The sequence below is a fragment of the Natator depressus genome, chromosome 12 (assembly GCF_965152275.1).
Source record: "Natator depressus isolate rNatDep1 chromosome 12, rNatDep2.hap1, whole genome shotgun sequence".
Classification (NCBI taxonomy): Eukaryota; Metazoa; Chordata; order Testudines; family Cheloniidae; genus Natator; species Natator depressus.
Window position 1 is genome coordinate 2,054,122 of NC_134245.1, and position 108,071 is coordinate 2,162,192.

The following is a 108,071-nucleotide window of genomic DNA, read 5'->3' on the forward strand; positions in this document are numbered from 1 at the left end:
GTATCAGTCCCTCTCCCTTCCTTCCTCTTGCTTCTGCATGTGCTACCCTGCACCTCCTCTGGAGACAGGTGGGGCACTGCACTGAAGGAGCAAGGTGAGTTCTTGACCTACGGGGGGGGGGTGCACAATGGGGCTCAGGCTTCCACGCCGGGGTGGTTGGGCAGCGGGCTCAGGTGGCAGGACTTGGGGAGCATGGCTGCACAGACCAGGGCTCCAGCTATGGGGCTTCGGGCACCAACTCCTGGCTCCAGCTGCGATGTTTCAGGTACTGACCCCCAGCTCTGACCACGCAGCCCCGGCCTGCGGCCAGGCCCTTGGGCTTCAGGCTCCAACACATGGCCGCACGGAAGCAGGCTCTGATCCCTGGCTCTGGCTGTGCAATGCTAACCCCTGGCCACAAGTTCCAACCCCCAGCCCTAGCCGCTGACCCAAGACACTACCCCTGAACACCAATCCCTTGCCCCGGCTGTGTGGCATTGGGTGCCACCCTGAGCTTCCGCAGGTACTGGTCCTGGGTGCCAATCCCCAGCAGTTGCCGCTGACCCCTGGCACCGGCCTCAGCTGTGGATCCATGGCTCTGGCTGCTGGCTACAGGCTTTGGCCCTGGCTGCCGAACCTGGACTCCAGCGGGCACCAGCCCCTGGTGCAGATTCCTGGTGATGGGTTCTGACCCCCTGCTGTATGGTTGTGGGCTCCAACCCTGAGCCGCCGACCCCTAGCTTCAGCCATGCTGCAGTGACTGCTGGTACTAGGTGCCAGCACCCGAGGCCCAGCTGTGGGTGCTGACCCAGGCTCCGGGGCATGCTGGCCCCGGGTGCCAATCCCCAGCCTTGGCCATGCAGCAGCAGGTGCTGGCCCTAGATGTCAAGCCACGGTTCCCGGCTCCCGCTGAGCAGCACCTGCCCCAGGCTCTGGGTGCGGGCACTGATTCCCAGCCACACAGCTACCGACCCCTGGCTCTGGTTGCAGAACTCACTATCCACCCACATCGCTCCTGGTCCCTGCTACCTGCCCCAGCCCTGCATCCAGCCCCCCATTGCCCCTGGCCCCCACTGATTTCCCCTCCAACCCCACTATCCAGGGCTTAATTTGTCCTGGGGCTTGCTGGGAAAAGTTATATTAGCAAACATGCAAATATCCCTTTTCACAGCATTATTTTTATTATTGAGCATGCAAAAAAAACCAAACAAACCTTCATAACTAAATTACAATGGTTTGGATGTCTATATGTGCATATTTATTTTTCCTAAAGCTGCTAAAAGTATTTTAGGAAAGTGTTGGTGCAGCCACCGAAAAATTTGTTGTGAGAACCCCTGTTCTAGCTCATTTCACTTCCCTGCACCAGAATCAGAAGTAACAATAAGCAGTTTTATACTGATAAACCTATGCCTAGTTAAAGCAGCAAAGCTTCCAGAGTGAGGTTCATGCTGTCATCCTCCCCAAGGAGCAGAAAGAGGCAGGAGAGAGAGCCCGGAAGGGCAGTCGGTGCAGTGCAAAATCTCTTCAGCCTGACTGTGTCTTCACCCAGTCAGCAAGGAATTCTGGGCCATGGCTGAAGAACTTTCTCTTTGTTGTTTGGGTGACACTGAAAGATTTCTCCTATTCTCTCTCTGCTTAAAACCAGCACTTAAGCTTAAATATGTGTGCTGCTTATTAGATGCAAATAAGTTTAGAACAAGATCAAAGACACAAACCTGTATAAAGGAATCATTCAGATTCCTGGGGGTTCTTGTTCTGAGGAAAAGGTGCTATGAAGAATCCGTCACCACGGAAGGACCCTGGGTGGGTTTTGAAGGACTGTTCACCTGCCTGACTCTTTACTGTGGTTGGGGTGTGCTCTCCAGTAAGCGTGCTGTTAATAAATGTTCTCTCTGACGTTTTTACCTTAAGAATAAATGTGCTTGCTTAGAAAGAGCTGTGTGGTAGTTTAACTGTGCCAATTTCGTTCTTTATAGCCTTCGAGAGGGCAAAGAAGGCCTGCTTAGGCAGCCTAACTTGCTGGGAAATACAGTGTCGGGCGAGAACTGTGCAGCCTGGAAATACCCTGCTCAGGAGGGAGAGAGACATGCGTCTCTGCCCAAGAGAGGTGAGGACTGGAGAGCTGGAAGGCTGAGAGTGGGTGGAGAAAAAGTGTCTGGGAGTGTTACCAGATTTGCCTGTTACTTTGGGGTTCGCTCATTTATTAGGGTTACTCTTCTGGGGGGGGGGGTCCTGCTTGTGTCACTTGTGTTCTCATACGGAGCTCTGCTTCTACCTTCTGCAAGTCCCCTCCCAATGGAGCTTCCTGCAGGACCTACGTTCCCCAGGGCTGGGTTCCTCCAGCCCAGAGTCAGATGAACACACACGCACATTAACAGAGCGCGTCTGAGAGGACGGGGTTAATCAGCACTCCCAAGCTGACCCCTTAGATGCCCCTGGGCTCAGCAGACTGGGTCGAGCAGCACTTCCAAGCTGCCACCTTCAGATATCCCAGCACAGAGGGCAGGGTATCATAAAGATACTTGTAAACACCCATCTGAAGTAAAATTTTTGGTATTAGTTACCTCCTGCACTCCAAACTCCTCGACCCCAGCTTCTAGCCCCCTCCTACACCATAAACCCCTCATCTCTGGCCCCACCCGGAGCCTGCACCCGCAGTCCTCACCCCCCTGCACTCCAATATCCTGCACCCTGGACCACCCCAGAGCCCTCACCCCTCTCCCACACTGCTGCCCAGTGAAAGTGAGTGATAGTGAGGGACAGAGGGAGGGGGGATGGAGCAAGCGGGGGTGGGGCCTCAAACAAGGGCAGGGGCAATGGTGTTCGGTTTTGTACCATTAGAAAGTTGGCAACCCCATGGAGGTGAACTCAGTGCCTCTCTGTACCCTGGATTCTAGCCCATGGCCCCTGGTAGCAGGTGGCTAAGGTTTGGCTGGGCAGCCCTCTTGCTTCTTCCCTAGGAGGGTCCATCTTCTCAGGGTGGTGGCGGGAGTCTGCCCTGAAGGTGAGCGCCTGCTCCCAGTTCTCGGTGTAACCCAGAAAGAGGAGCCGGCAGCAAGCTGTCCCGCTGCTCGGTTCTCTCCAGGAACTCATGGCGCTCGGCTGTGCTGGTCTCTGGCCAAAGGCCCGTCTGCCACCTCAGTGGCGGCTGGGCGGGGGGCGGTTTCCCCCTCCCCCAAAGAGGGGGGGGGCAGAGTGGAGTGGGCTGGGGCCGGGTCGCTCCACTTCCCGCTGCCCCGTGATTGTGGGGTCGGGTCCACTCTGCAATCACTGGGCAGCAGGAAGTGGAGCGACCCGGCCCCAACCAGCTCCGCTCTGCCGGTGAGTGCTGGGGGGGCGGTGTCTCCTCTGCCCCCCAAGTCTGGGGAGGAGATGGAGCAGTGGGGAAGGGGGCACGGGAGGTGGGGGTGGGGGGAAGCAAGGGTAGGGGGAAAGAGGCGGGGGGAAGGAAGGGGGTGGGATGGGGAGGAGATGGAGTAGTGGAGAAGGGGCATGGGATGGGGAAGAGAAGGGGGCAGGGGAAGCGGGGGCAGGGCTGGGAGAAAGAGGCAGTGGGGAGGAAGGGGATGGGGAAGGTTGGGGAGGAGATGGAGAGGTAGGGAAGGGGCACCAGATGGGGAAGAGAAGGGGGCAGGAGAGGCGGGGGTGGGGGGAAGCAAGGGTAGGGGGGAAGGAAAGGGGTGGGATGGGGAGAGGATGGAGCAGGGGGGAAGGAAGGGGGTGGGATGGGGAGAGGATGGAGCGGTGGGGAAGGGGTACGAGACGGGGAAGAGAAGGGGGTGGGGAAGTGGGGCCGGTGGAAAGAGGCAGTGGGGAAGGCTGGGGAGGAGATGGAGAGGTGGGGAAGGGACATGGGATGGGAAAGAGAAAGGGAAGCTGGAGCCCAGCCTGCAGCATCACCTTGGCAGAAGCTGGGGCTCCCCTGTTAAGCAGGCCCATTGAACCCTCACCCTGACAAGTCCCACCTCCCCTGCATCTGTACCACCCTGAAGTGCCCCCCCAGACACTGTCCCCACTGAGCCCCAAACACCTGCTCCTAGACCCCCCCCCGCTGAGCCCCAAACACCTTCACCTGGATCCCCTGCAGAGTCCCATATCCCCTGCACCTGGAACCCCCAATGAGCTTCTGTGCATCCAGATCCCCCACTGAGCTGCCTGCACCCAGACTGCCCCACAGCGAACTCTCTTACCCCCACCTGGATCCCCCCCGCTAAGTCCCTCTGCACTTGGATCCTGCTGCTGGGCTGAGCCTGCTCACCCACCCCGGTGCGCCTGGTGCAGAGGGGCAGGGCTCCAGGGTGTTTCTGGGGCAGGCCTGGCCCTTTCGTTGTGTCAGGGTCGGGTGCAGCCTCACTGCCCAGTCCCTGTCCCGGGGCAAGGTGGGGAGGCTGTAGGGTGATCTCCCACCTCCATGCAACCAGTGGCCTCTGCTCCTCACTGCCAGGCTGGAGCCTCCACATCAGCCTCACCTCAGTCCCTGGAAAAATCATGGAGCAGGTCCTCAAAGCATCAATCCTGAAGCACTTACATGAGAGGAAAGTGATCAGGAACAGTCAGCATGGATTCACCAAGGGAAGGTCATGCCTGACTAATCTAATCGCCTTTTATGATGAGATTACTGGTTCTGTGGATGAAGGGAAAGCAGTGGATGTATTGTTTCTTGACTTTAGCAAAGCTTTTGACACGGTCTCCCACAGTATTCTTGTCAGCAAGTTAAAGAAGTATGGGCTGGATGAATGCACTATAAGGTGGGTAGAAAGCTGGCTAGATTGTCGGGCTCAATGGGTAGTGATAAATGGCTCCATGTCTAGTTGGCAGCCGGTGTCAAGTGGAGTGCCCCAGGGGTCGGTCCTGGGGCCGGTTTTGTTCAATATCTTCATAAATGATCTGGAGGATGGTGTGGATTGCACTCTCAGCAAATTTGCAGATGATACTAAACTGGGAGGAGTGGTAGATACGCTGGAGGGGAGGGATAGGATACAGAAGGACCTAGACAAATTGGAGGATTGGGCCAAAAGAAATCTGATGAGGTTCAATAAGGATAAGTGCAGGGTCCTGCACTTAGGATGGAAGAATCCAATGCACCGCTACAGACTAGGGACCGAATGGCTAGGCAGCAGTTCTGCGGAAAAGGACCTAGGGGTGACAGTGGACGAGAAGCTGGATATGAGTCAACAGTGTGCCCTTGTTGCCAAGAAGGCCAATGGCATTTTGGGATGTATAAGTAGGGGCATAGCGAGCAGATCGAGGGACGTGATCGTTCCCCTCTATTCGACACTGGTGAGGCCTCATCTGGAGTACTGTGTCCAGTTTTGGGCCCCACACTACAAGAAGGATGTGGATAAATTGGAGAGAGTCCAGCGAAGGGCAACAAAAATGATTAGGGGTCTAGAGCACATGACTTATGAGGAGAGGCTGAGGGAGCTGGGATTGTTTAGTCTGCAGAAGAGAAGAATGAGGGGGGATTTGATAGCTGCTTTCAACTACCTGAAAGGGGGTTCCAAAGAGGATGGCTCTAGACTGTTCTCAATGGTAGCAGATGACAGAACGAGGAGTAATGGTCTCAAGTTGCAATGGGGGAGGTTTAGATTGGATATTAGGAAAAACTTTTTCACTAAGAGGGTGGTGAAACACTGGAATGCGTTACCTAGGGAGGTGGTAGAATCTCCTTCCTTAGAGGTTTTTAAGGTCAGGCTTGACAAAGCCCTGGCTGGGATGATTTAACTGGGAATTGGTCCTGCTTCGAGCAGGGGGTTGGACTAGATGACCTTCTGGGGTCCCTTCCAACCCTGATATTCTATGATTCTATGATTTATTGACAAATAAAATTGGCAGAATTTTAAAATGTGCACAGAACGTTTAATTTTTGGTGCAGAGTCCCCCCAGGACGATGGGGCGCTGTGCAGCTGTGATGGGGGGACTGTGAGGAGGGTGGTGGGCAGTGAGGAGGTCTCTGGGGGGGGGCAAGCGGTGCGGTGTGCAGGGTGCTGCACCGTTCTGGTGGGAGGCCACCAGGGGAGGTCTCTGGAGGGGTGGCGGGGGGGTACAGAGACCTGTGGGGGGAGGTCTCTGGAGGGGTGGTGGGGGGGGGGCAAAGAGATCTGTGGGGGGAGGTTTCTGGGGGGGGGTACAGACACCTGTGGGGGGAGGTCTCTGGGGGGAGGTTGGGGGCACACAGACCTGTGGGGGGAGGTTTCTGGGGGGTCACAGACACCTGTGGGGGGAGGTCTGTGGGGGGAGGTGGGGGGCACACAGATCTGTGGGGGAGGTCTCTGGAGGCGGGGCGGGGGGTACAGACACCTGTGGGGGGAGGTCTCTGAGGGGAGGTTGGGGGGCACACAGACATGTGGGGGAGGTCTCTGGAGGGGGGGCCACTTCCCAGTGCCTCTTTCCCCCTGCCCCCACTTCGCCCCCCTTTTCTTCCCCATCCCATGCCCCTCCCCCACTGCCCCGTGTCCGCCCCGCCCCGCCCCGCCCCCTCTCTCTCCGAGCCCTGCCTCCCTTCCTAGCAGAGCCCACTGACTGACAGGCCTCCAGCGGGGGCGGGGCCTCAGCTCGCCCCGCCCACAGCGTGGGGGCGCCGCTTGCGCCTCCGGCCCCGGCCCGCCCCCGTCGTGCCGTGAAAGCGGAAGCCCAGGGCCCGCCCGCCGCACTTGCCGGCCCCCAGCAGCAACAAGCCCACGTGGGGCGCGGGAGGGGGGAGGAGCTGGAGGAGACGGGGCTGGCTCTTGATTGGTCCGCGCGCCGTTGTCGTACTGTGGGCGAGAGCCGTAAAGTGCGGGAGGTCGGGCGCGGGCGGAGCTCGCGGCAGGTGAGGCAACGCCCCCCCCATTCCTCGCGCAGAGGTGACCCTGGGCGCCGGGACCCTCCCGCCTGGGACCGGCCGGGGTGGGGCGGCCCCGGTCCCTGGCCGGCCGGGGTCAGTCCTGGGGCCGGGGCGGGGCGCTGGGGGCCGCGGGGCGCGGGACTGGCGGCTGGCCTCAAGCCGCGGGGGCGGCAGGCGCGCTGCGAGCCGGGGTCAGGCTGGGAAGCAGCCGTGACAGTCGGAGGCCGGATCCCCGGTCTAGGAGATGACGCTCCGCAGTGAGCAGTGTAAAATGCTCCCCTTGAGCAGGACCGGTCCGCGCCCAGCTGCGGAGTGGGGGGCCCCGCGGGGCGGCCGCCGAGCAGGCTCCGCGGGTCAAGTGGGTCACACGCTGAACGCGAGTCAAGAGTAATGCTGTTGCAAAAGGACCAATGTCATTTTAGAAAGTGCGCTAATAGGCGTATCGTGTGTGGAAGTTGGGAAGTGGTAGCTCCACTCTTCTTGGCACTGGTGAGGCCTCCGGTGTGGCCAGTTCTGGGTGCTACACTAAGAAAGAGAGGAACAAATTGTTGACAGTCCAGAGGAGAGCAGTAAAAAGAGCAGTTTAGAAAACCTGACCGAAGAGGAAAGGTTGAGAGAGATGGGTATGTTTCATGTAGAGATGCCAAGGTGGGGGAGTGTAGGGAACCTGATAACAGCTTTCAGATTCTTTAAGGGCTGTTATAAAGAGGATGGTGGCCAATTGATCTCCATGTGCACCAAGTGTAGGACAAGAAGTAATTAGCGTAGTTTGCAGCAAGAGAGATTTAGGTTAGGTATTAGGGAAAAAGTTTTTTTAATTATAAGGATAGTTAAGCATTGGAACAAGTTACCTAGGGAGCTTGTGCAATCTCTCTCGTTGGAGGTTTTGAAGAACAAGTTAGACAAACACCTGGCAGGGGTGATCTACATGAATTTAATTCTGCCTCAGCACAGGGAGATGGACTTGATGACCTCTTCAGGTTCCTTTCAGCTCTACATTTTTGTGATTTCTGGCATGATGCTCATGATTATGAGTGGTAATAATGGCTGGGGCTTTAAAGAAATCTAAGGTAGGTGCCCAACTCCCATTAAAATTCAAACTCCATTGGAGTCCACTCTTGTCGGACATGTCTAAAATGAGATTGTAAGGCCGCGGCTGGGGGACAGGCACCTTGGCCTTGACCCAGTCCTGCCCCAACCAGGAGAGAGGTGCCCCTTGGCCCTGACCCGGCTTGGCCTTGACCTGCTGGGCTACAGGCACCCCTTACCCAACCCAGCCCTGGACCTGCTGTGGCCAGGGGACAGGTGCCCCTCCCCCGGCTCAGCTAGGCCTGGACCTGGCACGGCTGGGGAAGAGGTGTCTCTCCCCCCCAAGTCCAGGTGCTGCTGCTGGGGGGCAGTCCTCTTCCCCCCACTGTAGCCCCAAGGAGCCCCGCTGGAGCCCTCACCCTCTCGCACTCCAATTCTCTGCCTCGGCCCTAAGCCCCCACCCCCACTCCAAACTCCTTGGCCCCACCCCACCACATGAATTTTGTTATGTGCACCAATATGGAGGTGATGTGTCACGCATCACCTCCATATTGATGTACATAACAAAATTCATTTCGCACATAGGTGGGGAAGATTAGAGGGAACACTGGTTGGGGGTGGTAAACTGAAGAAAGGGAGAAATGTTCTATAACTGGTGAGCTCCAGTGTGTGAATCATAGCAGTGGGCTAGACCGTGTATCAAGCTGAGCAATGCTAACTGTACAGCAAGGAGCCTTCAGCAGCATCCATGATCAAACTAGCATCATTATGAAGCAACTGTATAGCCTCAAGTCGAAGCTGTCTGGATTCTAGTTCGTGCAGGCTGTGCCTCTCCATTCAAATAAAGGACAAAAACGTATCACTTCATTCTTAAACTCCACATTTTGCCAATTAATTTCAGAAGCCAGTTAAAAATTCTCTACAGTCCTTCATGGACTCGACTTTCTCTATTTCATTCCCTGCACCCTCCACTCAGTTCACATTTCAGAGTAGCAGCCGTGTTAGTCTGTATTCGCAAAAAGGAAAGGAGTACTTGTGGCACCTTAGAGACTAACCAATTTATTTGAGCATAAGCTTTCGTGAGCTACAGCTCACTTCATCGGATGCATAAAAGTGGAAAATGCAGTGAGGATGTTTTTATACACACAGACCAGGAAAAGATGGGTGTTTATCACTTCAAAAGGTTTTCTCCCCCCACCCCACTCTCCTGCTGGTAATAGCTTATCTAAAGTGATCACTCTCCTTACAATGTGTATGATAATCAAGGTGGGCCGTTTCCAGCACAAGTCCAGGGTTTAACAAGAACGTCTGAGGAGCGGGGAGGGGGGCGGGGGAAAGGGGTAGGAAAAAACAAGGGGAAATATGAAAGCTTATGCTCAAATAAATTGGTGAGTCTCTAAGGTGCTACATCCTTTTCAGTTCACATTGGCATCTTCTGTCTCATCACATGATCTTGCCACTGTTGGTGCAAGAGCCTTTTCTCTGCAGCTCTTGTCACCTGGAACAGACGTCCTGGGTATATGTAAAAACTTTCTTGTTTTCTTCCTCATTACTGAGCTAAGCCAGATTCAGAAGAGAGAAACTCTGGGTCTCATCAGTCTCCTGATCTGTCTAGTTCCTTTCAGTAGTAAGGCTGTTCTTTGAGAACTCTCAAAGTCTGCCCAGGCTGTTTTCCTGCTTACTCATCCATCAGCATTTAAAGATCCCAAGTTGTCAGTATAGAGGCTTTCAGATACCTTATTGCACATCATGTATTACATTGTCCCAGTCACTACGCTCCTCCTCCCTACCCCTGAGTTCCCAAGAACAGCTTTGCGCACATGTTCTCTGATAAGTGGTGGTAATAATCTCTGTTGCTTTTTCCTTCCCTAGAAGAAGTGGCAGTGAGCTAGCATCTTAACGTGTGTAGGTGGTGTCTCGAGAAAGCTGACTGACACCCGTTGGGATGTTTCTTCGGTTACTGTCAGATGTCCGGTGGCGGACAGCCAGCCCAAGATGGAGAAGCCTGTCCAGCTCCCGACACATGACCACATCTGCGGCAGAGCCTCCCCCCATTTCCCTGCCAGCTCAGGCACAGGTGGTAATCTGTGGTGGTGGAATCGTGGGCACCTCCATTGCATACCACCTCTCCAAACTAGGATGGAAGGATATAGTCTTACTGGAACAGGGCAGGTAAGAGTTTGATTTTTTCTTCATTAAAGCATACTGAAAACAAAACCTCAGAACTGTATGGGACTTGCGCACACACAGTATCTTTCTTTGTGTGATCTTTTCATCATCTTACTTTCTCCCAGCATCGGAGCTGCTAACACTGCACATCAGTGATGAAACCTAAGTCAAACCATTGGCTTTGCCCTTTCTTCACAGGCCCCCAGGTAATTGCATATTGTGAGCTCTACCCTACCCAGAGGAACTTTATAGGCCATTCTTCAAAGCCTAAATGCCTCATGTAGGTCAAGAAAAGTAACAACTTTAGTTTTCAAACTATACTTGAGTCTTTTCTCTTCCACACTAAACTTTCTCACTGCTATCATGATGATCTTGCTGGCCTCCCAATTTATTTAAGATCTCTCACTCCAACTTCTGAACAAACTCCAACATAAACAAAGGAACTGCTCCTTTGTTTGTCTACACAGGGATAAAAAAATCTCTGGCTGGCTCGGGTCAGCTGATTCGGGCAGTAGGGCTGAAAAATTGCGGAGTCGGTATTCAGGCTTGGGCTGTGGAACCCTGTGAGGGTGGACAGTCTCAGAGCTTGGGTTCCATCCCAAGCCCCAACATCTACACAGCAATTTTTAGCCCTGCAACCTGAGCCTTGTGAGCTCAAGTCAGCTGGCCCGGGCCAACCGCAGCCATACTTTTATCCCTCTGTAGACATATCCTGATTTTATGATCCTTCATCCACTATATTAAATTCCTAGTCTTTTTGCCAAACCTTCAGCAATCTGTCACCTCAGTCCCTGGAAAAATCATGGAGCAGGTCCTCAAAGAATCAATCCTGAAGCACTTACATGAGAGGAAAGTGATCAGGAACAGTCAGCATGGATTCACCAAGGGAAGGTCATGCCTGACTAATCTAATCGCCTTTTATGATGAGATTACTGGTTCTGTGGATGAAGGGAAAGCAGTGGATGTATTGTTTCTTGACTTTAGCAAAGCTTTTGACACGGTCTCCCACAGTATTCTTGTCAGCAAGTTAAGGAAGTATGGGCTAGATGAATGCACTATAAGGTGGGTAGAAAGCTGGCTAGATTGTCGGGCTCAACGGGTAGTGATCAATGGCCAACCCCAGGGGTCGGTCCTGGGGCCGGTTTTGTTCAATATCTTCATAAATGATCTGGAGGATGGTGTGGATTGCACTCTCAGCAAATTTGCAGATGATACTAAACTGGGAGGAGTGGTAGATACGCTGGAGGGGAGGGATAGGATACAGAAGGACCTAGACAAATTGGAGGATTGGGCCAAAAGAAATCTGATGAGGTTCAATAAGGATAAGTGCAGGGTCCTGCACTTAGGATGGAAGAATCCAATGCACCGCTACAGACTAGGGACCGAATGGCTAGGCAGCAGTTCTGCGGAAAAGGACCTAGGGGTGACAGTGGACGAGAAGCTGGATATGAGTCAACAGTGTGCCCTTGTTGCCAAGAAGGCCAATGGCATTTTGGGATGTATAAGTAGGGGCATAGCCAGCAGATCGAGGGATGTGATCGTTCCCCTCTATTCGACACTGGTGAGGCCTCATCTGGAGTACTGTGTCCAGTTTTGGGCCCCACACTACAAGAAGGATGTGGATAAATTGGAGAGAGTCCAGCGAAGGGCAACAAAAATGATTAGGGGTCTAGAGCACATGACTTATGAGGAGAGGCTGAGGGAGCTGGGATTGTTTAGTCTGCAGAAGAGAAGAATGAGGGGGGATTTGATAGCTGCTTTCAACTACCTGAAAGGGGGTTCCAAAGAGGATGGCTCTAGACTGTTCTCAATGGTAGCAGATGACAGAACGAGGAGTAATGGTCTCAAGTTGCAATGGGGGAGGTTTAGATTGGATATTAGGAAAAACTTTTTCACTAAGAGGGTGGTGAAACACTGGAATGCGTTACCTAGGGAGGTGGTAGAATCTCCTTCCTTAGAGGTTTTTAAGGTCAGGCTTGACAAAGCCCTGGCTGGGATGATTTAACTGGGAATTGGTCCTGCTTCGAGCAGGGGGTTGGACTAGATGACCTTCTGGGGTCCCTTCCAACCCTGATATTCTATGATTCTATGTACTTAAGGCAGAGACTAGGGTGGGGTCTAGATGAAGAATTGTTGAGTTGGGAGAGGGCAATGTTAAATTTATTTTTGTGTATGTAAGGGAGGCTAGGATGTAGACTCAGGCCTGCCTGCACAAATTTGCACCATTTTAGCTAAACCTGTGCAAACCTTTGTGTGGATGCTATAAGCCATTTCTAACTGCATCTAGGATTGCCCACACAGGGACTTAACTAAACAAGTAGATCTGTGCAGACAAACCCATAATATCCTCAATCCCGTAATAGCTTTAGCCCATAGCTTTATGCATGTGAATAGTCCTACTGAGGTCAGCCTGCTCTCATGAGTAAAGTTACATAAACATCATAGAATCATAGGACTGGAAGGGACCTCGAGAGTCTCCTGCATTCATGGCAGGACTAAGTATTATCTACATACACATTAAGTGTTTGTAGAATAAAGCCCTGAGTTCATTCTGTCTGTGCTCCCTGCTAAGTGGAGGGACCTAGACTTGCTAGGGTTACTGATGGGCAGGTTAAGCCCTTGAGAAATTTTAAAATAACAGTTTTGCAGTTTCATTTCAGTTGATTTTGTGCCTGCAAGGCCCAGCTTTTCTATGAATTTTCATTACTGTGGTAGTTTTGCATCAAAACGCATGGAATTCCACGCTCCCCAATTTGTGCTTGTGTTTAATGCAAAATTTAATCTTCATACAAATTAAATGTTGAGGGTCTTTCTCATAATGAGGCCATCTGAATGAAAATAGGTCTATGTGACACTCAAATGATCCTGCAAAATAAAGGAAAGAAACCCAGAAAATTTTGCATGTTCTTCATGAAATTGGACCTTCAGCTTTCAGTCACTGATAAGAAGCTACTGCTAGGGCTTGTTACACTACCAAGTTTTGTTGACAAAACTTATGTCGACACCCAAAGGTTGACAAAACAAAAATCACCAAAGGGTGTTCACGCTTGCTCCCTCTGTTGACAGATCATGTCTGCATAGGGGACGCCATCATTGACAAGGTGAGCAATGCACCGTGGGTATGTATCCCACAGTGCAGTGTTGTGGAAAGGAAGAGCTGATCCCTGCACATCTTGGGATTCTCTGAGTTCTCCCACAGCCCCCTCAGCTGCCGAGAGCAACATTTGAGGAATGGCAAAGCAGCATAGCAGTCTGTCCCCTTCCCACTGCAGCAGCTGTCTGCCTGCTGCTGTGTTCCTAGTGCAGGGCAGAACAGGAGCATTCCAATGATTTGCTCTTTGTTTGTTCCCCAAACGGAGCAGCTTCCCAGAGCTTTGAAAGAGGAGGGGCACATGCCTGCAGGGCACCAGAGATCAAAACACTGAGCAGAGCAATCAGGGCAGGCATTGTAGGATACTGGCCGAAGCCAGTTCTGTCGACAAAACAATCAGCAGTGTCTACACTGGTTCTTTGCGGACAATAAAGGGAGGGGAAAAGACAAAAGTCTCTCGTAGGGGTGGAAGTTTTTTGTCGCCAAACTGGGTGTGTTTTGTGACAAAAATCCCATTGTAGTGTGTATGCTCTTTCTGTTTTGTCACCAAAAGGCAGTTTTTGGTGACAAAACTTGGTAATTTAGACAAGGCCCTAGACTTCTTTCAGTCCTTAAACATCCATTCAATCCTTAAATTACTTGATTCACACAGTGTGTGAATCAAGTAATCTTGTCTGAGAGCCTTTTTAAACTGAGTGCCCTATTGAGTCCAGGTGGAAGCTATTTCTGATTGGCTGTTTAGCCTCTACACCAACTTTTTCTAGAACAATTCCCGTCACATGGGAAGCTCCTCCAGTGGGGTTGGCTTTCAGGGCAGTACCCAAGTTGGCCTTCTTGTATAGTTTTGTCATTACATTTCTGATCACAGCAGTGGCTGTGAAGCTAATACTTAGTCCTGCCTTGAGTGCAGGGGTCTGGACTAGATGACCTCTCGAGGTCCCTTCCAGTTCTATGATTCTAGCGGTACGAAGCCCACGGTACTTACCCATTGTGCCGTGTGCACTGCTGGCCTGAGCCCTGAGCAGGTCCTCTGCCTGCCTGCCTTTGTAGGGAATTAACTTCTTTCCTACTTCCTGTTCAGTGGGGCACATACACTTCGTCACAGGTCCCTGGTGAGCTAGTTGCGATACAAGCCCGGTCCATGTACATACTGAGAAAAAGCATTGTGTTAGAAAATCAGTTAACTTAGACATTTTAATTAGCATGACATTAAACATGGTTGTGACATAGGTGACCCGATATTAGGTGCTTTGTGTTACATATACAACTTTTTCCTCCCCCTAAATAGTGCCCTGCTTTTTTACCCTGTTTACTGTACACAAGAATACCTATGTTTTAAAAATGTCAGCTGGATATTATTTACGAAGGTTATAGCATAGACAGGGTTACTGAGGTGTTACTTTCTTACAGGAGATAGATATGATAGACAATAGTGAGCTCTGCGAAGGCCTGTGCGGCAAAGTGCCAGCTGGTGTAATGGCAGGAAAAATGGGTTAATCGCCCTGGGAATCCTGGCAATGTGGTGATAGTGTGCTTAGATCTAATTGTCATTTCTTTACCTGTTCAGAGAATTTCAAAGGGTAAGATTCTAGTGGCACCACAGCAGTCCCTTGCCCAGTAATATAGATGTACAGTAGTTAGAACATATAAAAGTATCAGAGTAGCAGCCGTGTTAGTCTGTATTCGCAAACGAAAAGGAGGACTTGTGGCACCTTAGAGACTAACAAATTTATTTGAGCATAAGCTTTTGTGAGCTACAGCTCACTTCATCGGATGTAGCTCACGAAAGCTTATGCTCAGATAAATTTGTTAGTTTCTAAGGTGCCACAAGTCCTCCTTTTCTTTTTGCAGATACAGACTAACACGGCTGCTACTCTGAAACCTCAGCGGAATGTTTTTCATGTTGTCAGAATGTCTATTGTCATGAATTCTCATAAATTTCAAAAGGTGAGCTAAAAGTCATTTCAGGAATCACACCTGCCTGAGTCCTCTTGCTGATTTTTATGCTTTTATAGCCATATTTTTGTATTTTAAAGTGTGTTTCTCTCACTTGTTGCTGTGTGAAAGACCTATACAAATAGGCAGAACTGATTATAGAGGGGAAATAGTGAAACTGACACTACACAGAGTGCTGTTTAATATGCAATGCAAACAAGTAGAAAAAATAGAAATACTTTCTTTAATTTATTAGTCATTTTAGGCATTACTTTTGACAATGGGCACATAAAGTGAGGGTTTTTTATCTTCATGGTGCTCCTATAATCGTACTCAAATCATAAAATCTTTCATCTGTAGATCTTATTAACTTTATGTAAATGGGTATCATTATCCCCATTTTACACATGGGGAAACTGACTCAGAGCTAGCCAAGGCCTTGTCTAGGCTAGGATTTGAAGATCCTTCGTATGTTAAGCTACACATTTTAAAAGTATAGTGTAGTCCAGGCAGTGTGTCTTGACTGTACTAGACTTTTTAAGAGGTTGTTTGCTAACCCCCAGCCTACATGAGGCCTAATTGACTTTCCCAGGGTCAGACAGTAAGCCAGTGGCAGGGCTGATATAAGAACCCAGGTCTTTGGATTCACATCATTTTGCCCTATTCACTCCACCATGGTGCCTCATCCATGGTGTTATTTAACGGTTCCCTAGTAGGCTTTGTGTTGACACCTTGCTGGGTTGAATGAAGTGAGGGGGCACAGACCATGCTTGGCAACTGCTGCTGACTGTTGATTGGACACTTTGTTTTGGGTGTGTGAACACAGTAGCAGTGCAGCAGTTTGCATGGGATGCTTTTTCTCTTCAAAGAAAGAAAAACATGGACTCAATCCATTTTTTTAAACAATAATAACTTGGATTCTGAGGAACACAGCAAACATTGCTAAAAAGCCCCTAAAATGAGGGAGTCATGCAGTTTTCCCCACACTTAAAATTTTCCACGTGTCGTCCTGATGAATTTTCCCATAGTATATTTCTTGGAAACAGAGGGCAGTGTTTTTAGCACTCTAAACCTCTTTGTATTCTCTCTTAATTTGATTCATGTAAAGTTTCATTGTTCACACATTGACAGGATTAGTGGTTGCAGTCTGTGGACTATTAAGTGCTCCAAAGCACAGAATCATAGAATATCAGGGTTGGAAGGGACATCGGGAGGTCATTTAGTCCAACCCTCTGCTCAAAGCAGGACCAATCCCCAACTAAATCATCCCAGCCAGGGCTTTGTCAAACCTGACCGTAAAAACCTCTAAGGAAGGAGATTCCACCACCTCCCTAGGTAACCCAGTCCAGTGTTTCATCATCCTCCTGGTGAAAAGGTTTTTCCTAATATCCAATCTAAACCTCCCCCACTACAACTTGAGACCATTACTCCTTGTTCTGTCATCTGCTACCACTGACAACAGTCTAGATCCATCTTCTTTGGAACCCCCTTTCAGGTAGTTGAAAGCAGCTATCAAATCCTCCCTCGTTCTTCTCTTCTGCAGACTAAATAATCCCAGTTCCCTCAGCCTCTCCTCATAAGTCATGTGCTTCAGCCCCCTAATCATTTCTGTTGCCCTCTGCTGGACTCTTTCTAATTTTTCCACATCCTTCTTGCAGTGTGGGGCACAAAACTGGACAGCGTACTCCAGATGAGGCCTCACCAATGCTGAATAGAGGGGAATGATCATGTCCCTCAATCCTTATACACCCCAAAATGCTGTTAGCCTTCTTGGCAACAAGGGCACACTGATGACTCATATCCAGCTTCTTGTCCACTGTAACCCCTAGGTCATTTTCTGCAGAACTGCTGCCTAGCCACTTGGTCCCTAGTCTGTAGCAGTGCATGGGATTCTTCCATCCTAAGTGCAAGACTCTGCACTTGTCTTTGTTAAACCTCATCAGATTTCTGAGCACCGTTATGTAGCTCAGGTTTTGAGCTTAACATGTGACAGAAATCTGAATTAGCTGTGAAACGTATCTTGGTTGTACCTAGAGGAGATTTAAAGTTTTATTGCCACTGTGATGGGTTGGATCACAGAAACCCCTTTAGGACTGCCATCTGATGTGCCTAGACTACCTCTGAGCCTGTTTTCCCTGCTAGCTTGGGACTTCAGTCCCTTGCCTGGTATGAGCCAGACATGCTTGCCTGTTGCAAACACACATCCAAGTCTGAACCACATTCCCCACAAGCCACAGGCTTAACTGAAAACTGCTTAAGTGTTCCTGTCTCCAACACTCAGATATCCAACTCCCAATGAGGTCCAAACCACAAATCCGTTTTACCCTGTATAAAGCATATACAGAGTAAACTCATAAATTGTTCCCCCTCTATAACACTGATAGATATGCACAGCTGTTTGCCCCCCCAGCTATTAATATATACTCTGCGTTAATTAATAAGTAAAAAGTGATTTTATTAAATACAAAAAGTAGGATTTAAGTGGTTCCAAGTAATAACAGATAGAACAAAGTGAATTGCCAAGCAAAATAAAATAAAACACGGAAGTCTAAGCCTAATACAGTAAAAGTGATTACAGATGAAATCTCACCCTCAGAGATGTTCCAGTAAGCTTCTTTTACAGACTAATTTCTTTTTAGTTTGGTCCAGCAATCACTCCCACCCCCATGGTTACTGTCCTTTGTTTCAGTTTCTTTCAGGTATCCTTTGGGGGTGGAGAGGCTATCTCTTGAGCCAGCTGAAGACAAAATGGAGTGGTTTCCCAGGGGTTTATATAGTTTCTCACTTGTGTAGAATCATAGCTCAGCATGGAGTATTGGAATCACATGGGCAAGTCACATGTCCATGCATGACTCAGTTGTCTACAGGCCAAGCTGAAAGCTTAGATATGTACTGGTGTCTGTCAAGGTCCATTGTTAACCAAGTACTTCCATTTACTTGAATAACCGCTTCGAAGTATGTTGACCGAATCTGCCTTATGTGCTTTCTACAGCAAACACTTTAAATACAAGCATAGAGCCAACGCTTATAACTTCAGATATAAAAATGATACATGCATACAAATAGGATGAATACATGCAGAAGAACATAACCTTTACAAAGATATGTTACATGGCATATCTAGCATAAAACCTATTCCAGTTATGTCATATTTACGCTCATAAGCATATTTCTGTAAAGCATTACGGGGTGCAACGTCACACCCACAATAAACAATAGATGTCTGAAACTCCGTGCATAACCAGTTGCTTCTTAACAGTGATTCTCTGTAGGGCGCTGAGGTTATAGAATCATAGAAGATTAGGGTTGGAAGAGACCTCAGTAAGTCATCTAGTCCAACCCCCTGCTCAAGGCAGGACCAACACCAATTAAATCATCCCAGCCAGGGCTTTGTCAAGCCGGACCTTAAAAACTTCTACGGATGGAGTTTCCACCACCTCCCTAGGTAACCCATTCCAGTGCTTCACCACCCTCCTAGTGAAATAGTGTTTCCTAATATCCAACCTAGACCTCCCCCACTGCAACTTGAGACCCTTGCTCCTTGTTCTGTTATCTGCCACCACTAAGAATGGCCTAGATCCATCCTCTTTGGAACCCCCCTTTCAGGTAGTTGAAAGCAGCTATCAAATCTCCCCTTACTCTTCTCTTCTGCAGACTAAACAAGCCCAGTTCCCTCAGCCTCTCCTCATAAGTCATGTGCCCCAGTGCTCTGGTCATTTTTGTTGCCCTCCGCTGGACTCTCTCCAATTTTTCCTACATCCTTTCTGTAGTGGGGGGCCCAAAACTGGACGCAGTACTCCAGATATGGCCTCACCAGTGCCGAATAGAGGGGAATAGTCACTTCCCTCAATCTGCTGGCAGTGCTCCTACTAATACAACCCAATATGCCGTTGGCCTTCTTGGCAACAAGGGCATGCTGCCGACTCGTATCCAGCTTGTCATCCGCTGTTATCACCAGGTCCTTTTCTGCAGAACAGCTGCTTAGCCAGTCAGTCCCCAGCCTGTAGCAGTGCATGGGATTCTTCCATCCTAAGTGCAGGACTCTGCATTTGTACTTGTTGAACCTCATCAGATTTCTTTTGTCCCAATCCTCCAATTTGTCTAGGTCACTCTAGACCCTATCTCTACCTTCCAGGTTATTCATGTCTTTCTGATTATGAATTCCTGTCTCAAAACCAAATGTGTGGGATTATAGGGCTTGAAATGTCTGCAGTAGATGCCCATACCAGATAACTTGTTTTTGTTTTGTTTTTTTTGTTTTTTTGTTTAAAGCCATCCTCACTAGCACGACATTAGGACTGCAGAGGGCAGGAGATAGAACAGTAATCTCAAACTATGGGAAGGCTGTTGGATTAAAGGTAGATATCCTGAGTAAGCTAGATGTGCCCACTGCTCTGCTTGTTAAACTGCTGGATTTTAGCAGAGGTTTCCAAAAAGTATTCAAAATAGAATGAAAATGTTTTGCTTACTCAGCCGTGCATTTTTTTTAACAAGACCATGCTGGTGTAGCTGAGTGAATGGAGACAGAATACACCAGATGGACATGTAGTTTTACAAGATGTGTACATGACACTGGAGCAGACAATAATTTCCTTGAATAAGGTCCCTCTTCTGCTTGGTGTGTCTCACCAATCGCTTCTACTGGAATCATGAGTCACTTTGAATTAGTTTCTAGGATTGTAATGTCACCATGTGCATAGCGCAGATGAGCAGTTTGAGCTCTGTATAGCATACTAAACTATACACTGTGCTATGGGCTGCTCTGTCTTTGTGAGAACACCCCTCAAATTCAGTCTGCTCTGTGGTGGTGCTTTCCTTTGCGTCTTTGACTTGGGAATGTGCTTTCGCTGATTGAACACTATTTCCTTATGCTGTAGGGAGTGGCGTCAATTCTGTTTGGTAGGTTCTTTGCATGTGTAGGTCATGGTTAAGGGTACGATTTAGTCCTAGGTATTTTTAGTATAAGTCATGGGCAATAAACAAAAATTCACGACCTGTGACCTGTGACTTATACTAAAAATACCTGTGTTTAAATGGGGGTGGGAGGGGCTGCTGGGTGGGGGTGTGTGTGTGGGGATGCTGTTGGGGGCTGGGAGGGGCTGCTGGGGCAAACAGCTCCAGCTCCTGGGGGCCACAGACTGCAGCTGCTCCAACTGGCCGGGGCCTGCTGCCCGGGGCCGTGGACTGCGGCTGCTCTGGCCGGCTGGGGACAGCTGGCCTGCTGCTTGGGCAGCCCTGGGATCAACCACACTGGCCCCTGCAGAAGTCACGGAGGTTGCGGAAAGTCACGGAATCCTTGACTGCCATGACCAACGCGGAGCCCTAATCGTGGTAAAAGCACTCTTCAGTGTCCAGCTTTGAATGCAGTCTCACTGTACTATGCCTCATTGGACAGCAGTCTTCCTGCCACCTGTGTCTCTTGCTGGGGTGCAAGTATAGGGTGCATGTTATCAACAGGCAGCTAAAAATACACTCTAGAGCTGGAATGCCCAGTGGGGTTTTGTTTGTAGCAGAGGTTGCAGGCATCTGGACATGGGATCTGCCCAGTCAATGGAGTACTCCAAACAGAGAGGGCTTTTAACTAACAGAGTTTATTACTCTAACATCAGCTCAAGTTACCAGGAATTCATGCCTACCTCAGTTCTGGGCTGTTCTTTCTCCCCCTTTTTCCCCCCTTCCCATATCTTAGCGCTGGTCTACGCTACGAGGTTAGGTTGAATTTAGCCACATTAGGTTGATTTTATAATGAATGCATCTACACAACCAACCCCGTTCCACCGACCTAAAGGGCTCTTAAAATCGACTGCTGTACTCCTCCCCAATGCAGGGAGTAGCACTAAAATCAACCTTCCTGGGTCGGAATTTGGGGTAGTATAGATGCAGCACTGAGCAATTGGATGGTATTGGCCTCCAGGAACTATCCCAGAGTGCTCCAATGTGACTGCTCTGGACAGCACTTTCAACCCTGATGCACTAGCCAGGTACACAGGAAAAGCACCTGGAACTTTTGAATTTCATTTCCTGTTTGGTCAGCGTGGTGAGCCCAGCAGAACAGGTGACCATACAGTCCCAGAATCACAAACGAGCTCGAGCATGGAGTGAACGGGAGACACTGGATCTGATCGCTGTATGGGGAGAAGAATCTGTGTAGGCAGAACTCCGACCCAGCAGAAGAAATGCTGATATATATGCCAAAATCGCACAGGGCATGGTGGAGAGAGGCTACACCAGGGATGCACAGCAGTGCTGCATGAAAATTAAGGAGCTCAGGCAAGCTTACCAAAAGATAAAGGAGGCAAATGGTCGTTCCGGGTCAGAGCCCCAGACATGCCGATTCTATGATCAGCTGCATGCCATTCTAGGGGGGACCCTACCAGTACCCCAACACTCTCTGTGGACATCTGCAAGGTGGCAGCCTCACGCAACATGGATGATGATTTTGTGGATGAGGAAGAGGAGGAGGAGAATGGATTCTCCGCTAGCCTGCTGCGCATTCTCCTGGGCAGCCAGGACCTTTCCCTCACCCTGGAGCCAATACCCTCTCAGGGCCTATTGTTCCCAGACCCTGAATGCGGAGAAGGCACCTCTGGTGAGTGCACATTTATAATGACACTACAGGGGTTAAAAGCAATTGTGTTTAATGTTTGATTTGCCCTGAACAATTGGGATGCATTCGCAGCTAGTACAGCTAATGGAAAAGTCTGTTAACGTGTCTGGGGATGGAGTGGGAATCCTCCAGGTTCATCTCTATGAAGATCTCCTGGAGGTACTCTGAAAGCCTTTGCAGAAGGTTTTTGGGGAGGGCTGCCTTATTTTGTCCTCCACGGTAGGACACTTTACCACGCCAAGCCAGTAGCAAGTGATCTGGAATCATTACAGCACAAAGCATGGCAGCAAATGGTCCTGGGTTTTGGTTGCATTCATCCATCATTTGGTCTTTTATCTTTCTGTCAGCCTCAGGAGAGTTACCATTCATAGTCACCTGGTTGAAATAGGGGAAATTTTGTAAGGGAACAGTAATCCCCTCTGTTTGGTGATTCCCGACACATTAGACCACGAGCATGCTGGGCTGTTTGCGCATGGCTAAAAGGGATCATCCTGGAGAATAGCCATGTGTGTGGGGAGGAGGGGTTTGCTGCACATCCACCCCAAAACCGCAGCCCCTCCTTTTAAATGGCGAACACAATGGGCATTGGTTGCTATGGGAAAGGAGGACGCTGCAGTTTGAAACCATTTCCATATGTTATGAACATGAAAGAAGCCAAACCCATGTACCCTTTGGCTTATCATGGCTGCTTGCAAACCAGATTCTGTTGCCCAGCCATGTGTGATGTGTCACCATACCGGCAGGTGCTCAATATAAAAGGAAAATGCGACTTTGTACCTAAAACATTTGTGCTGTCTGCTGTGAATTGCTTGATTCACTGTGAAAGAATCTCCCTTTTGTTCTCAGAAACTTACTCAGAAATGTATCTTCTTTAAAGTCTACTCTCCCTCTTCTTCCCCCCTGCAGCCGCAAATGCTTCTATGCTCCCTGCATCAACTCTGTCCCTGAGGTTATTGCAGATTAGAAGGTGAAAAAAATGCATCCGCGATGACATGTTTTCAGAGCTCATGCAGTCCTCCCGCACTGATAGGTTACAGCTGAATGCATGGAGGCATTTGGTGGCAGAGGCCAGAAAAGCATACAGTGAGCGTGATCAGAGCACGCAGGAAGAGATGCTGAGGCTAACGGGGGAGCAAATGGACATGATTCATAGATATTAAGGTCAGAAGGGACCATTATGATCATCCAGTCTGACCTCCTGCACGATGCAGTCCACCAAATCTCACCCACCCACTCCTGCAATAAACCTCTCACCTGTGTCTGAGCTAGTGAAGTCCTCAAATCATGGTTTAAAAACTTCAAGGTGCAGAGTGACCCGTGCCCCATGCTGCGGAGGAAGGCGAAAAACCCCCAGGCCTCTTCCAATCTGCCCTAGTGAGCGTTGTCAGTGATCTAAAGTTTTTTTTAATAAATAAAGAATGAATGGATTCAGAACAAAAGGGACTTTATTTCCAGTGCCAGCTGTGGATGAAGGGGGTATGGGGTTTGGCTTACAGGGAAGTACATTCACCAAAGGGGGCGGCTTTGCATCAAGGACAAACACACACAACTGTCACACCATAGCCTGGTCAGTCATGAAACTGTTTTTCAAAGCCTCTTCGATGCACAGCGCACCTTGGTGTGCTCTTCTAATTGCCCTGGTGTCTGGCTTTTCAAAACTGGCCGCCAGGTGATTTGCCTCAACCTCCCACCCCACCACAAATGTCTCCCCTCTCAGATATTATGGAGTACACAGCAAGCAGCAATAACAATGGGAGTATTGCTTTCGCTGAGGTCTAACCTACTCAGCAAACTGTGCCAGCACCCTTTTAAATGTCCAAAAGCACATTCCACCACTATTCTGCACTTGCTCAGCCTATAGCTGAACTCCTCCCTCCTGCTGTCCAGGCTGCCTGTGTATGGCTTCATGAGCCCTGGGAGCAAGGGGTAGGCTGGGTCGTCCCGTCCCCCCGTCTCCCCCCCCCCCCCAAAAAAAAAAAAAAAACCACTCTCCTGTTGGTAATAGCTTAAGCTATTACCAACAGGAGAGTGGGTTTGGGGCGGGGGGGGCAGAAACCTGGATTTGTGCTGGAAATGGCCCACCTTGATTATCATACACATTGTAAGGAGAGTGATCACTTTAGATGAGCTATTACCAGCAGGAGAGTGGGGTGGGGGGAGAGAAAACCTTTTGTAGTGGTAAACACCCATTTTTTTCATGCTTTGTGTGTATGAAAAGGTCTTCTATACTTTCCACATCCGATGAAGTGAGCTGTAGCTCACAAAAGCTTATGCTCAAATTGGTTAGTCTCTAAGGTGCCACAAGTACTCCTTTTCTTTTTGGTATGATACTATTTTATATGAGGCTCCCGCTGTATTTTCTCCTGCAGGCTGGCTGCTGGCTCCACTCGATTCTGTGCTGGCATTGTGAGCACAGTCAGACACTTGTCCATAGAGCTGAAGATGGCTGACTATTCAAACAAGCTGTATGAGCAGTTAGAACAAGAGACAGGAATCAAAACAGGTAAGAAAAAGAACTTCTGGCTCAGTTCCCTGCTGAGTGGATTCACATGAACTCCACTGCTTTCTGGGGCTTGGAATGAGAGTAACACTAGCATGTATGATTGCTGGTTTCTAAGCACTGAATGGGGCTTTAGCCTTCTCAGCTTGGAGACACTCCCATGGCATCCTCACGTTTGGATTGCCTGCTGCAGTCATTTAGAACACAATACTTGTGACCGGTAAAGGCAGAATTGTTGAAAGAAAACTGCCCCCATTATGCTTAAATCAGCAACATAAAAGTTAACCGAGTAAGCGTTAATTAGAATTAGCCATGAAGCTTATACAGATGCATTCATTTTTGTGTCTCCAACAGGAGCAGAATCTTAGCATAAAGTACTTGTTTATATTGCGCGCGCACACCTGCATATTAAAGGGGGAGCAGAGGATGAGAGCCCAGTAGCAGTAACTCCACACCGGTTTCCAGCCAGCTTTAATTATAGCATGTGAGAAACATACTGTCACAGATCCCCAGGGCGAGTTTGCCTCAAGCCTGTAAACAGTCTGTCAGGGAGCGTACCCCTCTGAGTGCTCGTCTCTGCTCGGTGTTCCCGTCCGGTTCCCTTCGTTTGACCCTTTGACCACACTCCTATCCCTGTTCCATTAGTTGTCCCCCGGATTTATTTGGTGTCCAGGTCCTGTGGATCCCCCTCTTAGGCTGGGGGGGGATCCTTTAGCAGTGGGCGGGCTTTGCCCGCCCACTTCCCGGATCCCAATAGGGCTAGTCCCTAGGTCTCCACTTTTTGCAAGGGATACCCCTGGAGCACCATTACTTTGTGGCTGGGCCTTGGTTTCAGCACCACTGTTTCTCACCATGGCTACTTCAGTAAGACCAAAAGAACCTGAACTCCTGTTGGAGGGAGACTTTACCCCTGTGGGAGCAGATGTTTGCAGCAATACAGGGCAGCCTTTTCAGTACAGGACAGCTTTTCTTAGTCAACTAGAATACAATATTTTAGGATCCTTAAATTACAGTGGAAGAGCAAAGCTTATACGCACATCCATGCTGGCCAGACAACCTGCCTCTTTTGCCCAGAATGTTCAAGATTAAATCTCTCTCACTGCACAGGGCAGCTGTATCATTATAACAGTTTTCTAACACCTCGGTTCTTTGTTTCCAGCCCTAGTCACCCTGTTTGCACATGATCTGCCTCCCTTGGCTCCCAGTCATTAAAAGTTAACGTCCAGTCAATGGTCTTCCATTGTATCTCCAAGGGAAGCTAATGATACGCTGGCAATTTGGATAATTCATTCATCCCAATCCTGAGATGCTTATGTGACTTACATACATCTCTTAGCTCCCTGTCCTAGAGAAGATGACAGCCCCTTGAGTCATAGTAGATCACAACATAAAAGTGAATGGGGAAACAGTCATATGTTTTTCATAAAAATACAGAAATTTTCCACATTCTGTAAAACTACATAAATAGAACATACTTCATTTTTCAAAGTCAAGCACTCAAAAGTTAGGATATGCCAGTATTAAGTTTCCTTCACAACCTTAATTCAGTCCCCTTGTATGTATGCGTTATGAAACATATGCCTCACACAATGCACAGATTGGATGGTGGTCTCTTAACAGCTGTTCATTGTATGGCACCATGCCTTATTTACTGCATGTTGTTTTGAAGACAGAACTGTTAATTTCCTTATTGGCTTTCCATGATGCTTATCACTACAATATCTGAGGGCTTCACAAACATTAATGAATTTATTTTTACAACACTCCTGTGAGATTAATCATAGAATATCATGATTGGAAGGGACCTCAGGAGGTCATCTAGTCCAACCCCCTGCTCAAAGCAGGACCAATCCCCAACTAAATTATCCCAGCCAGGGCTTTGTCAAACCTGACCTTAAAAACCTCTAAGAAGATTCCACCACCTCCCTAGGTAATGCATTCCAGTGCTTCACCATCCTCCTAGTGAAAAAGTTTTTCCTAATATCCAACCTAACCATCACCCAATGCAACTTGAGACCATTACTCCTTGTTCTGTCATCTGCTACCACTGAGAACAGTCTAGATCCATCTTCTTTGGAACCCCCTTTCAGGTAGTTAAAAGCGGCTATCAAATCCCCCCCTCATTGTTCTCTTCTGCAGACTAAACAATCCCAGTTCCCTCAGCCTCTCCTCATAAGTCATGTGCTCTAGCCCCCTAATCATTTTTGTTGCCCTCCGCTAGACTTTGCAATTTTTCCGCATCCTCCTTGTAGTGTGGGGCCCAAAACTGGACACAGTACTCCAGATGAGGCCTCACCAATGCCGAAAGGAGGGGAATGATCACGTCCCTCGATCTGCTGGCAATGCCCCTACGTATACATCCCAAAATGCCATTGGCCTTCTTGGCAACAAGGGCACACTGTTGACTCTTATCCAGTTTCTTGTCCACTGTAACCCCTAGGTCCTTTTCTGCAGAACTGCTGCTGAGCCATTCGGTCCCTAGTCTGTAGCGGTGCATTGGGTTCTTCCGTCCTAAGTGCAGGACTCTGCACTTGTCCTTGTTGAACCTCATCAGATTTCTTTTGGCTCAGTCCTCTAATTTGTCTAGGTCCCTCTGGATCCAATTTCTACTCTCCAGCATATCTACCTCTCCTCCCAGTTTAGTGTCATCTGCAAACTTGCTGAGGGTGTAATTCACGCCATCTTCCAGATCATTTATGAAGATATTGAACAAAACAGGCCCCAGGACCGACCCTTGGGCCACTCCTCTTGATACTGGCTGCCAACTAGACATGGAGCCATTGATCGCTGCCTGATGATTTAGCCAGCTTTCTATCCACCTTATAGTCCAGGGGGTGTTAGACCCTATCTGTAAAAGGGGACTAATATATACACTAATTTTGGGTGCCCAATTTGAGACATCTAGGATCTAAATTTTCCGATAGCATTATATAGCACTTAGTATTCAAAATGCAGATCTCCGTTCCATTGATTTTAATTGCAGCTGAGAGCACTCAGCACTTCAACGGATCAGACATCAGGATCTCAAGTCAAGCATGCAGAAAATACACACGCAATTAGTGAGCACTATGAAAAGTTTAAGTGATTTGCCAAGTATCATATAGGAACTCCATTACAGAAGCAGGGGTAGAATCCAGTTCTTCGGGCAAGCATTCAGCTGCCTGAACCATGAATCATCATTTCCCTTCCCACAATCCTCTGCCTCATTCACCACTCCACTATCATGATTCACCCCCAGAGCAAGTACCTCCTGTGCACTGAATGAGTCTGGGGTCCTATGGGAAATAGCCTTTCATTACATGATCACATAATCTATCTTGATGCATATATATGCAAAAGGGGCCAAATTAAGGTTTCAGGGGATCCTTAATTCTAGCATTTCCGGAGTTCTGAGTGCTTGACTTTTAACATAGTTTGTATGTATTTTCCTAGGTTTTTAAATATGCAAACTGGAAAAACAGAAATTCCATTGTGTGGCATCAAATTGAAACCCACATGGGTCATCAGCAGGGTCAAAACCTTTAGATCCACCATATGAGTTAAACCATAACTACTAATGAAGTAACTGATAGCAGTAATAGGTTGTCACCCTCTGTGGACCGGCACTAGAGGGGATGGGACATTGCCAGCGGGTTTCACAAATAGCAGAGGAACACTGAGACTTAGGGAGCTGAGGTGACATTCTGGGATCTGGAGGGGAATGTGATCTAGTGGGCACAGAGCTTTCTGCCTGCTGTCCCCAAACCTAACCCCTTCTGCCAAGCCCCCTCCAACCTTTCCCTGTCCCAGACTCTCTCCCCTCCCCAAATTCCCAGCTCCTTGCCCAACCAATCCCAGTCCCCCCGCCACCCTGCTCCTCATTTGTTCCTTCTGTCCACTGCCAGTCTCCAGTGACACACACCCTGTTCCCCATTACCACTGGATCTCAGTCCTAGTGTCCTTCCTTGGGCTTCTTGGCCAATCTCTGTGTCCCCGCCCCCATCTTCTTGTCCCAGTTTCCTTACCCAGCTAGCCTTAGTTCTTCCCCTGAACTCCATCTCCTCATCACATCTGTCTCCCTTCCTCCCTCTCCCCAACACCTCTGGTTCAAATCCCAGTCTTCTCACCTAGTCAGTCCCAATATCCCCATTTCCTTCCCCCAAACTCATCTGATCTCAGTCACCCACTTCCCAGCTCCCAGTCTCTGCCCAGCCAGTCCTATTCTTCTCCCTCTCCTCCAGCTACTTGTCCCAGTCTACTCTTCCTGGCATTCCCTTCCCAGGTCCTGTTCCCTCTGCATTCAAATCGGGCAGCTTCCTCCTCCAGTGACCAGCCCTGATTCAGTCTGCAGTAGCACAGAGCTGCAGCTTCAGGGAAAGACCTGCTTAGCCCCAGGCCAGAGCATGCTCAGAGTGGACATAATCTTTGGGGATTTAGATGTGAAACTCTAGCAGGTCTCTACTGTGCATGTGTGAACTGTGATTTTTTTTTCAAAGGCATAGCTTGGTTAAATTTGGTTGATTTTCGCAGGAACGGCAAAAGGTACATCCCTGACACTTAGACCACCCCCTTGCCAAATTTCAGGTCCTTGCTCCAAAGCTGGGGGAACTTTAGCTTTTTAAAAGAAACGATTGCCAAAATTTTTAACATGGGCAACAAATTTTTCCCTAGCCTCATTCTCAGAATGGCTGAATCATTTAGGCTGAAATTTCAAAATTAACCAAAAAAAAAAAAATCAGTTTGAGGCAGACAGCTGACATGGAAGATTTCAGCCCACACAGTTACCATTTGGCAGAATTATAAGCAACAGAAAACAGGGTATTACAGTGGAATGTGTCAGGCAACCTTAATAGTCAGCGTTACTAGCCCTGTCTATAATTAAGTTTAATATTTAAAGGGTCATATTCATCCATTAAAGCCAATGGAGTTACCTTGGTGCAAAAAGGTTTACATTCATTTATTGCACGTTAGTTTTTTCTTCAGCTTATTAAGCAGTTATTAGAGCACATGGGACACTGACTGGTCTGAATCCCTAGTTTTAGCCTCTTCTTGCCCTGCCAGTTTCTCCTTTACTGGGCAGAAATTGTGGCATATAATCTGTGAGAGTATTTATGAACCTGCATCCGATGAAGTGAGCTGTAGCTCACAAAAGCTTATGCTCTAATAAATTTGTTAGTCTCTAAGGTGCCACAAGTACTCCCTTTCTTTTTGCAGATACAGACTAACACAGCTGCTACTCTGAAACCTGTCTTTATGAACCTGAGTAACTTTTAGTATAAAGCAGGATTAAAATAACTTTAGTAGTCTAAATTAAACTGTGCCTTGTAAAACAATTGTAGGTTACTAGCTAATCAGTATATGAATGTGGGAAGCTTTCTTGACTACTGTGTATTGGAAGCAATGATTCTGCTGAAACACGAGGGCTTGGAGAACCTGCCCAACTTTGACTTGACTTTGGTCATTGTCTTAGGTTACGTGAAGACAGGCTCTATCTCACTGGCTCAGACTCAGGATCGACTGATCTCCCTGAAACGCATTGCCTCAAGGCTCAGGTACATATAAGAGAGAAACTGTACCTGATCTTAAACTTTTCCTGTGCTTGCCTTTCCTGAGAAGCTAATGACAAGCATCCTCTGTGTGTTCTGTGGCAGTGTAATGGGAATACCTTGTGAAATCATGGCTCCAAAACGAGTGGCACAACTACATCCACTAATCAACATTCATGACCTTGTGGGTGCCATGTATGTGCCAGAGGATGCAGTCGTATCATCTGCCGATGTGAGTCTTGCTCTGGCAAATGCTGCCTCTCGAAATGGTATGAATATTTTTAATCTATAATATGCCAGCTCCCTTGTGTGATGTCTGCCTTGTTGTTATAAAGGAAAATGACCCTTTCATAGGGATGGTATCAGATTTGGGATTCATCTTATTCTGTTTTGATGACCAAAGTCTACTCATTTCTTTAAAGGAAATATTCTTTAAATCCATTTTTCTCCACCCTAAAGTCAGGTCAGATCTTGTTTGGGTGCCGCATCTTTAGAGATATGTAGTAGAAGGAATCACACACCACAGGCTGCTGTAGTCATTATTTATATACAACCCTACAAGTCTACACAGTGCTTTACAATAGGTAGAAACCCAGATGGGAGCTTAGTCTAAAGGCACAAGTGGGTTCATACCAGTCTGGACAGTTTCATTATATATGAGCCTAGAGGGGTGTGAGATCAGAAGCTGGAATATTTAACTGGACAGGTGGATTTTTGGGGATTTGGAGGTGGGCCTGGCATATGCCGTTGGAAGCTTGTTCAGTGAGATTGGGGTGGTCTGAAAGAAGGGACAAAGTCATGATTTAGCAAAGGAGATGGGAGTGGAACTTGGTCAGATTGGAGGAAGCTTATGAGGTGAACAAAGGTCGAGCTCTGAAGCCAAGGTGGAGGCTGTATGGCAGCGGCATGTTCTTCGTGTATAGCAAGGCATGAGGCCAACAGCCAATTGCCTTCAATGCTCTGGAAGTGCTATTCTTATAATTTAGCATCTCTTAGTATTGTACTTATGACCTCATATCATTGTCTTTGATTGAGAAAAATATGTTGTTCGTCTCACTAAGTGCCACACAGTTGGGTGCCCCAGAACTGCATTGGCTGGATCTTCTGTTTGCCAGCTGGATTTCTGAGTCCCGCTTGTTTTCAGTGTCATTCACTAACTGGGGCAAAAATGAATGACTGTGTTCCCTTGAAATAACCATTAGCTTTTGTATCTGTGCCACCATCCAAACTTCAGCGTTTATAAATAAAGTTTATAGAGTCTTTACTCTGGTTTACAGAGTTCCTTCCTCACACTTCCTTCCTCCGTAAATGCCATCTGTGCTCCCTATTTGTTTGCTCCTGTCGCCCAGTATAAGTCTCCTACTAAAAAGGCTGTAACTCCAGCTCACTGCATTGCAGGATCTGTCCTGCTCCGTTGTACGCAAGCCCTTCAGCTGGTTTCCCTGTCAGAGGGTTTCAGCTAGATCAGGGAATGCCTGTGTCTGACACGGAGGAGAGGCGGTTCGTTTGGCTTTGGGGGTAGCGGCCTGATTTTTCATCCTCTCAGTAAGGCCTGTGGTATCCTGACTCCTTTCTCTGGCCTCTCTCTGCAGGTGTCCAGATCCATGAGCGGACAAGCATCAGCCATGTCGTGGTCCAGAAGGGTTGTGTGACTGGAGTGGAGACTGACAGAGGACAGATTGAATGCCAGTATTTTGTCAACTGTGCTGGGCAGGTTAGATCTCATGGGAATTTCCCCCTCTGTGTCCTCTTGTAAGGACTCCTAGTGTATTCGGTAGCTGTAATAGCAGAGGAGGAGATCATTCAGTAACCAGTGAAAAGAGCATGCCACGTTTCTTCAGAACGAACAAACGCTTGTCAGCCCCCAAAATAGGAAAATATTGGTTACATCCCGAAATAGCTGAGTTCACACCCTCTGTCTCCATGCAATCTCTGTCCTATTTAGAGCAGTCCTAACAAGCAGTGCTAAGTTTCTTCCACTCATGTATTTGCTTCTAATAGTATTTTTACTTTATAAAGAAGTGTATATGTTCTGTATTTTCTCTGCAGTTTCATACATTATTATAATGTTAAGGTTCACTTTGGCCTGGTCTGCTGCAGTACATCAAAGGCATGCTAAAGGCATCAAAGACATACCCCAGAATGGTAGTTATATTTAAGTCCTGGTCTACACTATGAGTTTAGGTCGAATTTAGCAGTGTTAGATCAATTTAACCCTGCACCTGTCCACACGACGAAGCCATTTTTGTCGACTTAATGGGCTCTTAAAATCGATTTCTGTACTCCTCCCTTACGAGGGGATTAGCGCTTAAACTGACATCACTGGGTCAAATTTGGGGTAGTGTGGACGCAATTCGACAGTATTGGCCTCCGGGAGCTATCCCAGAGTGCTCCAGTGTGACCGCTCTGGACAGCACTCTCAACTCCGATGCACTGGCCAGGTAGACAGGAAAAGCCTTCGCGAACTTTTGAATTTCATTTCCTGTTTGGCCAGTGTGGCAAGCTGATCAGTACAGGTGACCATGCTGATCTCATCAGCAGAGGTGATCATGGAGTCCCAGAATCGTAAAAGAGCTCCAGCATGGACCAAACAGGAGGTACTGGATCTGATCACTGTATGGGGAGAAGAATCCGTGCTATCAGAACTCCATTCCAAAAGACAAAATGTCAAAATATTTGAAAAAAATCTCCAAGGTCATGAAGGACAGAGGCTATAACGGACCCGCAGCAGTGCCACATGAAACTTAAGGAGCTCAGGCAAGCCTACCAAAGAGGCAAACGCCCGCTCGGGGTCAGACCCCCAGACATGCCGCTTCTATGATGAGCTGCATGCAATTCTAGGGGGTGCCCCTACAAATACCCCACCCCTGTTCATGGACTCCTGCAAGGGAGTCTCACGCAATAGGGATGAGGATTTTTGGGACGAGGAAGATGATAGCGCACACCAGGCAAGTGGAGAAACCGTTCTCCCCGACAGCCAGGAACTGTTGATCACCCTGGAGACCGTACCCTCCCAACCCGGGCTCCTGGACCTTGAAGGTGGAGAAGGCACCTCTGGTGAGTGTACCTTTGTAAATATAATATACCGTTTAAAAGCAAGTGTGTTTAATGATGAATTTGCCCTGAAGACTTGGGATGCATTCGCAGCCAGTACAGTTACTGGAAAAGTCTGTTAACGTGTCTGGGGATGGAGCAGAAATCCTTCAGGGACATATCAATGAAGCTCTCCTGGAGGTACTCCCAAAGCCTTTACAAAAGGTTTCTGGGGAGGGCAGTCTTATTGCGTCCTCCATGGTAGGACACTTTACCATGCCAGGCCAGTAGCACGTAGTCTGGAATCATTGCATAAGAAAGCATGGCAGCGTGTGGTCCCGGTGTTTGCTGGTATTCAAGCAACATCTGTTCTTTATCTCTCTGTGTTATCCTCAGGAGAGTGATATCATTCATGATCACCTGGTTGAAATAGGGGAATTTTATTAAGGGGACATTCAGAGGTGGCCATTCCTGCTGGGCTGTTTGCCTGTGGCTGAAAAGAAATCATCCCTGCTGCTAGCCATGCGGTGGGGGGAGGGGTGAAGCGATCATCCCAGAGAATTGGGTGTTGAGGGGGTTTAGTTGGGTTTGTGCTGCACGTTAACCTGAAAACATCAGCCCCTCCTTTTAAATGGTCAGTGTCTTTTTAAGTACTACTCTCCCTTTTTTCCTCCCACAGCTGCAAATGCCGCTATCATCTCCGTCCCAGAGGCTAGCGCAGATAAGAAGGTGAAAAAAACACACTCGAGATGAAATGTTCTCTGAGCTCATGCAGTCCTCCTGCACTGAAAGAGCCCAGCAGAATGTGTGGAGGCAGACGTTGTCAGAGTCTAGGAAAGCACAAAATGCACGTGAGGACAGATGGCTGGAGCAACAAGAGAGGTGGCGGCAGCGTGATGAGAGGAGGCAGGATGCAATGCTGAGGCTACTGGAGGATCAAACTGATATGCTCCAGCGTATGGTTGAGGTGCAGGAAAGGCAGTAGGAGCACAGACTGCCACTGCAGCCCCTGTGTATCCAACCACTCTCCTCCCCAAGTTCCATAGCCTCCTCACCCAGATGCCCAAGAACAGGTGGGGAGGGGGCTCCGGGCACCCAACCACTCCACCCCAGAGGACTGCCCAAGCAACAGAAGGCTGGCATTCAATAAGTTTTGAAGTTCAGTGTGGCCTTGTCCTCCCCTACTCCCCCACCCCTCCCGGGCTACCTTAGTAGTTATCCCCCTATTTGTGTGATGAGTTAATAAAGAATGCATGAATTTGAAACAATGACTTTATTGCCTCTGCAAGCAGTGATCGAAGTGGGGAGGGGAGGGCGGTTGGCTTACAGGGAAGTAGAGTGAACCAAGGGGGTGGGTTTTCATCAAGGAGAAACAAACAGAACTGTCACACCATAGCCTGGCCAGCCATGAAACTGGTTTACAAAGCTTCTCTGATGCGCAGCGCACCCTGCTATGCTCTTCTAACTGCCCTGGTGTCTGGCTGTGCGAAACTAGCAGCCAGGCGATTTGCCTCAACCTCCCACCCCGCCATAAACGTCTCCCCCTTACTCTCAAAGATATTGTGGAGCACACAGCAAGCAGTAATAACAATGGGAATATTGGTTTCGCTGAAGACTAAATGAGTCAGTAAACTGCACTAGCGAGCTTTTAAAAGTCCAAATGCACATTCTACCACCATTCTGCACTTGCTCAGCCTGTAGTTGAACAGCTCCTGACTACTGTCCAGGTTGCCTGTGTACGGCTTCATGAGCCATGGCGTTAAGGGGTAGGCTGGGTCCCCACGGGTAACTATAGGCATTTCAACATCCCCAACAGTTATTTTCTGTTCTGGAAAGTAAGTCCCTTGCTGCAGCTCTTCAGACAGACCAGAGTTCCTGAAGATGCGAGCGTCATGAACCTTTCCCGGCCGTCCCACGTTTGATGTTGGTGAAACGTCCTTTGTGATCCACCAGTGCTTGCAGCACCATTGAAAAGTACCCCTTGCGGTTTATGTACTGGCTGCCTTGGTTCTCCGGTCCGAAGTAAGGGATATGCGTTCCGTCTATCGCCCCACCACAGTTAGGGAATCCTGTTGCAGCAAAGCCATCCACTATGGCCTGCACATTTCCCATAGTCACTACCCTTGATAGCAGCAGCTCAGTGATTGCGTTGGCTACTTGGATCACAGCAGCCCCCACAGTAGATTTTCCCACTCCAAATTGATTCCCGACTGACCGGTAGTTGTCTGGCATTGCAAGCTTCCAAAGGGCTATCGTCACTCACTTGTGAACTGTGAGGGCTGCTTTCATCTTGGTATTCTTGCACTTCAGGGCAGGGGAAAGCAAGTCACAAAGTTCCATGAAAGTGCCCTTACGCATGTGAAAGTTTCTCAGCCACTGGGAATCATCCCAGACCCGCAACACTATGCGGTCCCACCAGTCTGTGCTTGTTTCTCAGGCCCAGAATCGGTGTTCCACGGCATGAACCTGCCCCATTACCACCATGATGTCCAAACTGCCAGGGCCCGTGCTTTGAGAGAAGTCTGTGTCCATATCCTCATCACCGCGCTGCCATCACCTCCTCGCCTGCTTTTGCAGGTTCTGGTTCTGCATATACTTCATGATAATGCGCGAGGTGTTTACAATACTCATAACTGCTGCGGTGATCTGAGTGGGCTCCACGCTTGCTGTGGTATGGCGTCTGCAGGAGAGCAGAGTTGCAGGGGAAGCAGTGGTTGGATGACCAGTTTTGCAGACCTACTGCACCGTCTGCTACTAGGACACAACAGCTGAGCGGGCTGCACGCTTGCCGAGGTATGGCGAGACAAGAGCAGGAGAGCAGAGTTGCAGCGGAAGCGGTGGATGACGACGGTCAGATAGAGGACCTGTGAGACCACCAGGAGAGCAGAGTGGCAGTGGAAGCGGTGGTCGGAAGACCAGTTTTTCCAACCTACTGCACCGTCTGCTGCCAGAGCAGGAGGGCAGAGTGGCAGCGGAAGCGGTGGTTCGATGACGATAGTTAGCAGCCGGTGCAGTAGGACTCCTGAAAGCAGTATGGCGCCCGCACGGAAAAAAGGCACGAAATGATTGTCTGCCCTTGCTTTCACGGAGGGAGGGGCAACTGACGACATGTACCCAAAACCACCTGTGACAATGTTTTTGCCCCATCAGGCATTGGGAGCTCAACCCAGAATTCCAATGGGTGGCGGAGACTGTGGGAACTGTGGGATAGCTACCCACAGTGCAATGCTCCAAAAGTCGATGCTAGCCTCGGTACTGTGGATGCACTCTGCCGACTTAATGTGCTTAGTGGGGACACACGCAATCGACTGTGTAAAATCGCTTTCTAAAGAATCGACTTCTGTAAATTCAACGGTTTCAGAGTAACAGCCGTGTTAGTCTGTATTCGCAAAAAGAAAAGGAGGACTTGTGGCACCTTAGAGACTAACCAATTTATTTGAGCATAAGCTTTCGTGAGCTACAGCTCACTTCATCGGATGCATACTGTGGAAAATACAAAAGATGTTTTTATACACACAAACCATGAAAAAATGGGTGTTTATCACTACAAAGGGTTTTCTCTCCCCCCCACCCCACTCTCCTGCTGGTAATAGCTTATCTAAAGTGATCACTCTCCTTACAATGTGTGTGATAATCAAGGTGGGCCACTTCCAGCACAAATCCAGGTTTTCTCCCCCCCACTCACACACAAACTCACTCTCCTGTTGGTAATAGCTTATCTAGAGTGATCAACAGGAGAGTGAGTTTGTGGGGGGGGGGACCTGGATTTGTGCTGGAAATGGCCCACCTTGATTATCATACACATTGTAAGGAGAGCGATCACTTTAGATAAGCTATTACCAGCAGGAGAGTGGGGTGGGGGGGGAGAGAAAACCCTTTGTAGTGATAAACACCCATTTTTTCATGGTTTGTGTGTATAAAAACATCTTTTGTATTTTCCACAGTATGCATCCGATGAAGTGAGCTGTAGCTCACGAAAGCTTATGCTCAGATAAATTGGTTAGTCTCTAAGGTGCCACAAGTACTCCTTTTCTTTTTATAAATTCAACCTAATTTCGTAGTGTAGACATACTCTAAGAGGAGACTAGTGCATGCTGTTTGCTTGGCACTGTAATCTAAGTGGCAGCCTGTTAAGAAGCATCCTGCAGTGTGGCAATACACACTTGCCAAGTCTCACTCAGTGGGAGGGGTACATCTTTCTGCGGTGAAGGACTTTGCTGTGACTCTTAATGAGACTATTGAATATCCATAATGTTTCTGAAAACCTCCCTCATTCTAACTGTCACAGCTTGTCAGCCCTGAAGATATATTTGCCAGTTGATGTTTCTCAGCCTGCAACTGGCCATCTTGGTAACATGGGACCGCAGCAGTCCAGGAGCCCAAGAGAAGAATCATTGTCTATTATGTTTTCTTCAGAAGCCAAACCAATAGTGACTTCACTGTATAAATTCTTCTTCTTCTTCTTCGTCTTGTTTATTTTATATCATGATAGCACCTAGAAGCCTCAGTCATGGACTAGGCCCCCATTGTGCTAGTTGCTGTTCAAACACAACAAAAAGATGTTCCCTTCCCCAAAGAGCTTATAATCTAAGTAGAGAGGGGGAAAAAAAGTAAATTCCTTCTCTGTCTAAGGCAATATTGCAGCAGCATAGACATGGACCTGCTCTCTGGTGCTGTAGCAAAAGCACTCCGATGAGGACAAAATAGGCCTGTGATTCGGCTTTCTACCTGTCACTTCCATCCCAACTAACCCTTTCTGGTTTCAGTGGGCCTACGAGCTGGGTCTCTCCAGTGAGGAGCCGGTCAGTATCCCGCTGCACGGCTGTGAGCACTTTTACCTCTTGACACGTCCCTTGAAGAAGCCACTAGAGAGCAACACACCATGTGAGGACTCTCCCACTTTGTTTTATTTTGCTGGTGAACTCTCTCTATCCTTCCAAAGTCAAGGCTGGCTGGAGAGGTAGAGCTGATTGTGTGCAGACCTGAACTCTGCCAGGAATGTGCCTGGCGTTCAGGCTCACTTGCTCTGAGTGCCCTCTCTCAGAGTTGAGGTGGGGAATAGTTGTCTATTTACTCAAATATAAACTCTTGCCACAAAAGATGAGCTCTTTTGGGTTTACCAGCTCAGCTAGCAGAGATTGTGGCTTGGGAATGATTTTGACTCTTGCTTTACAGGTGGTTCATCTCTGTTGGATGCATCAACTATGCACCACATGCTCTGGAGGGATTGTGCTAACCTTGCTATTATGTTCTCCTTGGAGGCTGCTGTGCCCATATGGGCCATGTATTTCTCTCTCTCAGCTGAAGTTAAGGCTTTATAATGGCATTTGCATGTCATTGAGCAGTAGGGGGCATCCAGGGTACTTGAGATAACTACCCTTCCCTCCCCACACACCTGGCTTTTGGCTCCCTTGAAGGAGAGCGCACATATGGATACCAGTGCTGGGAAGTGGAAAACTCACTCTCGCGCGCACACACATGCGCAGTCTGTCTCTCTTTCTCTAGCAAGCATTTCCGCAACTAGTAAGTAATGGTTATGCTCCCCTGGGAACCCAGCTCTCTGACCTGAGGGCCTGATTCACTCTCTAGTGAATTCTTTTCACTGACTGATTTGTTAGTCATTTTTGTATTCCCAGCCTCTCTGTGTGGGGAGCATGGTCTATTTTGATATAAACAAAGTTGTAATTTGTCCTGCACTTCCCAATCCTTCCACATGCTCTCATGTTTCCTCTGCAGCTATCGTGGACCCAGATGGCAGGATCTATATCCGCAGTTGGCAAGGTGGCATCCTCTCAGGAGGCTTTGAGAAGAACCCCAAGCCCATCTTTACTGAGGGCCGGAACCAGCTTGAGATTCAGAATCTGCATGAGGACTGGGATCACTTTGGTATGCTAATCAGATAGGGTTTACAGCAGGGTGGATTTGATTTAAATGAGGATTTAAATCACTAGTTAGGAAGACTCGATTTAATAATGGATTTCTACATAAAGGTGCATTCTTGTTGGTTGTTATAACCTTAATACATATTCTTCAGAACTTAGAGATAGATGTGGGTTTCATTTTTAGAAGTTACACACTGTACATTTTTAAAGTGATTTATTTTGAAAACTTTTCAGATTAGTTTTACAGCTATATCAGAAAATGAATGCTTGTTTGGTTATTTCATTTACCAAAGGTAATTGACGCAGATATTTTATGAAGTCATTGGGAGGTGAACTATCTTTAATTCAACAGGTTAATGATTAATATTTGGAGGATTTTCTTGCCATGCTGTATTAGGAAGAGAACATCACCAGACAGACATTTAAATTGTTTTATTTAACTAAAACAACAGCGTTATTCTGTAAAAGCGGCAAAGACTCCTGTGGCACCTTACAGACTAACAGACGTATTGGAGCTTTCATGGGTGAATACCCAATTCTTCAGATGCATGTTATGCAACATTATTCTGGATTTTTTTCTTCAATAGCAAACATATAATATTTTAACAAAACATGCATTTTAATTTAGTTAAACATTCAAGTTTTTTAAAATCAGGTTTGTTTAAAATTGTTTAACTAAATTGAATTAAAAAAAACACAAATTAAATCGACTCTGTCAGCCAGGTCAACATAAAATATTGGCTTCTGCAGCTAACTCAGTCGTCTTCACCTTCATTTTCCTGTTTGTTCATAATCTGGAAAAGAAAAACAATCTTTCCTGCTTTTTCAGGTCCCAAACGATTTCTCAATTTGGAATGAATTAGTCCAAAGGAAGAAAATATTCTTTCTACACCAGCAGAAGAAGCTACTGCTGTTAAAAGTGAGATTATCACTTCCACAGTCTCTGAATCCAAGTGCTTAAGTGACTTCCACCAGTTCACTGGTGTGACTTTCTTTAAAACATCATCAGCAAACATATATTTCTTGAATGGTTCACCCTTAGCTCTGAAGTTTATTATAGTTGGCATTATGGAGGGATGATTGCTGGATGTCCATGTCACAGCCAAGTCCTCTTCTTCAGCAGTTAAGGTTTGACCCTGGTACTGAGTATTGAGAATATTTGCAAGAAAATCAGCTGGAGATAGTGCTTGTCCCATTTGTTTTTTTTGGTGCTTGTAATTTAACTCTGTTGTTGTGGAGGGCAACAAAAATGATTAGGGGGCTGGAGCACATGACTTATGAGGAGAGGCTGAGGGAACTGGGATTGTTTAGTCTGCAGATGAAAAGAATGAGGGGGGATTTGATAGCTGCTTTCAGCTGCCTGAAGGGGGTTCCAAAGAGGATGGATCTAGACTGTTCTCAGTGGTAGCAGATGACAGAACAAGGAGTGATGGTCTCAAGTTGCAGTGGGGGAGGTTTAGCTTGGATATTAGGAAAATCTTTTTCACTAGGAGGTTGTGAAGCACTGGAATGCGTTCCCTGGGGAGGTGGTGGAATCTCCTTCCTTAGGGGTTTTTAAGGTCAGGCTTGACAAAGCCCTGGCTGGGATGATTTAGTTGGGGATTGGTCCTGCTTTGAGCAAGAGGTTGGACTAGATGACCTCCTGAGGTCCCTTCCAACCCTGATATTCTATGATTGCATATTTCTCTTTTTAAGATCTCACTCAGTTCCTTCCAAATTTCAACAGCGTCAGCCATAAAACAGCTATTTCCCTGCGTTTTGTTCAAGGCGACAAAAATAGGCTTCCAGATACTCAGCGTATGTTCAACCTTTCTCTTAAGCCTATTGTTGGAAACTTTGGCTGTGACAGTGCCATCTATTTTTTTCACGCTTTTGTTCACAAACTGTCATCAGATTAGGTTAGTTCTTGATCTAGTGCTCAAAACAGACCAGTACTGAGTTTCATTGCATGACTTGTGGGAGAGTGAGCTTGATTTCTCCTACTTTTTTCAGAGCAGTAGCTGCAAAGTGGTTGTTATGGAAGTATTTTGCAATTTCAACAACATTAGCCTTTATTTCTGGAACACTGAAGTCTTTGGCTAAGAGATGCATCAAATGAGCACTGCAACCGTATGTTATTAGCTTGGGACTCTCTTCTAAATAATTTCTTCTCATCTTGGATACATTTGCAGCATTGTCTGTGACCAAGCTGTGTACTAGACATTTGAATTTTTTTTTCAGTTTGTTATAGCTTTTGTTTCTGCTACTTGTAAGTATTCTGCTGTGTGTGCATTTTGTGATGTATCAGTTGTTGTTCGAGAGGTGTCCCTGTGGGTGCTCCACTGTAGGTGTTGGTGCGCCCTTGCGCCATTGTTTGGAGACTTTTACAGCAGTACCTGTATCAGCTGCGCGTGCGCGGAGCCTGCCTCACATACCAGTCTTGTCTTAATAGTGTGCATGCGCGGCCAAACTCCTCAGTTCCTTCTCTACCATCCCCTGCCGGCGTTGGACCTACAGCAGACTCGTTAAAACTTTTTCTCTTACCCATTCTACATCCTTTCCCCCCTTGGTTTAGCGCTCTAGTTACTAGATAAGTTCATCCCTCAAAAAAAAAAAAAAAAAATTTCCCCCTTGTTCCTCTCAGCCTCCAGCCGACGCTAATATGCCTGGCTCCCCAGGATTTAAGCAGTGCACTATGTGCAGGGACATCTTGGATGGTCACTCCCAGTGTATAAAGTGCCTGGGGGAGTCCCTCATTCTTCAGAAATGTGCCCATTGTTCCAAATTAAAATATAGGGCAAGTAAAGATTACTGAAAATGATTCTTGGGCAGGAGTCACTCGGACCTGCTTCTTACCCAGGTACGGGCTCCTCAGTGAACCGGAGCCCTCCCGCCTCCAAAAAGGACAAAAGAGAAAACGCCCGCCTCCCTCACCCAGAAGGGAAACATTGCAAGCAAAAAGGTTGCTGAGCAGATCTTTTTCTTCTGTGCAGACCTTCTCTTGGCTCAGCACCTTGGGTGCGCCGGGTTCCTCCAGCATCGTGCTAATCCTGCCTCTGGCTGCAGCGACAGCACAAGCTCCTGGTGCCGAGGCTTCAGGCTTCCAGTTGCCTGCCTCTCTCATGGCACCGTTCGGCACTGCAGTGGACACGGTGCCAGCACAGAGGATCTTCCCAGAACAGACTCGGGCTGCTCTTACCTTCCCGGTACCACCAACCTCAGCGCATGCATTGAGCGCTACGGTGCAGAGAACGTCGGTGCTGAACAACCCTCCAGCGCCGCAGGCGCTCCTAACAGAGGGTTTATTCACACAGGCTCTCCGGCATCGCAGTTCATTCATGCACCGGACCTACAGGTGTCACCTAATCTACAGTCTCATCTACTTGACACGTATCTTTTTTTTTCCGGACATTCGCATGCAGTCCGGACAGCTGTCTCCTCCTATATCTCACTTTTCTAGTGGTGAGGAAGCCATAGTGCAGGGAGACTTTTCATCATACCAGTTCTCCCAGTCACAGACCCAAATCAGCACTGGTCACACAAAATCTAGGTCTTCGTTCATCAAAGACCTCCCTCCCTGGTATACAAACCCATGGATGGCACCACCTATGTCCTTCCCCGGTCAGTGGCAATACTGAGGTCCGTGGGCACCATATAAGCGATTCCACTATGATAACCAAGATGCCAGAAATAGGAGCAATGCCACCTCGCCACCACCAGTGCATACGGCTACGAATGAGACACAACAACAAGCTGTTACTCCACACTTCGATGAACACATTACACATGCTTCCCCCAACCGTTCTGGAGCCCGTATCCACACAGGATGAGGCTATACTGCCTGCCCCACCAACACGGTCGGATGATTTCTTAAAATTTCAAGACCTCTTCAAAAGAGTCGCCAACGAGTTGAGGATTAATCTGGAGGAAGTTTCTGAAAATCAGCATGAGATGACTGATCTCCTGCAACCTACCTCCATATCCAAGATTGCCTTACCTATAAATTTAGCCATAATGGATCCTGCCAAAGCCATATGGCAGACTACTAGCATACTTACCTGTAAGCGAGCTGACCGGAAATATTTTATTCCTTCCAAAGGGTCTGAGTTCCTTTTTACTCACCCAGCGTCAACCTCATTGGTGGTAGAGGCAGCTAACCAAAAGAACAAACACCAGTTTCCCAGGTCTACCCCAACTGTTAAAGACAGTAAAAAGCTGGACCTGCTTGATCGTAAAGCGTATGCTTCGTCCACATTACAATTCTGGATATCTAATTATTCATCCGCTCTGGCAAAATATGACCACAAAAACTATGAGAAGCTCATGGACTTTATTGATGACATTCCAGAGAGCAAAAAAAAATCAGTTTAAAGCCATAGTCTCTGAGGGACAAATCCTCTCCAGTACCGCACTACAACCTGCGCTTGATGTTGCTAATACAGCTACAAGATCCACTGCTACAGCAGTTACGATGCATCGAGCTTCATGGCTGTCGTCATCGTCGTCTTTTCTTCATGCAGTTCAGAATACCAACAAAGATCTCCCTTTTGATGGTGGAAAACTATTTGCCAGTAACACCAGTGATGTGCTTCGCTCCGTGAAGGACTCGAGAGCGACATTACGATCTCTGTATCCAAACCCCTACAAATAGGAGGAGACAATATAGATACCAACCTAATCAATGTCCACCCGACATATACTCAACAAAGTCATAGACCATATGAACAACATCATTGCTGTACCAATTCATTGGCTCCATGTCAACCCCCTCCCACTAATAAGCAAATTTGAAGATGTGGTCGAGAGTATAGAAAACATCATCCCTACTTCAGTGCCCATTCCCTTCCTATCTTTGCCCCTCACCCTGTCCCTTTTCAGGGACCCCTTTCACGAACAACTGCTCCATCAAGAGATGCATCACCTCCTCCAATTAGGAGCAGTAGAATTAGTGACCGACCAACACAGAGGAAAAGGGTTCTACTCCCATTACTTTTAACAGAAAAGCAAACTGGGGGATGGCAACCCATTCTCGACCTCAGATGCCTCAACAAATTCATTATTTAAAAAAAAAAATAAAAAAAAAATTGACTCTTGCAACCATAATTCCAGCACTGAAGCAGGGAGATTGGTTTTCAGCCCTTGACCTGCAGGGTGCTTACGTTCATGGACCATACATGCTGCCCATAGACGTTTTATTCGCTTTGTTCTGGGCTCACAACACTACCAGTACAGGGTCCTACCTTTTGGCCTCTCGACTGCGCCTCATGTATTTTTCAAATTCCTTGCAGTTGTAACAGCTCATCTCAGAAGGTAGGGAATCATAATTTTTACTTACCTCGACGACTACCTTTTCAAAGCCAGGACCCTCCAAGAAACCGTTCAGTCCACAGAACGGACAGTCCAATGTTTCCATGCTCTTGGCCTGCGAATGAACAAAGAAAATCTACACTCACTCCCATCCCACAACAGGAGTTCATAGGAGCACATTTCGACTCACGCAAAAGAATAGCATCTCTCCCACTCCACCTGCTCAACATCATCAACCTTTTGGTTGCCAAGCTGTACAACAGTCCACAGGTGACTGCACGAGATTGCCTACAACTCCTAGGCCACATGGCCTCTTGCACTTTTGTAGTCAGGAATGCTCGCCTCTTCATCAGGTGTTTTCCAAAGTTGTATGACCACTTCCTGCAGACGGAATGTCCATGGTCTGAACAACCTTTTATACATACCTCCCAGAGTCAAGGACTCCCTCCACTAGTGGACATTGCCTCACAATCTTTGCTCCGGGGTCCCCTTTCTACAGGACGTCCTGCCGGTTATCATAATTACGGACGCATCCCTTACAGGATAGGGAGCACGCATGCCCCAGTACACTGCCCAGGGCTTTCGTCTCCTGCCGAGACGTCCCTTCACATCAATGTCTAGAACTCTGAATGATACGCAATGCCAGCCTCCATTTTCTCCCCTTCATACAAAGCCAACATAGAATCATAGAATATCAGGGTTGGAAGGGAGCTCAGGAGGTCATCTAGTCCAACCCCCTGCTCAAAGCAGGGCTAATCCCCAATTAAATCATCACAGCCAGGGCTTTGTCAAGCCTGACCTTAAAAATATCTAAGGAAGGAGATTTGACCACCTCCCTAGGTAATGCATTCCAGTGTTTCACCACCCTCCTAGTGAAAAAGGTTTTCCTAATATCCAACCTAAACCTCCCCCACTGCAACTTGAGACCATTACTCCTTGTCCTGTCATCTGCTACCACTGAGAACAGTCTAGATCCATCCTCTTTGGAACCCCCTTTCAGGTAGTTGAAAGCAGCTATCAAATCCCCCCTCATTCTTCTCTTCTGCAGACTAAACAATCCCAGTTCCCTCAGCCTCTCCTCATAAGTCATGTGTTCCAGACCCCTAATCATTTTTGTTGCCCTTCGCTGGACTCTCTCCAATTTATCCACATCCTTCTTGTAGTGTGGGGCCCAAAACTGGACACAGTACTCCGGATGAGGCCTCACCAATGTCGAATAGAGGGGAACGATCACATCCCTCGATCTGCTTGCTGTGCCCCTACTTATACATCCCAAAATGCCATTGGCCTTCTTGGCAACAAGGGCACACTGTTGACTCATATCCAGCTTCTCGTCCACTGTCACCCCTCGGTCCTTTTCTGCAGAACTGCTGCCGAGCCATTCGGTCCCTAGTCTGTAGCGGTGCATTGTGTTCTTCCGTCCTAAATGCAGTACTCTGCACTTGTGCTTGTTGAACCTCATCAGATTTCTTTTGGCCCAATCCTCTAATTTGTCTAGGGCCCTCTGTATCCTATCCCTACCCTCCAGCGTATCTACCTCTCCTCCCAGTTTAGTGTCATCTGCAAACTTGCTGAGGGTGCAATCCACACCATCCTCCAGATCATTTATGAAGATATTGAACAAAACCGGCCCCAGGACCGACCCTTGGGGCACTCCACTTGAGACCGGCTGCCAACTAGACATGGAGCCATTGATCACTACCCATTGAGCCCGACAATCTAGCCAACTTTCTATCCACCTTATAGTGCATTCATCCAGCCCATACTTCTTTAACTTGCTGACAAGAATACTGTGGGAGACCGTGTCAAAAGCTTTGCTAAAGTCAAGAAACAATACATCCACTGCTTTCCCTTCATCCACAGAACCAGTAATCTCATCATAGAAGGCGATTAGGTTAGTCAGGCATGACCTTCCCTTGGTGAATCCATGCTGACTGTTCCTGATCACTTTCCTCTCGTGTAAGTGCTTCAGGATAGATTCCTTGAGGACCTGCTCCATGATTTTTCCGGGGACTGAGGTGATAGAATATCAGGGTTGGAAGGGACCTCAGGAGGTCATCTAGTCCAGCCCCCTGCTCAAAGCAGGAACAATCCCCAACTAAATCATCCCAGCCAGGGCTTTGTCAAGCCTGACCTTAAAAATATCTAAGGAAGGAGATTCCACCACCTCCCTAGGTAACGCATTCCAGTGTTTCACCACCCTCCTAGTGATAAACTTTTTCCTAATATCCAACCTAAACCTCCCCCACTGCAACTTTCTATCCACCTTCACCTCCACTTTCTGTCCATTCATCCAGCCCATACTTCTTGAACTTGCGGGCAAGAAATCTGTGGGAGACCGTGTCAAAAGCTTTGCTAAAGTCAAGGAACAACACGTCCACCGCTTTCCCCTCATCCGCAGAGCCAGTTATCTCATCATAAAATATGACTGACAACATTGCCTGCATGTTCTATGTAAACAGGCAAGGGCGGGGGGTGATCCCACTCCCTTTCTACTGAAACGATGGAACTGGTGTCTCAGACACAATGTCTGAATATCAGCTGCATACTTACCTGGCTCTCTCAATACCACTGCAGATGACCTCAGCAGAAGATTTCTCATAGACCACGAGTGGGAACTAAACAAGGATATAGTACTAGACATATTCCACACAGGGGGATACGCAACTGCAGCAAAGGAGAAATGCCCAAGATTTTGTTCTAGAGCGGAACTAGGCAAACACTCCACGGGGGATGCGTTCATGTTCCCATGGAACACCAACCTAATGTATGCATTTCCCCGATACCACTCATACACAAAGTACTGATAAAAATACGAACGGACCAAGCCAGGGTCATAATGATCACCCCCACATGGCCCAGACAGGCATGTACCCTTTCTTTGCCAAGATGGCGCTTTCCGCACCCATCCCATTACTGTTCCGCCCGAATCTCTTGTCCCAACAACGCGGTCTACTACTCCACCCCAATTTAACCATGTTATACCTCAAGGTTTGGCTCCTTCATGGTTCTCTCATGCCGAGCTAACTTGCTCGGAGCAATGTACTCCTTCATAGCACAGCAAATTCTACATGCACCACCTACCTTCGTAACTGGACAATATTTACACACTGGTGGGCTGCTACAGAAACCGCTCCTTTTTTCCGCGCCTCTCCCGCTAATCCTTGACTATCTGTTAGAGATTAAACTCTGTGGACTCTCCTTGAGTTCCATCAAAGTCCACTTGGCCGCAATTACAATGTTCCGTGATGCCACTAACAATAGGCCTATCTTTGCTCACCCCATTACTAAGCGATTCCTTAAGGGACCCCAAGCCCTATACCCAGACATCAAACCGCCTAATCCACCTTGGAACCGTCTCCTAGTCTTAACATGCCTAACCCAAAAACCATTTGAACCATTAGCCACATGTTCCCTCCATCTCTCTATGAAAACTGTGTTTCTAGTAGCAATTACCTCTGCGAGACGCTCAGGAGAAATTGCAGCACTCATGGCAGATCCGCAATACACCATATTTTTTAAGCACAAAGTCTCCCGACGCCTACCCCCAGAATTCTTTCCATGTCAATGAGCCTATCCATCTCCCTACCTTTTTCAATAATCACATGCAAATTCCTTTGAATCTACGATGCACACTTTTGGCATGTGCAGAGCTTTCTCCTTCTACTTGGACAGGACTAAAACCTTTAGGCATTCCAACAAGCTATTCATCCCCACTGCAGAATGCTCTAAGGGCTTATCTATCTCTAACCACAGACTTTCCAACTGGATCTTGAGTTGCATTTGTCTCTGCTCTCAATTACAGAACGTGACTCCCCCTACTTTTATCAGGACTCACTCCACCAGATACGTGGCAGCCTCAGTGGCCTTTCTACGTAATGTCACCCTTAAGGACGTTTCCAGAGCTGCCATTTGGGCTTCTGAAAATACGTTTGCAAAACATTATGCTCTTACGCAGGGACCCATCACCAGTACACGCGTGGGCAGAGCTGTTCTGTCTACTGCATTCCTTCCAGATCCAAAGTCCCTACCTCCTTGAGAGAGACTGCTTTTCAGTCACCGACAGTGGAGCACCCACAGGGATGCCTCTCGAAGAAGAAGAGGAGGTTACTCACCTGTGCAGTAACTGACGTTCTTCGAGATGAGTGTCCCTGTGGATGCTCCACTTCCCACCCTCCTCCCCTCTACTTCGGAGCTGGGGCGGCCTCCGTTGTAGAGAAGGAACCGAGGAGTTTGGCTGCGCATGCGCACTATTAAGACAAGACTGGGATGTGAGGCAGGCTCCGCGCATGCGCGGCCGATACGGGTACTGCTGTAAAAATCTCCGAACAACGGCACAAGGGCGCACCAACACCTACAGCGGAGCACCCACAGGGACACTCCTCTCGAACGTCAGTTACTGCACAGGCGAGTAACCTCCTCTTTCTGTCTGGAAGATGTTTCCTTCTTCTGCTGTCACACAAGCACATACAACAGGATCGTTGTGGACATTGCTCCACCCATCAAGACTCAGGTTAACAATTTCACCCTCTAGGTCTTTTGCACGCTGCTCAATTTCTCTTTCATACACTTTATCCAGCAATTTGCGTGCGACATCTGCTCTGTTGGGTGGACTGTATCCTGGTCTTAATGACTGAACCATATTAATGAAGTGTGGGTTCTCAATCATACGCAAAGGAGAGTTTGTTGCATAAACAAACCAGGCAATTTTTTCATCAGTTGCCTCTTTTTGTAATCTGCTGGTTCTTATCACAAACTTATCTATGGTTGTTTCTGGGTGATGGAGATTTTTTCTTTTTCTTTTTGCTACAGGTGATATACTGTGGCTATGTGACATACATGATGTGACTGAAACATTATCATTGGCAGATAACTCTGAAACTATAGAAAATGATGGTGATCTTGAAGGTGGATAGTCTTCAGAATCCTGTATGTTGAGAATGGATTCTATTAAACAAAATAAATCAATGCAGTTATTTAATTATTATTACCATACTGCTCATTTAGTATTCTTCATTGCATTCGCTGACACTCAGTACTACTTTAAAGGTGAAGTTGTAAAAGGAAAATCTGCCTATTTCAGCTATTTATTTTTTATCACAGCTGCATCTAAAATGATAGTACCATAGAGTAACAACTATATTTTTTGCTCAGCCATGAGAATTCAAGAATAGTCCAGAAGGAAGACAGGCAGTCCTTAAGAAAGAAGTATGAAATAAAAAAGTTTACCAACCTGAAGATCCTGCATGTTCAGACATGTTCCTTTCATCATCTTCAACGCAGCTTCATCCTGAGAAGGAACACTTCTCATGATGTTGTTTCATTCGGGCAACCAAGCCTTGCATTTCTTTGTTGCACTGTTTGCATTTTGCACGCATGCTTGTCACCCACAGGAACTTCATTAAAATAGAGGAACTTCATTAAAATATTCTCAAACTGGGTCTCTCTTACGGCCTGCTGCCATTGTAGGTTTTCCCTTCTAGTGAGAGAATGATATGGTAGATCTCAAATCAATGAAGGCTACACGAGAAAGACCTTAAGACTTCTGGAATATGCTGCTCAAACAGTTTCACTTTTGTTTCTACTGCCTGTCCCTCCCTTTTCACATTTATCTCCAGACTACTTCTCCTTGTCCAGATCTATTCCACCCCAACAATCTTCTGTTCACTGAATTTTTTGAAACTTTGCACTTTTAGAGAGAGGTAAGGGTTTGCCTGTGTACACAAATTTGCAGAGGGACAATAGGGTTGAGGTCTGTTATTTCTCACCTCTATATATTATTTATTTAAAAACATTTTTGCTGTTAACAAGCATGTTATCTCTGGAGACACAAATCCACAATTTGAGAACTGCAAAACTAAGCATCTCTGATGGTATCTTCTAGACTGAGCACTGAGTCCCATTGGGTAGATAGAAAGATTAACCTAAATAATCTATACAGAAGCCCCTGGAACCCCATAAAATTGGGTCCCTAATCCATGAACTATTGGAACTCATTTACAAAACTTTTCTTAAACATTACATGAATATATTGTCTCATACTATAGAATTAGAATTTATAATCCCTGTTCCATGATGAGATAGTTTTAATTAAGATACATTATAGCTCAAAGATACCTTTAGCAAGGTTTTTTCCTCAAAAAGCATTTTATGAAAAAAATGATTTTTTAAAAATTATTTTTTTAAAAAATCATTGATTTTTATCCACCCTGGTATACAGTCCTTACGTGGGCAGGGCTCCCACAGCAGCACAACAGAGGGCTCAACGGGAAGGCAGTGCTGCCTACAAGGGAGACTGTGCTGTGGATTTGCTAGAACTCTTATATGTCCTTTCTTAAGAGGCAGGGGAGGTTGGGCACTTTAATAAGTGGGTTCAGTTGTCAATTTGTGGGGCAATTAGTATGAGAATCCCACTCCCATCAATTGCAGTTGCCTCGTATGTGCATTGCTGGAAATCACCATTAGCCTTCAGCATGTCCGTTCACATACTTCAGTTTGTATCAAGTATAGGGCAGAAGAGCACTGTGCAAACCTCCCCAAAGCATTTGATCTTAAAGCTACAGCACCACCTGCTTCTCCACTTACAGGCTCCCTGTTCAGCACCAGTAACCTGCCATGCACTCCTCATACTCCAGTCCTGCATCTCTTTTGAACAGGGACTGCCAGGTGCACCTAATTTTATGATACCTTTTATGTGGACAAAGTATAGCATGGCTGCTCCTGGATTCCTCCCACCCAGTGGGGTGGGGTGTTGGATTGTTTTTCCCCAGATGTACTGGCTTGTATTTTCCCAAGTTGAATCTCATTTTTATTTTCTGTCCATAATTTTAACTAGAGGGTTGCAATTCTGTCTTCTCCCTTCCCTGCTGAACAATTAAATCTTCCACTGCTTTTACTGACCCTACCTCAGGACCTCCTCCACGAGAGCCTAACCTCCTGCTGTAGAGTTCTTCCTTTGTTGTGTCTTGTCTTAGCATGCTTTCCCTCACTGCTTCCCTTCCCCAGGGACTCTGGCATCTTCCCCTAGGGATCTCCTTGTACCTTGTAGGCCTTAGCTCAGGGCTTCTCCCACAGGAGCCTATGCTGCTCCCTGTGGGTTCTCCTATCTGTCAGAGAGTCCTACCGTCTCTGCAGTCACAGTGTCCATCTCTTTCCCCCAAAGAATTCTTCATTGTGTTGTCTTTTCCTAACTGTTTCACAGCTTGGATCACAAATTATTCTTCATTTGTCATATGACAGTCACGTGGGCAGAGGGGGGCTTGCTTGCTGCTGGGTCACAGGCAAGGCTGCGCCTGGCTTGCTTTAAAGGGTCCACCAGCCTTTGACACCGCTGTTCTAGATATCTTATAAGACCAGAGCTGACACCGGCTGCTCTGAGACCCCTCTCTAGAGAAATTCAGAACCCCATACTCACTCTGGAATCCTCATGTGCATGGGGAGTGGGCATAAAAGCTTTATTTCTGTTCAGACATTTTTAAGGGAACATGAAACTTGACCATTTGAGTGCTTGCAGCTGCTGAATTTTGAGCAAAGGAAGGTGAGAGATTTTAAATAAAATACCTTGCGGAGGGAAACCCTGAACCAAAAAAAAATTGAAATGAGATAATTTGCTTTATGGGGCTAGCCAGTTCTTCATACCCCCAGAAGGGTTCTCTTTAAGGGTTGATCCATTTTAATTAGCCTGAGAAGGCAAGCTCTGCTAGGTTTCCTGCCCTTCTGCTGATCTACACCTGTGGTAGTTTACAGAAAATGTCCAGTTTGTCCCATGGATGCACTGAGACATGGAAGATACTGCTGTCTGTTAAGATCATATAGCTTACTGTTTGTCTGTCTTGGTGTAAATGGACTGGTTTGTGTGTCTGGTTTTGGGATGGAGGAGGAGTGGTTGAAGTGTCTGTAGACTAAAGGATTAAATTGTATTGTTTTGTTTTGGTGACTAGAGCCGCTGCTGAGTTCTCTTCTGCGGAGGATGCCGAGGTTGGAGGCTTTGGAGATCATGCAGTTAGTGAACTGCCCAGAGTCCTTCACTCCAGATATGCGGTGCATCATGGGAGAGTCGCCCACGGTACAGGGCTACTTCGTCCTGGCTGGAATGAACTCGGCTGGCACCTCTTTCGGTGGAGGAGCAGGCAAGTAAGTGGCTCACCAGCAATGTTCCCTCTAATTTTTTATATCCATGTGTGGAATGAATTACACCTCTACCCAGATATAACGCTGTCCTCGGGAGCCAAAAAATCTTACTTATAGGTGAAACCACGTTATATCAAACTTGCTTTGATCCACAGGAGCGTGCGGCCCTGCCCCCCCGGAGTGCCGCTTTACTGCCTTATATCCGAATTCGTGTTATATCGGGTCACGTTATATCAGGGTAGAGGTGAATGTTATGTGCACCAATATGGAAGTGACGTGTGATGGGGGTGGGACCCAGGGGTTCGGAGTGTGTGTGGGAGCTCAGGGCTGTGGCAGAGGGTTGGGGTGCGGACTCCAGCTGGGGGTGCGGGATATGGGGTGGGGCCGGGGATGAGGAGTTTGGTGTGCAGACTGCCTCTGGGCTGGGGCCGGAGGACTCCCCCCCCAGCCCTGTCCCCACTGGCGGCAGCCCCTGGAGAGAGGCGCTTCTCCCCAACAGCAGCCCTGCACACCCCCAACTTCCTCCCCTCCCCGTCTACCTCGCTTCTCTCCCTGGCCTGCATGGCCCTTTATAGCCTGCTGCGCAGCTTAGAGGGAACTTAGCTCACCGGTATAGTGCAAGAGGCACAGTGTGTTTTTGTGTACCACAAGACAACATGCAGAATTTGACCATGTAAAACTGTTTGTCAATTATGGGAGCCTGAGCTTAGTCAAGAAAGCAGCCTGGGTTATGAAAGAGCACTGCATTTGAGAGGGTGAAAAGCATATTGCGTTTTCTCTGATTTCCTTCTCTGTGGGGGTTTCTGACTAATCAGGTTGTTGGCTTTCCCTGCGCATCTTCTTTGGGCTCCACATGTCAAGGACCAACAGCTTACTGAAGACTGATGAGGCTCCTTGCAGGGTCCACCAGTCCTGTTCCTTTTCCCAGCTGGCAGAAGTAAATGCTGAGCACAGCACAGCTCATCTTGTCCCCTGTGCACAGGCTGGGTGCATTGCCTCTGTGGTGCTGCCACAAGAGGGGGGAAACTCCTAAATCCTGGACCTGCAGGCCAGCCTCTCTCAGGCCAGATTGTTCAGGTGACTCTCAGAGTTAATTTTCACTAAAAATGCAGGCAATAAAGTACTCTGTACTATAAATACTAATGTCAGTTAAATGTTGGTGAAAGGTTCTGGGGTTCACTGCCCTAGAGACTCATGTATATATTTCCCAAACAAACTTCCCCCACACTTCCTTCTGCCAGCATCCTAGGGTTGTGATGACTCCCTGATAGGTTAGACTCTCACACAAATCCAGGAACTTTGACAGAATTGTACAAATCACATCCAGGAAAAAAGGCTGCATTTAAAATGGCTGCTGCCCCTCACCCTGGTTTGCCCTCACCCAGTCTCTCCTATTGTGGTTCCATCTTGGCACCCTGATCTGGCCCAGCATCCTCTGCCCCCACCCATTGCCTTCCGTTAGTCAGGATCCTTCCTATCATCCGAGCCCCAGAGCGACCTCTGTTTTTTCCCCCTTCTTCTGTGATGGCTATTGGTACCTAGATTTAGTATCCGTTTGGTTCTGATAGCCATTAGTTGTCAAATGATTCACCAAAAAAAGGGAATCCTCCATTTTTCTTGGTCATAAGGTCCATAGCACCATTACAGGAAGATCTGCAGGCTATTTCAGTTTTTGGGTCAGAACCAGACCTGTCCATTTGTCCGTTCAAGCTGTCTGTCTTGACATTGCATTAACATAGCTTTCTCCGTAGATTTTCTGATGACCCCTTTGCTATTGTCTCTGCCAGCCAAATGTGTTGAACTGTTCTGCTTTAGTTTGGGCTGCTCTCTCTTTCTTTCTTTTAGCTTTCTGTCATTCTGACTTGACAGGGGTCTGGAGTACACCCTCCAGGCCTAGCTTAGTCATTGCCGGAGGTGTTGCCAAATGTAACCTCCAACTTGACAGGCACCTTCTGCTAAGGTGTAAGCCTGCACCAGGTACTGGAAATAACAAAGATTAAGCATACTTCAACCCTCCCTGCTTTGTGTATCCTAAGGATGTAGCATAATGCTAGCAGTCTGATGCTCTGTGGTTTCACTTGCAGTGTCCTCAGCTTCCATTGCTCTGTGTGGTAAATTTCATTGCAGTGGGAAGTTAATAATTCGATTATCTGGTGGCTGGTTTTGTTTTAGATTGAAATCTCCCAGCGCCCGTTGGTTTCTGTATTATTGTAACCATCTTTTTCAAAGCCTCTGCTGATTGCACGAAATCCTGGTGCCCAAATTCCCTTTACTCCTTGACTTAAGAGCTAGACTCTTGCTCATAGTGCTTCAGTTAACATCCAAATCCTCCTTGGTTTCTGCTTTCAACCAGGTACCTGGCTGAGTGGATGGTAAATGGTTGCCCATCAGAAAATGTTTGGCCACTGGACCTGAAGCGCTTTGGTGCCCTTCAGAGCAGTCGCACCTTCCTCCGTCACCGCGTCATGGAAGTAATGCGTAAGTAACCTTCCAGTGTACTCTCTATTCTAGTTTAGATAGGTTCTTATACTGCGCTTATCACCGTAGTACCCAAACATCTGCCACTGGTGAACTGAGCAACATGACTAACATCTGTCAAGTGTTGTTCTCTTATCCTCTTCCCCCGGGGGAGAAATGTTTTTCAGGGGAGTGTCTTGTTTTGTTGGGGTTTTAGGTTTGTGAAAATATATATATTCATGTTGCACTGTATTTATGTTAGAGAAGGCAAGATCGAAGAAATGCACCTTTCCTTTGGCGTGGAAGGTGGTGAGGTTGTGATGACTCTGTCTAGCATTCACAGAGGTGTGTAGGACTCTGTTGTCTCTGCTGAACCTTTTCTTCTCCCAGCACTGAACTGCAGTCATTCTGAGGGCCACTTTCTCCTTTCTGGCCCTCTGGGTGGCCATGCAGCCTTTGCCCAATAGGAGAGAGCACCTGCTTTCCTCACAGATAGTTGGTAGCACTCCGCTAATCTGTTCCAGAGAGATGCTCCTATACTGGTGCTACAGACACCTTTGTACTTGTCTGCTCACCCAACACCATTCAGACCTTGTGGTTTTGATCCTGGTTAACACATCTTCTGCATGTGAGTCCCGTGCACGGCCGGCTAGGACTCCAATAGAATAAAGGCAGTGCAGAATGGTGGATTATCTGTAACTCTAAGTCTTTAAATCAAGACTTAGAATTTATGGGTCTATTACAGGAGTGGGTGGGAGAAGTTCTGTAGCCTGCGATGTGCAGGAGGTTAGACTAGATGAGCCTGATGGTCCCTTCTGGCCATAAAGTCTGAGTCTGTGAAAGTTTCCACCTAAAAGCATTGTGTTATCCCAAGCATCCTGATAGTTTGTGTCAGTATAATGTGAAAATGCAAATTTAGGAATATTGAGTCTAATGATCTTTTATCAATTGTAAAGGTTTTAGAGACACGCTCCACTGTCAAGGGCAAAATGGCTCAGCGTGCTGCTGCTGTGTGTATTTCCCCTCATGCCACCGTTTCTAATCAGTTGAGGCCCATAATCTTGTATATTAAGTGCCTTGTAGGGTGAGGCCCATCATTATGTGTTTCTTCCTATCACTGGGTAATCTTGCGTGAAACAAAACTGAGCTTCAATGAAGAGTGGCTTTAGATGCACCCAGGAGTAGTAAAGAATTGGCTGAGCAGCTCTCTAAACTATTAATATTAATTTTTAACAAATCTTGGGACACTGTGTAAGTCCCAGAGAAGTGGAATAAAGCTAATGTTGTGCCAGAATTTTAAAATAAGGGCAAATGAGATGACTTGGGTAACTATAGGCTGGGTATCCTGATGACATTCCCAAGCAAAATCATGGAAAAGCTGATATGGGATGCAATCAGTAAAAGATTAAAGGATGGTAGCATAATTAATGCCAGTCAGCATGGTTCTATGGAAAATAGGTCTTGTCAAACTAACTTGATATCCTCTTTTGATGAGATTACAAATTGGATTAATAAAGTTAACTGTGTTGACATAAAATACGTAGACTTCCTGTAAGGTATTTAATTTAGTCCCACATGACATTGGTTTTGTGTAGTTTTGGGGACTATTTAGAAAAGCTGGACGTGCGCAAGTCCATGGGGCCGGACGAGTTGCATCCGAGAGTGCTAAAGGAATTGGCGGCTGTGATTGCACAGCCATTGGCCATTATCTTTGAAAACTCGTGGCGAACGGGGGAAGTCCCGGATGACTGGAAAAAGGCTAATGTAGTGCCAATCTTTAAAAAAGGGAAGGAGGAGGATCCTGGGAACTACAGGCCAGTCAGCCTCACCTCAGTCCCTGGAAAAATCATGGAGCAGGTCCTCAAAGAATCAATTCTGAAGCACTTACAAGAGAGGAAAGTGATCAGGAACAGTCAGCATGGATTCACCAAGGGAAGGTCATGCCTGACTAACCTAATCGCCTTCTATGATGAGATTACTGGTTCTGTGGATGAAGGGAAAGCAGTGGATGTATTGTTTCTTGACTTTAGCAAAGCTTTTGACACGGTCTCCCACAGTATTCTTGTCAGCAAGTTAAAGAAGTATGGGCTGGATGAATGCACTATAAGGTGGGTAGAAAGTTGGCTAGATTGTCGGGCTCAACGGGTAGTGATCAATGGCTCCATGTCTAGTTGGCAGCCGGTGTCAAGTGGAGTGCTCCAGGGGTCGGTCCTGGGGCTGGTTTTATTCCATATCTTCATAAATGATCTGGAGGATGGTGTGGATTGCACTCTCAGCAAATTTGCGGATGATGCTAAACTGGGAGGAGTGGTAGATACGCTGGAGGGGAGGGATAGGATACAGAGGGACCTAGACAAATTGGAGGATTGGGCCAAAAGAAATCTGATGAGGTTCAATAAGGATAAGTGCAGGGTCCTGCACTTAGGACGGAAGAACACAATGCACCGCTACAGACTAGGGACCGAATGGCTAGGCAGCAGTTCTGCGGAAAAGGACCTAGGGGTGACAGTGGACGAGAAGCTGGATATGAGTCAGCAGTGTGCCCTTGTTGCCAGGAAGGCCAATGGCATTTTGGGATGTATAAGTTGGGGCATAGCGAGCAGATCGAGGGACGTTATCGTTCCCCTCTATTCGATATTGGTGAGGCCTCATCTGGAGTACTGTGTCCAGTTTTGGGCCCCACACTACAAGAAGGATGTGGATAAATTGGAGAGAGTCCAGCGAAGGGCAACAAAAATGATTAGGGGTCTGGAACACATGACTTATGAGGAGAGGCTGAGGGAACTGGGATTGTTTAGTCTGCAGAAGAGAAGAATGAGGGGGGATTTGATAGCTGCTTTCAACTACCTGAGAGGTGGTTCCAGAGAGGATGGTTCTAGACTATTCTCAGTGGTAGAAGAGGACAGGACAAGGAGTAATGGTCTCAAGTTGCAGTGGGGGAGGTTTAGGTTGGATATTAGGAAAAACTTTTTCACTGTGAGGGTGGTGAAACACTGGAATGCGTTACCTAGGGAGGTGGTAGAATCTCCTTCTTTGGAAGTTTTTAAGGTCAGGCTTGACAAAGCCCTGGCTGGGATGATTTAATTGGGGATTGGTCCTGCTTTGAGCAGGGGGTTGGACTAGATGACCTCCTGAGGTCCCTTCCAACCCTAATATTCTATGATTGTAGTGGTACTTTTTTTTTTAAATGTAGTTCATATTACATTGATCAAAAACAACTGATAGACCTCAAGAAGTAACTGTAAATGGGGAATCATAGTCCTTTGGGGGTATTTCTAATGATTCCAGTGAGGATATGTTCTTAGCCCAATGCTATTCAATATTTTTTCAACAATCTGGAGGAAAATCTAAAATCATCGCTGATAAAAGTTGCAATGACACAAAAATTGGTGGAGTGGTAAATAATGACGGGGTCATTTATACCGACTGATCAGGATTGCTTGGTAAATTCGGCTCATCTGAACATGGTGCATTTTAATGCAGCCAAATACAAGGTCATACTTCTAGAAATAAACACATTTACAAGATGAGTGACAATGTCCTGTAATGTCCTGACTGAAAAAGATGTAGAGGTAATGGTAGATAACCAATTGAACATGAGCTCACAGTGTGATGCTGTAGCGAAGAGGGTGAATGTAATCTCGTATTTATAAGCAGGGAATATCAAATAGGAGTAGGGAGGTTGTATTACCTCTGTTTACAGCATTAGTGAGGCCACTCTTGGAATATGTTGTCTAGTTCTGGTGCCCACACTTGAAAAAGGATGTTAAAAAATTGGAAAGGGTTCAGAATAGAGCAACAAGAATGCTTCGAGGTCTGGAAAGAGACTTACGAGATTACGACAAGAGACTTAAGAAGCTCAATCTATTTAGTTTATCCAAAAGTTGGTTAAGAGGTGACTTGATCACAGTCTGTAAGGGCCTAAATGGGAGAGACATTTCTGACAGTAGAGTGCTCTTTAATTAAGCAGGCCATGGTAGGAAGCTGAAGCTGGACAAATTCAGACTAGAAACAAGATGCAAACTTTTGGCGGTGAGGATAATTAGTCTTTGGGACAACTTACACAGAGATGTGGTGGATTCTCCATCACTTGTAATATTTAAATCTAGACTGGATGTCTTTCTTAACTTCTGAGCTACAGCATATCTTTATGGGCTTGATGCAGAAATTATGGGCAGAGGTTCTACGGCCTGTGTTATGCAAGAGATCAGACTAGATGATCACAGTGGTTCCTTCTGCTGTTTAAAATCTATGACACATGCACCCAGCTGCCATGGCATAGGATTTGGGGGCAGGCTGGTGAGAGAAGGCTAGATATGGCTCCAGATATATGTAATCCAGCCACCCATTGGTAATAGTGGAGTAAGGCTGCTCCATAATCTAGAACTAAAGTGTTTTGTGTTATAACCAGCAAACAACAATCAGAACCTAGAAATAAAAACAACAAAGGAGTGCTTGTGGCACCTTAGAGATGAACAAATTTATTTGGGCATAAGCTTTCGTGGGCTAAAACCCATTTCATCAGATACATGCCATGGAAAATACAGTAGGCAGATATATATACACAGTACATGAAAAGATGGGAGTTGCCTTACCAAGTTGGGGGTGTCAGTGCTAACAAGACAATTCAATTAATAGTTAAGTCTTTTTAGCAATTTTATGAATCCTTTTCCTGCTCCTCCTCATCTCAGCTTCTGTACTGCATCGAACTTACCAGTGTCCTTTGAAGAGCTGACATTTGAATGACAGCACTTCAGAAGTGACATACTTGATATAATGGGACAGCATTGAAAAGTGAAGTTTGATACCATAAGGAGCAGCAAACAGCTGAATACCAGAATTCTTTCTTCAGCTATGATTTTGCTACCTTATAAACTCTCTAGAAGTACTGCAGAATGGGTACATTTTAACTGTTAGAAAGGAATAGTTGTGAGGAAGGGCAGTCTTTATCAGGAAGCTGGGCTGAAGTGTCAGCAAGTTAGCTGATATTTGGCCACCCTTGACCATTACAGCCCTGATCTATGATCTGAAGGTTCCCCGTTGGGACTTCCAGACTGGCAGGCAGTTGCGTACTTCCCCTCTGTATGATCGCCTGGATGCCCAGGGAGCCAGATGGATGGAAAAGCATGGATTCGAGAGACCCAAGTACTTTGTCCCACCAGGGAAAGGTGAGATCATATTCTCCTCTGCATAGAGCATTCCTGTTGATTTAATGTGCATTGCAGTCAGCTTATGAATTGTTCTCTTGATTCTTGCCTTCCATAGATCTGTTGGCATTGGATCAGAGCAAGACCTTCTACAAACCAGATTGGTTTGACATTGTGGGGTCAGAGGTCAAGTGCTGTAAGGAGGCTGTGTGTGTAATTGACATGTCATCTTTTACCAAGTTTGAAATAAGTGTAAGTACCTCAGGGGTGACAAAGGGACAAACTGGCAAATGCTGTTTATTGTGGGCTGTTCGCTGCTTTCTTAAAATGCTGAATCATAGAATATCAAGGTTGGAAGGGACGTCAGGAGGTCATCTAGTCCAACTCCCCCTGCTCAAAGCATGACCAACACCAACTAAATCATCCCAACCATGGTTTCGTCAAGCCTGACCTTAAAAACCTCTAAGGAAGGAGATTCCACCACCTCCGTAGGTAACCCATTCCAGTGCTTCACCACCCTCCTAATGAAAAAGTTTTTTTCCTAACATCCAACTTAAACCTTCCCCACTACAACTTGAGACTATTACTCCTTGTTCTATCCTCTTTGGAACCCCCTTTCAGGTCGTTGAAAGCAGCTATCAAATCCCTCCTCATTCTTCTCTTCTGGAGACTAAATAATCCCAGTTCCCTCAGCCTCTCCTCATAAATCATGTACTCCAGCCCCCTAATCATTTTTGTTGCCCTCCACTGGACTCTTTCCAATTTTTCCACATCCTTCTTGCAGTGTGGGGCCCAAAACTGGACACAGTACTCCAGATGAGGCCTCACCAGTGCCGAATAGAGGGGAATGATCACGTCCCTCGATCTGCTGGCAATGCTCCTCCTTATGCAGCCCAAAATGCCATTAGCCTTCTTGGCAACAAGGACACACTGTTGACTCGTATCCAGCTTCTTGTCCACTGTAACCTCTAGATCCTTTTGTGCAGAACTGCTGCCTAGCCACTTGGTCCCTAGTCTGTAGCGGTGCATGGGATTCTTCCTTCTTAAGTGCAGGACTCTGCACTTGTCCTTGTTGAACCTCATCAGATTTCTTTTAGCCCAATTCTCTAATTTGTCTAGGTCCCTCTGTATACTATCCCTACCCTCCAGGATATCTATCACTCCTCTGGGTTTAGTGTCATCTGCAAACTTGCTGAGGGTGCAATCCATGCTATCCTCCAGATTATTAATGAAGCTATTGAACAAAACAGGCCCCAGGACCTACCCTTGGGGCACTCCTCTTGATACCGGCTGCCAACTAGACATGGAGCCATTGATCACTACATTGATCGGCCCCATGGACTTGTGCTTGTCCAGCTTTCTAAATAGTCTTGAAGCACTTCTTTCTCCACAGAAGGCTGGTCACCTCCTCCCTACACTGTGCTGCCCAGTGCAGTAGTCTGGAAGCTGACCTTGTTCGTGAAGACAGAGGCGAAAAAAGCATTGAGTACATTAGCTTTTTCCACATCCTCTGTCACTAGGTTGCCTCCTTCATTCAGTAAGGGGCCCACACTTTCCTTGACTTTCTTCTTGTTGCTAACATACCTGTAGAAACCCTTCTTGTTACTCTTGATATCCCTTGCTAGTTGCAACTCCAAGTGTGATTTGGCCTTCGTGATTTCACTCCTGCATGTCTGAGCAATATTTTTATACTCCTCCCTGGTCATTTGTCTAATCTTGCACTTCTTGTAAGCTGCTTTTTTGTGTTTAAGATCAGCAAGGATTTCACTGTTAAGCCAAGCTGGTCGCCTGCCATATTTACTATTCTTTCTGCACATGGGGATAGTTTGTTCCTGCAACCTCAATAAGGATTCTTTAAAATACAGCCAGCTCTCCTGGATTCCTTTCCACCTCATGTTGTTCTCCAGGTGATCCTGCCCATCAGTTCCCTGAGGGAGTCAAAGTCTGCTTTTCTGAAGTTCAGGGTCTGTATTCTGCTGTTCTCCTTTCTTCCTTGTGTCAGAATCCTGAACTCAACCATCTCATGGTCACTGCCTCTCAGGTTCCCATCCACTTTTGCTTCCCCTACTAATTCTTCCCTGTTTGTGAGCAGCAGGTCGAGAAGAGCTCTGCCCCAGTTGGTTCCTCCAGCACTTGCACCAGGAAATTGTCCCCTACACTTTCCAAAAACTTCCTGGATTGTCTGTGCACCACTGTATTGCTCTCCCAGCAGATATCAGGGTGATTGAAGTCTCCCACGAGAACCAGGGCTTGTGATCTAGTAACTTCTGTTAGTTGCTGGAAGAAAGCCTCGTCCACCTCATCCCCCTGGTCCGGTGGTCTATAGCAGACTCCCACCACGACATCACCCTTGTTGCTCACACTTCTAAACTTAATCCCGAGACTCTCAGGTTTTTCTGCAGTTTCATACCGGAGCTCTGAGCAGTCATACTCCTCTCTTAGATACAATGCAACTCCCCCACCTTTTCTGCCCTGCCTGTCCTTCCTGAACAGTTTATATCCATCCATGACAGTTCTCCAGTCATGTGAGTTATCCACCAAGTCTCTGTTGTTCCAATCACATCATAATTCCTTGACTGTGCCAGGACTTCCAGTTCTCCCTGCTTGTTTCCCAGGCTTCTTGCATTTGTGTGTATGCACTTGAGATAACTCACTGATGTTCCTGCTTTCTCAGTATGAGGCAGGAGCCCTCCCCTCTCGCACTCTCCTGCTTGTGCTTCCTCCTGGTATCCCACTTCCCCACTTACCTCAGGGCTTTGGTTTCCTTCCCCCGGTAAGCCTAGTTTAAAGCCCTCCTCACTAGGTTAGCCAGCCTGCTTGCAAAGATGCTCTTCCCTCTCTTTGTTAGGTGGAGCCTGTCTCTGCCTAGCACTCCTTCTTCTTGGAACAGTACGTCCCACTGGGGATAGATATAGGAGGAAAAATTGTATGATCAGTTGCTGCTTTTACCACATGCCTGTAACATTCTGATTGTATGATTAGTATTTATTTGTACTACCCTTTGTGGTTTAATTTAGAGTATTTGTGACAAGATTAATTAGAATTAATAGACTTAACTTTCTGAAAATTCTTGGATACTCTTGTATTATGTGAAAAGCCTTGGCCATCTGTGTAATTACCATTACGAATTGAGAGGCTTTTGGTGGGATGAATCATGGGTGCTATGTAGAACAGCCTCCATGACTTTGCACTGCCCTGCAGCTTGTTGCTCAGCCAACTAGCCTGATCCTCTCTTTCCATCTCAATCCCTGCAGTCCACAGGGGATCAGGCACTGGAGTTTCTGCAGTATCTCTTCTCGAATGACCTGGATGTGCCAGTTGGGCACATTGTGCACACAGGCATGCTCAATGAAGAAGGAGGGTACGAGAATGACTGTAGCATTGCACGACTAAATAAGCGCAGGTAAGTCAGCACAGCAGCATCCTTATTTAACACTCAGTCTCTCTGTGTTCTTGGCGTTAATCTCAGTTTCCATAGTAGCTCTTATTGCAGATAAGTCAGCGTCTTCATTTTCTTTCCCTTTTAGTAGTCCTTTGCTGCAATTGTCTGATTTCTCCACCCCCACAGAGTCCTGATTTCCTCACCCAGTAGAATGACTGTTTGTAACAAGGCAATGTGGGGGAAAACCGTCTTTTCTCTGTTGGCGCAGTAATAAGCGTATGTTTTTAAAAGGACGTGTGTGACCAGTCTGTTTAGAGCCTGAAATATTAAGCTTCTTAAAGGGAAGGTAAATTCTATTCAGCAGTCCTTTGAAGCTGTTATTAATGTTTTCCTAATTATTTAAAATACAAGACAGAATGCACACACATTGGATTCTAGGCAGCCCTGCCAGCATAACTGCGCTGAACCCTCACCTCCTCTCTCCTTGATAATTTAACTCCACATATGTTGTTGTATGACTTCCCCAATCATCAGCTCTCCAGATTATAGGCTGTGCAAACTTCTATTGCCTGCCCCCACCCCATAGATGTACAGTGTAGCATGGTCACATGGCCCAGTGCTTGGAGAGCTCCACTGATTTCTCATTCATTTCAGGATCAAGTCCAAAGCTTCCCTCAATTTTAAAACTCTCCATGGATATGTTCCAATCTATCTTGCATAGCTTATATCTCTCTCCTCCATTCCCCTCTCACAGGATCAGCTTTCTTTATGTCCCACCGCACAGTCTCCCTATTGTTAGTGTGAGAACCTTCTCCTTTGCAGCTCTTGCTGTCTGGAACAGTTTCTTTTTATCTTGTCATTGCATCAGTTCTCCATGTGTTTTCATATACCAGGTGAAAGCATTTGTGTGACCCTCGTAGTTTTCCCTCCTATTATTCATTTTTTCAGCTGTTTTATCTAACTCAGTAAAGCACTTTGGGGTTCACTTTGTATGAAAGACATTAAACCAAATAAAGGTGTATTAGGTCTTCAGAGATATAAATATAAATACCATTCATTTTACTGTATCAAATTGAGTTCTGTTTCCTTGGAAACTGATACAAATAACCCCCCAAGGTGTACCAACAGGTGGTTTTTCACTCCTTTTTCTTGAAACAGGAAATTACACAAGGAATAGAACCACTTATTGGTTATTGGAGTAGCTAGAATCTTGGTGGCTGCAGAGAGGTGTGAATAGTTAATTCTTTGCATTGTGGTCATGACATTTGAGATGCCTCATGTTCTTTAGGAATTGACACCATCTCTAGTCCAGTTCTTGTGCCTCTATTCCCTAAATAAATCACCAGCACTCCAAACACTCCAAGCCTATGGTTTCCCATTGTGACAGTGACTTTATACACGGTCTTAGCAAAGCAATTTGCCTCTGTTCTTGTTTGCTCAGGGGATTACTGCCTGGCTCCAGAGTTCAGAGACGTGAGTTTTGGTGTGGCATCCCCGAGATAGAATGAAAAGGTTCACCTTGTGGCCATCCAGTCACTGTCCCGCTTTTAATTTTCTGTTCTAGCTTCTTCATGATTTCTCCTACTGACCAGCAAGTCCACTGCTGGGCCTGGCTCAAAAAGCATATGCCTAATGACAGTAACTTGCTCTTGGAGGATGTGACCTGGAAGTATACCGGTAAGACATGCCTGGAGGCAGAGGTGAAATTGCCCTGAAATTCTGCATGCTTTTTTTTACTATCACTGCACGCTAATCAGTTGTGTAATCTGTCTCCCATGACACTCAGGTCTTTTTTCCTGAATGGTTACATAGAACCCAGTAATGTGTCTGAGTAGTTCAAACTGTTCCTTCCAATGTGCATAAGCTTAGATGCCACTTCCACTTCCTCATAGGCTCCCAAGAGAGCAGCTAGCTGACCCCTGGAAGATCTTTTTCCATTTCTAGTTTCTGTGAATCTCTAGAAATCTTGTGACTGTTGTCCATAGCAACAATTGATACAGAAATCAGAGACTGGAAAAAGGTAAGGTAAGCATGCAGCCAGATGGAACCTTCCCCTTCATCCATCTTATTACTCAGTAGTAGAAAACCTTTTCCTTTCTCCATCTAGCTCTCAATCTGATTGGCCCTCGTGCAGTGGACGTGCTGTCAGAATTATCCTATGTCCCGATGACTCCAGAACACTTCCCCTCTCTCTTTTGCAAGGTGGGTGACTTGCATTTACAGATGAGAGTACAAATACTTAGAATTACTGAGATAACTGAACTAGGTACTTAGCACTACTCAGAGTGTATTTTTATTTTCTCCCTTTAAAATCTACTTGCTGATTATACAGCAGAGTTTCTTTGAAATGGACTTTATTTTGTGTAGCTGTAGTTCTGATATCTCAGTGTATGTGACGGGATGGGATGGGATGGGATGGGATTGGAATGGGATGTGACGGGAATGGGATGGGATGGGATGGGATTGGAATGGGATGTGACGGGAATGGGATGGGATGTGACGGGAATGGGATGGGATGGGATGGGATGGAATGGAATGGAATGGAATACGAAGCCACCAGTCACTGGTGACACCTAGGATCAATTTCTGTAGAGTTACCATCCCTACCCTTTACTATTTAGAGGCTCAGCAGATGCCTTTGTGTTGTGCAGCCTCTTACGTGTCTTGAGACTGCAAGCCTTTGTCCAGTCCTTGCTCATACTTCATTTCAGGAGTAACAGCCGTGTTAGTCTGTATTCGCAAAAAGAACAGGAGGACTTGTGGCACCTTAGAGACTAACCAATTTATTTGAGCATGAGCTTTCGTGAGCTTTCATGATGCATCCGATGAAGTGAGCTGTAGCTCACGAAAGCTTATGCTCAAATAAATTGGTTAGTCTCTAAGGTGCCACAAGTCCTCCTGTTCTTCATACTTCATTGTTATGACTACGCTTGAGTCATTCATAGTTGTTTATTTGCCTTGGATAATGTATCATTCCTGTTGGATTCATAGATCCAAAATACCTTGCATGCATCCTCACTTGCAAGAATGCCTGAGAAACAGATTAAAACATTGTCCATTCCGTTAGGTTTTCAATGCAAAATTGTTTTTGAAAATCTCAGCCGTTTCTGGCAATTTTGTCTATGAGCCAGGAGGTCAGGCAGTAAGTCTGAAGTGAAAGGATCTGCACAGCCTAACAGAAAAACAATGTCACAGTACGGGAGTAACCATAAAGTGTTCAGTGCAAGTAAGAGAATTTTTTCTGCAGTTTTCCACCAAAGTCTAGAAAACTACCTGTAATTTTCCAGAGGCCCTGCTTCAGAGATGTGTCAAAAAATAAAGCAGAACTGCTACTCTATTGTGTGGATTGCAGTCTGTATTTTACTTAATAAAAATCATGATTAGAAAGGTTCCAAATGAGAGAGCATCCATTTATCTTAAGTTTCTTGAGCAAAATAGTTGGCTTTTATCCTTCTAAAAGACTTAATTTCTATCAACAGGAAGAGTTATTTACATTTACTGTTTGGGTAACTGGGGCAGGCCTATTAGGAGTCAATTAGCCAATCAGGAGGTTTGGTTGCTTTCAGTACCACATAATTATAGTGAGGGGTTGGTGTCTGTATCTGACTCTATGGCAACATTCTAGTTAAGGTATACTTTTGTGTAGTGCACAAATGAGTGGCTTGGAATGCCTAGATCATTTTGGTGTGTGTTTGTACGTATTTTTTTTTAGGGATGTTCTTATCTTTCCCATCCTCCCTCCAAAATCCACATACACATACTGTTATCATTGTCTATTTTCTGATACATCTGACTGGAGAGCACCCATGGACAAAGCAGTTTTTCCACTGGACCTGGTCCCTAATAACCTCAAAATGAATTATGCCTCTTCCTTCCCACCACAGGATCCACTCTCTTGTCCTCTGAGGAAACTCTTCTTAAAATAAGAGGTGGGTGTCCACAGCTCTGCCAGTATTTATGATTGGTATGAATGTGGGCATCTTTCTCATACGGCTTGTGAGTGAAGGATTAGAAATGCAACTCTTCCCGTGTGTGTTTGCAGATCTTATCTCCCAGAAACATCTTTGGCACTAGTGTTTATGGCTTTCCTAATGAGATATATGTTAGTGCAAGTAGCAAATGCCCTGAAAACCATCAACTTCAGGAAATAAGAACTGATCAAATCTCCTTGTTTGAATTAAACTTCACTTTTGAAGTGAGCTAAGATGAGGAAGGGGAAAAGGTTTAGCTCATGGGGTTTGCATTGTGGGTGGGTGGTCCCCGTTCTGGATCTTAGATTCCATGGTCCAGTCTGAACTTTGATTTTCTCTCTTTAACTCCTTCTTTCTGCAGGAAATGAGCGTGGGGTATGCTAATGGGATCCGTGTGATGAGCATGACACACACAGGAGAACCTGGATTCATGCTATACATCCCTATAGAGGTAGAGTGGTTTATAAGTCTTAACCAGTCAGTACAGTCCTTATGTCTTTAATCAGTAACACTTCCATCTTAACCATACAAAGATGAATAGGCTTCTTTCCTGTTTGGGTGGATTGACTTTGATTCTTTTAGCATGGAGAATGGCATTTTGTAATCTGAAGTATACCAGTGCCTTTGCTAGGACCTCTGAATTCTGGAAGTGAAATTAATGCTGCTTTACATTCAGTCGAACGTGTTTGCTTGCTAGAGTCAATACTTAGCCATTTGTATAAAAGGAAGGTTTACCAGGCCGGACTATTTTCTGGCCTTGGAGTCCAAATCATACCACTGTAGTTCTTATAGTGCTGTAAAAGATCAAATACTGTTGTGTAGTCATGGGCACTCAGTGCAAGGTCTGGGTCTTATGACACTGTGGGACAGAAGGAGGTGGGGGTAGGGAAACTACAGCATATTAAACTCAAGATTATGGGAGTCGAATGTTATTCAAAGCCAATTATGGGAAGAATGACCCATTCAATGGAAATAATAGCTGGCAAATTTAAAAACAAATAAATGAAATACTCCTTCCTACAGTGTGTAGTCAGGCTGTGGAAGTCACTGATATACAGGATCAATGTCCCATACTGTGGCTGGCTTTTAAAGGATGGATACATAATTATATGCCCCTTATTTGTAGTAGTACTAACTCAGACAGGGTAGTCAAATCTGTCTTTACTGTGTGAGCTGATCTCTGAAAGGGACAGGAAGAAGTTTCCCTTCTTTGTGCAGCATTACACAATTGGGTAGGTACCTTGTGCAATCTTTCCTGTGAAGCATTGCGTCAGAGACGGGGTATTAGAGTCTGCCTCTTGGTGTGGCAGATTGTCCCTTTATCTTCTCTGATGCTGTGTGTGCTGGTAATCCTGACGTGTTAATTCTTCCCTGCAGTATGCTCTGCATGTGTACAATGAGTTGATGAACGTGGGACAGAAGTACGGGATCCGGAATGCTGGCTATTACGCACTGCGCAGCTTACGCATTGAAAAGTTCTTTGCGTTCTGGGGTCAGGATCTGGACACTTTCACCACCCCCTTGGAATGTGGACGTGAGTTCCGGGTGAAACTGGACAAGGTACTGTGTCTGAGGCTGAATCAGCTCCCTCAGCAGTGGTTGCATGAGAACACTGAAACAAAGAAGGCAAAGCAGTACTGCCCTGAAAAGAGAGTGCTCTCTAACGGGATAGATTCCAACACAGATATTTTCATGGGGAAGTGGAGAACTTGTTTGTGAAAATACTTTGTCTGTATTAATGACTGATTCTGTTGCATCTTGAAAAGATGCTAGAAACCACACAAATGCTGTACCCTCCAGCCTCTAGGGCAGTAATCTCAACTACTTGTTAGTGAAGAATTAGAAATGCAACTCTTCTCGCATCTGTGTATGTTTGCAGATCCTATCTCCCAGCAACCCCTTTGGCACTAGTGTTTATGGCTTTGTGCCTAGTGTGAACCTTTTACCTGGATAGGGACAATAGGTGTGGAGGACACTCAGTGCCTTGCAGGATTCAGCCTATTGTTTAGCTTTCTCCTACCAGTCCCCCTGCCCAGTTTCATTGATGGTGCCAGCACAGCCCATGGAACAAGATTTGTGGTCAGTTCAACTGCATAGGGAAGCCCAAGAGCAGCAAACCCTGTTTTTTCGCAGGGATCATCCATAAATAATTGCTCTTATGGCAAGGGGTAGGTAGAGATCGGTGTGACGGATTGGGTCACAGAAACCCCCTTGGGACTGTCACCTGATGTGCTTGGACTACCTCTGAGCCCGTTTTCTCTGCCAGTTTGGGCCTCCCAGAACACTGCCTTGTTGAGCTAGACACAGCAGTCTGCTCCAACACAGACCCAGGGTCTGAACCACGCCCCCAGAGTTGCAGACTTAACTGAAAACAGCTTAAGAAGTGCTCCTGTCACTAGCACCCAGACACTCAGCTCCCAATGGGATCCAAACCCCAAATAAATCTGTTTTACTCTGTATAAATCTTATACAGGGTAAACTCATAAATTGTCCACCCTCTATAACACTGCTAGAGATGCACAGCTGTTTGCTTCCCCAGGTATTGATTACTTACGCTGGGTTAATTAATAAGCAAAAAATGTTTTTAGTAAGTATAAAAAGTAGGATTTAAGTGGTTCCAGATAATAACAGACCGAACAAAGTAAGTTACCAAGCAAAAGCAAACAAAACATGCAAGTCTAAGCCTAGTACAGTAAGAAACTGATTACAGATGAAATCTCACCCACAGAGATGTTCCAATAAGCTTCTTTCACAGACTGGACTCCTTCCTAGTCTGGGTCCAGCAATCGCTCACACCCCCTTATTTACTGTCCTTTGTTCCAGTCTCTTTCAGACATCTCTTGAGTCAACTGAAGACAAAATGGAGGGGTTTCCAGGGCCTTTTATATTCTTTCTCTTGTGGGCAGAAACTCCTTTGTTCTCCTGTGCAAAATCGCAGCAACAAGATGGAGTTTGTAGCCACCTGGGCAAGTTTCATATCCGTGAATGATCCAGCTTTTTGCAGGCCAATGCCATTGTTTATATGTTAGTTTGAATAAAAGCTTAGATGTGGATTGGCGTCTCCCAAAGTCCATTGTCAATTAAGTGTTTCTTGATTGGGCACTTACTGAGACTAGTCCTTTCTCAAGAAGCTGACCAAATGCTTCACTGATGCTGCTTAGAATCAAACACATTGAGATAGAAGTACCTAGCCAATATTCATAACTTCAGATACAAAAATGATACACACAGACAACATAATCATAACCAGCAAACTTCAACCTTTCCATAGACACCCCACTTGACCTCCTCTGTACAAGATCTGGTGCAACCATAGGACCCTGGTTGCAACAGTGATCTATACAGTCACAAGTCTCAGAGCGGTAGCCCTGTTAGGTCTGGATTTGTAAAAGCGGCAGAGAGTCCTGTGGCACCTTATAGACTAACAGATGTATTGGAACATAAGCTTTCATGGGTGAATGCCCACTTCGTCGGATGCATGTAGTGCATCCTACTTTTTCACTAGGAGGGTGGTGAAGCACTGGAATGGGTTACCTAGGGCAGTGGTGGAATCTCCTTCCTTAGAAGTTTTTAAGGTCAGGCTTGACAAAGCCCTGGCTGGGATGATTTAATTGGGGATCAGCCCTGCTTTGAGCAGGGGGTTGGACTAGATGACCTCCTGAGGTCCCTTCCAACCCTGATATTCTATGATTCTAGTGGAAATTTCCAGAGGCAGGTATAAATATGAAAGCAAGAATCTGGCTAGGGCTAACGAGGTCAGTTCAATCATCTGATTTTGTCCTGTTTGCAGGGGTGAGAACCCTCTTGGTAAAGTATTAGGGGGTAGCCATGTTAGTCTGTATCCACAAAAACAACAAGGAGTCCGGTGGCACCTTAAAGACTAACCGATTTATTTGGGCATAAGCTTCCGTGGGTAAAAAGCCAAAGATTTTTTACCCACGAAAGCTTATGCCCAAATAAATCTGTTAGTCTCCTTGTTTTTGTGGATACAGACTAACACGGCTACCCCCTGATACTTGACACCATGGAAGGCACTAAATTTAGCCGTATAAGTGGAAATCCATCAACCTCAACAAAAAACTTGCATAGATACAGACAGACATCGTCTTCCTCTCCAAGTGGAAACAGAGGGACATCATACCAAATGGACTGAAGGTAAAAAATCCATTGCAATCAACATACTACACTGACTACGGTGAGAGACTCCCACACACTCTCAAAGAAACTGAGGAACCACCTGATCAGCATCCTGTACAGCAGACAGGAGAAGATCGAGAATGAGCTCTCAAAACTGGAGACTCTCATACAGAACCAACCTTCCACACACACTTCCACGTGGCTGGACTTTACAAAAATGAGACAAGCCATTTACAACGCACACTGCACTTCTCTGCAGAGGAAAAAGGACAGTAAACTATCTAAACTCCTACGTGCCACAGGGGGCTACAACAGTGGTACCCTCAACTCCCCTAACAATATTGTTAATCTATCCAACCACACACTTAGCCCGGCAGAAGAGTCTGTCCTATCTTGGGGACTCTCTTTCTGCCCCACCACCTCCACGAACATGATGCAGTTCTGCGGTGATCTGGAAGCCAAGTTTCGTCATCTCCAACTCAAGGAATATTTTCAACACACCACTGAACAGTGCACTGAACCACAGGAACCCTCCTACCAATGCTACAAAAAGAATAATTCTGCATGGACTCCTCCTGACGGTCAAAATGACAGACTGGACTTCTAAAGAGAGGGCTTCCGCAGACGTGCACAGGCTGAAATTGTGAACAAACACATCACTTGCCCCATAATCTCAGCCGTACACAAAGCAATGCTATCCACAGCCTCAGAAACGACTCTGACATTATAATCAAAGGGGCTGACAAAGGAGATGCCGTAGTCATAATGAACAGGTTGGATTATGAACAGGAGGCTGCCAGGCAACTCTCCAACACTACATTCTACAGGCCACTATTCTCTGATCCCACTGAGGAGTACCAAAAGAAACTACACCATCTGCTCAAGAAACTCCCTGCTATACCACAGGAACAAATCTACATGGACACCCCCCCAAAGCCCCGACCAGGGGTATTCTATCTGCTACCCAAGATCCATAAACCTGGATGCCCCGTCATCTCAGGCATTGGCAATCTTACAGCAGGATTATCTGGCTATTTGGACTCTCTCCTCAGACCCTATGCTACTAGCACTCCTAGCTGTCTTCGCGTCACCACCGACTTCCTGGGGAAACTACAATGCAATGGTGATCTTCCTGAAAACATCATCCTGGCCACCATGGATGTAGAAGCTCTTTCACTAATATTCCACATGAGGATGGACTACAAGCTGTCAAGAACAGTATCCCTGATGAGGCCACAGCACACCTGGTGGCTGAGCTTTGTGACTTTGTCCTCACCCACAACCATTTCAGATTTGGGGACAGCTTATACCTGCAAGTCAGTGGCACTGCTATGGGTACCCGCATGGCCCCACAGTATGCCAACATTTTTATGGCTGACTTAGAACAATGCTTCCTCAGCTCTTGTCCCCTAGCGCCCGTCCTTTGCTTGCGCTACATTGATGACATCTTCATCATATGGACCCACAGGAAGGAGGCTCTTGAAGAATTCCACCATGATTTCAACAATTTCCACCCCACCAATCAACCTCAACCTGGACCAGTCCACACAAGAGATCCACTTCCTGGACACTACAGTGCAAATAAGTGGTGGTCACATAAACATCACCCTATACCAGAAACCTACTGACTGCTATACTTACCTGCATGCCTCCAGCTTCCATCCAGGACACATCACATGACCCATTGTCTACAGCCAAGCCCTAAGATACAACCGCATTTGCTCCAATCCCTCAGACAAACACCTACAAGATCTTTATCAAGCATTCTTAAAACTACAATACCCACCGGGGGAAGTGAGGAAACAGATTAACACAGCGAGACAGGTACCCAGAAGTCATCTACTACAGGACACGCCCAACAAGGAAAATAACAGAACACCACTGGCCATCATGTACAGCCCCCAACTAAAACCTCTCCAGCACATTATCAATGATCGACAGCCTATCCTGGAAAACGATCCCTCACTCTCACAGACCTTGGGAGCCAGGCCAGTCCTCACTTACAGACAGCCCTCCAACCTGAAGCAAATACTCACCAGCAACTACACACCACACCGCAGAAACACTAACCCAGGAACCAATCCCTGTAACAAACCTCGTTGCCTACTCTGTCCCCATATCTACTTTAGCGACACCATCAGAGGACCCAACCACATTAGCTGCATCATCAGGGTCTCATTCACCTGCACATCTACTAATGTTATATATGCCATCATGTGCCAGCAATGCCTCTCTGCCATGTACATTGGCCAAACCGGATAGTCCCTACGTAAAAGAATAAATGGACACAAATCAGACATCAGGAATTGTAACATACAAAAGCCAACAGGAGAACACTTCAGTATTCCTGGACATTCTATAACAGATTTAAAAGTGGCTATACTTGAACAAAAAAACTTCAGAAACAGACTTCAAAGAGAAACTGCAGAACTAAAATTCATTTGCAAATTTAACACCATTAATTTGGACTTGAATAGGGACTGGGAGTGGCTGGTTCACTACAAAAGCAGCTTTGCCTCTCCTGGAATTGACACCTCCTCATCAATTATTGAGAGTGGACTGCATCCACCCTGATCAAATTGGCCCTGTCAACACGGGTTCTCCACTTGTGAGGTACTTCCCTTCTCTTCATTGTCAGTGTATAATGCCTGCATCTGTAATTTTCACTCCATGCATCTGAAGAAGTGGTTTTTTACGCACGAATACTTATGCCCAAATAAATCTGTTAGTCTTTAAGGTGCCACTGGACTCCTTGTTGTTTTTCTTGGTAAAGTAGTGACTCCAGGAACTTGATCCCGTTGATCTGGAATTGTAAGGTTTGACTTGCCTTTGCTCTTTCTGGGCTCCCTTTTGTCACTATATCAGCAATACATACCCTGCTCAAACCATGTGGCCAGGAGGGCAGCTAACGTCCCCAGAGAGTGGAGTAATGCTCCACAACCAGAGCAGAGGGAAGGAGTGCACCTTCCCTGTATCTACTTTCAGCCCTGCTTGCTTTGGGGTGCAGATCTGGCCATTTACTTCCTGCAGTGCGATGTAGTGGCTGGAGTAGGGATCTGAAAGTCAGGAGACCTGGTTTCTGTTCCTGATTTTGCAAGTCAGGCAAGTCACTGAACCACTGTGCCCTGTTTACTTATCTGTAAAGTAGGGATAACAATATCTGCCCATCTTTGTGAAACAGCGTGCAGTCCCCTGATTGTAAGTTAAAGGCTTGAGTGATTCTAGAATAGCTGTTCCTGATTAACTCGGTTTGGAAGAGGATTAAGCTAATTTTGAATAAGACACTCTTATTTTGAAATAAGAACATCCAAACAACGAGTTAATCAGGAATGTTTATTCTGCTTTAAATTCACACCCTACCTTAATCCAAATTAATTTCACAGTATAGCCAAACCATAAATTGCTACTACCAAAGTCTAAAATGATTATCCATGCTAATCCAGGAAGTGGAGAATGATTGCTTTGTTCATGGTTTCCAACAAAGTGCTTGTGGGACTAGACTATAGGAGAGAAACAAAATATAACAAAATCCCACCCTTTTAAAAACACACACAAAACATGAAAAGCTGCAGCTGAACTAAGGGAAAACAAAGGATTGAAAGGGAAGGTAATAAATAGAGGGCCAGCAGTAGCCATTCTAAAACACCTCTAGGTGGAGAGAACTAAGGCAGCAGTCCTCCATTTTTTCCCATAACATTAGCTTCGGACCACATGTTGATAGAGATTGCGTACCTTCCTATTGCTGACTGTGTGCACACTGCCCCTGCCCATCTGTGACCAGATCACATCTTTGTGACAACTACAGTAATTGTTTACATTGACTGTAATGCTAAGGAAGTACAGTGGGTGTTCATTCTGCTTTTAGAGGCATTGCCACTTCCAACAATTTACACACAACAAAGTGGGGGAGTCTGCTGGAATCAGTAACGCTGGTAAACCTGGAATGAATTTAACTGCACCTACTCTGTTTTTGTATTTTTTTATGCCTGTTTAATGCAGTTCAGCAGCTGAAAATGAGGGAAGGCAGAACATGTGAGTGACTCGCCAGCTCTTGTTTCTTTGCAGCTGGGAAGGAACCAGCTTCAGTGGGTAGTGTTGGCCCTAGGCTGACCTTGTATCACTAAGCATCTATCGCTTAAAATCCAGCAGCTGAGTCTGGCACAGATCACATGCCCTTCATCAGCTGGCCTTTTCTTCTCTCTCCAGGGGACTGATTTCATTGGCCGGGATGCACTGATGCAGCAGAAGCAGGACGGCGTATGCAAGCGCTTCACCATGTTCATCCTGGAGGATCATGATACAGACCTTGATCTCTGGCCCTGGTGGGGGGAGCCCATTTACCGCAACGGACACTATGTGGGCAAGACCACCAGCAGCGCTTACAGCTACACCCTGGAACGCCATGTCTGCCTGGGCTTTGTGCAGAACTTTGACAAGGAAACCGGGGAGGTGTTGCTGGTGACACCCGACTTCATCAACCGGGGCGAGTATGAGATTGACATTGCTGGGCAGCGCTTCCAGGCTAAAGCCAAGCTCTACCCGTTCAGCTCCCTCTTCACACAGCGCCGCCGCAAGGACGAGATGGAATTGAGTGGCTACCATGGGAAGTAGAACCACCTGGCCCCACCCCTTCTCCATAATGGGAGTCTCTGTCACCATCCTCCTCTCCTTCCCCACGATCTCCCTCATTCTTCAACCCATACGGTTCCACTTCCTCTTCCCCCTGCTCTTTCCATTTTTAAACCTTTTCGATGTGTGACACTTTGTACATTGTAGAACTAATTTTTCAAACCCTTCCACCCTCTCATCCAGTCTCTCTCTCACCCCCTTACTCCTTCCCATGCCATGTTCCCACATCTCCCTCCCCCCATGGCAGCAGCATGGTGTTGAGTGTACGTCTGAAAGCCCATATGGGAGCAAGCACCTCCAGAAACCCTAGGCTGTACCCCAATGGCTGTTGAGAGGGGTGCAAGTGAAGTCTTAAGGACTGTACCCCTCCCATCCCCCTGCTGCTTACAGCCTGGAACAGGAGGTGTTTGCTGGCCTGTAACTCTGTTTTTCTGTCCCCTGGCTAAACCTATTGGTGTAACCTCACCTGTGAGTTGCAGTGGAGAGGCCAGACCTACCATAGGGTGCACACAGGGCCAACTAGGGGGTTCCTTCTTGCCAGCCAGTTCCTCCGAGGTCCTCCAGTCCACAATTCAGAGGGGTCAGTGCATTGATACACAGAGCAATAGAATGATCAGCTACCTCACTGGCACCACACAAGACGTAACAACGTTGTGTGGCCAGCAGCGAACAGGCAGGTTTTGGTGGGTTCCAGGCCATCACCGCCCTCCTCTTTTTTCCTTCCAGGGAGTGAGTCTAAGAGGCTTCATCGTGAGGCTGTGCAAGTGACAAAATAGCGCTGATAAGTTTCCTCTTCTGAGTTGGGTCACTGAAAGGGAATGGCTTTCTCTGAGTAAGTGAAGATCAACATGTGCACTTCACTCTTACAAAGGGACAGAACTTTGTATTTTTATTCTCAGTGAAAATGTCTTATCTCCAACAATGACCGAGACACTGGACTCCTGGCTACTTATGGCACTATTGCAATGCTGCTTTTGTTTCAGCTGCACAGTGGATTCTCTGTGGATTCTCCTCCTTTCTCCTTTGTTTTGCTTTGTGTGTTTGAGCAAGCACACTTGTCTGGCTTACACACCAACCATTAGAGTTGGATGTGAGGATTTTGTTATTTGGGAAACTAGAGCAGAGGAAGGGATGGAGTCTTGCATTTTCAGCCAGCTGGGGCCAGCCAGCAGCCTTGGAGCAACATGCTGGTGACCACTGGGAGATTAGAGTTGAGGGCCCAAGTTTGATTCCTTGAACCCATGATGCTCTGAGTGCTGCAGAGGCAAAACACTATGCTCCTGATGATAAGGGTGGCAATGTCTCTCAGCGATGCCCGCTGGCCCATAGCGTGTTTCCTGCCCTACTCCTCAGATCTGTTGCATTTCTGTCTTCCCCATCACAATAGTACCTCAGTTGAAGGTAATTGCAGGGCCCTGCGGTTAGAAGAGAAAGTGAGTAAGGATCTTTGAATTGCCTTGCCTCGGCAAAATCTCTCTGCACAGTCATCATGCAGAACCTCACACAGACACTTCAGACTACAGAGCTGGGATCCACCCACTCTGAAGGTGACAGCTCTGCACTGATTACAAATAGTTATGGTGGAATGGGAAAGAAAGTGGATGAAGAATGCTAAATTGTATCCTATGGATTTGTCTCTTAAATTCTTCCTCCTCCCATTGTCAGCTAGATCAGAGTAATGCATTTTCTCTTCCCTTATTTTAAAATTATCCATTAAAACATCTCCAGTAAACTACCTCCTGCCCCCACACAAACTTCTGGTTTCCCCGCTTTGTGGTTCTCAGCAGCCCTTCCACCGAAGGCAGCATCTTTCTGTCTAGCAGGTAGCACCATTTGACATTGTCTGTGGTCACTTAGCTGGCTGAATTGTTTGTCTTTGAGCCAGGAGCCAGAACTTTACCTAGCTTTGGCACTTGCTTTTCCTGTCATTGGGTGAGCATCAGTAACGTTACATTTGAGCATAGCACTACTCGAGACCTGGCTTGGATTCTTGTCTTTTGAAGTTTTTCTCCTTTTCTGGCTTCCATCAAGTCTTTGTCCTGCTAGTGTAGAGGTGGTAATGTCCCAGACCTTCCCTCCCATACACTGGAAGCTGGCTTTTTGACTTCTGCTGCTGGAGGTAGTAAGAGCAGGCGAGGTGGGAGACTGACACACTTTAATTGTAAAGAACTGGCTGTTAGAGGAGGCTTCCCAAATGGTAAAGTGTTGTGCAGCTTTCACAGCTTCTGGGAGTGGAGCACGGGGAGGGGCATGGACTAGAGAAGGAACTGGGGACTCAAATGACAGCACTTCTTGGCAGGATCTCTGTTGGCAGGCAGGAGGGAACACAGAGTGGGGTCTGCATTGTGGTAGGACATGGATACACTTGCTGTGGATGGCTGTTTTCTTCCTGCAGTGGCTTCTTTTGTAAACAGCAGTTAATACTATTCTAAACGAATAATAATAATAATAATAATGTCTCCTCCTTTAGGATCCCCAAGTGACTTTCACACGAATAGCTTCCCTCATGGCTTGAAATGGAACCACTTTTGGGGTGGAATGTCGCAGCCATTTGACAGGACACAGAAGCAGTACTGGACATAATAGTTTGGTTGTGGAGGAAATTATTGTATCTCGCTAATACTGTTTAGCTAAAATTCCTCTAGCAGTGTTATCACCTGAATTGGAATTTGGCCAGTGTACCAGGGTTAGCACCCCAGTTTTAACTAAATGTGCCATAAGGTCTTTCATGGCAAAGTGGTCAGGGTGTTCGTTTTACAGCCACTCCATAACATTTACATCCCCCATGCTGGGGCATTTGTTCCGTACTGATTCAGAAGAATGCCACCTAGTAAATCCACCAATACTACTTTCTGCAGCACATGTGGTTTTCCTTGGAGGTCTCCTACAAAGTACTGATCAGTCCTGACCTGTCTTGTGTTATCTGGCACATTGCTGTGTCTTTGTTATATAGAGTACTGGCTGATGACCCACAGAAAGTGGTTATTACTTAGTACCTGGCAAGGTTAAGGAAAACTCCTCAGCCTCCCCTTACTGTATAGCACCAGGGCACTTCTGCGGTGGAACACATCAGTCACTTTACACAGTACTACATAACAGTTTAGGAGGGAAAGTGAAAAATATTTTATTCCACAATGGAGAATTCTGGGTAGACTGAGTATAACTATCTGAGTTTGAATTGGACCAGAACACTCTTCACTTTCTTAGGAAGAGTATTATAGTGTGAAACTTTAATGACCACAGCTGGTCAGGAGCACACAAAAAGCCAGTATCTAGTAGTCTCACAGCAATAAGGAATCCCTGAAGAGGAGCATTTTTTTTAATATGGCTTCCCCATCCCAAAGTGGTCCATACCTAGGAAGATAAACTTGTCTCTGTAGCATGGGTACCTTTTGCCCTTTTGCAGAGTTAATAGCTCCCTTTCTGTCCAGGTCTATTTAACCCTGAAGTACCCACATATGAGGGTGAAGATTTTGTAATGGTGCCACACAGGTATGCTGTAACTCCATCCATGTCTGTCTCTTCCTGCTGGGATGGTTAAGTGTAACAATGGTACTATTTTGAAATAAGACAGTTTAGCAATTGGCTGTCTCCCAGTTCAGGCGCACCCATTCTGGCCTTACCTGTTACCAGTCCTCTCTCTGACTTTGGCCTAGCCTCTGTGCCTGTGCTCTTTGAAGTCTCGCCTTTTCCTTGGTAGATTTTTTTTTTTTTTTCCTTTGGGCTGCTGACGAATAATTTGACTTTGGCAACTTGAGTGCTTGCCAGTGGACAGTCACATGATGGATTGTGAAATACTGTACTAGGCACCAGGGTCATGCAAGGAGCTTCTACCTTTTCTATAATGCTTTCATACTCTTAAAGGGAAACTGCAGTGTAAAGATTCTACCTATTGTATCTAATTACAAAGAATAAAGTGCCTAAGGGAGAAAAAAACAACAAGTTGGAAGCTGCCATCTTGGCTTTGATGCAAAGTAAGACTGAAAACAACCCCTCATTAAAAAAAGCAGTGGGAATCTGAGCTTTGGAGATGCTGTAACACACAGTTCCAGTGCTGTCTGAAGTTGGCATTTTCAGTTGTCCCTGATACCACAAGACTGGAAAAATTTAAGGGTCCCTTCTTCACACTCATTCTCCCTCCCCCCGCATAATATATACACCTGTGGATCACACTTCTGGAGACACTTCCATCCCTCTATTTCTGGGGCTGTCCCTTGGTGCTCTGCAGAGCTGGCTGCTCTTTCAGGATTCCCTTTGGGAACGCTTTTCACCGCAGGACTCGTATCCTCTCTCTCTTCTCTATCACTCTCCTCTTGGCTGATCTCTTTGGCTATACCATGGTCTCTTGCATCACTTCTGTGCTGATGACTCTCAATCTACTTCTGCCCAGTACCTCCTCCAGAATGTCCAACCATCTCCTCAAACTTAACATGGCTAAGTCTGCTCTTCACCTCTCCTATTCCACCTTCTTTCCCCCTTTTCACATCACACTCTCCTCCTACCCACCCCAGCTCACAGCCTTTACTTTCTTTGACTCCTCTGTTTCCTGCTGTTCTCTCATCCAAGCTCTCACCAAGTCCGGTTGCTTTTCCCTTTGTAACACATCTACATTCCTCCCCCCACTGCCAAAATCCTGGTTTGTGCCTTGTTCTCTGTAACTACTGTAAGCTCCTCCTCCTGTTCAGTTTATCCACAGAGCTTCCTTTCCTACACTCCAACCAAGTCCACCCCAAATCCCTTTATTGGTCTTTCTGCATCAAGTTCAAACTTCTCAGCTTCACTATGCTACACAACTCTGCCCCTACCTGCACCCCACTCTGCCCTCTCTTTGTTTAATCCTCCTTTTGTCTCCTCTCAATCCTACCTTCATGCTGTTCTCATGCTGTCCGTACCCCACATGTCTGCAGTGACTTCCCTTTGTCAGTGGGACACAGCATCCCTCTGCATTCAGATCCCTGCTTTCACTCCAGCTATCTCAGCTGGTTTTCCATCCACCATCTGTTTGTTTGCCCTACTCTGTTCTCAGATGTAATATTCTGATCTTCCAGGATTCACTCTCGACATGTCACCCTTGTCCATTCATCCCTCCCCAATCTGTTGTGATTTCCAGAGTTCATCTATTAAGATGGTGAGGGGTCTCGGTCAAGGGAGCATGTCTGTTTTCTGTTAGTTTCATGCAGATTTACAGTGCTAGATGCCCACTGAATAATAATGATGAATGCAGACGTTCACTTTCCACCATAAACTTCTCTCCATTGCCTCTCCTTTTACTAGAAGGAAGTCAAGGCAAATCAGAGGTTATGATGGAGCTGCTTGTGTATGCAGAGCTTGGAGTACCGGTCTCATTAAAAGGCAAATTCATGCAAGTAGTGCCTAATTCTGAAGAGGTAACGTCAACATCTATAAGCCCAGTATTGGACCAACCCTTTTGTCATTCATAAATTTGCCGAACGCACATTTGTGTTGTTTTTTTTTAAAAGTTCAGAAGCCCTACAAAAACAAACCAATATCTAGGGGTGAAAAGGAAAGTTCCTTCCAAATGCAAGAGTTTCGCTTATTTTTAAAACAAAGGCTTATATCCTGATGGGTACAGAAAAATATTCATAATTTTTCAGATTTCTGTCATCCCAGGTTATTTTTCTAATTTTTATCATAGTGCCTCTGGAGGCAAACATTTTGGCTAAGTTTGGGAAGGACTTTCAGTTCTACTGACTTCTCTTCAGTCATCACACGTGTGCATGTCTGTCTCTCTCTCTCTCTCTCTCGGTTTGTAAGGGGAGAAAACCTAATGTCATTTAAAGCGAATTAATTCAGCTGTTTGGGTTAAGGAAATCAATTAAATCTTATTTTTTACACTTTAAGAAAAAGAATAAACTTGATCAAACAATTGAACATTAAAAACTTGGTGTGCTCATAGTCCTCAATGAGCACAGTCCATGTTGAGCTTGAGGAAGGAATACTTAACAAGTCTATAAATGTCGTAATGCTTTACATTAGATGTTTGTGCCCAGGCGGTGCATACTGCTGGATTTGTTACTGCAAATACTGTACTTGCAGAGCAGGTACAAATGCCAGCAGGGGCTGTTGAGTAAATGCTGAAGGCAGTGGAAGTTGCCAGAGAGCGTTTGTTCCTCTTCCTTTGATGCAGCAGTGGAATTTGCACAGAAGTGCTGTGGGAATTCAGTCAGGAGGGAAACACCCAGGCAGATGCACGGTTTCCGTTTTTGAGCAAATATCAGCAGGCAATGCTTTTTTTCAAGGGTGGAATTGTGCAATTAAGGGGGACAGAAAAACACCAGTGTAACTGCTGCTAATGTCCTTTGCTTAAAGAAAAAGGCGTCCGCTGGCGTAGAATGTGCTTCACGGCAGGGCCCCATTGCTTTCCGGCTTTTAGAAAACACAATGAAATCCTCCATCTGAATGTTGCGTTTACACACCAAGCCAGGGCATTCAGGAGTTAAGGCTTTCAGAGCAACATGAACCTCGCCATGTTGCTCTTTTGTCCAGTCGCTTTATTTATGCAGGTAACTTCTGGATTTCTTAACTCCTTTATATTTAAATAGTTCAGTTTATTATGTTACTAATATGTAGGCTTGCATTGGAGTTGCAATATAAAGTGCAATATTTATATATTGCTGGTATACAGTTACTGTCTAAGATGATTCACCTAAGAAGGTATGTGCATCAAGGGAGATCATGAAGGTTATGGAGAGAAAGGTATGCATGGTTGTATATGAACAGCTTCCTGACCAAATGACGACAAACAACTGATCTTGCCAAGTGTATGTTTGATACCCACCTCTGTTACAAATACACTGGTTAGCCAGGAGCTGCCCCCACATGCTTATGGCACAGTTCTGTTTTGTAGCATAGAAGAGACAGTCCCAGGCTCTTGTACCTCTTAGGGACGTGGTCAAGATCCCTTCTGTGCTACAAAATCTTTTAAGTGTGTTGGGAGCCAACTGGATCCCCTTGACTGGACCTAGCTCTGATTCTGTTCCACTGGTATGGTTGCATTTACACCTTTTACTGAGTGTGCTTCTACTATGTTAGGGTAATGTGTCGGTGCAGATTCATCTCTCTGGGGTCTAAAACTGGCGGTCTTGGCTGCTGTTATGGCTACAGAGAAAGTTGAATAGAGGTCTGGTCACGTGATCATCTGAGAGAGTAATGATGCAAGCTCTACATGAGGGAAGCAAACTTACTCCTGACATTGAGGATCGATCTCTATAGACTAGCTCCCTGGCATGCAGTTTTCTCACAGTTCCATAGCATGCATTAGTGATGTTTCGCTGGCACCTCTCCCTCCAGAACATGGTGTTTGCTGTCAGATCTGCAAATGGGTTGGCCCAAATAACTGTGAGTGAAATGTTTTAAAACTCCCTGGACAGGGGTCTCTTGCATTTAGTTATTGCCTGGATCATCATTTATGTAAGCAGCCTCCTTCCTTTTTGCTTGATCCTTACCTCGGGCTCTGGATAACATTTCTGTTACAGCTGCTTAGACTTGGCAGCCCACACTGTTACTGTGCACTGTTTCTCCGGGGAACTGAGCTGTGCAGTGCAAGCACTTCTGCTTTCCCTACTTAAGTCCAGAGTTGCACCTTGTACAACACAAAACATGACAGTTCTTTCCAGAGCAGGACTGTGACCCTCAGAACTGCACACAGAGTTAGGCATCCCTTCTTTGGGTGATTCTTATTTTCATTCTTAGTGGCACCTTAAATTTGTTTGTCCATCGAAATGTCATCCCTTCATAACCGTCTGCACTTTCCCCTTCCAAGAACCAAGTTTATAGGGCTAGGAGAACTTTAATTTAAAAGTTGTTTTTTTTTAAAAATGTGCCATCATTTCTCCTGCAGAACCAGAATTGGAGACTTGAAACTGTGAAAACATTTATAGTCTCACTGTTTTCTAGTGCCTTATGCTTATGAATGTTGTGTAATGGATGCATCTGATGCAGGAGATAGCCACAATCAACTATGTTAACATGATTCCTCAGCCATTACAAACCACCACCTCTCCCCTTCCAAAGAGAATGTGTTTCAGCAGATGGATGTAAATGGATCATTTCTAGGAGTACAAATTATGCTTTTAATTGCTTTGAACTCTTGGGATGTAGAAAATCTCAGTGTTGTTACTGTAAGATATTGTACCATATTGTCTGCATTTGCGGAGAGCAGCAGCCTCACCTCTCTTACAGCATTTAGAATGAGAACTTATTTATGGAGACACAGAAACCCCTTTAATAATTGGAGCCAGTTCCGGGAGACCTAAATGTCTGTTCCCAAGTGCACGAGAAAAGGTGGGCTTGCTCTTCTCCACCAATGCCATGTTATTACCTACTTTGTATGCTGCATTTATATCATGCTGAGTTTCAATTAATAATTTCCGTCCTTGTTGGTTTACAGGTTACTAGGTTTCTATATTAATAAATAGACATTTTAACTGCTCTTGCCACAGAATTCCAGGGGCCATTCTTTGGAGCCTAGTTATGTTCTTTACTCTGGTTTCTGACCACTCTCCCCATTAATATTTACGCAAGTATGTGTAGCTGGAATGAGGGAGCATTTGCCATCATTCACTGTGGGGGACAGTGGAAGCCATACCAGCTACTGGGTATGTCTCAACTAAAAACGTAAGTCGACCTATATAGGTCAACTTACAGCCACCACAGTAATTACTGTGGAGGTGCATGTTCACACTATCCTCCTTGGATTGGTGGTGCATGTCCTCACCAGGAGTGCTTCCAGCAACTTAAGAGAAGCAGTGGCAGCTCCTGTTGGCAGCTCCCTGCTGTGAGCCAGACTGTCCCCCTGCCCCAGATTTTGTACTTGAGGTCTGCTTGTGGTGCATGCCCTAGCTCCAGGCGGAGCTCTTAAGTGCAGTGCAGCCTGAGTGTGGAATGTAGTGAGTTCTGCAGAGGAGAGGTGCTGCTCCCAGCCTGTGTCCCAGGAGCAGGGAGTCAGTAATTTGCTTATAAACAGAGGCAGGGTGATAGAAAGGGCTGGTAATTAATTTAAATTAAGGATCTGGAAGTCGTTAGATGAGCCTGATAGCACTGCCAGGCACTCCAGTTCCTAGATCTATAAAACAGGAATCCTCTGCACGGGGGTGGTAGAGAGAGACCGCAGGGAATGAGCAGTTTTTATCAGCCTAGAAGAAATACAGCGAGGTTAGATTCAGAAAAGGGAGTTGTTGCCTGCAATCTGGCTAAATGTGTTTTCATGCCCAGGGGATCCCCGGGGTGCAGCCTGGGACTGTAGGACCACTGAGCCCCCTTAACTCTCCAGTCTGGGCTGTCTCTCACAGTGCTTTGCAGTGACAAGGAGCAAACCCCTCCAGGCACTGTTATCACTCAGCACAACAGCATGTGGAGCCGCACACCCAGCTAGATTGCACGAATGCTCCCAGAGCCACTCATAAACCACACAGAAAAGCACAAGCCAAATCCCCCTAGCTCCCAGCACTGTACCTCAGGAATATGCCGTCTTGCACTGCTAAAGACGAGCAGTGCAAATTTAGTAATTGGTTCTCCACTTCATCAATGGAAAGTGGATATATACCAGCCTTTGCAAACCTGAGCAGATTTACCACACACTTCAGGCAAACTCACTGGTAAAGATAAACAGCAAAACAAATTTGAGTAGAAAAGACAGATTTTAAGCGATAGGCAAAAAGTCAGAGTTAGTTACCAGAAGAAAATAAAATATAAGCACACAATCTAAACTCTCAACTCTGTTAGACTGGGCAACATCTAGATGAAGCAGTTTTTCTCACCCCACTGGGTATTGCAAGTCCTTAATTTGCAGATTTGTCCCTTAAACTTGGGCCAGTCTCTTCTGTTAGAATCCTAGAATATTAGGGCTGGAAGAGACCTCAGGAGGTCATCTAGTCCAATCCCCTGCTCAAAGCAGGATCAATACCAACTAAATCATCCCAGCAAGGGCTTTGTCAAGCTGGCCCTTAAAAACCTCTAAGGATGGAGATTCCATCACCTCCCTAGGTAACCCATTCCAGTGCTTCACCACCCTCCTAGTGAAATAGTGTTTCCTAATATCCAACCTAGACCTCTCCCACTGCAAACTTGAGACAATTGCTTCTTGTTCTGCCATCACTGAGAACAGCTGAGTTTCACCCTCTTTGGAACCCACCTTCAGACAGTTGAAGTCTGCTACCAAATCCCCCCTCACTCTTCTCTTCTGCAGACTAAATAACCCTAGTTCTTCTTTGAGTGCTTGTTCATGTCCATTCCAACCAGGTGTGTGTGCGCTGCATGCATGCCAGCCAGAAGATTTTTCCCTTAGCAGTGTCTGTAGTGTTGGCCTGGGCCCCCCTTGGAGTCACGCCTTCATGGTGCCCAATATAGCACCCTGCCGACCCCCACCCCCTCAGTTCCTTCTTACCACCAGCAATGGCTAGCTGGAAAATCACTCGCTCTTGTGGCAAGCGCTTTGGCAGTGTCCTCTGTAGTTTTTTATACAAATGGTGTAAATAGTTACAGCTTGTAGTAGTTTAGCTTTGTTTGGGGGGTTCCCCTGTGACAGATTTGTGTTACCAACCTGCCTGAGGCATCAGGTGATCAGGCTGAGGCCTCAGGATCGTTAGGGGAGGCGATGAAGGAGCACACCAAGTGACTAAGTTTAAAGCTTTATTAATAAAATAAAGTAAAATAACAGCAGTGAGTGCTGGGTGCTCCCCAGGTCACTCAGAGGAAGGAAGAAAGTGTTAGTGCCTGAGCCCTAACCCACTTTCATACTCACACACATACAACCCGAGGCTGGCCAAGCCTGGGTGTAACGTAAGAAGAAGAGGGGGAGGGGTAGATGAGCGTTCTGTCCTGTGCACAGGCCGTTTAGGGTCCGCTGTTGATCTCTGACTTGCTTCAGCTCTCGGGAGGGTTTTAAGCCCTGGGTTCTTCCGGGGGCATTTTCGTCCAGGGCCCTTTGTCCCCCGTGCTCTTGGTACCAGTCCAAACTGGCCTTCCGAGGCTTCCTTGGTTTCCCCAAAACACATCAGCTTCAGGATCGCGAGACTATTTTGTTCCCATTCACTGACCTTCGCATTCTCACTAGTTTTGCACCCCCATTTCAGGTCTGTCTGGTTCAGGTCTCCTTTCCCATAGGCTTTTGTCTGTTTAGCAGGAGGGAGCTTGTTTGTGCGTGTTGGTCTTGAGCGGCAGTTTCACCCCTTATCTTCGAGCTGCACTGAATCATTGAGTTAACCTGTTCCTTTCTCCCTTCCTCCCCCTTCGGCCTCTCGCAACCTGCAAACGAATCTTTCACTCCACATTGTGATACAGCATGGCTGGAGGGCAGCAGGAGAGTGTTTGTGGGGTTTTTTTTGAAGCAGAAAAGAATTTTATTTGTGTAACACTTACAAAGAATCACCAAAAAAGATAAAGCAAAACTATGCAACAAAACAAAAGCAAACACAAGGTATAACACAGCAGCCTTCAGGAGGGAGAAGTGTTCAGGCTAGGCTGGGCACAGACCGGGGGGGCTTCCTGAACACTCGTGGTCTTCCGCCCTCCTGAGTTACCTGGTGGCCTAGAGCAGGGGGGCTTCCTCGACACTCATGGTCTTCCACCCCCTTGAGTTACCTAGTGCCACGCCCAGTGTCACCAATTATTCCTCTCCTGAGAGTGCCCAACAAGATGGGCACGGCTGCAGGGTGGGGGGGATGTACACCCACATGTGATAGGACCCCTCCGAGGTGACAGTGATGATGGCATCCACAGCGGCAACGGCTGGGGCTGGTGTGTCTCGCTCTTCCCCTCAATCAAAGGGTCAGACGGAGGGAACCGGACGGGGTCACCGAGCAGAGAACCTCGGACAGGACCCACCGCTCCTCGAAGGCATCAAGGGAGTCGGTGAACGCTGCCCAGAGGAACTCCACCCGGATATGTGAAAGTACTGAGGATCGGAAAACGGCCCTACAATTGCAGGATGTTTCATTAGCCAACCTCCCCTCTCTGGTTTTATAAATGGCTATTTTAGCTAGGGCTAGGAGGAGGTTAACCAGGAGATCTCGCGATTTTATGGGGCCACGGATGGGGAATGTGTAGATAAAAAGATGAGGGGAAAAGTGTAGCCAAAAGCGTAACAAAATATTTGTGAGGAGCCGGAAAAGGGGCTGCAGCCTGGCACACTCTAAATATACGTGCGCCAGGGTTTCCCTCATGTTGTAAAAAGGGCAAGTATCTGGGAAGGGGGTGAACCACGTCAAAAACAAGCCCGTGCTCACAGTTCCATGAAGGAGCCGCCAACTAATGTCCCCGACGGGCCTCAGGACCAAGGTGGAATACAGGCTGGCCCACCGGGGTTGCTCACCCTCCAAAGGTGGCAGGAGGTCCCACCACTTTGTATCGGGGCGGGACAGCAGGGTGTGGGCATGAAGGGTGTGAAGTGTGAGTGTGTATAGATATTTCCGTGTCGCGATTTGGAAGCTGACTGGCTGCAGTTTATGCAGCCGGCTCGCAGTGAAAGGGTGAGGGGTTTGTTGGGATCTACGGGGTAAGGGTCCAATTGAAAGGTCCGGCGGGCCTGGGGTAGAGGGTGGGCGGGGTGCGCCCTCGCGCAGGGCTCGGTTGAGATAAGCCCGAGGAGCGGGCGTCAAGGCGGCCTTCACCTCCTGAAGTACGCGCCGGGAGGTACGAGGTCTGGAGAGCCCCATGTGCCAAGCGAGTGTCAGGGGATCCAGCCAGTCTCCCCGGTCATAGTCCAGGAGGTCCCCGACTCTCGTGACTTCCGCCAGGACCAACTCTGGCGTACCAAGCGGGACTCCGCCACCTGCACACGGAGCTGGGGGTTGTGTAGCAGGGGCTCTGCGAGGAGATCTGCTCCCACGGTGACCGCCACGGACCTGGTTGTTGAAAACAGTTTCCAGGTCCGGAGGAGGTCCTGATAGAAGAGCGGCAGCCCAGAGAGATCTTGCGGAAAACCTCTCAGACAAAGATAAAAGAGCTGCCGGTTGTATCCGAGCCCTTGGAAGTGGCGTAGGAAGGCGTGCGCCAGTATGCTCCACGTCGAACTACGTGCACTATAAAGGAGCCTCTGCAGGGCCTGGAGGCGGAAGACACGGACCTGAGTGTGCAGACACTTCAGGCCCTGCCCGCCTTCCTTCAGGGATAGATGAAGACCCCCAACAGGGGCCCAGTGCATTCCTGACCAAAAAAACTGTAGAATTGATGTCCGGAGGTTGGTCAGGAAACCTGGGGCCGGGACCAGGGTGTTGAGCTGGGACCAGAGCGTGGACAGGACTAGTTGGTTAAGCACCAGTGCTCTCCCTCGGAGGAAGAGACATCGGAGTAGCCTCGTCCATTTCCGGAGCCGCTCTATCACCCCACCTTCTAAATTTTGCCAGTTCTCCGGCGGAGAAGGGTGCGTGGCAGAAAGGTAGACGCCTAGGTAGAGCAGTGGACCCGCGCTCCACTGGATAGTCTGAAGCGCGGGTGGGAGGGAGCTCACCTGCCGCCAGTCCCCCGCCACCAAGCCAGAGCTCTTGACCCAGTTGACTCGGGCAGAGGAGGCTGCCAAATAGATGGCCTGGCAAGCCTCCACCTGCGCCAAATCGCTCGGGTCCTGGACCACGAGGAGCACGTCATCGGCATACGCCAACAGGACCAGCCGCAGCTCTGGCTCCCACAGCACCAACCCTGTCAACCTCCTGTGGAGGAGACAGAGGAAGGGCTTGATCGCCAGAGCGTACAGCTGGCCCGAGAGGGGGCACCCCTGCCGTACTCCTCGCCCAAAGCTGACCAGTTCGGTCAGGGTCCAGTTGAGCCTAACCAGACACTCCGCGGAAGCGTACGGCACCTGGAGAAAACTCACAAACTGAGGTCCGAATCCCAACGCCTGCAGAGTGCCCAGGAGGTACCCATGGTCCACTCTATCGAACGCCTTCTCCTAATCAAGAGACAGGAGGGCAAACGACAGACCGTCTCTACACCCGAGTTCCAAAAGATCTCGGACTAGAAATAGGTTGTCAAAAGTGCTGCGACCCGGGACAGTGTAGGTCTGGTCTGGGTGGATCACTTCCGCCATCACGGACCCTAGCCGCAGCGAGATTGCTTTCGCTATGATTTTGTAGTCCGTGCTAAGGAGCAAGACGGGACGTCAGTTTCGTAAATCGCGGAGGTCCCCCTTCTTCGGCAACAAGGCGAGCACCGCTCGCCTGCACGAAAGAAGGAGGACCCCGCCCTGCAAAGACTCAGCCCAGACAGTGGCTAGGTCTGGGCCAAGGATGTCCCAGAATGTGCGGTAGAACTCCACAGTCAGCCCGTCCATGCCCGGAGATTTATTGGTGGGCATGCGACGGAGGGCTTCCGAGAACTTGGCCAGGGTGAGAGGCAGCTATAGTCGGTCTCGGTCGCCCACACTGACCGTGGGGAGTTCCTCCCAGAGCACCCTGCAACCGCCAGGATCGGTCGGATCCAGGGAGAAAAGGCCTGTGTAGAAGTCATTGGCCCTCCCACACATCTCCACCGGATCCGTGAGGGGGCGCCATCTTCTGCTAGAAGGCAGGTGACGTGTTTCTTGGCCCCCCTCGTTTTCTCCAGGGCGTAGAAGAAACGGGAGCCGTGATCCATCTCCCGAAGGAGGCAGATGCGGGATCGAACAAAGGCACCTCGGGCCCGATGGTCCTCGAGGGCCTGGAGCTCCTCCCGCTTCTCCCAGGCACGCTCCGCAGAGGAACGGGTCCTCGGGGCTGGCGGCCAGACGCCTCTCCATCTCTAAGACCTCCCGTTCCAACTGCTTTATCGCTGCATTTCTCCGTCGGCTAGTGCCCCGGGTGTAGTCACGGCAGAAGAGCTTGGCGCGCACCTTCCCTAGATCCCACCATTGCCGCACCGAGGGAAAGGCGCGCTGCTGCTCTCGCCAGGCCAGCCAAAACTCCTGGAAGGACGTCACGAAGCCCTCATCCTCCAACAGGCTGTTATTAAAATGCCAATAGGCCGGCCCCGGCCTCTCTGCATGGAGGGAGGCTGTTATGGTGGCTAGATGATGGTCGGAAAATGGGGCCGGCCGAATGTTGGAGGAGTGGGCTTGTGAAGGATGGAAACGGGATGAATAAATACAGTCCAACCGAGAGTGGTGTGACCAATGGGCCTCCACCCGGACAAAGGTGAATGTGGAAGTGTCATCTGGGTGATGATCACACCAGACGTCCACTAGGGAGTGATGTTTGACTATTTCTCGGAGAACGTTCGCAGCGGCCGCGCTCAGCTCGGCCCCTGAGCGGTCCTGTTCCTCGAGGGTGGTGTTAAAATCCCCTCCCAGGACTAAGCACTCATGAGAATCTAGGGTGCTGAGGAAGTTGGACACCCGCTGATAGAATTGCGGCCACTTCGGGCTCGTTGTCGGGGCATAGATGTTAACGAGGTTGACCACGAGCCCCTCCATACGGACTTGGAGATGCAGCAGGTGGCCCGGCACGGCTTCAGTGACCCCTAGCACCTCGGGCCGTAGGTTGGGGGAGAACAGGGTCGCCACTCCAGCTTGTTGAATCGTGAAGTGGCTGAAGTAGACCCTGTCCCCCCACTCCAGCCGCCAGCTGTCCTCGGCGGTCGGATCCATATGGGTCTCCTGCAGGAAAACCACAGAGTACCCCCCTTCCCGAAGGTAAGAGAGCACCTGGGACCTGCGGAGAGCCATTCTACAGCCCCTGATATTCAAAGTTGCAATAATGAGAGGCGTCATGCGGAGGGCTGGGGGGGGGGGTTCCTTGTTGGCGGGGGTGTTCACAGCCCCCGGTGGGTCGCGCAACAATCCGTGACCCATCCCGTAAGTGAGTAAGTCATCACGGAAGCTGCGGGCCCGCCCGTAGGCTGCAGCACCGTGCCTTCCTTTCCCTTTACCCTCCTTTATAATGGCCCTTGTGGCCTGGAGGATTTGATCAAAGTCCCCCCATAGCTGGAGAGCTAGCTGTACCCTGTTGCGGGAGCCACGGATGTCTTCTAAGAACTCTCGCAATGCTTTTCGCAGCTCATGGGGGGGGGGGGGGGGTTGCGTTTCCGGGTTATTCCCTGGTGGGGCTCTTGGTGCAGCCTCGTGGTCCGCTGAGGCGGGCAGGCAGGGTGCAGACCACTGACGGGGTGTCTGACGGGCTAAAGTTATTAGGTCCGTCTCAAGCCTTGGGGAAGAAGGGGATGGCGGAGGGAAAATTGCAGCTCCTAATGGGTCGCGGCAGGAAAATGCAAAGGCTGCTCCTTGGGGGGGATCCGCAAAAAACGGGAAAGAAATAACCCCGGGGGTGGCAATAGCATTGCAGGAGGATGTGGATTGGGCAGGGGTGGGGGTGGGGGCAGAGGCGAGGCTCTGGGCTTCGGGAGCCAAGCAGCTGAGAGGTGGTGTCTCTTGAACAGATTTGAGGGTTAAGGGAGTGGGGAGGGGGCTCCCAGTGATGCTAGGCGCAGGCTCTGTGGTGGATTTGGCAGCCATGGCATCAGGTGGTGTACCACCTTCTGCAGGGTGTTCGCCCAGAAAGGCGGTTAGGGGGAGGGAGCATGGGGAAAGGGAGACTGGGGTAAGGTTGCCCAGATCGAGGCCAGCCGGCAGTAGGTCATTCTCTCCCTGGGTGACTGGGGTCAAACCTAGGGCCTCGATCTCCTCATACATGGAGGAGAGGTCGTCTTCTGCCACCCCGGGGGTCTCCCCTCTGGCGCCCACTATGACAGTCGCTTTGGGGTTCACGGGGGGTTCAGGTGATATTCGGGCAGAAGGGGCTTCCTCAGGGGTCTCGGAGGGGAGGGTCTTCCGTGGAGGGGTGATTGTACCTTCCAATGCTATTTTGTCTTCCCCTCCCGACACCGGCGGATGGGTCTCACTCATGGGCATAGCGGAAGGCTCAGTGTCAGTGCCTCCCTTCCTGGTCTTCCGGGGGGCCTCCGCATTGGATGGGTGCAGCGGAGCTCGAGCCTTCCACTTCCCTCGCTTTCCCTGGACTAGGGTCCAGCCCTGCATAGCATCGTCTGGGGGCTGGTTAGCAGGGGTCGTGTCAGGGGGCAGAGGCGATGGTTCAGGGACTCGGGGGGGTAACGGTGAGGCAGCATGGGGGGGGCGGTTCTCCTTGGGGTAGGCCCTCTCCTATGCCCGCTAATATCTTTGCTGCATCCTCCTCCATAGGCTCTGCTGGATTGTTAACAGCAAGGGTGGGGCTCCCTCACTCGTCTGGGCGTTGTAGGGGAGGTGTCTCTTGGGCCTGGACGGGAGCAGCGGTTGATCGAGCAGGAGGAGAGGTGGTTTCAGATGTCGGGCGGCCAGGGGCGTCGGCAACGACGGAGCCGATGTCCTGCCGGGTCTCAGGGGTCTCGGGTGCCCCTCCCCGCCGGGCCAAGGGGCAGTCTCTTTGGACATGCCCCGCTGATCGGCAGAGGTAGCACTGGGCCTCTCCTGTGGAATAGTAGACCCGATAGCAGGCTCCCTGGTAGGGGACTAGGACTAGGACCCCTCGAGTGCCTCTCCGTCATGCGCAGCCGGCGGCGGTAGAAGCTGCGCTTGCCGGCGGAACGAAAGAATGTGACGGACGGTGGGGTCCTTAGAGCCCAACGGGAGAGGGCTGATGACAGAAACAGGTTTCCCGAGGTGGAGAGAGTGGGTAACAGGGTGGCATTGGGTAGAAAAGGAGGGACGGAGGTCAGGACTAGGCGGACGCCCAGGTCTTCTAGCGGCGCCAGGGGGACAAACACCCTTCCCACTGCCAGGCCCTTCTCCACCGCCTCCTGGGTGGCAGCCTCCACTGCTAAGAAAAAGACAACCTTCCCGTACACTTTGGAGGCTGCCACAATAGCCGTGGGTCCTACCATCCTCACCAACGCCTGCACGTAGGTCTCCACGTAGGGTGAGGAGGGCACCAGGAGGCAACGGACGCCATGCTTCCTGGTCATGGTGGGAAAGGGGCCCCGGCCGCTATTGATGGTAGTGGAGGAGGTGGGTGGGCGAGATGATGAGGCGGCAGGCGGGGGGGGGGGGCTGCCATCGCCCAGACATATGCCCTGGGGGCCGGGGGAGGGATGCTCGCAGAGCTGGTGGAGGGAACAGCGGGGAGGGGCGCCATGGGCGATGACGAGGCCACAGCGGTGGGGGCAGCCCCTGCCATGGAGGGCTTGGTGGTTGTGGCAGGGCCCTTCCCCTTCTTCGCACCCTGGCCTTTCCGGCTAACCAGGGGGGGCTTTCCTAGAATCTGGGGCAGCGGTGGGCGTAGCAGCGGCAATAGTCGCCCCGGTGCCTCTGCCTGTCCATGCCCCGGGGGGGGTGGTGGCAGGTGTTTTGGCAGCAGTGGGGGGGGGGCTTGGGGATTGGGCAGGGGGGTAGGTGGGGGAGGGGCAACTGAGGTTGTTAGAGGGGCCTCACCCCTCTCATTCCCCGCCATCGTGAGCAGAGAGAGACGGGGAGACACCAGAAGGAGGAGGGGGAAGCAGATTAACCACTTCTCCCTGTTGGGCTGCAGGTGGGGGTGGGGGGCAAATGGGTCGGACTGGACAGGGGAAGGAAACAGGAGTTGGGGTCAGGTAATAGGGGCAAACTGTGGGGTGGGCAGTCCGGGGGGGGGGAACGCGGACCCACGTGCATTTATCCAAGGAGTCTCGTTTGGTCGGCTGTTGTGTCTGGTCCGGACGATGGAATTCAGGGCAAGCAGTTGAGGCTAGAGGCAGACGGCAGGTTGCCAGCAGGGACGGACGGCGGGGGGGGGGGGGCTGTGACGGTTGCAGTAGTGTTGGGGGGGGCACCGATGGATCGGGGGGCAGCTCCGTGCCACACCCCCTGTGCCCCTACAAACGCAGATAAGACACAGTCAAACTCCCCCCACACGAGGGTACAGTTCAAAAGTTACTCAGTCTTACGGCCCCCTCCACGGTGATTTGTAGCTTGCCTGGGCGATTTCTCCATCAGCTGTCTTCTGTTCCGGGCCTTGTGGAGCATTCCAGAAATGCCAAGCAGATAAGAAGTGATTAATTATGGGTCCACAAAAACAGCAAACGGCTGGGTCTGGGGGCTTCCACTCCCCTCCTCCGGGGAGCGGGTCAGCAGTCCTCCCCCCCTCCTCTGGGGGTTTCAGCTGGAGCAATAGCAGCGTCCGAAAGCAGGCGTGGGGGGGCTTGGCAGCAAGCTGGCAGCCGACCAGCACTCGAACAGCAGAAAAAAACAGCAAAAAAAAAAAAACAAAACGAAGAAAAAGCGTCTGGCCTGGTCGGGGGGGGGGGGGGGGGGGAGACTGAAGCAGGGGCAAAAAGCAAGGAAAGCCCAGGCCAGAGGGCAGCAGGAGAGTGTTGGAAGGGAGCCTTGTTCCCTGTAGAGGGAAGAAAGTTTGCTATAGATTAATTAAAGTCCCTGAAGCCAATTAAAGCACCTGAAGCCAGTCACCTGATAAAAAAAAACCCTGCTTCAATCAGACAAGAGGAGGAGTTGAAGCAGAGTGGATTGGTGTTGGAGCAGAGAGCAGTTTGGAGGAGTTGAAGCAGAGGAGAGTTTGGAGAAGTGCTGCAGTGGGCTAAGAAGACCAAGACCCTAGGTAAAGGGACAGCTGGTTTGTGCAGAGGGAGGGCAGGAAGCCCCACAAGCTGAAGGGCAGGAGAGGGAAGTAGCCCAGGGGAAGGAACCACTAGTTCAAGTGGTTAGGTCGCCTGGGCTGGGACCCGGAGAAAAGGGCAGGCCCAGGTCCCTCCTTCTCCACTCCCCTCCTCTAGGACACCAGTGGGGCAGTTAATACCCCAGTTCAGGGGCAAGAAATGGTGCCCTGAATCACACACACACCCCCCACAAGAAGAGAAAGCATGAGACCCATCATAGTAGTGCTGGCAATTTGCCACAACACTTCAACCCTTCCCAAGATCCTTTCCAATGTGTATGAAAGCATTAGCAATATACAGTGCTGGGGCTTACCCAGGGAACCCCCTGGGGGGGGGCAGTTATATTGTGACCCCCCCCAACAACGTCTTCCCCACCTCCAGGGTATGCCTGGGTCCCCAGGGTTTAAGCTTTGTGAGGACTGTGGCAAGTTTATGCCCAAGAGTGATCCTCACTCTTTCTGTCTGCGGTGCTCGGGGAGAGCCACCAGGAGGACAGGTGCAGGATGTGAAAAGGTTTTCGACTCTGAACCCTTAAAAACCAGGAGCAGAGACTTAAAACCCTGCTGATGGAGGCAGCACTACGGCCACACTCCGACCCTGGGTCCACTGAACCCATGCTGAGCACCTCTTAGTCGGTACGCAGTGCTCCGGTGTCGACGGTGCGCAAACTGGTGCCGACTATGGACCCTAAGGCCCCTCCGCACTGCCACGGCTCTGGCCATAAGAAGCCGTCCTCGGTGCATTACCACTCTCAATCCCTGGTGATGCTAAAGAAGAAAAGGCTGGAGAGGGGTCGGTCCCCCCCCGCCAAAGTCTAAAGGGCTGGTGTACCTCAGGACAGACCACCTCGTCCCTGCAGCCCTCCAGGGTCTCGTCGACTCCTGCTCCGACTGGCGTTCAGTCAAGTCCGAACCCCTCACGGTCCCCAGATCACCAAAGTGACCACCTCCAGCTCCCATCTACGTCTGAGGCGTTTGAGGCAGCCACGGACCTGATGCGCCTCCTGGTACCGACCTCCCTGCAGAGGACGGACATTGCCAGTGACTGCGCTGCCCCACTTCCAGTCTAGGGGCAAACCAGCGCTGATGGTATGCCAATCTCCATCCATGGCGCACCTCTCCCCAGCACGGCCCATCCCCCTAGGGGAGCCGCAACGATCCCCAGCCTCTCGGCACCACTCCGGCAGCCCAGGGCACAGCTCCTCCATGGTCCTCCTATTCGGAGACCTCGGAGGCAGACTCCTATCGCTCCAGCAGGTCCAGGAGCAGGAGGTCCAGATCCTGTCGGAGCCACCAGCCCTACCCGGAACCGTGGCCTCAGCAGTGGCAGCCATCGTCTCAATGGCCCTTTTGGACACCCTGGGCATACCACCAGAGCCGGCCCTACTGTTACACACGACAGCTCCAGCACCAACCCCCCCCATCAGCAGCACTGCCAACAGCTTCAGCTCCAACTCCACCGGCGTTGACGAGATCAGCGCCACCGGATCTAGCAGCTCCAGCTCCGACTATGGCACCGAGGCTTCTACCTCCAGTGGCCCTGGCACCACATCCCACAGAATACCACGTGCCAAGAGATCCAAAGGGTGCTGAAGGCAGTGAGCAGGGTCTGCTGCTGGGCCTCTCCTCCTCATCCTCACCGGATGAAGTGGTCACGGGAGCGTCGGTGGCCCCAGCTCTGAAGGATAATAGGATTCTCCAGCAGCTCTTACACTGTGCTGCTCAAAATCTGGGTATACAGGCAGAGGAGGTGGTGGAGGAATTGGACCCAGTTGTGGACAACCTCGCGCCCTCGGGTCCATCGTGGGTAGCCCTACCACTGATAAAGACAATAGTTGAAACGACTCAACCCCTGTGGCAGACCCCTGCTTCTCTGACCCCTACGGCCAAGAGAAATGAAAGGCATTGTTTTGTCCTTTCTAAGGGGTATGAACACTTATATACCCACCCACCACTTGACTCGTTGGTAGTTGATGCAGCCAATCAGCAGGAGTGCCAGGGCTTTCAGGGCCCCTCCCCTAAGAATAGGGAGGTAAAGACCTGTTCAGCAGGAAGGTCTATTCGATGGGGGGACTACAGCTCCACATCGCAAACCAGCAGGCCGTCGTGAGCAGGTATGCACACACTTGCGCTGCGATGGCCAAGTTTGTGGAGCTCCTGCCGCAGGACTCTCATGCAGAGTTCTCCACATTAGTGAAGGAGGGAAAGCTGGTCTCCCAAGCTTCCCTACTGGTGCCTTTGGACGTGGCGGATGCAGCCTCACGTACCCTGGCCACTGGTGTTATAATGAGACAGGGCTCCTGGTTGCAGGTCACTGGACTGCCCCATGAGGTCCAACAAACAATCCAGGACCTCCCCTTCAAGGGCTTGACTCTGTTTTCTGAGAAAATGGATGAGACTTCATAGTCTGAAGGACTCTAGGGCCACCTTAAGATCTTTGGGGCTCCATACACCAGCCACCCAGCGTAGGCATTTCAGACCTCAGCCTCCCTCCAGGTTCTACCAGACCCAGAACCGCCAGGACACCCCTTCTGAGCGAAATAGGAGCAGTAGAAGGAGGCAGAACCCCTCATTGGTGCAGAGCTCCAGACAGCCCAAACCTTCGGCCGGCCCCAGACTCCCCTTTTGAAGGTGTGGTCGAGGACGGCTCACCAGTTCAAGATCTGGATCCATCCCCTCTTACCTTCTTGTCCTGTCTATCCCCTTTCTACCGTGCTTGGTCCCATATCGCCTCGGACAGTTGGGTGCTCCGCACGGTAGAGGGGGGATATTCCATCCAATTCTGTGCCCTCCCGCCCTTCCTCCCCTCTTCCCCATCCCTCTTCAGGGACCCCTTTCACGAGCAACTTCTAATTCAGGAAGTACACTCGCTCCTCTTGGTGGGGGCAGTGGAAGAGGTTCCTCAGGAGCAAAGGGGCCAAGGCTTTTATTCCCGCTATTTCCTCACACCAAAAGCCAAGGGCGGCCTCGGACCCATCCTGCACCTGTGGCAGCTCAACAAGTTTGTAAAGAAATTCAGGTTCCGCATGGTCTCGCTGAGCTCCACGATCCCCACATTGGATCCAGGGGACTGGTACGCCACCCTCAACCTGAAGGATGCGTATTTGCACATAGCAATAGTCCCTTCTCACAGACGTTACCTCAGATTTGTGGTGAACAGCCGCCACTATCAGTCTACTGTCCTCTCTTTTGGCCTGTCAGCAGCACTTTGAGTTTTCACCAAATGCATGGCAGTCGGCGTGCGTTCCTGCACAAGCACCAGATTCAGGTTTTCCTCAGCGAATGGCTGATCAAAGGCCACTCCAGATCCCAAGTGGAGGAGCAGGTTGGCTTCATAAGGAAGACCTTCCTTAAGCTAGGTCTCCTTCTCAACGAGGCCAGATCCACTCTGTCCCTGGTGCAGAGGATAGAGTTTATAGGTGCCATACTGGACTCGACTCAGGCCAAGATGTACCTCCCGGAAACCAGGTTTCTATCTCTCTAGGGGACATCATATGGGACCTCAGACAGTTCCCTACGACCACAGCAAGGAACTGCCTGAAACTGCTGGGGCACATGGCTGCATGTACCTACGTAGTCCAGCGTGCCAGACTCGGACTACGCCCACTCCAGTCATGGCTGGTGTCGGTTTATCTATCAGCTCGAGATGCTCTGGACAGCATTGTAACCCTGCCCTGCCCTGTACTAGACTCCCTCCTGTGGTGGCTCAACTCACAGGTAGTTTGGGCGGAAGTACCTTTCACCAGCCCCCAGCCATTCCCTTCATTAGTGACAGATGCCTCAGATCTGGGCTGGGGGCACATTTGGGAGGACTCAGGGCCTCTGGTCTCAGGCAGACCTTGCTTAGCATATCAATGTCAGAGAACTGAGAATGGTGCGCCTGGCATGCCAGGTTTTCAGAGCCCACATATCAGGCAGATGGGTATCAGTCCGCACGGACAACACCACGGCAATGTTTTATATCAACAAACGGGGATGCAGGCTCCTCTCCCCTGTGCTGGGAAGCCCTCATGCTGTGGGACTTCTGTGTAGAGCACTTGATACACCTACAGGCATCATGCCTCTCTGAGGTACAGAACAAGCTGGCAGACAACCTCAGCTGAACTTTTCATGACCTCATGTGGTCCCCTCCAGATGTAGTGAGGCTTTATGGAAATATGCTTATGAATGTTTATAGGACATAACTGAAATATGTTTTATGCTACATATGCCATGTAACATATCTTCGTAAAGGTTATGATCTACTGAATCTATTCATCCTATTTGTATGCATGTATTATTTTTGTATTCGAAGTTATGAATATTGGCTGTGTACTGGTTTGATTTTAAGTAGCTTTAGTAAGGCATTTGGGCAGCTTCTTTAGAAAGGAATTTGCAAGTTAAGTGCCCAATTAAGAAGCACTTAACGGACAATGGATCTTGGAAGGCTCCAATCCACATAAGATGTCTACCTGAAAATGTTCAAGATAGCATGTGAACCATGGCTTCTACCTGTAAGTCCTGAGTCATGCATGGACATGTGACTTGCCCATGTGACTCCAAAGTGCCATCTTGTAGCTGGGATTCTACACAGGGGGAGGGAGCGGTGTCCACCCACAAGAGAGAGTCTATTTAAACCTCCTCGGAGACCCCTCTATTTTGTCTTCAGCTGGCTCAAGAGAGAGCCTCTCCACCCCCCAAAGGATACCTGAAAGAAACTGGAACAAAGGACAGTAACCACGGGGTGTGTGAGTGATTGCTGGACCCAGACTAGAAGGAGACTAGTCTGTAAAATGAAGCTTACTGGAACACCTCTGAGGGTGAGGTCTTATCTGTATTCAGTTTTCTTACTGTATTAGGCATAGACTTGTGTGTTTTATTTTATTTTGCTTGGTAATTCACTTTGTTCTGTCTGTTATCACTTGAAACCACTTAAATCCTATTTTTTGTATTTAATAAAATCACTTTTTTACTTATTAGTTAACCCAGAATATGTATTAATACCTTGGGGGGGAGGGGGGGCAGGGGCAAACAGCTGTGCATATCTCTCTATCAGTGTTATAGAGGGCTAACAATTTATGAGTTTACCCTGTATAAGCTTTATACAGAATAAAACGGATTTATTTGGGATTTGGACCCCATTGGGAGTTGGACATCTGAGCGTTAGAGACAGGAACACTTCTTAAGTTGCTTTCAGTTAAGCCTGCAGTTTGTGGGACATGGTTCAGACCTGGTCTGTGTTTGTAGCTGGCAAGCGTGTCTGGTGCAACCAGGCAGGGTTCTGGAGTCCCAAGCTGGCAGGGAAGGCAGGGGCAGAAGTAGTCTTGGCGCATCAGTTGGCAGCCCCAAGGGGGTTTCTGTGATCCAACCCATCACAGTAGTGAGCTCAATTTTCCATCTCTGAGGCTTTCTCCAGATAGACCTGTTCACCATGTGCAGCAACAGGAAGTGTCAACTGTTTTACTCCTTCATGAATCACAGCCCGGGTTCCATCGCGGATGCCTTCCTTCTTCAATGGCGGGGACTGTCTGCTTTATGCTTTCTCACTGGTACCATTGGTCCTCGAGGTCCACAGGGACTGGGCCCAAGTCATGTTGATAGCTCTGGCCTGGCCACGCCAGTACTGGTTCACATTGCTCTTGGAAATGTCCATAGCTACCCTGGTCACCTTACCGCTGGTCCCAGACCTGATCATGCAGGATCATGGCCGCCTCTGGCACCTGAACTTAGAGTCGCTCCCCCACACAGCTTGGATGCTCCATAGCTAAATACGATGGAATTGTCCTGTTCTGCTCAAGTCAGACAAGTTCTCCTTGGCAGTAGGAAGCACTCTACAAGGGCAACGTACTTTGCAAGGTGGAAGAGAATCTCCCTCTGGTTGGAGCAGCACCATCAGTCGCTGACGCTCACCCCAATCCCATTTATACTGGACTACCTCCTCCATCTTAAACAACAGGCTCTGTCAGTGTCTTCAATAAGGGTCCAATTGGCCGCCATCTCCACCTTCCATCCGGGCGCAGACGGCCACTCAGTCTTTGTGACAAACTCTACCTGGAAATGCGTCAGCCTGTCCTGGTTTGGGATCTTAACCTGGTCCTCACCAGACTTACGGGCCCTCCATCTGAGCCACTTGCGAATTGCTCCCTGCTTTATCTTTCTTACAAGGTGGTATTTCTGGTGGCGATAACCTCAGCTAGGAGAGTGTAGGAGCTCAGGGCCCTTACAGCTGAGCCCCCTTACACAGTATTTCATAAGGACAAGGTTCAACTCAGACCTCACCCGGCTTTTCTCCCTAAGGTTGTCTCCCTGTTTCACATGATCCAGGACATCTTCCTCCCAGTGTTCTATCCTAAGCCACATTCCTGCGACAGGGAGTGAAGGCTTTACTTACTGGATGTCTGCAGGGCGCTAGCCTTCTATATAGAGAGAACTAAGCCATTACGAAAGTCCGTCCAGTTATTTGTAGTGGTGGCAGACAGGATGAAAGGCCTCCCCATCTCATCCAACACATCTCGTTGTGGATCACGTCCTGCATTTGGGAGTGTTATGGCCTGGCGAAGGTGCCCGCTCCGCTGATCACCGCTCACTCCACCAGGGCTCAGGCCTTCTCAGCTGCATTCCTGGCGCAGGTCCCTACCCAGGAAATCTGCAGAGTGGCAGCGTGGTCCTTGATACAGATGTTTACAATGTCCTGTGTGATCACACAAGAGGCCAGAGACGACGCGGCCGTTGGATGAGCCGTGCTCCAATCAGTGGATGACTCTGACCCCACCTCCTGAACTTTGGCTTGTGAGTCACCTGGTTGGAATGAGCGTGAACAAGCACTCGCAGAAGGAAAAAACGGTTACTCACTTTCTTGTAACTGTTGTTCTTCGAGATGTGGTATTCATGTCCATTCTAAAACCCACCCTCCTACCCCTTTGTCGGAGTAGTCGGCAAGAAAGAACGGAGGGGGTGGGGGTCGGCAGGGTGCTATATTGTGTGCCATGAAGGCGTAACTCCAGGGGCGCCCAGGCCGATCCTACAGACACTGCTAAGGGAAAAATCTTCTGGCTGGTGTGCACGCGGTGTGCACGCACCTGGTTGGAATAGACATGAACAACACATCTTGAAGAACAACAGTTACGAGAAGGTGAGTAACCATTTTTTCCCTCAGTCTCTCCTTGTAAGTCATGTGCCCCATCCCCCTAATCATTTTCATTGCCCTCCGCTGGACTATCTCCAGTTGTCCACATCCCTTCTATAGTGGGGGGACCAAAACTTGACGCAATACTCCAGGTGTGGCCTCACCGTGCTGAATAGAGGGGAATAATCACTTCCCTCGATTTGCTGGCAATGCTCCTACTAATACAGCCCAATATGCTGTTGGCCTTCTTGGCAACAAGGGCACACTGCTGACTCATATCCAGCTTCTTGTCCACTGTAATCCCCACTACAATGTTGGAGTCTTCAGTGTTTTTCTTAGTGTCTTTGTTGCTTGTAGCATAGGTGGGGGCAGGAGAAAAGGCCAAATATGTGGCCACTGTGTTCTGTTTTATACCCTTAGTCCAAGTGCTTGGAGAACAGAAGTCCAGGCATGTCTGTTGGGCACTGCTGAATCCCCAGGCAAGGTTGAACAATTCCCCTGGTGCAGCCTTATGCAGGTGAGTCATTGAATTGTAACTCCTCTGCTGAACAATGGCTGGTGATGTCTGCTGTTCAGCACACACCCAGGCTCTGGTTACCTCCCTTGTCATTGTCTCTGGAGAGCTAGTATCTGGGCGCCTTCCAAACCCACAGCATATTTTAGTAACAACAATACAACGCAATTTTCATAACTTCATATGCATTAATGATATACATATTTAGATAGAACAGTGACTTTTAGCAGATCATAACCTTTCCCCTGATACCTCACACAGCCTGCTTTATGTGTAATATCAGAGTTATATATAAATGAGGAGTATGGGGGTTACAGGATGCTCTCCCCCAAGGTTATAGAATGTCACAGTGGGGGAGGGGTCTGAGCACCTGCAGACTCGTCACAGGTAGAGATACAATCTGATATCCATTTTGAAATCTTTGAGCAGAGCTAGATCTAAGGGGGCTCCTATCTGCAAAGGAGACAATGAATCTAGGCAATCTCCTAAACTGCTTAGTCGTCTCCAGGTAGAAGGCCAAGGCCCTTCTAACATCCAGGGTATGGAAAGAAGATTCCTGATGAGAACTATGAGTTTCAGAAAAAATATTGGTAGTTGAATAGATAAGGTAAGATGAACATCTGATGTAATCATTGGTAGGAATTCAGGATGTGCACGTTGTCACCTGAGGTGCCTAGGGTAGCCCACACTGAAAACGCCAAGGTCAGGGCAGGCTGCAAAAGGAGAGTAAATTCTTCCAAAACTGGTGGTTAACACTGTAGTTAGATTCACCAACCAGTCACAAACCATGCTTCTGATCCCCCACACTCAAGAAGCTAAAGAAAAGGAGAAATCACACCCTTTATTGCATCCCCGTCTCTGGCTCCCAATCAGCACATAGGTCCAGTAATGTAAGGAGTTATTTAATACTCTGCTCACTATACAAAATGTTCTTCTGATCCCCAGAGGGCCAGCCAAATTACCAGATCAATACTTGTTTGGATCTTACCCAAAATACCACAGAATCATAGAAGATTACAGCTGGAAGAGACCTCAGGAGGTCATCTAGTCCAACCCCCTGCTCAAAAGCATGGCCAACCCCAACTAAATAATCCTAGCCAGGGCTTTGTCAAGCTGGGCCTTAAAAACTTCTAAGGATGGAGATTCCACCACCTCCCTAGATAACCCATTCCAGTGCCTCACCACCCTTCTAGTGAAATATTGTTTCCTAATATCCAACCTAGACCTCCCCCTCTCCCCCCACCCCGACTTGAGACCATTGCTCCTTGTTCTGTCATCTGCCACCACTAAGAACAGCCTAGTTCCATCCTCTTTGGAACCCCCCTTCAGTAGTTGAAGGCTGCGAGCCAACCATGCTGCCAGCCAATCCTTTAGTATCTAAAACTAAAGGTTTATTAGAAAAGAACAAGAAGAGATTTGTTAAATGGTTAAAGCAATCAGATGCATACATAAGACTTCAGAGTCCATGTATCAGCATTAGTGAGTTTGCTGGCTTGTAGAGTCCCTCTGGAACACATCCAAAGCTTGGATGGGTCTGTCAGTTCTTTGTTCAAAGTTTTGTTGAGAAGTTGCTCCAGAGGTAAAAAGCAGGATTGAAGACAAAATGGATAAAATGCTGCTGCCTTTTATATCCTTTGCCATGTGGCCTGTACTTTCTTGGTCCCAAACACAAGCTCACAGCACATGGGCATGGAAAAGCAGTTGGAGTCCCCTATCCACAGGTATGTCCTTATATGCTCTGCTGATTCATGGGTGTACCCCCTTCCTTTTCTCAATGGTTTCATTGTATAGCTGATTGGCATCAGCACTTCAAGGGCAATCTTTCTGGGGGTGTCACCCAGAAACACAGCACAAGTTTGATATACAAATATTCCACACATTTATAACTCAATACAAAGATGATACATGCATATAAGCATCGTTATACTTAGCCAATTCATAATTTTTCCACTGACTTATATGGCATAACTTGCATGATTCATTGCAATTTTTTGTAATATTGGTATCAATATTATAAATGGTCATCAATATTCTATACAGTGTCACAGTTATAAAGTGACTCTATCACTAAAGAACATCATAAAAAGGGGATCTGCCATGACGGCTGCAATCTCTCTGACCCTATAGGATAGCAACTAAGAATGCTGTCTTCATAGAGAAATGAAATAGGGGAAGGGTCACCATTGGTTCAAATGGAGGTCTTGTGAGATGGTTGAGAACCAGGTTGAAGTCCCAAGATGGGGGTGAAGTGTCTAATGTGGGAGAACCGACACCATTAATAAACCTGAATGATCCTGGGTGAGCAAAAATTGAGAATCCCTTGACCAGAGGATGAAAGGCTGGTTTGGCGGCCAGCTGTACCTTGACTGAACTGATGGATAATTTGGATGTCTTCAGATCCAGCAGGCAATCTAGGATGATGAAAAGAGGAACTGATTCCAGCCTGAGGTAATGATGACTACACCTATGGACAAATCTCTTCCATTTCTGCAGGTAAGTAGTGTGGGCTGATGTTTTTCTAATGTTTAACACCACCTAGTGCACATCTATAGAGCAGGAAGGCTTTATTCCTGAGAACCATCCAGGATCCACACCCTGAGTGTAGAACTGCCGGGGTGGGGTGAAGCACGTGACTTGTATTCCGAGACAGGAGATGAGGAATGACCGAGAGTGAGTGATATAATTGAAAGATATTTGTTTTTTGAGAGAGAGAGAGATCCTGCTGTGAGCACTGCCATCCCTGGGTACCCTGCTCAGGCCCAGAATGATTCCATGCCCCCTGACCCCCACTGGGCTGGAGTTTGGAGTGGCCTCTGGGGTGTAACACAGGCTGGGGGTGCAAACAGCACCCAGGGCATCTGTGCCCCTCATACATGGACTTGAAGGAGCATTCACTCTCCTGAGTGCTGGCATGGCTGGGTACTAGCCGCGAAACCTGCAGGCTGGAGGCACAACACCACACTTCTCTTCTAACCCTGGCTCCTTTGCCATGCTGTGCCCAGGTAGCAGCCTGCTTTCCTCAGAGCAAACCCCCCGATGCAGCTCCCTCAGGAGTGCCAGCCCTTTCCCCTGGGCTCCATCACCAGTGGCAGCTGGTGTATAGAGGGCGTTGGAGTACCACCCCACCAAATTAGACGAGCACACAAGTGTGTGTCACTAAATATGAATCTCAACACAGCGGGTCTGTAGCAAATCTATCACAGGCTGCTATGTTTGCAATTCGTATTTAGCAGCAGGGCATCTCCCCCCCACCCCACCCCCACACACACACCCCGAGCCCATGCACAGACTGCGCAGTCAGGTCATAAGAGCATAAGAACGGCCATACTGAGTCAGACCAAAGGGCCATCTCGCCCGGTGTCCTGTCTTCTGACAGTGGTAAATGCCAGGTGCCCCGGAGGGAATGAACAGAACAGGGAATCATCAAGCGATCCATCCCCTGTCGCCCATTCCCAGCTTCTGACAAACAGAGGCTGGGGACACCATCCCTGCCCATCCTGGCTAATAGCCATTGATGGACCGAGCCGCCGTGAATTAGGTAGTTCTTTTTTGAACCCCGTTACAGTCTTGGTTTTCACAACATCCTCTGGCAAAGAGATCCATAGTTTGTGCGTTCTGTGAAGAAATACTTCCTTTTGTTTGTTTTAAACCCACTGCCTATTAATTTCATTGGGTGACCCCTCATTCATGTGTTATGTGAAGGAGTAAATAACACTTCCTTATTTACTTCCTCCACACCAGTCATGATTTTATAGACCTCTGTCATATCCCCCTTAGTCATCTCTTTTCCAAGCTGAGAAGTCCCAGTCTGATAAATCGCTCCTCACAAGGAGGCTGTTCCGTCCCCCTCATCATTTTTTTTGCCCTTTTCTGAACATTTTCCAATTCCAAGATGGGGCGACCACATCTGCGCGCAGTGTTCAAGCTGTGGGCATCCCATAGCTTTATATAGCGGCAATTTTCTGTCTTTTATTCTCTTTCCCTTTCCTAATGATTCCTGACATTCTGTTCGCTTTTTTGACTGCTGCTGCACGTTGTCGATGTTTTCAGAGTACTCTCCACAATGCCTCCAAGATCTTTCTTGAGTTGTAACAGCTAAATTCAGACCCCATCATTTTATATGTATAGTTGGGATTATGTTTTTCAATGTGCATCACTTTGCATTTATCAACATTGAATTTCATCTGCCATTTTGTTACCCAGTCACCCAGTTTTGTGAGATCCCTTTGCAACTCTTCGCAGTCTGCCTGGGACTTAACTCTCTTGAGTAGTTTTGTATCATCTGCAAATTTTGCCACCTTACTGTTTACCCCTTTCTCCAGATCATTTAGGAATATGTTGAACAGCACTGGTCCCAGAACAGAGCCCTGGGGGGCACCACTATTTACCTCTCTCCATTCTGAAAACTGACCATTTATACCTACCCTTTGTTTCCTATCTCTGAACCAGTTACTGATCTATGAGAGAACCTTCCCTCTTTTCCCCGAGGGCTTACTTTGCCTAAGAGCCTTTGGTGAGGGATCTTGTCAAAGGCTTTCTGAGAATGTCTGGCAGTAGGTGAAGCAGTGGAGGTTTCCTAAGGGGTTTGGGATGCTGGATTCAACCTACAAGCCCCAGGCTGTGGTGGCTGTAGGGTGCTCTAACGTTTTGCATCTAACTGCCCTTGTAAACCCTGCTGGTGAACTAGGGACCTTCTAGAGCACGGCAACAGGGCCTGCACGTGGCAGTAAGAGAACAGGGGCCGGTTACAGCACACCAGCAGGATTGATGTGTAGCAGTTAGAGAACTAGGGACCTTTCAGAGCACTGTTTCTCAGACTGGGGCTTGCAAGACTATTGGGTGGGCGGTTGTGAGAGCAGCGGCTGCTGGCTGGGTGCCCAGCTCCAAAGGCAGAAGTAAGGGAGGGGGGGGTCATTACAGCCTGAAATATGTTCAGAGGGGGCCCAGTAAAAGCAGTGTGAGACCCCCTGTTTTAGAGCACGCCCGCAGAGTCCATGAGCAGCAGTTAGAGACCTTTTAGAGTGCAAAAGCAGGGTCTACGTACGGCAGTTAGAGCACAGCACTTCAGAGGGTGCTACAGCTTTCATCTCCAGTCCCTGGCACAAACTCCATGGCCTGGGTAGGTCTAAGGGCAGAATGAAGGGCGGGGGCAGGCTCCCCTCTCGGCCA

At 48.0% G+C, this 108,071-nt stretch overlaps 1 protein-coding gene and 1 long non-coding RNA gene across 5 annotated transcripts; one reads left to right on the plus strand and one right to left on the minus strand.

Moving 5' to 3' along the window:
* Positions 1–6,725: 6,725 nt before the first annotated feature.
* PDPR (pyruvate dehydrogenase phosphatase regulatory subunit) lies at positions 6,726–84,171 on the plus strand. 4 transcript variants are annotated; one of them, XM_074968324.1, is made up of 19 exons: positions 6,729–6,790; positions 7,755–7,875; positions 9,707–10,006; positions 24,006–24,139; positions 29,586–29,667; positions 29,767–29,930; positions 31,254–31,375; positions 37,461–37,578; positions 38,431–38,580; positions 51,803–51,995; positions 54,346–54,470; positions 59,462–59,617; positions 59,715–59,848; positions 62,851–62,999; positions 64,543–64,655; positions 65,086–65,180; positions 67,311–67,400; positions 68,327–68,509; positions 75,293–84,171. In XM_074968324.1, the coding sequence occupies exons 3-19, from the start codon at positions 9,780–9,782 to the stop codon at positions 75,695–75,697; spliced, it is 2,640 nt and encodes an 879-aa protein (XP_074824425.1). In that variant the 5' UTR covers positions 6,729–6,790; positions 7,755–7,875; positions 9,707–9,779; the 3' UTR covers positions 75,698–84,171. The 4 variants fall into 4 exon arrangements, with proteins under 4 accessions (XP_074824423.1, XP_074824424.1, XP_074824425.1 ...); XM_074968325.1 differs by having other exon boundaries at positions 9,710–10,006; XM_074968322.1 differs by lacking the exon at positions 7,755–7,875 and having other exon boundaries at positions 6,726–6,790.
* Positions 42,958–49,259, minus strand: LOC141996756 (uncharacterized). The gene is made up of 3 exons (XR_012641598.1): positions 49,096–49,259; positions 43,891–43,977; positions 42,958–43,196 (listed from the first exon to the last, which is right to left on the minus strand). It is a non-coding gene; the product is annotated as an uncharacterized LOC141996756 (long non-coding RNA).
* Positions 84,172–108,071: the final 23,900 nt, after the last annotated feature.

Coding starts and splice junctions, on each gene's coding strand:
- PDPR (XM_074968322.1), top strand. CDS start 9,780: ATGTTTCTTCGGTTACTGTCAGATGTCCGGTGGCGGACAGCCAGCCCA. Junction 31,376..37,460: donor TTGTCAACTGTGCTGGGCAG/GTTAGATCTCAT, acceptor TTCTGGTTTCAG/TGGGCCTACGAGCTGGGTCT. Junction 54,471..59,461: donor CCGCGTCATGGAAGTAATGC/GTAAGTAACCTT, acceptor TGACCATTACAG/CCCTGATCTATGATCTGAAG.